Source organism: Astatotilapia calliptera, chromosome 11 (genome assembly GCF_900246225.1).
Source record: "Astatotilapia calliptera chromosome 11, fAstCal1.2, whole genome shotgun sequence".
Lineage (NCBI taxonomy): Eukaryota > Metazoa > Chordata > Actinopteri > Cichliformes > Cichlidae > Astatotilapia > Astatotilapia calliptera.
In genome coordinates, this window is record NC_039312.1 from 30797526 (window position 1) to 30941704 (window position 144179).

Consider the following 144179-nt stretch of genomic DNA (forward strand, 5'->3'; position numbering starts at 1 on the left):
GTTTTTGGTATTGTTGTTAATATTGTTGCTGTGCTTATTGTTGCATATCAACATAACCTATACTGTTTTTTTCTATACATATATTAAAATTACACTGTGGTTGAAGCATCTCGTAACTGTTTTGTGTGTCTATAGCTTCAAATTAATAACTACAAATGGATTTATAACCACCAGTGTTAGGTCCATATATTTATAGATCAGCTACATTTAACAAGCTATTCTAAAAATCACAAATATTCTCATTATTGACTATACTCTTTTGATGGGTACTGAAAACGAGCTTTCATATCTGTTTGATGTTATGTTTGTGTGTCCTCTGTGCAAAAATGGGAGAAGAGAATGGAAAAAATTGCTCACAAAAAGCGTGCCCTCCTCCTCCACCACCTCCTCCACCTCCTGTGCATCATCTCTGTCATTTTCTATTTCCACTCTATTTGTCACCCTTTTTCGTCTTTCATTCTCAACTTGTGCTTCACCCTTCACCCTCTCTCACATCTCTGTCTTCATCTTTCTAGTTTTCCCACCTTTTTTCAGCCCTCTGGAGAGAACATCCTACAGGTTGCTGCACTTACTGCCTGCCGTTTGGAATGCTAATGTGGTCGGCTGATGTGTGACACAGTGACCAGAGTGAAGATAGCTTGAAAGGAGGAGAGAATTGGGGAGTAGTAGGGAGGGAAATGAGAAAGCCAGAGTGAAAGCGAGAGAGCATAGGACCTCCGGGTTTTCAGGGGAGGGAGGGGAAGGTGAATAACAGAGCAGTAGAGGGGAGGGATGGAGGGATGTGACGTGAGCGAGCGGGAGTATGGAAACTGATCATTGCAGGCAGAGCAGCGCTGGATGATTTTACTCTCCCTCATCCTCTCTCTCTCTCGCTCTCTCTCTCTCACCACCCCACATCCCCTGTGATGCTGCTCTGACCAGACTCTGCCTCAGAGAAAAACAAACACTAACCCATCCACATACTCATACACTGACAGGAAGCAGAGAGGGCTGCTGCTGCTCCTTCCTTCCTCTTTTTCTTACACAGATACACACTCTTCCACTCCATCTAATTGCACAACACCCACCTTGCCTTGCAGCTAAGAGAAGATCAAGAGGAGGGCACGGCAGGAATGTGAGTGAGGAGCTGCATCTGAAAACGCCTGCCCAAAAGGACTCCTCCCTCATCTGTCTTGGTGATTAACTCCAGATCTGCAGCAGGTGAGCGAGGCATGTTGAATTCTCATCTGATTCCCTGTGTTGCATGTCGCAGTGGCCACTACCTACTGATTCTCTGTGTCAAAGCATTAGTGGTGTCTGAGCTAAGATCTTCTCCAAGTCGTGTGTAACACATGGTTCTACATGTTATCTCCTCACTGCACTACTAACTGATAATGAAGCTTATCTGATAACATTTGCAGAGCTGGGTTTTGTTCAGAGGATGCCAGCTGAGTGTTTTTGTGGGGATGCACTGCAGTCAGGCAACGCCGAAAAGGAGGATGATTACAGTGCAGTGCGAAGCAGGAACGTACTGCACACACCAGTACTATATTTGAGATTGTATCTCTGTGCTGGAATTAGACTCAGTGGAGATCTGATATAAACAACAAGATTTCCCATCAGCTCCTTTTCTTTTTTTTGCTGCCTGTGCAAAACATTAAGAAAGACAGTGCAGAGCGTTTCTAGTTTAAGCTCCAGAGGCAGATCAAAGTTTATGTGAGGGAGGCTGATTCCCACGCACGCAGTGTGTTAAGGCAGCAGCACCGGTGGCTTCATATTGTGTTGCTTTATCTTGGCTATATAGTGCATATAATAATAAAGACACTCAATTAAGTATATAGGCTTGATTTAGCCTATCACCTCTTCAGAGTAACTGTGGCACAAGCTTTCTGAACATTCATTCACATGCGTATTTACACACACACACACACACACACACACACACACACACACACACACACACACACACACACACACGATCTTAGATATGATTTCAAACTAAAGTACACAAATTCATACCTCATACCAAGCACATTATTGTATATTAAATATACACAAGCGTACAAACACACACACACAGTTATTCTCCACATGAATGAACACTTGTTGATCCAGATTTTCAGTTCCCAGTTATTGGGTCAAATGCTTCACAGGCAATGTGAAACACACGCGCACATACACACACCCACACAGATGCCTGAGTGACACCTACAGAAACATCCAACTGCATCCACATTCGTTCCACAAAAATAAAAGGGAAAGCAAGGTCATGTGGATCTGAACAGCAGAGCTGTGATTTTGGCTGAATTGGTACTACTTCAGAGATGTGTTTGCATTGCGTGGCAATTCAGTATTTACTTTAATTAAAGGGCAAAAATCAGCGAGGCATGTTATCCATTCTCTGATACGATATCTAATCCTTAATACTCTCCTGTCAAACCTGAAATTAATGTTTGAACACCTTTGTTTTACATGTGATTGATGTTCTGTGTTTTGCCTTTGCTAAGTGGAGCACAATGCTTTACATCAGCCACAGAGTCTGACACGTTTTGTTTGACATCATGCTTTAAAAGCTGTTATAATGCAGACAAAAGTACTGGTGAAGCACAAACATTGACGCTACTTAATTTACCTCCAGTGAAACCCTGGATGTTGGACTCTGCTCAAAAATGGAAGTACCTGCCTACAAAAACCCATTTAGCCTGAACTTGATCACGTTGTCTTCATAGCAACCACTCAGGATGATGTTTTGAAGCAGCACCAAGGCGGATCTCTAATCTTTTAATGTCCAAATTAGGATTTTTTTTTTAAATACAAGGATCCCTCCACTTGTTGCAGACATTTCGTGATGTAACCATTTAAGCAAAACAGATGAGCTGACTTTAGATTCAGGGCTTATTTTCTTTCCTGCAGCGCTGCACATACATCACACCCATGGTCGAATTATGTATTTTTATAACTGGCTTTATTTTTTGTAATCTCTTTATTGAAATGCATATTCCAAGTACAAGGACCAAAACCACCAAAGCAACGATAGGCAGGAATATACTGCAATATTTGAGTTGTGACATTATGTATAACACAAATATTACACTTCCTGGGTTGATAGTTTTTAATTTTCATAAATTGAATTGTGAATACATGGGACTAGATATCACTTGTTTGTTTTTTAGTGTTGGGACTTGTTTCTATGTATAAAAAGATCACATTTTTTAGTGTATTTTGTACCAACATGTCTTAAACTTTAAATTATTCATCCTGCTCTGGCTAACAAACACGAATCTCAATGCTTGAAACACCAAGATCCAGCAGAGGAAGAGGGACATTTTAGTTGAGATGGCAGCTGCAGAAGGAGGAACAGGCAGGAAGAAAAAATGTGCTCTGATTATCAGAGGAAAAATAATGTATCTATTTCTTTATTGCTTTAAAATGTGCCAGCAAATGTTTGCTTTCTCCAGCTAATTGGAGAATATATGTAATCCTGTTGTGTCTTATTCAGCAACAAAGCTGTTGCGTCTTACCAGCTTTGCTTTTTGTACTGACATTATGTAAAGAAAAGATGTCTGTGGGGGTGAATCGGGCTGATTTTGATGTCTTGTTGTGTTCCAGTGTGAGACTCCCTGCTGTGTGTTGCTGCACGGGGAATGCACGGTGGATATAGAGACGTGGCCTGAACACAATGAGCAGCCAGGACAAATGGGTCACACTGACCCCAGCTGAATTCGCCTTGCTACAGGAATACACTCAGTGTGAGTAGAGGAGGTACTCTCAGTTTGCATCTGACTGTGTTAAGGAAGCTGTGCTTTTTCTTCAGGGACAATAAGAGGTGACATTACACAGTCTGGTTGATATCTGTGTCCTTAAACTGCAGCCTAAAATGTATATTGTATACAAAAGTTGGACTTGCAACTGGTGTCTTCTAGTCTTACTGACCATTCAAAGTACTTTCACAGCGCAAACCACTTTATCTGCCTTACATAAGTGTCCAATTTAGAGTCACCAATCAATCTAACATGCATGTATTTAGAATACCAGGAACAGGGAGAAGTCAAAACTGCACACAGGATTGACCACAGCACAGGAATACAGCTTCAAGGTCTGAAAAGACAAACCAGTGCCTTAAACCTGGAATCTTTCTAATGGCCAGCAGGAAGATGACTCCTCTAGTTCCAAAAAAGAAGCTTGGTCATATGGAAGTCTATAGGACAATGACTGTTTGTCATCCTCGATGCCTCAGTAATTCTGAGCTCAGTCATTAGTTGCATGTGTTAATAAATACAACATGAATTTTGTAAATCCCAGTTAGAGCCAAAAAGGAAGAAAAACATGCAGAGCCCCTCTGTTTGTCAGTCAGATCAACCTTTTACTCATCACATCCAATTTCAACAGCAAAAATGCTCAGCCTTAATGTGTCACGACATGACAGTCTATGACCAGACTTCAGAACCATGGTAACCTCAGAAAATTTGCTTAGATTCTTCTGAAAGGATGAATTTTGTTTCATTATTTTTTTTTCTTTTCATAATCACAGTCAGGTAGCTTGAGAGTCAATTATTACAAAGTATTTGTGATGATTTAACCTAACAGTAGGAGACTGGAACTTCAGTCTCTTGATCAAATGTTGGTAACTTGATATCTACTGTGTACTTTTTCCATGTTTTGTAGTAGAAATACACCAATATGCTTTCTTGGGAATGCTTAAAGCCAGATTCATTGTCTGGTTTGTGTCTGGTTTATTTAGTTCTTTGTCTAACCAGAGAGGGTTATGAGAATTAAACTAAGGGATAGGCAAAGGAGATGGACTTATGTGCAGTCTCACAAACACCGTGTCACCAAACAGTCATTATTATTCCCTCTCACCTTTTCTTCTGTTTTTCTTTAGCAAGCAGATTTGTTTACATCATACTACTCCTTATTAATTTTTTGTCCTGAAAGTATAAAGTTTTGTCTACATTCTGAGTGCAGGATTTAAGGTGAAAATCTATTTGGTGACATCTTAATAAACTGTAGATCACCTACAGGTTTAAGTTATATACACAGATCCATCTTTTAAACTAGTTTGTGTAAACTGTGTTTTCAGCCTACATTCGGACAGAAGTTAAATCAACAAGTTTCTTGATGTTCTGATCCAAACGATAAATAGTTGAAATGTTGAGGTCATGCACGGTGACTCCTCTGTGTGATACTGAGATCTAGAGTTGCCATTAAAACACTTCTCTGTTCAGGTCAGCATGAAACATGCTTCTCTGTAGATACGTCATGTATAATCAGAGGAGGATAGGAATATGAAAATGTTTCATTGTTTTGATTGAAGCTTAATGCTGACCTTGGTCTTTGAGCAGATGAGTGAAAACATTTATTGTGAAGAAGCAGAAAACTGCAATTGACTTTTCATCAGCAGATTTTTTTAAATAAAAGAGATACTTGGGATTAGATAACTAAGCCGGTAAGTATACACGGACATTTCCTGTAATTTCTCATCCCAGCATTCTGGAGAATATTGTTCTCTTACTGGGATCTATACAATAAGACTGGGCCTCATTCTGCACTTTATGCTTAGAAATGTTTTTCCTTACAGACAAAATGGATATGCATGCAAAATTACAGTTTCATGAAATGCATGCACCTCCCAGTTTTGTTTTTACCACCATGTTTGTCTTAGTGAACCAGAATCATTTTAAATTGAAAAGCCTGCACTCTATATTTGGAATCAGCATGCTGTTACTGCCACATTTCGTTTACCTCAGGGTGTATCACAGGGAGAGCACTGAAACTGAGAAAAGCCCGATCACTCACTAGGCCAGTTTTAGTTATGGACAGAGTTGAGCTAATCCCACCCAAACCATCTTCCTGCACAGCCAATTGAAAAAAAAGCACAGAAAACACTTCTGATTGGAAAGACAGATTACAGCCCACCTCCAAAGTCTCCTATTGCACAGCCTTTAAATGCAATCAGTTAACACACAGAGGTGCTCTTCTCCCTTAGTTAACCCACGCACTTTAACATAAGGGTAGATCATCACATCATGTTTTTTTTTCTGCAGTTTGGAAAATGAGTATTTTGCTTCTGCTAAGTCCATAGGAGACTTTTCCATTAGTGCTTCTTTTCTCACAGGCTGCATGGCACTGAGACAGAGCCTACGACTGTGTGACTGCATTTACTTTTCCAGTAGATGTGTGTTGCGCATTTTATTCTTTTTATAAAAGGATATTTTTACTTGTGTACTACCCTGGCAGTGAATGAGCATCATAACAACAAGAAAATAAAAAAATAAATAAAAAAAATAAATAAAACAATCCTGAGAGAGGAGAACCCACCAATTGAACAAGGACTCAAATCAGCATCTACAGGTTACATGTCAGCTGTTATAACATCAGGTCTTTGTGTTGCCCTCCTATTATTTATGACATGGCAGGCTGGAATTGAAAGCAAAGCTTAGTCTGCAATAACTAAGGCAATGAATGTTTTGTTCCCTGAGTGGTTGAGGCCTTTAAAGATTAAAAAAAAAAAAAAAAAAAAAAAGAAGGAAACCTGCTCTTGAGGAATATCACTTTTGTTGTTTAGAAATAAGGTTCTAATAGTAATTTACTCTACGTGCCTTTCATATTCAAGTAAATGTGTTTTGTAATGAATTTAAGTCACTCTTAGTTAGGTTCTAATTGGCAACAGGTCGACATAGTTTTCCTTATATAAAAAAGACGAGAATTTAACCTCTGCAACAACAAAAAAATGGCTATCCTGTTTGCTAACAGGCTGAAACATTAAAGCTGTTAGGATAAACATATCCTAGACTGATCCCTCCACAAAAAAGGAAATAGATGACGTATTCTGCTCGAACTCTCTGCTACAAAAGCAAAACAAATATGTTTAAGTATCTCCTCATTAACTCGTGTCACTGCTTTGTTTATTTAATTTTCTCCAATTCACACGTGAGTTTTGAGTTGAGGCAAGTTTTCACTTCGTCACTGGAAGTTCTTGGAAAGCTGGCAGGATTTCAGCATCATGCCTTCCGTAATCCTCCTCATAAATGGAAGCAAAACCCAGACGTTCCCGTGCACTACGCACAAACACATATTCTCTCCAGTAGCATCAAACCACCACGGTAACAACAACAGTGTGTCTGTTAATGTAAACTGCAGTGCAGTTAGAGTCGCTGTGGTTAACATCAGTTGTTCTAATTATATAATCTTGACGTTGTAATTGCCTGCTCTAACTTGTCTTGCTGATGTAGAAAACTGAAGCTGCTGAAGCGTTTAATCTTTGTGGCGAGCTATGATTGATTCATTTGCAGCCCAACAGTTGGCTTCCCTGCTCACCAGGCTGCGCTCTGGATTCCTGGAGTTTATGTTACGCTCCAACATGTTGACACATTTCATCATTTGAAATGGTACCAGGAATGGAAAATATGATGATACCTGGCATGCTGCAGGACGACGTGCACCACCCACGCATAGTTTTGGACAGACGCTGGAGATACGAACACCAGTCACAGTAAATCGTTTAAAGTGAGACAAATTATGGAACTAGCTGTGGAGAAGAATAGTTGTTACGTATTCAGTGTTTCTACAACCTAAGTGGTGTTTTTGTAGTGTCCTTGTGTAACGTCACAGTAGATGTTTCATATGTCAGTTATTTTCAGTCCCAAACAAGACATCTTTTAGTCATTTGAAACAATTTTTTATTTCATTTGCTCTTAGTTTGAATCTTAATAATTAATGCTTTCCATCTCTTTAGCTCTTGTACCAGCTTCTCACTTGGTTTAAAACAACATTGTTCTTCATTCTGTGAAACGCTCCTCTTCTTTTTGGCACATAGTGCATTATGGTGGGGTTTTTACGTGTTTTGCAAATATTTTGGGTTTGAATCATTCAAAATAGAAGAAAGGGGAGAAGGGAAGAAGTATAATAAAAAAAGAGACACATAGTGGTCATAATGGGCAATTATCTACACATGTGTGGAGGCACATGCACGTGGATGTGTGTGTGTGGAAGACAATTTCTGGATAATTATGTTTCAATGAGCTTGGGGCGATTCTTTGTGCCCTCTGCAGCTACAGGTTATTAAAATATCCCTTTATCTGAGCTATAACAATGGACATCACATCCCCTCGCCTTCCTTTTTAATCTCTACTTTTATCTCCCTTGTACTGCATCTCACCCTTCATTCTCATTAAAGTGAGGAGTTCACACTTTCATAACGATTTAATGGCCGTGTGCTGAGGCAGGCACCTAAGATCTGGCTCACAACAATTAAGAGCTTCTATCCATATAATAGATTTACTAATGCAAGTTATGTGGCAGTGAGCTGTTTAACAGAAGGGCAATTATTTACCAAAGAAGGTAAAAAAAAAAAATCCTCAGAGTGTTTATGAGCCTCAAAAACATTACATTTCTGTTCTGTTGTTCCTCATTATTGTGTGGCACAGAATGGTTAAATCATTATCCTGATAGAGAAAACACACTGTAATTCAGCTGTGCCTGCTGAATGTAACAGGCAGTGGATACATAATCACTCTGCTCGGTAATGGTTTTGCGTAGTTGGTGTGCTCATAAAGATGGTCAATAATGATGACACACAGTCAGTTCAGTGTGGGTTGTTTATTTCTAGTCTGTATTGGTAAAATGCGTCCTGAGAAAATCAAAGATCCAAAGCTATTAGTGCAGGAGGTGACAAATTGCTGTCGAGAGGGGAAGAGAGCTCAAATGCAAATGCAAATAGAGACAGAATACCTGCTATTATTAGCAATAACACATAGATTTTTGGACATGTCTTTTCTTCAGAATCTGCAGTGTGGTAAATAAGGTCCAAGCTCTTGTATAGTAACTGGTGGCTCTATAGCAGACTACATCTATTTAAGGTCTGATTCTCTGAAATACGTTTTTTTTCTATCAAATTCTTTTTATACAGGTTTATTCTTATTTGCTTTATTTCCCTTCCTTAACTGCAAGGCTAACCTCTCAACAGATCAGATGATTATAAATCTGGGGCATGCTGTTCGGTTTCATAAACAGCAGCATAACCTCAGCTTCCCGGGCTGCTGGATTTACCTCATAGCAGGTTGGGATTTTAGTTCTAGAAACATTTATTCAGCTCAAACACACAAGCAGACAAACATATGTTCACTGGACACTTCAGTTATGCCCTGTTGGAACTGGATTGGAGCCCATTTTACCTTGAGAACTGTTCTAATTATTCATGGTACAGATTCAACAAGGTGCTGGAAACATTCCTCAGACATTGGTGCATATCGGCATGATAACACCACACTATTGCTGCAAATCCTTGATGTAAATCTCCTGTTTCAGCACACCCTGAGCTGCTCTAGTAGATTAAGATCTGCTGACAATGTAGTGAACTCACCGTCAGGTTCCAGAAACCAGATTTTCACTTTGCAACATAGAAATGGTCAGCGCCAATACTCAGGTGGCCTGTGGTGTTTGTTGATGCTCCACTAGTACTAAGGGGCACAACGTGTTTTTACATTATTATTACACAACCACATTATTACATCACTACCACCAGTAACCACTGGTACCATTCATGCTGTCTTATTGTTTGCACCCAATTGTAACCCTACCATTCCAGTGCTGCAACAGAAATCAAGACAAAAAGTGAATTATGTGAATTATAACCGCAGCTTCATGTTTTTAAGCTAACAGAAGTGGCACTCAGTGTGGTCCTCTGCTGCTGTGACCTGCTTCAGTTTTTTTGATATGTTGTGCATCTAGAGATGGTCTTCTGCATTCCTTGGTTGTAACAAGTGGTTTTTTGAGTAAGGATTGCCTTGCTCGAAGCATGTCTGCTGATTCTCCTCTGACTTCTGACATCAACAAACCATTTTTGCACAGAGGGCTGCTATTTACTGGATAATTTCTTCTTTTTGGGCTCTTTATTGTAAACCGTAGGGATGGTTGTGTTGAAAACTCCCAGCAGATCAGCAGTTTCTAAAACACTCAGATCCACCACCTGATGCCAACAATCATGCTGTGCACAAAGTCCCTTAAATCATCTCTAGTCACCATTCTGATACTCAGTTTGAATTTCAGTAGGCCATCTTGACCAATGGCCAGTGCATATTTATCTGTTGGTGACGATGAAAAACAGTAATTAAACAGTAATTACTTATCAACATAAAAAATATCCCTCACAGGCCTTTTTCATTTGTATAAAGAGAGCAGAAAGATACCATACGTGAAGCACAAACTTAAACAAGCTTCTTAATGTAATTTGTAATGTGCACACACCAACTTGTGCTTAGAGAGAAATGTGAGAAAATTAACTTCACTAACATTAGAACCTGGTATCTGTAGTGCAGCAAATTGATTCAGCAGTAGGGCTCATAAACTCTCTGTAGCATGCAGTAATTATCACAGCAAATCTCTGCCTGATGAAGTTATTTTTGTCCAGTGCTGAGTGCTTAAACAGAGAGTGAAAATAATGAGCCACTGTGGTGATTTCAGTCTGTTTTTTAGTCACAGCAGTCTTTGGCATTTTGTCTCTTTCAGGGAAATGACAATAGTTATATCATTTTTGTGTGGTTCAATTCAGATTTTTAACTTTACATAATGTTTACATTTAATATTTACCCATATCGAGTTGTATTATCATGTAATATATGCTACACGCGACTGTGACCACAGTTAAAGTGGGCACACCTTCAGCTGTCTGTGTACGACTGCTTTTAGAGAGATAAATAGAGCAGATATACTGTATTCATATTCACATTTACTACATTCACCCACCTTGTCCCCCAACTGCCTATGCTGAGTCTGACTGTCACACATTAGTCTGCACTGGATGTAACAATACCTGCATGCAGTAGCAGTGGCACATCTGTCACAGAAATGCTGCAGGTTGAATTGGTAGTGGAATTAAAATTATCCAGCAGAAAAAGAGCAGCAGAAGGATGAAATCACAGCTGCAGCTGAGGTCCGAGCAACAACCACACCGAGGCACCGCCTCAATCATCAATGCTAGACAAACATCTGCATCTCAGCCAGTGGGTGTATAGAGATTGGTTATTAATAAGTAATGAGCAGTAAATATTTGCTTAGTTTTCCCTTAACTTGAAAGATACAGTAATTTGGCTATACAAATACACCAGCTGTTCATATGGACTAGAAGGAATACAAAGGTTTTGGTATATTTAAATCCTGTACACTCTACCTCTAACAATAAAATTAGATCATACTGTATATAAAATATTCACACTTGTAGTTTTCTAGCTGTTAATTTGCTACAACTATAAACTGAGTGTTCAGGATTTATTTTTCCATGTCACGACAAAATATAGCGCTTACATCATAAATGAGAAGTATTTTTTAAAAATGCTAAAGATGTATCTACCAAAAATAAAAAATAAAAATGAAAATTATTCAGGGCTATTTTATTCTTCTGTCTGCCTTAGAAGTAGTACCTTATACAAGTTAAGTGTATTATGTTTGTGTATTATTTTATTTCAAGTGAATACTTTTTCCCAGAACTTGTAATTTACCACATTTTTTACATCTTAGGGGAATTAACCTGATGCATTTTCCTTTATCTAAGTACTAATTCACTTTGCAAGCAGCCTGCATATTTCATTAATGGTCCATCTCTTCCCTGCTGAAAATAGTTATTTGGTATTGTATTTGTTTTAGTATGTTATTGTGACCTTTACATGTGTTCACAATTCTGTTTTATCTAGTTGTTATCCCCGGTTGGTGTTTTCAACTCCTGCCCTGTATTTGAACTTGAGGTACTTTTACAAATGTCTGCCATGCCTGTTTACGTGTCCTGTTAAAGGCCATGGCTGGTTTGTAGTTGTACTAAATGTGGATGATATATTTAATGAAGCCCTGAATAATGGTTAATATACAAAATGATCTAAAAGATATTAAGTCAGGTTTCATTCATGGTCTGACCTTTACAGTTGGTAGAGCAGAATACATCTTCACAGGTCTGACTCACATATGGAGGTGTGTCTCCCTGTAGGCATCAAAATGCTGCATCCAAGTTAAATCAGCAATACTGAGTGCATGACGTGCATGCCTCTATAGCACTTACAGGTGCATCCACACCTGCATGGGTACAGAAAAAAATGACACCTACTGCAGATAGGGTAACTCCATGAACCCACATTTGTTTTTATAAATTAAAAACCAGAAAATGCAAAGTACTTTGAACTATATAATATAACTGAATTATGTAGATATCAATCATATATAAAACATAACACAAATAAAGCATGTCTGAATGTTTTCTCATAGACTCAACCAAGAAGCTGAAGGATGTGCTGCAGGAGTTCCATGGAGATGGTGTGTTGGCTAAATACAATCCAGAAGAGGTATGTTCAGTTTATACTGGATTATATAACACATAGTTTATAGTCTATTGACTCAGGAAATGCCAACAGCAAGCATATATCACACTTCAGCATTTCTTTCCGAAAACATGAGTAAGTGATTTAGAGAGATTTTAAACATGCATACATTTTAAAGATAAAACAATAATTAAGAACGCAACTAAAAAAAAAAAATACTCAACTACTAATTGCTGCATCATAACAGTTCACAAATCTCTAATTCAATAACAGATAATCACAACTACATAACTGCATTTTCAAAATGTGTGTAAATATGTGATGTGCTTATTTTGTGCATTTTAAATGACATAACCATGTGATACTTCCATGAATATGTCGCGATTCTTTCTTTCTTCAATGCTGCGGAGTGTAGAAGCAGGAAATTCTCAGCCAGGTATCTGCTGTCTCTTCCTCTTGATTTATTTTTCATTTATTGTCTGTGTTTTTCTAGTTTCTCTAATCACTAAATAATTGAACTCTCTTAAGGATTGTAGAAACTTCTAGAGGCAATGCAACCTATTGCAGGAAAATATTAAACCCTTAAAGTGTTTACCACAATCTGGCAATAACCATGTGCGTGAGCAAAATGACATTAAAAAAATAGGCTCACTGTTGTATCTGTCTGAACACAACTTGCAAATTGATACAGCTAGCAAAACACAACAAAACAAAAACAGTTGTCATCAAAGCTGCATAAAAAGGCATCTGTATGTAGGCCACACATAGTGCAGTAAATAAAAGAAGCTAAAACCCAAAACAATTCAGACATAGCCAAGTACAAAAATGTGCAACATTTTGCAAAATATTGAAAACATGATACTGAAAATCCTCGGCATTTCACTCAAACCTGAATTCAACAACTAGCGCTCTTATTTTTATTTTGTTTTAGGAGATTGACTTCCAGGGCTTTAAGGTCTTTATGCAAACATTCCTGGAGAGTGAACTCCCTGAAGAGTTCTGTCAACACCTTTACATGTCGTTTAGCAACAAAGGACCCAAACCCAGTCCCTCATCTTCTGACAAACCTCGAGTCTCTGGTAAGTGTAGAAAAGAAATTCTTTCCCTAACATGCCCTCAGTTCATAAACACAGCATGTTGGTGTTTTATAGTCAGTGATGTGTATAAGAAAACATCCCCACTTGTGTTGCTAAGGTTCAGCCAATATGTCAGTTATTCTCGTCCTTCACTGCGCTTCTTTTGGGGATTGTTATTGTCATCGTAGAGAATGAATCACTTTACTCTTCCTTTGCTGTGTGAAAAAAAATGGCGCCGTCACTGTTTCTGTTTTGTGCCATTGGACAATTTATTCAATTTAATGCCAAGTCCAGCCCGATGGCACTCAGTGTAAATTGTAGTGTAGAAGCTGCCAATTGACTTGGCAATAGTTTTGTTTGTTTATAGCAATATACTAATGTCTCATTTGTGTGTGGTAATGACTAACTGATATTAAAATAATACTTAACACTTCAGATCAGTCCTCGTTCAGACAGCATCTCCTGCACTGCCACTTGGCTTTGACACCTCCTTGACTGCCTACCAGCTCAGATAATTAATAATAAAGTCTGTCTCGTGTCACTGAGTGCTAAAAAGCAACATGTGTTTTATCTTCAAGTGACCAGGCTCTCTAGCTCTCATTAGATAAGGTTTTTATGAAGTTTCATTGTCCACAGAGGAAGGAGGTTGGGGTGGATGATTAGAATTTTTGAGACAATAAACTCAGAGTAAGTTGGGCAAAACTGTCTTGGTATTGTTTTTATTACACTTCTAATATTGGCGGCCTTTAATAAATCCTCAATAAAAATGTCAAAATACAAAATGTAATCTTAATTTATGGTTTTCATAAACTGAACAATAAACTTGTATAACCATAATGTTCAGTTTATTGTGGTATATTTCTCCAGTGTGATATCATGACACACAAGGTGACTAAGCAGTGAGAACAGTGTGTATGTGAACTAGCTATTGACTATACTGCCAGAGCTTGAGTTGGCTAATCTCCTGGTTCAGCTTTACTTCATGTATAATAGGTCCAAAAGGAAAACTTAAGCAGATCACTCAAGGTTTAAAAATAAATAAAAGAAAATGAGGGAAAAATATTTTCTCTTCCCATAATAAATAAAAAAGGTGTTTAAACATCTGTTTGTCTGCCTTATAAGAACAAATACATGAAACATATATAAACTTAATAGCAATGTTAACAACAATATTAATAATGAACTTTCGTGTGTGTGTGTGTGTGTGTGTGTGTGTGTGTGTGTGTGTGTGTGTGTGTGTGTGTGTGTGTGTGTGTGTGTGTGTGTGTGTGTGAGAATGAGTAGATAAATAAATAAAAATAAATACAATAAAATAGATAAAGCCCAAACCAAGAGATTCAGTTAAAACATAACATTTCTGGTACCAAATATTCTGAATTTTTTTGAATACATTCAACCATTTTTAAGATATAGCTTCTTTTCTTTTTACATGCAGTGAACAAATCTGTCATAAGCACTCTGTTTTTGGAGGATACCTTTTCTGGCATAATGCATAGATGGAAAATCATATCTAAGACATTAGTTGTAAGTGTATATTGTTATTTAAGTGGAGAACTTTTTGGAATAATGGGTTGTCTAACAAAAACATCAGCTTTGTTTCATGAAACAAGACAGCTGCACCATCTGTGTGAAATGTCAGCTTCAGATAAAGTACAACCGGACCTCATTCTAAGTGTCCTAACAATAATTACAAAACAAACTCAGAATTGTCATGACTCCCAGCTTTGGGAAAGATAACCTTGTAGTAGAGCTATTCACAAATTTCTGTTAAAACTATGTAAATAATGTGTAGCAAATGTTTGTGTAGGCTTGATTAAATGTAAAATTTTCATAACTAGGTTTCCTCCAAAAACATTGTATTGTTCCTAATTACTGTGAACTTAAATAACAATAACTAAAAATGATGTGTGATGATGTGTGTGGGCTTTAGTTGTTACATTTGATTTGAAGCACAGTTAAAATAATGGAATTGCCTCCCAGATTTAGACGTGTTTCTGCCATTGAACCACAGGAAAAAATGAGTTTATTATAGAAAGGTTATATAAAAAAATGTTCTCCAGTTACTAGTCTTATTCTGTGACTGGAAATTGAAAACTTTCCTTGTGGAGATTGAGGAGTACTGGAGTACATTTACAGCAAAACAATGAGGTTTCTATAACTGCCATTCTATAAATTCATTTGTAGCCTTACATAGAGGCATTATTTTTTTCTTGAAAGTAATACTTGGTTAGCTGGTAGTGCATTAGTAAGTAAATTAATAATCATAAAGAGTGAACATAATATCCTAATATAGTTTGAATACACAGCCTGGTAATTGGTTTGATTCAAAGGTTTAAAGAATCTTAACAGGTTACTGTATTTACTCATGTATTAAATGTAAGTTTAACTCAATCAGGACAAAAGCTGTCCACAGAATAAAAAAACTTAGAAAAATAACAAGAAATATAGTTTACCTAAGGCCATTAACTTAGATTATTCATATCATGATCTTTTGCACATGCAGCATTTGATCACATTGTTTGCCCCAATTACGAGGCTGTGTGAAACTGGATCAGTGCAGCCTGTGCGAGTGTTTCGATTCGCCCTTATTGATCCAGCATGCTAGCTATAAGCCCTCCCATCACCCTTTGTGTCCATCTAATGACACAGAATGAAGCAAGTGATATGTTTTAAAGAAGAAACTCAGACATTAATGAGAAACCAAACCCAAATTCCTGTTTTCAGGTCCAGTAAATTTAAAGCTTAGTCTTCACAGTTCATTTGGTAGACGGTTGCCCTAATTTGTGTCATTAATAGCGGACCTTTTCTTGCACTTATAAAGGACATATTTTTCTAATGTATCCGTTTTCTCTTAAACAACAGAACTTCTCTATTTATGGTCACTTAAAAAACCCAGTATTCTCTTCAGTTCATTGTGTGTCATGACCTATGACATTTATCCACCCATGGGATGAATGTGAGGTCGTTATGGAATCATTATTGTTAAAGTTACCCAATCTCGCTACTGCTACTGCCGTCTGAGGAATTTTGCTAAGTATTAACTTTTAATGGCACTCATTTGTCATGATTGATTTTCCCTCTCAGTTAGGCCATTGTAACACTATTTAAACTGGTATCAATCAGAAATCAGTCAGTAAATTAAAAATGCAATAGAAAGACCCCTAAAAATTTGTTTTCAAAGTGACATTAAGATTTTGTTATTACTTTAAAGGCCCTTCATGGCCTGGGAGACAGTAGAATTGGAGAGACAGTAGAATTCATGTCTCAGCACAATCTGACATTTTGTCATTTTACTTCTTTAACTATTACATTTAGTTTAGGTTATTAGGTTATTATTTTGTGCTGTTTTGACTTTGCATTTGAGTCTTGCATGTCTTTATTGATGTGAAAATGGTTTCTAAGATTTAATCTTAGTGTTTAAATTTTTTAGTTTTTTAATCTTTGATTTGATGTTGTGTGTTTTAATTTTGTAAAGCTGGTTTTTCTACATACTCCTACAGAGTAGGAGTACAGATGTTACTCACTCCTGTAGGCTTTATTTTGAGCTTTAGTTTTCCCATAACAAGAGAAACATTATCTATTTATGTTTTCTGTTTGCTTTATTTTATTTTATGTGAGCACAGTGAATTGATAATGTAGCTAACACTACTAAGTGTTTGCCTCTGCCCTACCCTCTCTGCTCACACTGCATTTTAACACTGACAAATTTCGAGTAAATCTGTTCTCATTTGCATATTTTTCTCTTTTTGTTGTCACACTGTGGTACAAACACGGAATATTGAATGAAACACAACCCATTAAGACTAATGTAAAACAGCTGCCCCTTTCAAAACATTTATAACCTGCTTCTCTGCACAGCTAAAATCCCAGTGTTACAGCTTAAAAACAACAAGAAAGAAACAAACAAAAGACAAACAAACAAAACAGCTGATTGGGTTTTTCTACGTGTTGTACTTGACTGTAATGTACGTGTTATGTACTATATTGTGACGTTTACAGCATTTTCACTGAGCAGCTTAGTTCTCCAATACTCACAAATGAGAGGCTGTCACAGTGGCATTAACCTTTATGTATATAACCACTATAGTCTCATCTTCAGTGGACCAGCTGACCTTTCAAAGGAGAGTGGGACCTTAAAAGGACAAGAGCTAAAGCAGAGTAAACAGCAGAGTTGCAGCAATGTAGAGCATGAAAATATGTGTCAATTTGTTCATTTTATGCCAAATTATGAGGCTGTAAATAATAAGTATATTGATTTGGACCATTAAACACAATGTGATAGGGCTGAAGTATTGTCATCCCTAGACACCATACACATGCAGATTGTTCTGACTATATATGACTGATATCAGACATCCAAACCCAGTAGCTTATTGGGCTAACATTAGAGGTGGCATAAAGGATGTTTTAACCTTTCATGTGTTGGTCCTGCAGGACTAAAGCTGATCAAAGGCAACTCCACCCCTCTGAAGACCCCTACTCTGCCCAGGCCCCTAGATACAGTGCAGCTTAAGGACATTGTGTGTTACCTCTCCTTGCTAGAGGGTGGGCGTCCTGAGGACAAGCTTGAATGTGAGTATCATCCTATGTCACATGTCTGGGGCCTATGTTAATATGCAGTAAACATCAGCAGTAATGTGCAGATAGTGATTGTACTTCTCCTAACACTATGCAATATGCAAAAAACACTGGGAACCTTGAATATACAAATAAAAAGATAAAATGCAGATGCCAAACAACTGAGGTACCAGTAGGCAGAAGAAATGTCACTGGTTGTTAGAGCTCAGTGGGTGAAAAGCAGTTTTTCAGGCCAAATAAGGTCAAACTGAAGCCCAGTGAAAAAGACAAGAGAGTGAGAGGGAGCAAGGCAGTGACTCCTGGCAAAGTGATATCTCTTTGTCTGTGGATGCATGCTCTAGTGTGTGCTTATTAGCAAAATAATAATAAACCACACATGCCTCATATGTACCAACCTTTCTGTTAAGAAACTGTGACTCTTTGGTCAAAAAAATAACTCATGGTCAAAAAATAACCAGTGTTAAAACACATCTCTGTGAACTGAATGAGATCTAGAAAAAGACTCGTAACAGTGTGAAGTGGTTCCTTCTGAATGTGCTTTTTTAAGTGTGGGGACAACCTTAAAAAGAACCTTCAGTAAAGGTTTGAAAAATGTTGACCTTTGTTCTCAAGCTGTGATTGTGCTCTGAAAAGCTCTCGGTCCTTGACTTGCCTATGGATGTTTAGCTCAGCCAGTTTTTCACATTTTCTTTTTCTGTTTGGGCTTTGATGAAGGATTTGTGGAATTCTTAAATCTAAAAATATTTCAGTGGTAGACTTTTTTTAACGAATACCCAAAGAAGATTTTTTTTAATGTAATATATTTCCTGTTGCAATAGTAAATGTTCATATAGACCCATTCATGTTTTGGTGAGGATTCAGTGCAGCTTTATTTTTTTAATTTTTTTGTATCCAGTAGGAGTTTGTCTGTATATAGTCCAATTTCTTTTAAACTACTTTGAAGTATAATTTGAGTGATAAAAACTTTGCTTCATGAGGTAGTCAATTGAAATGGTTTTCCAACAAGATCTCAAATTTGGACTCATCAGACCAAAGCACAGATTTCCACTGGTCGAATGTCCATTCCTTGGGTTTCTTGGCCCAAACAAATCTCTTCAGTTTGTTGCTTTTTCTTAGCAGTAGTTTAATAGCAGCTATTTGACAAAAACGGCCTGATTCACGCAGTCTCCTTTGAACAATTGATGTAGAAACATGCCTGCTACGGGAACTCTGTCTTGCATTTACAATGGCTTGCAAAAGTATTCAGCCCCCTTGAATTTTTCCACATTTTGTCACATTACAGCCACAAACATGAATCAATTTTATTGGAATTCCCCGTGAAGGACCAACACAAAGTGGTGCACACGTGAGAAGTGGAACGAAAATCATTCATGATTCCAAACATTTTTTACAAATAAATAACTGAAAAGTGGGGTGTGTGCAATTATTCTGCCCCCTGAGGCAATACTTTGTAGAATCACCTTTTGCTGCAGTTACAGCTGCCAGTCTTTTAGGGTATGTCTCTACCAGCTTTGCACATCTAGAGACTGAAATCTTTGCCCATTCTTCTTTGCAAAACAGCTCCAGCTCAGTCAGATTAGATGGACAGCGTTTGTGAACAGCAGTTTTCAGATCTTGCAACAGATTCTCGATTGGATTTAGATCTGGACTTTGACTGGGCCATTCTAACACATGGATATGTTTTGTTTTAAGCCATTCCATTGTTGCCCTGGCTTTATGTTTAGGGTCGTTGTCCTGCTGGAAGGTGAACCTCCGCCCCAGTCTCAAGTCTTTTGCAGACTGCAAGAGGTTTTCTTCCAAGGTTGCCCTGTATTTGGCTCCATCCATCTTCCCATCAACTCTGACCAGCTTCCCTGTCCCCGCTGAAGAGAAGCCCCCCCAGAGCATGATGCTGCCACCACCATATTTGACAGTGGGGATGGTGTGTTCAGAGTGATGTGCAGTGTTAGTTTTCCTCCACACACAGCGTTTTGCATTTTGGCCAAAAAGTTCCATTTTGGTCTCATCTGACCAGAGCACCTTCTTCCACATGTTTGCTGTGTCCCCACATGGCTTGTGGCAAACTGCAAACGGGACTTCTTATGGGTTTCTGTTAACAATGGCTTTCTTCTTGCCACTCTTCCATAAAGGCCAACTTTGTGCAGTGCACGACTAATAGTTGTCCTATGGACAGATTCCCCCACCTGAGCTTTAGATCTCTGCAGCTCGTCCAGAGTCACCATGGGCCTCTTGGCTGCATTTCTGATCAGCGCTCTCCTTGTTCGGCCTGTGAGTTTACAGTGGGGCAAAAAAGTATTTAGTCAGCCACCGATTGTGCAAGTTCCCCCACTTAAAATGATGACAGAGGTCAGTAATTTGCACCAGAGGTACACTTCAACTGTGAGAGACAGAATGTGAAAAAAAAATCCATGAATTCACATGGTAGGATTTGTAAAGAATTTATTCGTAAATTAGGGTGGAAAATAAGTATTTGGTCACCTCAAACAAGGAAAATCTCTGGCTCTCACAGACCTGTAACGTCTTCTGTAAGAAGCTTTTCTGTTCCCCACTCGTTACCTATATGAATGGCACCTGTTTGAACTCATCATCTGTATAAAAGACACCTGTCCACAGCCTCAAACAGTCAGACTCCAAACTCCACCATGGCCAAGACCAAAGAGCTTTCGAAGGACACCAGGAAAAGTATTGTAGACCTGCACCAGACTGGGAAGAGTGAATCTACAATAGGCAAGCAGCTTGGTGTGAAAAAAATCAACTGTGGGAGCAATCATCAGAAAATGGAAGACATACAAGACCACTGATAATCTCCCTCGATCTGGGGCTCCACGCAAGATCTCATCCCGTGGGGTCAAAATGATCATGAGAACGGTGAGCAAAGATCCCAGAACCACACGGGGGGACCTGGTGAATGACCTGCAGAGAGCTGGGACCAAAGTAACAAAGGTCACCATCAGTAACACACTACAACGGCAGGGAATCAAATCCCGCAGTGCCAGACGTGTTCCGCTGCTGAAGCCAGTGCATGTCCAGGCCCGTCTGAAGTTTGCCAGAGAGCACATGGATGATACAGCAGAGGATTGGGAGAATGTCATGTGGTCAGATGAAACCAAAGTAGAACTTTTTGGTATAAACTCAACTCGTCGTGTTTGGAGGAAGACGAATACTGAGTTGCATCCCAAGAACACCATACCTACTGTGAAGCATGGGGGTGGAAACATCATGCTATGGGGCTGTTTTTCTGCCAAGACGACTGATCCGTGTTAAGGACAGAATGAATGGGGCCATGTATCGTGAGATTTTGAGCCAAAACCTCCTTCCATCAGTGAGAACTTTGAAGATGAAACGAGGCTGCGTCTTCCAACATGACAATGATCCAAAACACACCGCCCGGGCAACAAAGGAGTGGCTCCGTAAGAAGCATTTGAAAGTCCTGGAGTGGCCTAGCCAGTCTCCAGACCTCAACCCCATAGAAAATCTGTGGCGGGAGTTGAAAGTCCGTGTTGCTCGGCGACAGCCCCAAAATATCACTGCTCTCGAGAAGATCTGCATGGAGGAATGGGCCAAAATACCAGCTACTGTGTGTGCAAACCTGGTAAAGACCTATAGTAAACGTTTGACCTCTGTTATTGCCAACAAAGGTTATGTTACAAAGTATTGAGTTGTATTTTTGTTATTGACCAAATACTTATTTTCCACCCTGATTTACGAATAAATTCTTTACAAATCCTACCATGTGGATTCATGGATTTTTTTTTTTCACATTCTGTCTCTCACAGTTGAAGTGTACCTCTGGTGCAAATTACTGACCTCTGTCATCATTTTAGGTGGAGGAATTTGCACAATCGGTGGCTGACTAAATACTTTTTTGCCCCACTGTAGGTGGACGGCCTTGTCTTGGTAGGTTTACAGTTGTGCCATACTCCTTCCATTTCTGAATGATCGCTTGAACAGTGCTCCGTGGGATGTTCAAGGCTTGGGAAATCTTTTTGTAGCCTAAGCCTGCTTTAAATTTCTCAATAATTTTATCCCTGACCTGTCTGGTGTGTTCTTTGGACTTCATGGTGTTGTTGCTCCCAATATTCTCTTAGACAACCTCTGAGGCCGTCACAGAGCAGCTGTATTTGTACTGACATTAGATTACACACAGGTGCACTCTATCTAGTCATTAGCACTCATCAGGCAATGTCTATGGGCAACTGACTGCACTCAGACCAAAGGGGGCTGAATAATTACGCACACCCCACTTTTCAGTTATTTATTTGTAAAAAATGTTTGGAATCATGTATGATTTTCGTTCCACTTCTCACGTGTACACCACTTTGTGTTGGTCTTTCACGGGGAATTCCAATAAAATTGATTCATGTTTGTGGCTGTAATGTGACAAAATGTGGAAAAGTTCAAGGGGGCCGAATACTTTTGCAAGCCACTGTATCTGTGCTCTAATCTGAGGTGCTGTTAACTTGCAATTTCTGGGGATGGTGACTCGGATGAATTTATCCTCTGCAGCAGAGATGATTCTTGATCTTCTTTTCTGGGGGTGGTCCTCATGTGAGCCAGTTTCGTCTTAGCGCTTGATGGTTTTTACGACTCCACTTGGAGACACATTCAAATTTTTAGCAATTTTCCAGACTGACTGACCTTCAGTTCTTAAAGTAATGATGGACTGTCGTTTCTCTTTACTTAGCTGATTGGTTCTTGCCATAATATGAATTCTATCAGTTGTCAAATAGGGCTCTCAGCTGTGTACTAACCTGACTTCTGTACAACACAACTGATGTCAACAAAGCAAAGGGAGACTACTTTGAGGAATCCAAAATATAAAACATATTTAGAGTTATTTATAAAATTTTTCTTGACATAATTTCTTGACATTTTTCTTTACATAATTCCATATAAATTGCTTCATATATCTGATGTCTTCAGTATGTGTCTACAATGTATAAAGTAGTAAAAATAAAGAAAAAACATTAAATGAGAAGCTGTTTCTAAACTTTTTACTCTAATGTATATATAATCTACTAACAGAAACCCACCTGCTGTTCAAACTTTTTGTTTGGTTGGCCGATGACAAGAAAGTTGGGTCGGAAGAAGGAAGAAAGAAGCTAAAACTGGTTCTGTAAGAAATTGGATGGATCGAATCATCCAAAACTCCTTGATTAGAGTCCAAGAATAAAATTATGGAATTGGAAATTAGCAGTTAGTTCCCTTTATTATAAATGATGCTCAACAATTAGTAAAATACTCAACTCAAACTGTCTTGTTGCAGTCAAAATATTTCCTTAATAACTTTGTACCTGCTGGTTTCTTTGTTTGGTTTGCTTTTTTTTCTCAGCATTTTATCTGAGTGAGTCAGACTTTCCTGAGATGTTTTTGGTAATTAAGAAGTGCATTCAACTGAATTTTTTTTCTTATTGCATTATTCTTTACTTAAAACGAATTAAGGTAAAATGTTTCCTCTTGCAGCCAGTCTTATCAGCCATTAACATTTTGGGTTTTCTAAACTCAGAGGTTCTAATCTGGCCACAGCCTAAATGCCTATTTTATTATAAATGTAAAAATCAATCTTTTTTTTCTGCATCTCCACTTTCTGTCTTAATGCAGATCACCTTCTTTTAAAGTGATCTTCTGAGCTCCCATAAAGCTTCACCAACAGGTGTTTGATACCTCATTTTGGCAGTCTATTGACACACCTCTTAATTGCAGTCATTGCATATATTATTCACAACGTTTTCTCAATTGGACAGCAGCCGTTTTTTCTGTGTTGCTATAATGCTCATGCTTCTGCTAAATTATCGAGTAATGTTGCTCCCATTAAGCAAAGGGGATTATTAAATAATTCAGCAGATGGTACCTGTGACTGGGAACACATTATGGAATTAACTACGGGTGATGTGTCATTGCTGCACCCTGTCCCTGTAAACCGCTGTGGGCTTTAACATGTTATTTCGGTAGAGGATGGCTCCCTCTTCTGGACTGTTTGAAAAGGCACAGCACAGATTTAAAGTGGTTCTTAGACACATATGTGCTGCTTTATTTACATCAGGTTCATTAAAAATTAAAATAGCTTTAAAAAAATACAAATTGCATGTAAATGTACAAATAAAAATGAGAAAGACAATAAAAATAAATTTAAAAATTCCCACTTTCAGGTATTTTTGCTACAGGCCATTAAAAACTTTAAGAAAACACTTCTTATGATAACAAAATGATTAAAGGTCAAAACTAACAAAAACTTACAATACCGTTTTTTCTTTTTATTGTTGATTTTTAAATAAAAGGTAGTTTATATCATTTAATTATTTATACCTAATATTTATTTCTGAAATAAAATGTGTAGTGAAGGGTTTGTAGTAACATTATTCCACTAATAAACAGGGGGCAGTAGTACACATATACAGCAATGCACCCACACTTTCTACCAAATGTGGATGCAAACTTAATCAAGTTGTGGCTTATTAAAGCTGTTTCTGTGGGGGAAAATTAATTTTGGCAGTTTGTTAAAGGTGAGTAAGTTTTTTATTAATTAACTTTTTAAAAATTATTTATTTATTTTCAATGCAGACCTCCTGGGACACATATCAAGTTTCACTTACAACTGTCACACTGCCGTTATTTATGTTTGATCCCTGTTTACAGTTTTAACTGGCCTCACCAAAGTCCATAAAATGTAGTTCTCATTTTTCTTTTAGATGATAACAATGACCTGAATAGTAATCAGGAAACAGCTGGGTTTGAGTGAAGATACATTTGAACTTATTTGCAGTCACAATTATTTTAAAGATTTGTATGTTTGAAAGAAATTTCTTTTCTTATTTCAGCCCATTTGTACTACATGGTATCATGTCAACACCTTTTTCGCTCTCTTTACTTTTGGGTCCTCTTTGATCACTACAGTCACCCCCTTCTAACACCCTCAACCTCCACCCAACAGCAGACACCAGGATCAGCCACCACCATCACCTCTGTTTCCCTGGAAACTGGCAATTAGCTCCTTGTTAGTGGCCTGACAAGCTGCCATGTGACATCAACTCTTTAGTGATGATGTCAGTAGCCACGATGTGCTGCACCCAAGCCAGGCTGGAGGTGGGGCAGTGTTTTTTTTCTATTTATAGGCATTAGCCTGAAACAGTGTGCACAGCCATTTCCTGTTGATGTTGTTGTCACAGCTCAGCAGGACTTATAGTACTGTGCAAAACCATTCATATCATTATATTTTGCAAGGAACATTAGAAATAGTTTTAGCGGCGAAAAAACTGCAAACACACAGAAATACATGGAAATACCATAGTAAGGCAAAAAAACAGAGTTTGTGCAATTATAACTAGCTTGAAAATAGCCACCCTTGGCTTTGATGTTGGACAAGCTTTTAAGTAGTTCTTCAAACTTCTTGGAGGATATTACAAAAGTCTTTGGGTGATGCTGGCTTTTGTGCTGTTCCCTGTCAAGATGTTCCCCCACTGCTTCAATAAGCAAATAAGGTCTGGGCTCCTTTCAGGTGCAAACACCAAAGACGTCTAGCTAGTATTTTTCCTGGAAAATTAAAAGTAGAGAAGTGCTTAAAACTTTATATAACTCTGCAAGAGATGCACATATGCACATATGCTATGTGTAAGGTGTTTTTGCCTCAAGTTGTGAAACAAGTTTGCGGTTCCCACCTTTAGCTGGAAGTTTTCTTGCATATTTAGCAAAATACTTCACTTTGTTGCAGTTTGATGAAGCATTTTAGGTACTAAATCATCATTGAAGGTTTACATGCAGTTCTGACTCTGTTGCTATTGCAACAACATTGCAATATGACAGTTTTGCATCAGGTAAAAATTTCTAACAGGCAATATGATATGCAGCAGGCCTAATTCCAATGTGAATCATAATCTGCTGATACCTTTCTGTGTTCATAATTTCATTAATTCCGACAATATCCCCAACACCACTGATTGAAATGCAGGCCCCAAACCATGACACAGCCTCCACCATGTTTTACACATGACTGTAGATATTCAAATTTAAATTCGTCACTCCATTAGGCCTGCTGCCACTGATTTTCAGTCCAGTTCTTATGTAATTTGACATACCCCAGGCTTTTCTCACCATTTCCTTTCCTTCTCCCGGGTCCTGTGTCAGGTTTTCAGATACTGTTTATATGCTCATCTGCTGTAAATAGGATTTTAGGCCTGCTACTTTTCTGTCCACTACTTGCTCAGTTTCCCTACGGTTTTTAAGGACACACTGCACATCGTCTCGAAATACGCGTTCAACTCTTCGGGGATTCAAAAAAACAAAAACACTATTTTGCCTATCAGACTGTGCTATCTTTTAAACTTTTTAAATAGTCAACTAAACAAATTGTAACAGTAGACAGACTACTAGTAACAAAGTTGCTAAATTTTCTGCTATGTGCTCCCCTGGGGGGGTGGTAAGGGGTCTTTTTATGCTTGAATGATCCACAGATCATGGTTCAACTAGTCCAATACATTCCCCTGTAAGGTGCAAAGAACCAGACTGAAAATAAGAGCAAGACTAACCAAAAAATAAAGGTCAGAAATATTATTGGTTTAAATCACAAAAAAAAGACTTGCTTTTTGACACAAAAATATAAAGAAGTGAGGAATGATTCAAGATTTTGTCACAGCGCCATAAAATTACTGACGTTAAGAGATGATCAATCACATCTGTGATTTAGGAGCTGTCCGTTTCCATGGTGACACTTTTAAATGGTAATTGGGGGACACTTAAAGTTGCAGCTTCAGAGGCTGATGAGACAGCTGCTGAGATAAAGACTTTGGTTTTCCTCTGCGTACACTGACGTGATATTGGCACTGAAGAGTGTAGCCAAAGCTAGAGTGGCACTAAATACTGACCTGAAAGGCGGAGAAACTTTGGAGAATCCAGGATGTTACTACAATAAGCTGACATTTTCTTTTTGTCTCCATAGTCATGTTTCGACTCTACGACACAGATGGAAATGGCTCCTTGGACAGCTCGGTAAATATTTCCCTTTTGGAGTGTTTGTTTTGATTTACAAAATCAGGATCCTACCTCAGAATACTTTAGTTTTTAATGAGCAAAATGGTTTTGTTATTGTTTTTTTATGAGCTTTTATGGCATTGATAATATTATATATGCAACATTATATAAGCTCAAGTTCCACTTGCCAATTAGTATTCTTGACTGACAAATGGCTGACTGGCTACTGTGATTTACCCACATAAGCAGATGAGTTTATAGAGAAAACCCATATGAGAGAAACAGAAAAAAATCCAGCAATTATATGGGGAGAAATGGCTTGTTGATGCCAGAGGTCAGTGGAGAATGGCCGGATTAGTTTGTTGTAATAGGAAGGCAACACTAACTTGGCTAAGAACAGGAATCTGAGGCTGAAATTCACACGGGCTCAACAAAATTAGACCTATCTTCCCATGTGATGTCTGTGCTTTGGATGCATGGTTGGAGGGGTCCTATTTCACTGCAGGTGTAAACTTTGCATGTGACAAATAAAAGTCTCCATCCATCCATTCATCCATCCATCCATCAAACCAAACACTGGGAAAATGTTACCTGGCTTCTTGAACATGACAATGAGTTCACTGTACTTAAATTGCCTCCACAGTCACCAGATCCTATAGAACACCCTTGGAATGTGGTGGAATGGGAAATTCCTATCATGGATTTGCAGCAACTGTATGATACTATCGTGTCAATATGCAGCAAAGTCTCTGAGGGATGTTTCCAGCCCCTTTGTTGGATTTATGACATGAAGAATAAAGTTAATTCTGGAAACAAAAAGTGGTCCAAACTAGTACTAACAAGGAATATCTACTGTCATAAAGTGGTCAGTGAGCATTTAAGCAATCCAGTGGCTTGTCCGATGACATAGATTTTCAGTTTTTCAGGGTTTCTGAGACTTTTTTTCTGTCAGGTAACAGATATCCAGCTCTGTTCACCACTTAGATAACTTTTTAAATAAAAAATTATAATATTTAACAGCTAAACTATCATCAGATGATAGTCGATGGTTTCAAGGGTGGATTCATAATAATAGACTATATGATTTGCAAGCTGTCTTTTGTAAACGTAAGATAACGTTTTTTGCTGATTATCTTTCTAATATCTCTGTATTTTCTTCTTCAGTTCTTCTCCCTTGATCTTTTTTTCTAAATGTTATCAGTTAATCTCCATTTTTTTTAATCATTTCTGTCCATCAGATTCTATTTCTCTGTATGTCTGTTTCTCCATCAACAAAATCATTTAAATAAATTAAGTAAATTAATGGATGAAATGGGAAGAGTAATGGAGAAAAACAGGGATGAGTAAAATCTGTGGATTGGACATAGTTATGAATGAAAGAGCACTGCTCATTATCTGTCCAGAGTGTGTAGCAGGGGGTGGGGGTTTAAATTAAAGGGTTAAAAGGGAGATAGAGAAGGTGGAGTGGGTTTGGTAACGTATTCAATTATTAGTCATCTCTCACCCATTATTGGACGGCAGATAGAAAGCATAATAGAAAACAGAGGACTAATGAGAGGGCAGAGAGAATACAAATGTAGGCAGAGATAGCCATTCAGTGGGACCCAACTCATACTCAGAATTTAAGAGAAAATGAAAAAACAGTATGAACTCTTCATTTACACTCATACACTCTAGTTTTTAAAGATATCCTAAGTGCATCATAGTGATTCAGTGTGGTACTAGATAATAACATCACCCGCCTCTGCCCCCAAAAACCAACCATTGTAATTAAACCTTCAGCTTCAGAGTGCTTCCCACACTGCCTTTGTTTTTGCTGTGTGCAACTCTTCTCTGCAGAAGAATGACATTTCCAACCTGCTATTACGAGCTGTTCATCAGTCTATTCATGCCAAAGAAATTTAGTGACATTAACTTAAGGCTGCGACATACAGAAAGGTAAACACAGTGTTTTTGTGCCTATAATGACCGTCTGTGGTGTCGCCGCAGGAGTTAGAGCACATTGTCTCCCAGATGATGCATGTCGCAGAGTACCTGGAATGGGATGTGACTGAGCTGAAACCAGTAAGGAGTATATTCATACCCTATGTTGCTTGAGAAATAGAGTATGCATGAAAATATTGCTTACTAGCCTGAGACAATCATGTGTACTCAACTCAATATGGTTTTTTTTGTTGTTGTTGTTTTTACTGTAGATCCTTCAGGAAATGATGCAGGAGATTGACTACGATCACGATGGTACTGTATCACTGGAAGAGTGGATCCAGGGAGGGATGACCACCATCCCCCTGCTAGTCTTGCTGGGCCTGGAGACAGTGAGTCCACAGAGAGAGTCACATTTGGTGCTAATACTGAGAAGCCCAAAGCTTTCTTAGATGCACAGTGCTATGCTAGTACAGTACTATGCTAAAACTAAAATTCTCCAAGTCTTTAGAAATTGGCTGCTTTTTCACTCATTTCTAGCCCAGACGAACACTTTTTGTTTGATACAGCAAGCTGTACAGTAAGGCACATAACTCGAGGGATGAAGCTAGGCACAGAACCAATTTAAAGTTGACTATTTAAGTTGTAAATGTAAAAACATAGCATAGTTTAATTCCCAAAGAGCTACAGCATTAGCTGGACTTTTCAGTTCACTCATTTTCCACTAGGTGGAAGCATTTGACTACCTTTTAATAAAAACTTACCACGTATCCTTTTTTATGAATGAATATTACTACAAAAGCGTAACAGAAAATCATGCCTTCTGACCTTACTGAATTTAGACTGCTTGACCTAGAATAATATACAAAGAAAATCAAAATGCTTTGTCTTGATGAAATCCCCCCAAAAGTTGATTCTGTTAATCTGAATTCAGTGTTTTCAGTGGGAGAAACGTTTCATCACTCATCAAGTGACTTCTTCAGTCTCAGCTAACTGCATGTTTCCCAAATTTTATAAGCACTACAAATACATAATGACGGAATCTAGCACCATTTCCTAAGAATGAGCCATGAGGGTAGTTTCATGATCATTAATATGCAAATTGTCATCGCCATTGATTTGTGGCCATGAGAACTGTTCACAGAGAGTTGGAGAATGGCTGCAATCAAAGCTGTAAGCGAGTGAACAGCATCCCAGCGGACTGGGAAGCAGAAGAACATCATATCAAAGAAGCCCTGAGTAAATGTGGTTATCCCAGCTGGGCATGGGAAGCTGGGAAGAGGCTTGGAGAACACTCCAGGCAATCCAGGAGAGAAGACGGAAAAATGCTGCCTAAGCAAGAACCATTGGCGATCCGTTATGCATCAGGAGTTTCGGAACAGCCGAGACACATTTTTTCAAAACAGTCTCAATGACTTTTAAAGACCAAAAAACTCCAAAGATTCATCCACCGCAAAGACCCAGTTTCCTACCTGAAACAGAGCGATATGGTGTACACGATGAAGTTCAAGAGGAAACCAAACACAGCGCAACATGGAGGAGCTACCCTGTCAGGCCACTCATTCAGTGATGAAGATGTGCACAGGGAGGAAGGCTGGTTTGAGCATAGAGTCAAGGAGGCCATTTATGTGAAAAGGAAACAACGGTGGCTGAACCGAGGAGGGGGCCTGAGATGGTGAAAGATGGACTCTTATCTCATCTCTTGATTGCAGCTGTTTCACAAATCAGCTGAGACTGAAGAAGTCACTTGGGTAAGTGATGAAATGTTTCTCCCACTGAAAACGCTGAATCCAGAAGAACAAAATCAACTACAAAGTGCTTTTGTACAGAATTCAACTTGCGATAAAAGGAACAAATTTAGTCAATCAGATGATTAACTGGTGATTGTCCAGCCTGAATATGAAGCCATGTGATACAGCGGTGGATTAGTGACTCGTTGACTGTTCCATCAGTTAATGGTTGCACCTGTTTCTGTTGCTGCAGAACGTAAAAGATGATGGGCAGCACGTGTGGAGACTGAAGCACTTCAATAAGCCAGCCTACTGTAACCTGTGTCTCAACATGTTAATTGGACTGGGGAAGCAGGGTCTCTGCTGCTCATGTGAGTAATTCAGTCAGTGTTACAGGTTTGACAGATGCACTTATCTGTTTAAAAAGATTAAATGTAACATTGCAAGATCTGTAAGATCTGCGTGGCCTTTCATGCATGAAAGGTAGTGATAAGGATATTTACATAAAACAACTGACATCAAAAAGTAAATGTCTAATAATTTTGATTTAGTGCCACATGATTGTCTAAAACACAGGACAGGTGGAGATAAAGGAGAAGTAAACAGTTTAACAGAGACTTTTTATTTTAAAAGGATAAGACCTGCACGTGTTTCAGCCTCCTACAGTGCACCCTTTACTGAGTTAGAAAAAGATGAACAAACACATAACTCAAACCCTAGTGTACATACTTTACAACAAAAGAGAAGTTCTTCTTTGTTCTTTTGCTCATTCAAAACAATGTTTTTGTGTTTTGTTTTTTGCTCCAGTCTGCAAGTACACAGTCCACGAGCGCTGTGTGGCTCGCGCTCCGCTGTCTTGCATCAAAACCTATGTCAAGTCCAAGAAAAACACAGAGGTACGTCCAATTGGAGTGTTTACCAGTCGGCACGCTTGGATCAGCAGTGCTCCGTGGAGCTTAGGATAAGGGCTTCTCTTCCTCTCATGGAATTGCAACAACTCAATCTGCTACTAAGCATTTCTAATTACCAGGATAAACCTAGTTTAGAGACGGGGATGCAGACAGCACTGTTTGCTTTGCTTTCTCCTCCTCACTCTCTGTTTTTCCTTCTTGTTTCCTTCTTGTTCCTTCTTGCTTGTTTTTCCCTTCCTCCTTGCTCTCTTTAATTGTTGTGTCACTTGTGCTTTTGTATATATCTTGTTTTTCTGCACCATGTTTCTTTTCTCACTTTTTTCCCTCTCTGTGTGCTATCTCTCCTTTTCTCTGCAGGTAATGCATCATTTCTGGGTGGAAGGGAACTGCCCCACCAAGTGTGACAAGTGTCACAAAACCATTAAGTGTTACCAGGGTCTGACTGGGCTCCACTGTGTTTGGTGTCAAATCACGGTGAGCCGACACCCGAGGAGAGCCAGCCACCTCCTTATTATATTCCCACTGCTTCTTGTTGTTTAGGGTTTCATTTTTGCACCTCTCCTACCTCACAAGTCATCCCACCAATTTACACTCCCAAAACACTTGTTTGCAGTTGCACATTAATAGAAAATAAAATGGAGACAATGACACATGTAATGTAAATTAGTCTGGAGCATATACCTGAAATTGTACACTTAAACATGAGCTCTTATTGACACGAGTTGGTTGTTAATAACGGTTGCCACCTCCTCCAGCTCCATAACAAGTGTGCCTCACATGTGAAACCTGAGTGTGACTGTGGACCCCTGAAGGATCACATCCTGCCCCCCAACTCAATCTGCCCCATCGTCCTGGTAAGACTTCACTTCTGATGGGTCAGCAGTCCCGAGGCTCGGTGAACCTGACCTCGTTTGGAACTGTTACCCGAGGATCCAATCATCAGCCTGTGTTCTCCCACTGAGCTCTGAAATGGCACCAAATTATTTTGTAGAAGTTTATTTCCAAAATTGTATGAGTGCGCTTCACGAGGAAGGACTCTTACTTACTCAATAAAAACTCCATTTAAACTTATGTGGGGAAAGTTTGCCAGAAAAGGTCAAAAGCCAACATAAAAAGTTACAACATTAATTTTTTATTAATAACCTCGTTGTTTTGTATTTATGTTTGTAACTTTTTATTTGGTTATGGCAGATTTGTAAGTTACAATATGTAAAATAAGCTTTTCTTTCAGTGAAATTCTTCAACTAGCAACAGATTAAATGTGAACTTATAGGAAAACTACTGGGAAATTACAGATATATAATATTAAGATTGACAGTTTATATTCTAACTCCTTCTTTCTGCTAAAAGTAAAAAAAAAATGTTAGAGATTACTAAATCTGCAGCCTACACTAAGCTGTTCACGTCATTGTAGTCATAAAACGATAGCAGGTCTCTAGAGACGACTTTACAGCAACAGATACGAGACACACAGTTCACTCCAATTCTGGCAGTAAACCATGTATTTACCTATGCACTATTCTATCCAATAATAATAATAATAATAATAATAATAATATCACGGTTCGATATTTTTTCGATACAAAAAAATGTTCATGCCGTTTTAATTTGTCATTTATTAAAATTATAAATATATATTTTAACTCAAAAGTACGGTTTTTAAATGTAATGTTCCTGAAACAACAAAATAATTAAAAAAAAATAATTTGATCGAGAAATCACTCATCTTTGGAAAAGAGAGTTTATTACAGAGAAATGGCTCTTTCCAAAATAAAAGCTATACTATACGCTTCTTCTGGGCTATGTTCTCAGCAGCATATTAAACATATCAGGTCCCCATAAGGAGAATCCTGTGCTAACGGCTGTCTAAATGACTCGGGTAAAGTTTGTAGCATGCGTGCTTGTTGTTTTTGTCTGCTTCCACTTGTCTTTGCACTAGGATGATGTCGGCGTAAATGTGCAGTCATATTCGTTGTGTTCCCACTAGTGCTGTCTGCGTTAATCTTGTTAAAATGACGTTAACGCCATAACGCGGCAAATCTCCGTTAACGAGTTACCGCGGATCGCCCCGTGCGTGGGGCTGGACGTCAACACGTTAACGAGCTAACTGCGCCAACGCACTAGTTCCCACCCATGTAATTGAGCATTGCGTGGCACATCTGACGTACTGTTTTATGGTGGGGAGGTTTAATTTCGGCTACCATTTAGGCAGTTGCCATTTGCAACGACCTTAACTTCTGTCTCGCTAGCTTGTGCTGTGCTCAGTGGATCTGCGCTCGACAGTGCAGCCTAGGCGGAGTAGTTGAATGCAGATCCACTGAGCTCTCAACACAGACAGCATCATCAGAAGAAAAGTTGATAAAATAAATTACAAATTTTGAAATTTTGTATTGTTCGATACATATGCGTACTGAACCGAAAGCACTGCATCGATATGAGTATTGTTGCACCCCTAATGTATATATATATACACATACATATATATATACATATGCATGTGTATATAGAGCATTGTTTTTTTCCCTGCAATTAAATATATATATATATATATATATATATATTTAATTGCAGGGGAAAAAAACAAAGCTCTTGTAATTGTGTGACCTTTGACCACAGGAAAGACAGTCTACACTGAGGAAGGACTCTCGGTCAAGTCAGTCAGGCAGAGGAAAGATGCAGAGAGCCAATTCTGTCACAGTCGATGGCCAAGGACTGCAGGTTGTACTCGAGACATTTGACAGTTTTGTGCCTTAATATTTTTTTATAGTTTTTATTTACTAATCACAATCCCATACTGCAGTGAATGCAGAATTTGTGCTTTGTTGTTTGTTTGTTTGTTTGTATTTTATTTGTTTTTAGATATTTCATTGATAATAAGGTTATGCTTCACAGTTTGAAAAGGCCCACAATGAGGAGAGGGGGTTTGAGAAACCCTTAATTTTCAGATTCATTAATTTATTTTAAAATTACAAAAGTTGAAAAATCTGTTAGTAGTTGGAAAAAATCTGTTTTAATCCAGTGAAAGCACAAGTCTTCACTTCACAAACAAGCGAACATACGACAGTCCGATTATTTGGGGTGCAGGTGCAGAATAAGTGGTTATATGACCTGAAACGTTTTGTGGATGCCAAGAAATAGGCTCATTTTGAAATAAATAAAAACAAAGAGTAACTGAAATACATGTTAAAAAGCTTGCTTGCTAAATTCTGCACAGCCATAAATTGGATACAGTCGGATTATTTTAAGGTCCCATCCAGAAATCAAACCGTTTTTCATGAATACTGAGTTTTTAAAATGAAGCTCTGTATGATGGGACTCTGCAGGCCCTGCTGGTAATCAGTATCCCATGGCAGAGCCTTGTCCAGCCTGATGCTCTCTAATATCTGTCAGCCAGCATGTTGGCGATGGAAGCCTGCCTCTGTCTGTGGCGACTGCACGTCTACGCGTGGATGAGAGAGAAATATGATGAATCATATCCCAGGCACATCCATCTATGCTCCTCGCTGGCTAACCAGCGTAATAATCAAGATTATTATTTATAATTACAGGAAGTAATGGATCACTCTGAACTGGACAGGGAGCTCATTAATTCACCCTTGGCCTGCTGGGATAGCAGGCAGGGGGAGTTAAGTGCTTCATCTGTGTCAGGGAGAGCACTGGGCGAGTTGTTGCAGACTAACTGCAGGAAGGGTAATTCAAACGGGGGCCGCTGAGTCAGAGCTTGTTTATGTGGCGCTTTGTGAGATCGGCCTCTGACATCGCAGGCTCTGCCTGTCCACAGATTCACTACCACTCAGAGACACTGGAAAATCCGTTCTCATGTCACTCAAGGCAAACTGTCTGGCTGATTAGAAAGCAGTCGCAAATAAGTACTTGGTATCAGGTTGAGTATTGACTGACTGTAAGATAGAGGACTTCTTGTTTTTTATGTCAGAGCATTCAAAAGTTGAGTTTAATAGTCCCAAACTTTAAAAATAATATTTAAAAGTATTTAAGGATAATGTTGTTGTCAGCTTGACATTTTATTGGTGTCAACAAAACCCCCAAAATAAAACAAAACAAGACAAAAAATATTAAAAAAGTGATGCTCAAACATCAAGCAGGATATGGCTTATTTGTCTTTGATGTAGAGGTCTGTTATTGTCAGAATGTTTAAAGAGAACATGAATTAGTTTCTGTAACGTAAGGTGAGTTGTTTCCGTGAGTGATGTGTTTGTGACTTTAATTCACCAATCAGGAGTGGCACTGCCACACTTGTGTTTTGCGTAGTGTAACGACAATAAATGCTTTCTATGCTATTCTATTTATTGCTGCCAAAAACACAGATGCTGTAGTTCATTTTGAGGCAATCCTGATTAATTGTCCTGGACCTGGAGCTTCTAACCACTGTAGTTCACATGTATTAATTACCTACAATGGTGGTGCAATTGCCCACCGGTGGACAGTGAAGATACTGCAAGAAATTGTAATTAAAAATTTTGCAGTGGAATTTTACATTTTCATTCCAATTTTTACTTTAAAAAACATGTAAAACAGAAAACTAGAACCTATGAAACAAACCTACTGGATTTCAAAATGAGATGTTATTCATCATTTTCTGACCTATTCTTGATCATCATCATTAGTGGGGAAAAAGTTCAAATGGAGCGGTTGTTATGAGGTCGTAGTAAAAGTATTAACAGAGATATTGTCTCATGAAGCAAAATGAGGAAAAGATATAAATGAACCAGGGGGAAAAATAATGAAGGACATCCTTTGTCATATGCTCATCTGCTGGTTGAATATCCAATGAAAGATCTGAGTGGGTCGGCGTAAATTTGAGAATGACTTGCCTGCGGTGAAAAACTATATTTACTTGAATTATTTGAGTAAGAATGAATACATGATTTTTTTTGACAATAAAAAAGCAAAACAACGTTTCTTTGAAAAATAAAGGTATCAGTTCCTCAAAAATCAAGGGACCTGTGATAGTGTATAATGTAGTTTCAGAGATACTGGCTAAAATCTCCATCACAGCTCTTCCTTTATAATTAGACATTATAATTAACCCAAGATTAAGTTTTTACTCAGGCGAAGAAACATGAAGCACACACAGACATTATCCCAGCCAGGTAACAGGAAAACTGCAGTATGTAACGAATCAGATGACTGGCATGCCTTGAAAGTGCTGTATATACTTGGCAAAATTTCTGAGGGATATGGCTTGAAAGTGAATTCCTGTGAAGCATCCTGCAGTCTCCAAACACCAACAGTTTGTTTTGACATCTCCCATTCAGATCACAACAATAGAGGGCACTCATCCTCTGCTGGTGTTTGTCAATCCGAAGAGCGGGGGGAAGCAGGGAGAGAGGTAAGTACACAATCTGTCTCAACATGCTACATGAAGCCTCTAAAGCCCCGCTCCTCCGCCGCAGAGGGAAGGCAACAGCGTGGCCTCTGGCCACCAAGTGCTTTAGGCTTGCTCAGTCAAATAAAAACAAAATAACATTTACCTAAAGCACTGGACGCCTCTGCCGTCAGCTCTCTTTTCTTTCTTTCTCACACACACATACACACACACTCTTGCTTCAGACAGCCTTCTCACTGTCATGTCACTGGCTGGTTCCCCTTCTTTAACCCAGGGCTAATTGGGTTATTACTGAAACATATTCATTCACTCCTTATTACTCCGGCCCTCATTTGTTTAAATTATGAGATCAAAATATGACTTCAGCCAGTTGATATAATGAAATTGAAATTAAAATGAATTAGTCTTTCTAATGGTTTCTCCTCAAGGGGACTTTGGGTATGTCCCACCCCACTGCCCAGTCCACTGCCTCGTTACATTGTGATTGGACCCTGGACTGCATTTGCACTTAACAGGCTAAATTCCCTGAAGTGGAAACGAATGTGTGATGTTTGAGAGAGCGACATTTGCATTGCTTCTTAGTTTTTTCCGATGTTATTTTTTTTATTTATTTCTTCTGTAGGATTTACAGAAAGTTCCAGTATCTTCTGAACCCAAGACAAGTCTACAACCTGGCTAAAAATGGACCCATGCCAGGGTACGTTGTTGACCAGATCATCTTTAGTGATATCTCACACATCTGTAGTGTGAGATACCGTTTTAAAAATGTATTATTTCCATGAAAGAAGCTAAATGTCAATATAATATATTTTTTCACAGGTTACTTTTTTTAATGTTTAAAGCATCCAAATTTCACACTCATATGACGATTGAGGTTTGCTTTTTTAAAGTGTTTCAGACACGAGAGGAAAAATCTGCAGCCCTTTTATCAATCTAAGATCTAAACCCTAAAAGCAGGTAGATATTTTCCAAAATGATTTGTGTTTAAAAAAAAAAGATTATATTTAAAAACACTGTAGCTTATAACCACAGATAAACACAGAAAGCACATTAGCAGCCTTAACAGAAATGAAAAGGCTGTTTCAGTGTACTCATGAAAATCAGAGTATTGTTTTCTAATGGAATTAAAAAAGTGAACATGACTGCTCTTAAATTATTAAATCCCAAAACAACTGCCATGATACATCTAAAGAACTGGAAAAAATAATAAATAGTAATAATAACGACTATAGTATAAACAAAGCAAGAAAAAAGGAAAAATAAAGATTCACATTAGTTTTATATTTTTTGTTTTATGTGTTAATTTTTCTTTATTAGCTTTATAACTGGCAGCAGTATCTGTAGTAAGTTACTTTGCATTAAGAAAATTGTCTTTTTATATAAATTATTGTGGAAAAATTGAAAGAACTGTTTATAAAAGGAGAAGAAAATATAGGAAAAACACAAAATCTAAAAGCATCCCTTTGTTTGTTACCTCACTAATCAGATCAGCTAATGACCTTCTGTTTACACACCCAGTAGTGTTTTCGGTTGTTGCCCACATATAATAACCACCATCACATGCAAGAGAGGCCTGTAGCATTAAACCTCTCACTCGGTTCCCTCAGACAGAACAGACACAAATGAGGTGAGTTCACACATAACAAATCCTGGAGACGATAGCATCATGCTGACGAGCAGCGACTCCATATGCATAAGGCTGAACGCAGAGCTGGTGACACAAGTGACTGACGGATAGAGAGAGGTGAAACGCTCGCCATACCACATGTGATCGCGCATACAGACAAGCAGCTCACTGCAGGCTGGTGGTGTGGGCAGCTCCAGGTTTCCTATGGTTCACATTTGTGATTAAGAAAATGAATGGATGATTTACATGCACAACGCTCCTCCACTTTGCTGTTTGCGTCCAGCAGCGTTTAAACACACAGGAATGCCTCAGCATCGTGCTGCCACGTTGTTTGGCTTTGATTAGATGTGAAAACAGAATCTTTGTGTCTTATAAAAAATAAATACACAGCAGCACTCACAGGGTAAAAAAAAACCCTCCACGAGGTTTAGACTGGCACAGCTTTCACTGCGCCAACGCAACTCCCAAGTTTTAGGGACTGACCTTGTGGCCACTGTTTGTTTCTCTGTTGATGTGGCTGAAGCGTCACCTGCCTCTCCTCTGCAGTCTGGGGTCGAATCCGTGGCTTCTTCCTAGAGTTGAGAACATTCCAGATGACCTTCTCCTACTCTAACCTTGTTAATATTTTGTCAAGTGTACTCACTGCAGCACACATTAGCAGGGTGAACGGTCACCGTCGGACACTGCAGGCCGAGGCAGCCGCACGCACTGCTGTCAATTAGCTGCCTCAATAATGCAATTACAGCAAATTAAGTGTTTGTTTCTTGGTATTTAAATATCCCCAAAGTTGCCTTTCATGTTTGCGGCCGTCTGTTTTGCGTCTAATATGGTTTGTGGTCCCAGTTGGAGAGTAATTGAGCGAATCATTTACCCGCCATACGAGGCTTGGAGGCTGGCTCATTCAGTTAGGGCTTTGTTATTGTGAAGGAACGGAAGAAGTTGGACTGAACACTGCCTGTCATGATCCAATTAGGCCTCAAACAGGCAGGCTAGCTCACTGAATGAATAATTATCAATGCGACATGTGTTATTTTGTGGGATTAGATGGGGGTTTGCAGTGAAGCAGTGTGCTGTTGCAGTAGGCTCAAAAATATGCTCATAATATGCACACTGTGTCTGTGTCATGTGAATTTTAAACGCAAGAAAGACTGAAAAAAGAGACATTTTAATGCACCTTCACTTTTAAAATCATTTTCAATTATTTTCAGGGAAAACTGAAGATAAAAGATATCTTCTGTAACCAGTGCAAGGCATCTAAAAGTAAGACGTTTGTTACAGGTTGAATTTCTTCAGAGATGTTCCTGATTTCAGAGTGTTGGCCTGTGGAGGTGATGGCACTGTGGGCTGGATCCTGGACTTCATTGGTACAGAATACGCTACTTTTCAATTTTTTTTTATTTTGTCACAACTTTGCCAAGAATTTGGTCCTCATGTTCATTCCAAAAAAAAAACAAAAAAAAAACTGCAAGCCTTCTGAGGTGCTACAGTACATGTGCACATACTGCATTCAGTTACCTGTAAAGTAATAAACATAGTACTGTAGCACTTAAACACCCCATTTCCTTTTTTGGCAAAATTGCCTTTGTTTTTATTATTTTTCAAAGGCTGCAGCACTCTTGTTGTCCAGCCTGAAATGGTAAAGCGTAATAAATGGGTTGTATATGAACACTTTCATTACATCCAAGCCTGTGTATTCAGAGGTGGTAAAATGGGATGATTACGTGAGTTGGAAAACAACATATTAGTCATCATTTGAAGGGAAAAAAAAACACCCGGCCTTCTCTGTTTGGTCTTGAAGATGTGTTACTTGTTTGGGCTCTCAAAAATTGCCTCAATTTTTTATCAATCAAAACAAAGAGAGGTAATAACTGTCAGGCAAAATGTGCCTCTTGAAATAGACTGTACAACTGGACATTCATGTTGACTTCTAGTATTACTAGTTGGGCTGAAAAAGGGATTTGATGGTTTCTTTGCAAGTTCTTGCAGTGAGTTTGTTTTCTTGGTTTGGCCTTGTTTCACATCTTGTTGTGATATTTGTCCTGCTGCTCTAGATAAGGCCAACCTGGACAAGAACCCCCCTGTGTGTATACTTCCTCTTGGCACGGGCAATGACCTGGCAAGATGTCTGCGATGGGGAGGAGGTACTGACAGAAAACAGATACATAACAGTCAACAACATGGCCTCACATCCCTTTGCTGTAGTGAAAGGTAGAGGTGTAAATGTCCTGCATTAGAAATCCAGTGTTAATATTGTTTGTAACGCTCTAATTATTCTGGAACATCAATGTGGCTAAAACTAATAATTACTTTATTTGGTGCTCTAAAAATAATATGCAAATTAACTGATTAAATAGAGAAAACAGTGGAATGCCCAGAGTGATGTCTACATGTTTTGTACTTTCCAGGCAAATACATAAATATTCAATTGTATAAAACAAAGAAAAAAAAAGTTATTTATTTATTTATTTTAAGAGACTGCTTTGAGTTCATGGGCAAGCACTTAGAGACATGCGGAAGGAAAAACTCCCTTTTAACAGGAAAAAAACCTCAAGCAGAACCAGGCTCAGCCATCTGTCATGACCAGCTGAGGTGGATGTATTGGAGAATTGTACAGAGACCAATATCACCTAAATAAAGCACATTCAACAATAAATAAATAACCGTAGCCAAAGCTGCCCACACAGTGTGTTAGTCTGTTTTACTGCTCAGGAATTTATAGATTTGTATTCTATATTTCACAAGCATTAAAAAAATGCTGTCTTGGCCGTTTTTATTCAAAGCCGCTACATCTCTAGAAATACTTATTTATAAATCAAATCAAATCAAATCAAATCACTTTTATTGTCACATCACATGTGCAGGCACACTGGCACAGCACATGCGAGTGAAATTCTTGTGTGCGAGCCCCACAAGCAACAGAGATGTGCAAACACAACAACACAAACGAGCAAAATACAAGAATGGCCAACCTGAAACTAATAAATATATGTACAATATATAATAGTGTATGCATTTCTGGATGTGTATACTAAATATTTTCCTACGTGTGTGTATACACATTTTTACAAATTAAATAGTAAAAAAATAAAAAATAAAAAATAAAAATAATAATAATAATAATAATAATAATAATAATAAAATATATAAAATATACAGAGTTGAATATGTGCAAAACAAGTGGCATTTATATACAGTGTGGAGTGCATAATGTTGAAGTTCCAGTAGTGAAGCTGAGGTGTCTATGACGTGTTCAGCAGTCTGATGGCCTGATGGAAAAAGCTGTCTCTCAGTCTGCTGGTACGGGACCGGATGCTGCAGAACCTCCTTCCTGATGGAAGTAGTCTGAACAGTTTATGGCTGGGGTGACTGGAGTCCTTGATGATCCTCCCCGCTTTCCTCAGGCACCGCTTCCTGTAGATGTCTTGGAGGGAGGGAAGCTCACCTCCAATTATCCGTTCAGAGCACCGCACTACTCGCTGGAGAGCTTTGCAGTTGTAGGCGGTGCTGTTGCCATACCAGGTGGTGATGCATCCAGTGAGGATGCTCTCAATGGCACAGTGATAGAAGGTCCTGAGGATGCGGGGGCTCATGCCGAATCTTTTCAGTCTCCTGAGAAAGAAGAGGCGCTGCTGCGCCTTCTTCACTGTTTTGTTTGTGTGTACTGACCACGTAAGATCCTCAGCCAGATGTACACCAAGGAACCGGAAGCTGCTCACTCTCTCCACAGCAGCGCCGTTGATGGTGATGGGGGTGTGTACTTCTCTGCACCTCCGGAAGTCCACTATCAACTCCTTTGTCTTTGCGACGTTGAGGGTGAGATGGTTGTCTTGACACCAGTGGGTCAGGGCGCTGACCTCCTCCCTGTAAGCCGTCTCATCACCGTTGGTGATAAGACCCACCACTGTAGTGTCGTCCGCAAACTTCACAATGATGTTGGAGCTGTTAGTGGCTGTGCAGTCGTAGGTGTAGAGTGAGTACAGGAGAGGGCTCAGTACACACCCCTGTGGAGCACCAGTGTTCAGTGTGATGGGGGATGAGGTGATGCTGCCCAGTCTGACCACCTGGCGTCTGTCAGACAGGAAGCTAAGGATCCAGCTGCAGAGGGAGCTGCTCAGTCCTAGATCCTGCAGTTTCCTGTCCAGCTTCGAGGGAACGATGGTATTGAATGCTGAGCTGTAATCTACAAACAGCATCCTCACATACGTGTCTCTCTTCTCCAGGTGTGACAGGGCAGTGTGTAGTGTCAGGGCTATGGCATCATCAGTGGACCTGTTGTGGCGATATGCAAACTGTAGAGGGTCCAGTGAGTCGGGTAGTGCAGAGCAGATGAAGTCCCTGACCAGCTTCTCGAAGCATTTGCTTACGATGGGGGTCAGGGCTACAGGTCGCCAGTCGTTCAATGAGGAGATGGTGGAGGATTTGGGTACAGGGACGATGGTGGCCATTTTGAAGCAGGCTGGGACTACAGACAGAGAGAGGGAAAGGTTGAAGATGTGCGTGAACACTCCAGCCAGCTGAGCCGCGCATGACCTGAGGACGCGGCTGGGAATCCCGTCCGGACCAGTAGCTTTGCGTGCGTTCACCTTCCTGAAGCACTTCCGCACATCCTCCTCAGACACAGTGTGCGCACTGACGTCATCCGCGGTGCGCACACTGTCCGGTCTCATGGTGTTCGCTGTGTCGAATCTAGCGTAGAATACGTTTAGATCCTCACACAGAGAGGCCGTGGTCTGCGGTATGGGGATATATGGGGAGTTCACATTTGAAATGAATATAGAAATTAAACTTTGAGACCAGAACTGGGGTTTTTTTCCCAACTAGGCTGTAGACATTTTTTTTCTGCTGTAAGTGAGGCTATTTTTAACTTACTTTGGATCCAGCCTCAAAAGGAAATGCCGTTTTTGGCACTTGTGAACTGACGTAATTTTTTCACCATAGGTCAAAATACCAAATAAAGACCAAACAAAAATGTCCAACACAATATAACCCAAGGATTTTATAATAACAAAATCATTAAGTATAAGTAACAAAATTGAGTAATACTGGAAGTAAATTGTCCATATACATGTATAAAAACTTATTTGGAAACTCACTTGTATTTTCGTGTATTTGCCCATGCACCTGTGTTTGCAAAGTGTCAGTCATGTGGCACGAGATATTCTAGACCCATTTTAACATCTCACTTGTCTCATCTTATTCTTCCTGAGGCTATGAGGGCGAAAGCCTCCTTAAGATCCTGCGGGACATTGAGAACAGTACAGAGGTGATGCTGGATCGCTGGAAGATTGATGTCACACCCACAGACAAGGAAGAGCGAGGGGACCCAGTGCCTTACAGCATTATAAACAACTACTTTTCCATTGGAGTGGTAAGTTGAACACTGAGACAATAAGGTGCAAAGATACCTTTTGTTGGTATTTTATGTTATATGATTTTGATGTAATACCCTTTGTCAGATCTTCTCACTTTGAACAGTATTTAATAGTGTTTAGTGCTGAAGAAAAAAACATGATGTCCACATTAAATCCATTTAGATGTAAATAGTCTTTGTATTTGATTTTATGTATAATTGTTTCTGCACACACACAAATGGCAGCTAATTGCATGTTGCTTAGCAATTGCATGATGCCTCTCACTACAAAAACACCTGCTTGTGAAGGGGATTGGGGTAAGTCTCACGTTCTAGGTGTCAGATGTGACGCTCGTGTTGAAACAAACAAAAGAAAAAGCAGTAAACTGTTTAGCATCTGCATATTCTCAGGGATTTTGGTGTTATTTCTTCACACATTTTTAATAATCAAAATCAGCAACGTAAATATTTTGACTGTTTTTGATTGAAACAAAAAAAAAATCTATGAATAAGTAAACTTGCTAAGACTATAAAAACAAAGAACGATGTGTAAAAGAAAAAGGCAATGTGCAAATTAAGATAAAATTAAAGATTTTATGGGTTTAAAAAGTACTTTAGCTTTAGCTGGAAAAAAAACTACAATGAAAACCAAAAATTCAACCTTAGGCTCAATGTGTAAAGTGATGTGTTGAAATATAAATACTACTAATAATACGATTACAATTTTAACTTATATAGATGCTGCATTCCCAGGTTGGGTGTAAAGGCTTTAACACACTTATATCACAATGCAAGACATAATAATAAACAATAAAAACAACCACAATAAAGACTCTCAACGATGAACCAGTTGCAATATAAATTTCCTTGTGGGGCTCGCGTGCTGTCCACTAATCACAGGGTTGATAGTTTGATCCTCACCTTTAGCAAGATACTGAACCTCAAGCTGTTTCTGCTGGGAGGCCAGGGCCATTGCTGTGTGAGCATGTGTAAACAGGTGAATGGGAAGCATTGAAAGTGCTGTGCTGAAATACTGTAAAGGCTCTCTGTAAGTGGAGACAATTTATCACTTGTGCACTGCTGAGAGAATGTGAATATGGCACCTTTTTACGCCTTACACACCAAAGGAAGGTTCAGTCTTTGTAAGAAAGAGTCTCAGACAAAGAATGATACCAGTAGACAATTTAACCTAGAAAAAAAAATAGAAATAGCTGCTAACGTGTGGACTCCTGTGCTTAAAATTAAAATTCCTCTCTCAATAATTCTTCTTTCTGACTGTTTTGGAAGGTTGAATACAGAAGGTAGAACAGCGAGTGGAGTACATGCAGTAACAGCCTAATCAGTCAATTTATTTGTTGTGATCACATTGTGGTTAGACCTTTATTGAGATGTGCTCAAACCTCTACCGTCTCTGATCGATAAACAGGGCCTGTTGTGTATTTGCATGAAGTTACGCATCCATTAGCACCTCCCCTGTCCATCAGCACCATAATGACACTGATTTCACGTAGCTCGTGTTAGCCATTACTGATAAATGTCAGGGGGAAATATGGTAATTGACATTTACAGGTGGTAGAGGAGGGAGTCGCTCGGGTTTGTCAGATTTGTAGAGACCATGGCAGGGACATAAGTGATGCATGGCCCTAGAAATGTTAGTTGAATAACACCTCCAGCCCTGGGCTCTTAATGACGATGTTTGAGGATATTAGAGGACGGGTCTTGTTAACATTGTGATAAAGGAGAACAATAGCTGTAATCTGTCTACAGTGATGAACATATGGTGATGTGTTCAGGGGGAAGTGGTAACAGTTTGAAATACATCCCAGAGCATTCATCCAAATGTTCAAATGCATTAATAGCCTAGCATAAATGTCAGACACACAAGTTACTTCATCTGCTGCTTCATTTGGAGAACTTTCAAGTCAGATTTATTAGTGTAGCATTTTCAGAAACAACAAGTAAGTGAACATTCAAAGATCGACTTCTGAAAAAGGCGATCACAAACAAGAAAATAAATGTATTGCTATCAAATTATATAATATCATTTATATATTAGCATTTTTCATCATTATGTTAAAATGGTACATTTTTGTCTACTTGATTGTAATGGAGATTGTTGATGGTAAAAACAACATTCAGCCAAATGCAAATGGGCCTTTTTAAAAAACACAGAATGTACAAAAGATTGTTGTTACTACTGTGAAGCCATCTTTTGTTTTGTGTCCTCTCATAGTAGCTGCAACTGTGCACCATGATCTTTTTTCTTCAAAGTCAGAAGTGACTATGTTTGAATGCGAGGGTAGAGTACTAAGTCAACTAAAGTTAACACTTGCTATCTTTATTAGCAAAGTGTATCAATACCCTATATGCATGCATCATGCAGACATAAGTAGCTGCTAATGTATCAGTAACACAATTTAGTAGCAGAATTCATGTAGCCAGGTGTGTCAACACTGACTTGTTACCTAACAATGGATAACATTAACTCTTAATGCATTTTAAAAAGTGAGTTATACTGCACAAAAATTCACCCCCAAAGAGTTAAGATAAAAAGCTTTTTTTCTTCTTTTTTCCCAAACTGCCAGGCAGACATTTTTATTTCTTGCTTCGAACTTCGAAACTGATGTTAACTCTCTTTTTGGTACCTAAAAGTGGTCATTCAAGAAATTTTTGATACTTCTGCACTGGCAAGACTGTGATTGTTTTAAAGGTACAACATGCAGCTTTGAGCAGTCGTAGAGTTGGGTTTCATTCTTTTTCACTGAACATTTAACTTAAGTGAAATCTTCAGTGTAGTCACCAGGTTACCATTGATTTTTCCTAGTTGCAAGGAGGCTGCCATCCTGTTTTTACGCTTGTGTGACTGAAACATAAAGATGCATAATTTTGCTCAAAATGTGGTGGATTTTAATGTTAGTATGTGCAGTCAACCAAACATGCAGTACTCTAAAAAAAACGTGAAGTTTTAATGCTTTAATGATTGCTTCTTGTTGAAGCAAACATTGAGAGAAAACGTCTTTGGCCTGACATCTTTGGTTCATAAACTCATTATAACCTCTATTGTCTTTGCTCTGTTGGTGGGATTAGTGGGCGCGATGATGACAAATGAAGTTGTTTGTGGGGGATTAAGAAGACTTTGAGGTCTCTATGGATTTGAGTGTGATACAATATTTTGTTTGCATCAAATTTTTTGCTTTCCGTTGAATGAGAGAATTACATTAAAGATTATGCGACAAGTCAAGCTAATAATTACTTCAGAGATTATGCAGATGAAGAGTAGATTGTTTCTGTAATGACACTGTTGAAATCAAAAGATCAGCAATAGCAGCCAACTCGGACGATGACTGTCACTGGCAACATATGCTTGAAAGTCATTTCCATGAGTCCTTTTAAATTTGTATTCATTTTAGGATCCATTTGGAGGATCCTAAAAGCAGAGTGGTTATGGCACATACCAGACAGATTTTGGCCATCATCTCTTTGTGCATTTCCTGTCTTTCTTTCTTATGTCCCCTTGTAATAAAGGCCAGAGGTGTTTAAACTTGACTGACTGCTCTGATACTGGTCAGTCACCAATAATGCGTTATAGTAACCGAAGAACAAAAGAACAATACTTTCTCTGATCTCATTCTTGTCCCACAGCACAGGTATTTCTTCTTCTTTCTTTTTCTTGAATTTTTCCAGCCTAACCTTCTGCCATGGCCCAGTTGGGTTGAGAATTAATGACGCCATCCCTTTGGGAGGATGTGGAAGTGACGTGAAGTGTAATGATCTCAATCAGGGCCAGGGGTGAGAGACAGAACTAATCACTGAGCGCACTCCGCTACCATAATGCAGTCAGTCGCCCTAATGACCCTGGCACTCCTGTCAAAGCCATTACTCTCCACTGTAGTGAAAGGCACATCAAACCGCTGAAGCCCACTCATAATTGGACTAAACTTTGAGCTATGAGAGGACATTACACATGTCCTGTATTAATTTGGGTGCCAGATTTTTACATTGGTAATTATTTGAGGGCAGCTGGGGGTGAGGGGGGGGGGGGGGGGGGGGGAGTGAGCTGACGGCGCATCAGACCTGTGAGGGGGTCAGTGCATAAGAATGTGTCATACATGTATTCAAGGTTTGGCCCACTACTCCTGTCATATTGGTGTTTTATTGTGTTGTTTTTACACATAAAGTCAGAAAACTAGTAAAATGTATCCAGTTGGACAAACACAACATCTTAACTAACTAACTTTTTTTTTCAACTCAGTTTTGCAGAACAGCTAAAATTACACTCAACCATGAAAAAAACATTTTTTTTTAAGTTATTTATCAAATTCTGCTTAGATAAACATAATTAGATATTAAACAAACATTTGAAACCCATTGAAATGAAAAGATATTTCTTGATAAGTCGTGTTTGGCGCAAAAAAGAACCCTGAAACAATTTTGTCATTTTATACTACACACATTTTGAGTGTACCCTTGACCAAGATGTGCAGTGCACGCTGGTGTATTAGCATGGTGCATAGTGAATAATTTAAAAAAGAAAACAATGAGCAAGGAAGAAAAAAATAGCTATTCACCTGCTGCTCACTTGTAATTTATTACAAGAATGGAAAGAAAATAATTTTATATTCAGAATATTACAGTATTGTAATTCGCAAAATTCAATTTTATATTTTAGATTGGTCCAAATTGATTTTCACAAAATAATTTAGGAGGTAAAAGAAAACATCAAAAGCACAAAGTGATTTTGTTTCAGAAGCTTTCCAGGTGGGGTTGTTTCTATTTGTTTTCTATTTTTGTTTGTGTTTCTGAATAAAAAAAATTAAATAAAGCTAATATAATAATATTTTTGTTTTTGTTTTGATAGAGGTTTTGCTTTTCTGTGTAAATTTGTATATGACTTTGAACAGTTTTCATGTTTTTATCAAACATTTGTACAGATAAAATTATATTTTGTTATATATACTATATGTGAATACTGTAAATGTTCTGTATTTTGGTTATAGGAGCATTAGAGTGTTTCTTTTTTAAGTTTTTTAATTTAAAGCAAACAAACAGTACAGCAATGTAGAACGACAAAGTGCTTTATCCACTCTGGGTTGCTTGAAATCGCTGTTTACTGTTGCAAAGCCACAGCTCCACTTGTACAGATCTCAGATAATAGACCCCAAACCAAAGGGGAGACAACCTCTCCTGGCTTTTGCTCTCTTGTTTGCAGCTATTGTCCTGTTTGTAAGAAAATCAAGTTACAATCTCTCAGATATATCCATCACCTCACCTTTCTTGCTCACGATGGAAGCGTGAGGCGAGTCTGCGGGGATCTTGAAGAAATCTTTTGGTCTTCTGCTTACAGCGTCTTGAAGAGACATCAAGAGAAACTCCATTGATTTTTCTCTTTTGGCTTCTTCTAAATTTCTGTACAGAGAGCTAGCAGGGGGTCCTCCCTGTAGGTGCTGTTTCAATAGTGCCACTCAAAATGGAGTGGGTCAAAACAGATTGCTTCAGCGGAGGGGGGGCGAGGAACAAGCCCAGAAAGTTTACAGCAACTTTTCCCTCACTCTTTCTTGAGATATCTTCAGAGCAAGATAAGTTTTCATCAGAGTTTTTCACAAAGGCCAGTACACGTTTTTCTGCTGACACGGACTTGGAAGTGTAAATTAAAGGAAATTTATGTTTTTCCTTCATTAGAGTCAGGCCTCACGCCCTGAGAGGTTTTGTGCATACTTTACGGCATATTTGAGTTCATATGTCATGTTCACCTGCTTACTGGTGTTCCGATTAAATACCCTGTTTAGCATTTTTGCACAAATGCTCTTTGATATTAAAATATCCAATATATTTTAACTCAAACTGCGGTGCTGTGCTCCAGTACATTTAAACAGTTAATGCCCAGGTTAATACAAAGAAAGTATACCACTGTGAAGGGAAATTTATTAGTAGGCAGTAGTCTTTTTTTTCCATTTCAAAAATGAGATTACAGGTAAACTAAAATGAAACACTTCATATACATTTAAATCGTTTATTTAAAAGTACCTTTGACTGCATTGTGGTTTTATGAAAAACTGTGCAATATTCAAAATGTTATTGTTATTAATCAACAAAAACCTTTGTCATGTGAGAGAATGATGAGTGATTATGGGTATTTAGGTTTAGAAGTAGATTGGAGAAAATCTGAACTGCAGAGAGACGAGTGGTGAGGTACATACAGAGAAAGAAAACAACTTGGTTGCTGAGGTTTCAGCAGCTTCCTGTAGGGTGGTTAGGAGCAGTATGTGTTTAATTAATTAGCCCGTATGGAAGCAGCATGTTTTCATCAGGGTCTCTGTCAACTTCATCCAAAGCTTAGCAACCTTCTGCGTACTACAGCTCCTGTAATCTTATAGCGATAAACACCATGGACATCCAAGATGTGCCTGCAATGTTTGAGAAGTGTGGAGTAAATATCAGCTGACATAAATTTAAACTTTAACGTAATAAAATTTTGCATGCTATTAATTGTTGTAATGACATGAGTACAAAGGATTATTAGGGCCACATTAAAAAAATATATTAAAGAGAAAAAACTTGAAATGTGGTGATTACAGTTGTTTTTTCAAGACTGTACCCTCTACAAAATGCCTTGTGTGGATGATTTAGTCAAACAAATTGATCTGCCGTTTTGTGATACAACATACATCCTCTTTATTGCACGAGGGTGTAACCATCAATAACCTCGCATCTGTCCATTACCAGTCATTTCATTTCGTACAAATCCACTCTTCCAACTTTGTGTGGTTTTTTTCCATCTGACCATTTGCAGCTTTCTGCACCATCTTTTCAAAGTCCTTACACTTTATCACCGCACTGTGTTTATGTGCTAAAAGGGAAATCATTTCCTTCCTTCTTACTAAAACTGGCAGTTTGTCTTGAAAGGACAACTGTAAGCTCCACCTTTCGACTTTTTTCTCAAAATAGATTTTTGATTTTATTCTCAGAATTTTGACTTTAACCTAAAAATGATAAATACATTTTTTTCTTAATGAGGTCCTAATACTTTGTTGTAGAGAAGAGCTTATTTATTAATTAATTAATTTTTTTACCTAGAGTTCCATACACTAAAGTGTCCAAAACTAGAGGTTGCAAGACTGTAATTCACTTATGATCTGTTGTTAAACTATTACACCAACTTGCTTCAATAAAACATACAATTTTATTGTCTCTTTCAGGATGCCTCAATCGCACATCGTTTCCATGTTATGAGAGAGAAGCACCCTGAGAAGTTTAACAGCAGGTATGTTTCTGTTTTGTTCTTTTGGGCCATTGGAGCTATTGCCATTGGGCGAGAGGCATTGCACATCCTGGACCAGTAAATGGCAGGGCTCACCCGAAGAGACAGACAACCATTCCCCGTCACATCCACATCTATGGTTAAATTCAAATCACCAATCAACTTAACATGCAAAATCCTCAAAGAGGGGCCCTGCTTAAAATCAATATCTCTTAACAAACATATTGATGAGTGGTTCCCCAGTTTTTCAGCTGGACCACTATTTTGTAGATGTACCCAAACAGGCATTGTTTGAAACATCCTTTTGTTGCATTGTTTTTTTGAAAATATTGACTGCAGTTAATACATACAGTTTGTTTTGGACGTTACTAATGGTAGAGATCTATTGTCTGGTTTGGGTTTACCTAGCACTCTCTTCACTAACTTGTCCATACAATCCTAGCACTATGGAAGTTTCATGGCCTCACTGTGCTCCTCCTGTTTCACTATGTGCTAGATTGTCTTGTAATTTATTAAATAGCAATAGTTCTCTAGTCTTTCTAAAGGTCTTTAAAAGGTTTTTAGGGTTTTTGTTTTTAGGAAAGGGTTTTTTGTTTGTTTGTTTGTTTGTTCATTTGTTTTGTTTTTTGTTTGTTTGTTTTTTGGACATTGGCTGATTGTGTCTGACACCTTTTTTCTGCAAAATGAAAACTAGCACCCTCTGAAAGACAGCTTAACAAAGAAGCAACTCTTTAAATTGTATCTTTACACACTTTGCGGTCCTTGTTCCCATTTCTTAAGCTAAGATAAAACAGTTTGACATAATATTAGGCATAATTATTGCACCAATGGGGTGATTCCGAGAGAGTTACTACCTGAAAACTAAAGCATGGACATGCTGAGATATATATCTTGGCATGTGGTGTCCCCCAGTAGTGTCGTCAACTAGAAGGAAATGGAAATGGCAAATTTCAAGGGTAAAAACTATCCACAGTGCAGGAACAGTATCTGAAAGTCAGGACCACAAGACCTGAGATATACATCTATCCTTTCAATTGATCCACCTATTGTTGCATGACAGTAATCCCCAAATCACACAAAAAAGCATCATCGGTCATGGACTGGCCTCCCCAGAGCGCACGCCATGTGGGGTCATCTTGACAAAATGGAATAAAAAGCAGCTGACATCCAAAGAAGACATTTGAATGTCCTTCAAGAAGCCTGGAAAATTGTTCCTGAAGGCTGCTTTAAGAAATTACAAGAAAATTTGTGTTAGAGAGTTCAGACAGTGAAGAATCAAGGTTTTCATACCAAATTGCTACACCCATTTCACACTTTCCTTTTAAATATCAAGAAAGGAAAGGTGACTTAAGACGTTTGCACAGTATTGTTGATCTGTAGCATTGTAATTTGCTAGTGAAGGGAATCAAGGAAAAATCTGTCTCACTTATAACTTGTATTGGACCCCCTGCCTATTTTTGGATGGTACACCATCATTTAATGAGTGTGGCAGTGATTGCAAAAGTACAGGGTTTGTGATTATCTAGTATCTTGTTTATTTCTTTCTTGGAATAAAAGCTATTATGTGACATTGCAAGGTTCAAATTTTTTTCATCTACCACCCATGTCTAACTACAAACTCCTCCACCTTTATTCTTATATTTCTTATATATGTTGGTACAAAAAAGAAGGACATTATGATAGATCATTTCTACCAACAAGCTCAACGTAAATAAATCTCAAGTTCATAAAACATAAAAAGAAAATCTCAGAGAAATCAAATCATGCATTTTTCACAGTCTAAATAAACCTGCAGTGCATTTGCAGAACCTCTGTTTGACCCTTTTTATGACAGCACAACATGTTTCTTCTCAGCAGGATGAATGGACAGGCTACATGTTTAGCATTTGTGATTACCTTGAGGAGATGCGTTCACCTTTGGAGATGAAAAAATGTGGCATCTATGTTTCCATCAATATTTAACATCTCCAATACATCTCCACTAGCGCCAGGGAGTAATTGCAGGCCTAATTGAATTTGCTTGGCTAGTTTGACATCATGGATCAGTCAGACTGATGACACACAGCCTCCTAATAATCCCATTTGTACTCATTATCATATTTTACTCTGGCCTTAGTACAACATTTAGCCAGCTATTCTTCTGCTGCACGAACATGCAGATAAGCCAGTGAAATGGTCCAAGCGGAAGTGAAGGGGGTTTCAAATAAACACGGGCCTGTTAGTCAATGCTGACAATGATTACGACAGATGTGGCAACATGTTGGAAAAGAGCCAGCAAGCAAGAAAGGACTATATCAACTCTGAATTTCCTCATTAAACAAAGAGGGTGTTATGTGGACATCATCCACTCCAACATGGTGCCACATCCTTTGCAGATGCTGGTAAATTATTTTCCTGTTTATCACACTCCATCACATTGTGCGTCTACATTTTAGGCATACAGACTGCATCACTGTTGTTTTACCCCATCTTAAGTCCTAGTGAAAAATGATTGAGATATTTTAAGAAAATTATTCTGTCTGTTATTTGAATTCAATTAATAATTCACACAGGGGAATGAGTTTAGGATCTCTCTATTACACACTATCCTTGCCAATTCAATAATGCATGATTATAGTTTTTCAAGGTAGCATAGATTTTGTTAGATTTGTCCAAAGGGCTTATGTCCATTGGAAGTATATTGCAACTTATCACTGAGTCATTTTCCTGCAGCTGGAAGCTCTTTTTCAGGAACTTCTATGACAACTGAAGCAAAGGGTTGCATGTCTTGAGGGGAAGATTTCATTCCACTGTTATTAAGTAGGCGTTGGTGCAAAGCGAATTAAAGAAGACTGAGCAAGTACAATGTTTTTAACAGTATTCAAAAATCATGAAACTGATTTAATATATTAATTCACTTTAAGGTTTCACTTAAACATTTGTTACTATACAGAGCTATGTAATGATACTTACAGTTTGCTTTAAAATAAAAAAGTAAAGTGAATATACCTTGTAAGCAATATTTCAATAAAAAGAAAATGGAAGCATTGTTACTACGAAATAAGTTCAGAAAGATCCAATTTTCTTCTTTTTTTTTTTTTTGTTGGGTCTCATATAAAATATACACACAAGGTGCACACGATCTTTAGAGCTGAGACGATGCAACATATGGTTTTTATTTCTGTTATAACTGATTAACTCTTAACAGATGATGTTTAAATAAAATTGAAATATTCCTTTTTCGGTGATTAATATGCATGCTACATTTTTTATAGTATAATTATAATTTTCGTGATTCTTAAATTAAAGGAGTTCCTAATTGTCACTAAAATAAGACAACAAATTAACAAATTTACCATGTGTGGGACTAATAAAGGTTATCTTATCCTAAAAAATTATTTATTGTCCTTTCTACTCATTTCATTTTAACCCCCTTGTTTTGCTTTAATTCTTCACAGCAAAGATTCGACAAGGTGCTAGAAACCTTCTTAGAGATTTAGGTCCATATTGACATGATAGTATCACATAGAAGCTGTAAATTTGTCAGCTACACACCCTGTGATGGGAATCTCCCATTCCGTCACATCATAAAGGTCCTAATTGGACTAATATCTGGTGACTGTAGAGGGCATTTGAGTTTAAACCAGTTTAAAATTATTTGAGCTTTGCTCTGACCTCTGATATCAGAAAGTGTTATTTTTACCCAGAGAACTATCATTCACTTCATAGTTTCTTCTTTCTGGACCATTCTCTGTAAACCCTAAACATGGTTGTGTGGGAAATTCCCAGTTGATCAGCAGTTTCTGAAATAGTCAGACTAGCCCATCTGACATTGACATTTGAATCTTTTTTCTTTGCCGTTCTAATGCTTTGTTTAAACTTTAGCAGGTTGTTTTGACCATGTCTACATGCCTAAATCCTCTGAATTTATACCATGCTGTCACGGGGTCCCCTTCCAGACCTCTCCCGGACAAACACAGGCGTAGTCGGTAAGGTATTAGTGTGGATACTTTATTTGAAGCGGCCTCCCCAGTGCATAAAAAGATGGTTACAAAGACATAAAACTGAGATCCGCGCTACACAGCCTGTATGTTACAACACACTCCCCTTCATATCCGGCTCGCCGTCTCTTATATCCCGTAACCCCTCCCCCTTGGCGTCACCACCAATTCTTTATTCTAACTTTAATCCCCGTCTCCCTCCCCCAGAATTTCTTTTTCATTATACACTCACAAAACATATACATTGATACAGGCTCTCAACTATTTCCCGGAAGTCTACCCGACTTCATATACACATTAACGGCCCACGTAATGAGGCCATTCTCATGACGGTCCAGACACACGTGAACTCATTATTTAAACCCCACACCCCCATACCATCGGCTTGCGTCACCCTGCACGATTGGCGATCCCCCCGCACGTCTCCCCGACCGACGCCCTTAACAAGTAAGTGGGAACCAAAATCTAGCCACCCCCGATGCGGCTCACAACTTGCTCCTCACCCCTTTTATTCCTCTACTCGGTCGTCAGAAAGATACGCCGCCCCGGGTGCCAAATCGAACTAATGGTGGCGATCTAATGGTGGCGGTGCCATACTCAGCGGACTCTGCCTTGAGACGGGTCACTCCGTCACATCATCCCCTTCCCCCCGGAGGTTGGCGATGTGCGGCAACCTAGAGAGGTAATCCGCCACCACATTGAGTGTACCTGGTCTGTGCCGGATGGCGAACCTGAAAGGTTGCAGTGAGAGGTACCAGCGTGTAAGTCGGCTATTATGATCCTTCATGGACTGGATCCAGGTAAGCGCCCGATGATCAGTCTCCAACACAAACTCTCTTCCCAGTAAGTAATACCGGAGTTTCTCCAGCGCCCACTTAATCGCCAGAGCCTCCTTCTCCACCGTCGAGTAATTGGTCTCCCGCGGCAGCAGCTTGCGGCTCAGATATAGGATCGGGTGCTCCTCGCCCGGGTCCCCTTGAACCAACACGGCTCCCAGGCCGCTCTTGGAGGCATCCACCTGGACCAAAAACTGCTTCTTAAAGTCCGGACTCCAGAGCACGGGGGTCGAACACAGGCATGTTTTCAGTCCCTGGAACGCCTGTTCACATGCTGCGGTCCATATGACCGGATTTCGTTGGTTCTTCCCCAGTAATGTCGTCAGCGGCGCCGCCATTGTTGCAAACTGGGGCACAAACCTTCGGTACCAACCAACCAGTCCCAGGAAAGCCCGCACCTCCTTCTTGGTGCGAGGCCGAGGACAATTCTGGATAGCTTCCACCTTATCCAGCTGCGGTCGCACCTCTCCTCGTCCCACCTGGTAACCCAAGTAGCGAGTCTCCTGCCGCGCCCATTCACACTTCGAGGGGTTCAGAGTCAGCCCGGCCTTATGAATTCTTCCCAAGACCTCCGACAAATGCTGCATATGCTCCTCCCACGTGTGGCTGAAGATGACGACATCATCCAGGTAGGCGGCGCTATAACCGTCACAGCCCTGTAACAACTTGTCCATCAGCCTTTGGAAGGTAGCCGGTGCCCCATGTAGGCCAAAGGGCATCACGGTAAACTGGAAGAGCCCGGCAGGGGTCCTGAAAGCAGTGTACGGCCTCGACGTCTCCTCCAGTGGCACCTGCCAGTAGCCTTTGCACAAGTCCAAAGTGGTGATATACTGGGCAGCCCCAATCTTCTCCAGTAAATCCTCAATTCGCGGCATGGGGTACGCATCAAACTCGGAGATGGCATTTAGCTTTCGAAAGTCGATGCAGATGCGTAAAGAGCCATCCTTTTTGAAGATAATGACCACCGGGCTGCACCATTCGGAGCAGGACGGCTCGATCACTCCAAGCTCCAGCATCTTCTCCACCTCCTGTCGCAGCTTCTCCACCAAGTGTTGCGGAACCCGATAGGGCCGTTGCCGGATGGGCTGTCCCTCTTTTAGCCGGATCACGTGTTCAACCAAGGTAGTCCGACCTGGGTTAACGGAACACAGCGAAGGCGTCTCCTGCAGAATTTTCAGTAGCTCCGCAGCCTGCGGTGAGGTCAGATGAGTCAATACCGGAGACCTTGGATCCGTAGCCTGCTCAGGTTCACTCTGTCCTCCTCCTTGCACCACCCGGGCCATCAGTGCCTCCCTCGGAGCCGGACGGGGCTGCTCCACCCATTCCTTCAGGAGGTTCACATGGTAGGTTTGTTTCGGTTTCTTTTTTCCCGGATGATGGATCTCATACGTCACTGGTCCCATTCGGCGAAGCACGATATAGGGCCCTTGCCATTTCGCCAGCAGTTTACTGTTGGAAGAAGGGAGAAGTAACAGCACCTTTTGTCCGGGCTGAAACTCACGTTGCCGGGCCTGTTGGTCATACCAGATCTTCTGGCTTCGTTGAGCATCCCGCAGATTGGCTTCGGCCTCGGCCTGGTACCGCTCCAACCGCTCTCTCATCTCCAGCACAAACTGCACCACCCCTTTCTCATTTGGAGCCACGGTCGAAGACTCCCACCCCTTTCGAACGAGATCAAGCGGCCCCTGTACCTCCCACCCATACAGTAACTCAAAGGGGGAGAACCCCGTGGACGCCTGTGGAACCTCTCTATACGCGAACAAAAGAAAGGGTAACCACTGGTCCCAATCTTTTCCCGTGTCTGACACAAACTTCTGTAACATCCGTTTGAGAGTCTGATTAAACCTCTCCACCAACCCATCTGTCTGTGGATGGTACGGTGACGTCTTGATGGCCGAAACGCCTAACTGAGTGTGGAAGAGCTGCATTAACTTCGACGTAAAGTTAGTCCCTTGGTCGGTCAAAATCTCATCAGGTATCCCCACCCGAGAAAACAACTGTATCAGTGCGCGCAGAACATTAGGGGCTGTGATCGCTCGCAACGGAAACGCCTCTGGGAAACGGGTCGCGTAATCACACACCACCAATATGTACTGATAACCCCGACCACTTTTTACTAACGGACCCACAATGTCCATAGCTACCCTACGGAAGGGGATAGAGATGACCGGCAAGGGTTGTAGCAGAGCCCGATCCGATTTGCGCGCTGGGCAAGTTTTCTGACACACAGGGCATGCACGACAGTACTTCTGTACATCCGTATACATTGACGGCCAAAAGAAACGCGTACTAACCCGTAAATAGGTTTTTTGGCGACCCAAATGGCCTGCCCAGGGGAGGGTATGAGCTAAATGCAGAATGAGAGGCCTACAACTAGCAGGGATCACAAGCCGCTGGTGGTCCCCATCAACTGCATACAACACATTTTTCTCAACCACAAACTTCTCTTTTCCTCCCCATTTCCCTGTTCCCCCTTCAGGCACATTAGCAAACAACACTTCCAACGTCTCATCCTCCCTTTGCAACACAGAAATATTTTCAGGTACATCCCATTTCATGTTCTTATTGCCCGGTCCCTGGGACCATAGCTGCTTCTCAAAGCGGCGTTGGCGACGAGATTTTCTCGGCCCTTTCGTGCCACCCTCGCACAGACTACTGTCCAAGTCTGGCAGGGGTTGGCATCCCGCCTTCGCCTGGGCCCTAGTGACCACTGGGCCTAACACCTTCATTTGAACATTCCCCGATTCCCTCCCTTTTGTCTCTGTGTCCCGCTCTTCTTTTTCTTGCAACAAATCCATAAGCACAGGCACATCCATCCCCAGAATAACCTCTACCGGCAAATTCTGTACCACCCCAACAGACAATAAATATGGCTGGTCATTAATAGTCACTGTTATTTCCACCTTTGGGTAGGGATGTTTGTCACCATGCACACATAACACTTCTTCTTGTCGACTATAGTCCACACAGTTCACTGGTACCAAGCTTTGCTTAATTAATGACATAAAACTACCAGTGTCCAGCAAAGCAGTAACCTGCTGCCCATTTACCCTTATAGTTTTATAGCGTTGCCCCTCAGCTGGCTGGACCTTTGTTGGTTCCGCCTCCAGCCGAGGTGCATAGCAGGCCCCAGTGACTTTGGCCTTCCGGATGGGGCACACCGAGGCTTTATGGCCTGGCTGCTGGCAGTAATAACAAAGAAAGTCCTTACCCGCTCCTCGTAGAGTGGATACCTTGGGGGCCCCGGATGGCTCGGGGTTACTCTCCCGCTTCGGCAGACCCGCGGATTGCGGGGACGATCGCTGTGGCGTCCCAGCTGAGCGGACCGGGGCCGCTCCTCTCCGCGCATTGAAATACTGCGTCACCAACTTGGCTGCGGCCAGTCCGTCCGCGGGCTCATGCTCCCTCACCCAGGTCCTCACCTCCCCTGGAAGAACTCGAATTAGCTGCTCCAAAATAATCGCTTCTCCCATCTCGTCCTTCGTATGCTGCTCTGGTCGAAGCCAGCGCCGGTACAGTCCTTTCAGCCGGTAGTACGTCTCGGTGGGGCTCTCCCCAGGTGGAATAATATTAGAGCGAAACCGCTGCCGATACGTCTCCGGGGAAATGTCAAATTTAACTAACAAGGCAGCTTTTAAATCCTCATAACAGTGGGCTCTTTCTTCATCCATTGCGGTATAGGCCTCCAACGCCTTCCCCGCTAGCAACGGAACTAGCCGACAGGCCCATTCATTCTCCGGCCATCTCCAGGTTCTGGCCACTCGCTCAAAGCGCAACAAATAGTTCTCAATATCTTCCCCCATCTGGTACGGTGGAATCTTTGGCCCCTCCGATCGCCTCCACTCTCCGCCCGTCTGGTCGAAGCTGCTTGTCGTTGCCAGGGACTGGCGAGCCGGTTCCTCCAGTAACGACGGCCGGGATTCTCGCTGCCGGGCCGGGGTAGGCAGCACCATCCTGGGGCTACTCGCTGTTACCGTGCTCGGTGTAGCCGTAGCGGCCGTAGTGCTAGCTCCCGCTAACACTTGCCCTGAGCTCTGCTGACTAGCTGAATCCGCCGGCAACAGCGCATTAGGAGAGGGAACGGTCCTCAGCCCCCTGAGTTCTGCCAATAACACCGTCTCTCTCCTTTGCTGTCCCGCCAGGAAGTCCCTCATCATCGCAATCAGTTCTCCATCACGTGCTGCGGTCGAGGTTGTAGGCAACTCCGGACCAATCCTGCCGGAAATCTCCTCCTCCTCTGCTGAAGAAGATGACGCCGGCACTGTGTCCCACGCCAGCTCCTCTGCTGTCTTCTCCCCCGGAAGCTCATGCTGCTGGGACCGCAGCCCTGTGCGCTTCGCTGGGAGGCGCGTTTTCCTCTTCCGACTAGCCATCCCACTTCTGACACCATATGTCACGGGGTCCCCTTCCAGACCTCTCCCGGACAAACACAGGCGTAGTCGGTAAGGTATTAGTGTGGATACTTTATTTGAAGCGGCCTCCCCAGTGCATAAAAAGATGGTTACAAAGACATAAAACTGAGATCCGCGCTACACAGCCTGTATGTTACAACACACTCCCCTTCATATCCGGCTCGCCGTCTCTTATATCCCGTAACCCCTCCCCCTTGGCGTCACCACCAATTCTTTATTCTAACTTTAATCCCCGTCTCCCTCCCCCAGAATTTCTTTTTCATTATACACTCACAAAACATATACATTGATACAGGCTCTCAACTATTTCCCGGAAGTCTACCCGACTTCATATACACATTAACGGCCCACGTAATGAGGCCATTCTCATGACGGTCCAGACACACGTGAACTCATTATTTAAACCCCACACCCCCATACCATCGGCTTGCGTCACCCTGCACGATTGGCGATCCCCCCGCACGTCTCCCCGACCGACGCCCTTAACAAGTAAGTGGGAACCAAAATCTAGCCACCCCCGATGCGGCTCACAACTTGCTCCTCACCCCTTTTATTCCTCTACTCGGTCGTCAGAAAGATACGCCGCCCCGGGTGCCAAATCGAACTAATGGTGGCGATCTAATGGTGGCGGTGCCATACTCAGCGGACTCTGCCTTGAGACGGGTCACTCCGTCACACATGCTATTGGTTAATTAGATACTTCTGTTGATAAACAGATGAATGTACTTCTCTTTTGATATCACTTTAAGAATACAAGCAAAGTCTGCAGTTTTATAAATCCCCAGTTAATAAACTTCAATGCAAACCTAAGAATGTCGTCTTAATACTGATATTTAAAATGTAGCCATTGTTTATCTGTCATCCTTTTTGATGCTTTGCCTTTGCTCTAGATTTAGTTTCCAGGTCACGATATATAATAAAAAGTAACGTATGAGACATCAGTACAATGTGTGAAGAGAGAAATGTCAAAGCGTGACTGTTTTTATATGACAGCAGTAATAGGTGTTTTATGAACAAAAATCTATATATTTATGTCACCGCTGTGACCTTACAGAAACTACGTGTTTAACCAGCTTTAATTGCCAGAGAAATAACATAATTAATGAACAGCACTAATTATGAAATGAGGGGATTTTGTTCATGAAATGCTGGGGTCATATTCTCTCTCTCCTTCCATTTTTCTCATTCTTTCTATCTCTTGTATTTGCACCTTGGGGTGATTACCAGGGTGAAGGTGTGAAGATTTGACACTCGGCAGATAGATTCATTTACTGCCACTGCCGGACCTGGAGGTGATAATGAGGTCGAGGATTAAAAGCAGACAATCAGTCGGCCCGTGACGAGGGCCGCGCCACCTCCTCCCCCTCATGACACTCCTCCTCGACCGCCTTGTTAAAATATACTGGTCCCTTTCCCCCCATTTTTTGCTGATCTCCCATGTAATTATACACTAATCTCTAACTCTGAGGGGAGAGATGGATGGTGAGAGAAACAAGGAAAGAGAGGTGGAGAAGCAGAGAGTTGAGAAATTAACTTTGATTTTTGTGTACAGTTTCATGTTAACTTTTTTCGTGTTCTAACCAGTGCTCAGATTTGGCACAACCCTGGTACAGTTTACACTAATGTCATTTTTTTTACACAATGTAACTCATATGAAATAAAGTGACAGCAAATTGAGGCAAAATAACAGTCACAAGAAATATTTTTCTGTCTTTCCTTAAAAATGATTGGTAAAAATGTTCTGGCTTGATAGTTGTACATTTCCTAAACAATCATCTCAGCTTTTTAGTTTTCTTTGTTATCAGTTTGTAATTATTTTTCCAGTGTTTAGCCCATTTTACTTATAACAATACTTATTTGAATTTCCCTACAGCTTACAAATTCTTGTAGAAATTACCTACCAAATTGATATAAGCTGCTCTAAGACTTAATTGCAATGTGTAACACCAGAAAAAACAGTGCACAATAGAACCCAGTGTAATCACATGCGGTGTGATAGTCTTGAACCATTGTTCTACCACAACTATATAACAATGCACAGTACTAAACAGAACAATGTATTTATTGTAGTCTTGTTTCAAGCCTCATTTTATATAGAATCCACACATTGTGGCTATAGCATGGTTACATCTAAGAAAAGATGGCCATATAAACTGGATGTTAACAATGGGCATGTTAAAGTGTCCCTGTATAAGATACTAAACGGGAATCAGAATGTCAGTTATCAAATAAACTTCTATATTAATGTGCGTGTGGATGTTTGGATTGTCAAATAGAAGTGTTCTGAATTCTCAGTAAGCTCTTTTTCAGGAACTTGGATAAAAAGAGAATGGTTGGATGGATAAATGGCAGTTTGTTGTTCTCTAGCTTTCAGGTGTGTGTTAACTCAATGCTGCAGTCTTCCCAGGAGTAGGTATTTCATCAAAATTCAGCCCAGGGTTAGACCATGTAATGCTGAAAAAAAGACAGCTACATCTCAGGCCCTCAGGCAGCGTGTTAAATGTTAAGGTTCATGACAGTACTATTAGAGAAAGGCTAATATGGCCAGGGAGAAAGCCTCTTCTCTATGAATAAAACTAACAAAAAAAAACATTGCAGTGCAGCTTAGGTTTGCAAAGTTGCATCTGAACAAACCACAACATTTCCGCGACGAATGAGACCAAAGTAGAGCTTTCTGGTGATCATGCACAGTCCCACGTTTGCAGAAGATTTATCACAGCATATCGGCACAAGCACTTCCTGCTCGTTGTCAGTTATTTGGGCTTGTTTTGCAACCACAGTGCACTTGGCAGTCACTGAGTTGACCATGAACTCTTTAATATACCAAAGTATCCTAGAGTCATATTTTGAGATAATCTGTTCTAAAAACTAAAGCCTGATGGAAATTGAGTCAGCAAATCTGTGACAGAATGGTTGAAAAAGAAAAGGAACAAGGTGTTGCAATGGTCCAGTCACGTCCAGATCTCAACCCAATTGAAATGCCATGGAGGGACTTTAAGGGAGCTGGAAATAAATAAATGCTGCAAACCTCGATGAACTGAAGCAATGTTGGAAAGAAGAATGGGAAAAAATACAGAAAGCAATTACTTCATGTTGTTGCTGCTAAAGGTAGTTCTTCACATTGCTGAATCATGGGGTGAAACCAAGATTGCTGTGAAAACGTTCTTATTCATATAACTGTTTGTTAAATATGATTTACATTCCGTTTTTTCCCATTGGCATCGCTTTTCACTAGAACAATGATAACATGATAAAAACAATGAAGTCTCTGTGCAGCATTTTCCACGTTAATCAGATGATTTTAGATCAGTGAGGGAAAACATCTGATTTGGGACCTTTCGGTGTGAAAACTGCTCTGGCTGCAATGTTTGTTTGTTATGTGGCATCCGTCGTGGCACCTTGATGTTCCGATGATATTTGCTCTGCTTACCCAGATCTATTTTCGGTCCTGAGACATCTAACACCGTCAGCACACTCCTCCAGAGCCTCTCTGCCCCTGTGTGCCCACAGGTTCTTGCTGTGCTGTGTAACCATCCTGAGTTAACCTTTCCTGAAGGCACAGGGAAGCCCAGGCATGAAGCACTCTTTAGCATAATGAGTATGTTCATCAAAGCACTTCGTTGTGCTGGATGGGGCTGCTGGATTCACCAACGCACACACACCAGACAGCCCATGTTAATGTGTGTGTATGCATGTAGGTGTGTATGCGTTTCCTGCTGAGCTGGAAGCAGTGCCACAGGTGATGGCACTATTACACACACTCAATTACACACACACACACAAGCATGGTGGACCTCAGCGGAGGCTGCCCTCATTTGAGGATGAAATCATTTCTGCGACCAAAGTGTCATCTATAATTAATGACCATTTGTGTGTAATTTAGAGGGATCTCACCTGTGGCCCTGTCCTCAGCTCAGTGGGAGCACAAACAGACCCATACGCAGCAAAAAAGGTATAAACTGAACTAAACGCGCAGGCAAAAATGTGCACATAGGTAGCAACCTTTAGGAACGTAAAAAAATAAATAAACAATTAAGTGATGAAACTTTAACCTGTTCAAATTGATACTTATACATTAAGCTAAATCACATGCCCACCTAACTGAAACAAACAGCTCCCTGCTGATGTGCTGCTGATGTGTAGACCGTAGATAAATGTGTTACTAAAGTGCCTGAAGTCGTATAAATAATATAAAATCATTAATAACAGTATTGCTGTGTTAAGTTTATTTAAGGTGTATAAAAACCCTAGAATCTCTTTTATTTCATCTGTTAAATAGACATTTATTTACTCAACGATTTTTTTTTTTTATTAATGCACAAAATAAAATATTTAACTCAACCTACGAACACAACATAACCCAAAGCACTACCGCTGTTAACTTTGCTCATCTAAGTAACGTTATCTCGATTCAATTAGGGTTTTACGGGTTGGAGCATGTAGACGTCTGGACAGATACATTTTAAGGAAGCGAGTCACAGTGATGAAGCAACTGGAGATGATAGAAAGTCAAAAAGATTCAGCATCCTCAACCGGCGGGAAAAATGCTAGTAGTACCAAATGGGCAGGTTCCGAGTTAAACTTTTCTCAACATTGAGGCAAGTGACTGAAATGACTGCCAATAACCACAAACACCTGGACAAAAGTACTGGGCCACACCTCTGAATCTTTGAATTCAGGTGTTTTTAATACCATTAGCCCAGGTGTATAGCATGACCTAGCCATGCAGACTGTCTTTACAAACATTTGTGAGTTCACTGAAGTTGAGTGTGCTATATTACTGCATGAAGCAAATCTGACAAATTGCTTCTTGATATTCTTTAATCAACTGTAAGTGGAAGCATTTGAAACCACCATGGCATACAGACCTCGAACGCTCTGCTGACTCTGCTGGCTTTACAATCAGCACAGCTGTACACCAGCAGCTTTTTGGCTTGGGTTTCCATGGCCCAACAGCTCCTGTATGTGTAATGTATAGGTGGCCAAATACTTTGGCTGTATAGTATATATTTGAGGCTTTCAAAAGCAACCAGTGCTCGTAAAGTCCACTCCAGCAGCCGGTAGTGACAAAGTGATGCATGATGAGCAATCACTTCCTGCATCACTTCCTGCATCACTTCCTGTGTGTGCACATGAGTTTAATTTAACAATGAGAATTTTAAAGACATTGTGTTAGCGAGGCCTGTCTTTGGCACACAATTAATTTGCTTTTGTTTATTAACTTATTTGGTTTTTTGGATTCCAAGTGAAAATTTACATCTATCTATCTATCTATCTATCTATCTATCTATCTATCTATCTATCTATCTATCTATCTATCTATTAGAGATATTTCTATATCTACATAGACTCAGAAGCGTATGTTAGCAAAAGGACACCTATTGCTTCTGCTTCAACAATTTCATTTAAAATAAGTTTATGTCAGTTTACAATTGTCAGCATTCATTGATAAGTTAAGTACAGGAGTAGAACCACATCATGTGTACAGCTGCAACAACATAGCTTTATTGTTTCATATTCATGTGGCCACTGAAATGGTGAAGCGCGCAGCTCTGCTTGCGTAACTATTTTCTGTGTTAACCAAAGAGATTTAGGATGTCTGGCTTATCATTTCACTCACAGCAATGCAAGATTTTATACATCAGTTTTATCACTTGTTTTTTGTTAAGAAAAACACACACACACCCTTGAATCCATTGCAGTGCAGCAGAATACCTTTTTCAAGCTGCTTGCTACATCTCTGAAGGCAAGAAGCTGCACCATGGGTCATTTCTCAAACTGCCATTCGGAGTTGGAGCACTCCAGGCAGTGTCATGTTAAACAAAACAGTGCATTGATGCAATGCACAAAGAGTTGGTTATGTCAATGTGATATTTATCACCTCTGATCAAGAAGAAATTAGTGTGAAAATAAGGTCGTAGATCATTGTGGGTTAGATTAAGTGTCAGAGGGGGGGCAAAAAAAAAAATCAATGACCATGAGCTTCATGTTCAGTGTGGCCAGTCAAAAGTGCATCTAAAGGTGCTGTGGCCTCAGGACAGCAATGCTACACTGAAGCTCATCACCTATGACATCCTTTATTTGTAACCAAGCAGCGGCAGTTTTATAAACATTGTTCAGATTCAGGCTGTTTTGTTGCTTTCTCCTTTTTTTCCCCTTTTTTTCCCCTTTTAGCTTGTAATGTTTTTCTAAAGCTCTTTTCTTTTTTCCTCTTAGTCACACAGTTTGTGTTTTCCCTCCCTCTTTCAGTTTGGTTTTGTGATTTGTCTGTGCAAATAAACCACACTTCAGTCACTCTGGAAACCTGAGCCACTGTTTTCTTTTGGCCTGCCAGCTGTACGTACTACAGCTAATCTGACATGTACACCGCTAAAGTTATTACTGCAGTGCACTTTGCATTGATACACTGCAGCTACAATCACAACAGAGGTGCTGCAGCTACTCGGAGAACTGCAAACCTGCTGCACATGTTATTATTGCTGATGTTTGGGGTTTTTTTTTCATCCTTAAAATGCAAATTGCTCTCACCAGCAATATAATTTACTTCAAAGATGACTGCAAGGGTTCGACAGCATAACATCAGCCAACATTTAAGTAAATGGGTACTTTATGTTTGCTTTTATTACACTTAACATAATCCTCCTTACAAGCATCGTCTTATTCAAATGGTCTCCCTACTCTGGTCTCTCTATTGAAGATACTCCTCATAGTCAGTCTGTCAGATGAATCCAGCGTTTGGCATCGGGTAGCAGATAACAAATGACAGGACGATGTAGCCAATGAGATTCTCCTAATTATCTAATGACCAGGGACATGAGGTGATTTGTTGCCCCAATGAGCTTGTTAGGTTAAGTGGTGGGCATCGACAGGGCGGTCAGATGTTGTCTCTTGCTGTATCTCTTATTAGTGTGTTTTGCTTAACTGCATTTGACTGTAGTTTTTCGGGGTCACTTGCTATGAAAACCAAGAAATATTTTCCCTTTCATCATACTCATGATACAATACTCTTGGGATGTGATCCGTTATACACATGATATGTTCCAGAATGATCATCTATGGAAAATCCCAGTATTTGTGTAACTGAAGATTAAAAATTACCCCCGAATAGGACTCACGTGGTCTGCTTTCCAGCTATATTATCTTATATAAGTTAATCAACTTTCAGTTACTTTAGGTTATGCAGCAGTACCTTTTGTTATGCTAATGTTATCATTTGTTTTTTTCCATCTCCTACTCACCTTATTTACTTTTTTAAACTGCCATAGAAGTCCATATCCATATTTCGTCATAGGCCATAATACCAGAAGGAACATGAGATACTGTTTCCTCAACATTTTGCTCACGACGAAACTGTACAATAATAATGGATTGCATTATTCCACTATTCATTCACTCTTACATTCACACACTGGTGGAGGCAGCTACAGTTGTAGCCACAGCTGCCCAGGGGCAGACTGACAGAGGCGAGGCTGCCATATCGCGCCATCGGCCCCTCTGGCCATCACCAGTAGGCGGTAGGCTGAAGTGTCTTGCCCAAGGACACAACGACCGAGACTGTCTGAGCCGGGGCTCAAACCGGCAACCTTCCAGTTACAAGACGAACTGCCAACTCTTTGAGCCACGATCGCCCCCCCCAATGCATATTTCAGTTTCTGTGCTTTTATACTACTACTAATTTTGCCCCTCCCCCTAAAAAAAAATTATCCATTTTTTTATCTGTCAAAAATGAACCAAAGATATCATGTTTGTTTGTTTCTGCCTGTCTTACTGTGTGGGGTACAAGTTAGCTACAAGTAACTAATAGTTATGATAAGGAGTAGGATACAAAGCACTCTGAAAGCACTTTCTTAACCCTGAAACAATTAACACAATCACAGTGATTCATCAGATTTTACGCTGATCCCTCTGGAGTTAGAAACTTGTTACAACTTCTGTTTCATTACTTAGTAATTGTCCCCAGAAAGCAGATTTTGGTTTCTTGGTGCATCTTCTCATTACGATGTGTTCACATTGAATATTAAACAAAGTTTATTTATTTGGTTAGTTTTAAACTTTGGGTTTTATTCCTTTATGTCACAATATTCATATGCAACACTTCCCTGTGTTACTATATCACAACCAAGCTGGTGAATTTAAATGAGGAGTGATGTGAGGAACAATCCTGTGTTTGACAGCTAAGATGCTGATTGCAAAATGTAACAGTTGTATTTGTTATTCCACTTTGTTTTCTCACCGTTTTCGTCATGCCTCCATATGTTCTACATTTGCACATTTTGGAATAAGTGCAAGGTTATATCTCCAGTTAAAAATATACATTTATAGAAAATCTCCAGCTAAGTTTATGGCACTTTGACACAATCTGTGTCTGTTAACTCTCATTTTGTCAGTGAATGCAGTTGTTGTCTTCAAAACTCTTAATTTGCATTACTTCTAAATATGCCTAAATATGCCTTCAGCTACATCTGTCTCTCGCTCTGGTTTTGCTGTGTTATATATATATATATATATATATATAGATAGATAGATAGATAGATAGATATATAGATATATCTATATATCTATATATATATATTAGGGGTGCAACGATACACAAAATTCACGGTTCGGTTCGGTTCGATACTTTGGTGTCACGGTTCGATATTTTTTCAATACAAAAAAATGTTCATGCCTTTTTAATTTGTCATTTATTAAAATTATAAATATATATTTTAACTCAAAAGTACAGTTTTTAAATTTAACCCTAACCCTTGTGCGCGTTTTTTATTTTGACAGCGAATGCGCACCTGCGGACCACTTATGTGCAGCCCTGGTTATTTAGCTCGTCATATTGCAGCCACAGAAATTCTTTTGTCCATGAAACCATAAAGCTGCACTTTCTTTTTGCCTTATAGTCTCATTTGTCATAACTTCTCCGTTTTGTGGTAAGCTTTTCTTTGGCTGTCACTTCTTCACCCCGACCTGTCTTATTTGGCTCAGCAGAACTAAAATATATATACTGCTACTTTTACACACGGACTCACATAAGCTCAGCGATTCTCTGCGCGATCAACCTCTCACATGTTTAAGCTTGCTGTGGGAGATTTCACTTGTCATGTTTGCATAGTAAGCTAACGATTAATAAGACGATGTCAGAGGAATTGGTGCACAAATTATCATCACTCACAGATCAGTGCTGTTGCTCTGCAAAAAAAACAAGCGCAAATTCAAACGCGATTTCAATATGTCACATATTGACAGTGGCTCACCGATGCCAATGACATAATTACCCAGCTACATTTCTGAAAGAATGCAAAAGCATTGACATATATTTTTCCTTCCTACAATAGCCCGACGGGCAGGGTAGCCCGTCTGAAAAAAATCGCTAGCCCCAGGACGTCGGGCTAGCGATTTTGCAAGCCCTGTATCTGATTGAGGAATCACTCATCTTTGGAAAAGAGAGTTTATTACAGAGAAATGTCTCTTTCCAAAATAAAAGCTATACTATCCGCTTCTTCTGGGCTATATTCTCAGCAGCATAAGGAGAATCATGTGCTAACAGCTGTCTAAATGACTCGGCTAAAGTTAGTAGCATGCTTGTTGTTTTTGTCTTTGCACTAGGATGATGTCGGCGTAAATGTGCAGTCATATTCGTTGTGTTCCCACTAGTGCTTTCAGGTTAATCTCGTTGAAATGACCTTAACGCCACAACACGGCAAATCTCCGTTAACGAGCTACCGCCGATCGCCCCGTGCATGGGGCTAGACGGCCAACACGTTAACGAGCTAACTGCGCTAACACACTAGTTCCCACCCATGTAATTAAGCATTGCGTGGCACATCCAACATACTGTTTTACTTTAGTCCATGACTCGCTTACCTTCAGGGTCATACGTCACATGAAAACCAAAATAATTCCAAACGCCAGATCTGAATGAGAGTGGGGGAGGTCCATCTTGCAAGGAGAGCTTAACTTCTGTCTCGCTAGCTTGCCCTGCGCTCTTCCTTCTGACTATGCTGTCTGTGTTGAGCGCTCAGTGGATCTGCGCTCGACAGTGCAGCCTAGGCGGAGTAGTCGAACACAGATTCACTGAGCGCTCAACACAGACAGCATCGTCAGAAGGAAAGTTGATAAAATAAATTACAAATGTTGTATTGTTCGATACATATGCGTACCGAACCGAAAGCACTGTATCGAACGGTTCAATATCGATACGAATATCGTTGCACCCCTAATATATATATATATATAAAAAAAAAAAACACCCAGCACGCCCCTGCGGGCGGTTTATCCTTCAAGCTCGGGTCCTCTACCAGAGGCCTGGGAGCTTGAGGGTCCTGCGCAGTATCTTAGCTGTTCCCAGGACTGCGCTCTTCTGGACAGAGATCTCCGATGTTGTTCCTGGGATCTGCTGGAGCCACTCGCCTAGCTTGGGAGTCACCGCACCTAGTGCTCCGATTACCACGGGGACCACCGTTACCTTCACCCTCCACATCCTCTCGAGCTCTTCTCTGAGCCCTTGGTATTTCTCCAGCTTCTCGTGTTCCTTCTTCCTGATATTGCTGTCATTCGGAACCGCTACATCGATCACTACGGCCATCTTCTTCTGTTTGTCTACCACCACTATGTCCGGTTGGTTAGCCACCACCATTTTGTCCGTCTGTATCTGGAAGTCCCACAGGATCTTAGCTCGGTCATTCTCCACCACCCTTGGGGGCATCTCCCATTTTGACCTCGGGACTTCCAGGTTATACTCGGCACAGATGTTCCTGTACACTATGCCGCTTGGTTATGGCGTTCCATGTATGCCTTGCCTGCTAGCATCTTGCACCCTGCTGTTATGTGCTGGATTGTCTCTGGGGCATCTTTACACAGCCTGCACCTGGGGTCTTGCCTGGTGTGATAGACCCCAGCCTCTATGGATCTTGTGCTCAGAGCTTGTTCTTGTGCTGCCATGATTAGTGCCTCTGTGCTGTCTTTCAGTCCAGCTTTGTCCAGCCACTGGTAGGATTTCTGGATATCAGCCACCTCCTCTATCTGCCGGTGGTACATACCGTGCAGGGGCCTGTCCTTCCATGATGGTTCCTCGTCTTCCTCCTCTTTCTTGGGTTTCTGCTACCTGAGGTATTCACTGAGCACTCGGTCAGTTGGGGCCATCTTCCTAATGTATTCTTGGATGTTCGTTGTCTCATCCTGGACTGTGGTGCTGACACTCACCAGTCCCCGGCCCCCTTCCTTCCGCTTAGCGTACAGCCTCAGGGTGCTGGATTTGGGGTGAAACCCTCCATGCATGGTAAGGAGCTTTCTTGTCTTTATGTCAGTGGCTTCTATCTCCTCCTTTGGCCAGCCTATTACCCCTGCAGGGTACCTGATCACGGGCAGGGCGTACGTGTTGATGGCCCGGATCTTGTTCTTACCATTCAGCTGACTCCTCAGGACTTGCCTGACCCTCTGCAGGTACTTGGTGGTTGCAGCTTTTCTAGCGGCCTCTTCATGGTTCCCATTCGCCTGTGGGATCCCCAAGTACTTGTAACTGTCCTCTATGTCTGCAATGTTGCCTTCTGGTAGTTCAATCCCCTCAGTTCTGACTACCTTCCCTCTCTTTGTTACCATCCGACTACACTTCTCCAGTCCGAACGACATTCCAATGTCATTGCTGTATAGCCTGGTAGTGTGGATCAGTGAATCGATGTCTCGTTCACTCTTGGCATACAGCTTGATGTCATCCATGTACAAGAGGTGGCTGACAACTGCTCCGTTCTGTAGTCGGTATCCGTAGCCAGTCTTGTTAATGATCTCACTGAGGGGGTTCAGGCCTATGCAGAACAGCAGTGGGGACAGAGCATCTCCTTGGTAGATCCCGCACTTGATGGTGACTTGTGCTATGGGCTTGGAGTTGGCCTCTAGTGTTGTACGCCACATCCCCATTGAGTTCCTGATGAAGGCTCTTAGGGTCCCATTGATCTTGTACAATTCTAGGCATTCCAGTATCCAGCTGTGGGGCATTGAGTCATAGGCCTTCTTGTAATCAATCCAGGCAGTGCACAGGTTGGTCAGTCTGGTCTTGCAGTCTCGGCTGATTGTTCTGTCTACCAGTAGCTGGTGTTTTGCGCCTCTGGTATTCTTGCCAATTCCTTTCTGTGTCCCGCTCATGTATTGACCCATGTGCCTGTTCATCTTAGCCGATATGATGCCTGACAGGAGCTTCCATGTAGTACTGAGGCAGGTTATTGATATATATATATATATATATATATATATATATATATATATATATATATATATATATATATATATATATATATATATATATACATATATATATATATATATATATATATACACACAGCAAAACCAGTTTCAGTACAACAGCAGTAAGAATGGAAGGTCCAAAACATTGCATGTAGTGTATCTGGGTCCATTCTCTGCATTAACCACAAGATTTGATTACGCTTTTCAGAGTAGCCACCTTCATTTGTTTATTTGCAAATTTGCACAGATTTTGTTTATGTGTTCTCCTGGGCTTTCCCTCTCGTCTGGCCAGTTTACAGACTCATGATGACAATGGTGGTGTGGTGGTGGTGGAGGAGACGTAGGAATGTGTTATGTAAATTCTCCCAGCATGGCCCTGGTCGTCCTTATACCTCTTACCACCTTCCTCTGCTTTCTTCCCTCTGCTATTGACCATGTTGCACATTATAAATCAAGTGTACCTTGCTAGTACTCTAATGAAAGCTCATTTATAAAGTGGCTAAATGGTCCTGACAAAAGTCCTAATGAGGAAATCAATAATTCAGTGATTGTTGCTGTGCTTATACTAATACGTTCCTCTTGTAGTGCTTTGATCCCAGCTAGGAGAGTAACATTTGTTACTGTATTCAGTTCTGCTTGTCAGCATTGTTGTAGTTTTTTTTCTTTCCTTGAATCTTTGAGATAAACGATGTCCCGTTAGAAACATCAAAAGCTGTCTCACATGTTCTTCAATATCCAATAAACTTCTTTTTGATGAGGAAAGAGTGAAGAAATGTAAAAAATATTTTCTCTTGAATTGTTAATATGAAACATTACTCTGGTATTTGCTCGGCACAAATCACTGTGATTAATGAGAGGTTTGATGTTTTTATTGAATTGCTTGCAATGACCATTTTTTCTCCACCATCCCACCATCTACTGCACTGAAGTACTTTTCACTGAAGTCGCCAGCAGGAGGTTTGGTTATTTGCCAAAAAAAAAGAGAAAGTTGAGAAGAAACATGTTGAGTAATTTACCTCATAGCATGGTGAAAAAAGTTAGTGTTGACTTATTGTAAAGCAGTAAACAGAGCTGAATGTAAAAAATCTATGACCTAATTCACTGTATTTGTTTCACAGTGTCATAACCTGTTAAGCAGTTATTTTTATTAGTATCACACTCACATTAGCAGTGCAGTGTTTTACAAGTTTCCATGACTGTCTTAAAATAACCGCTTCTTTTACTCCATCCACATTGCCCCATAAATACAGTCATTGTGAAGCTGCTGACCTGATCTAACAAGTTTGGCTTAAAGAAAATAAGTTCAAAGATCCAGCCTCCTCTAATTGCATGAAACCGAGCTAGTGATCAGTAATAGTTCTTTCAAGTCTTGTTTAAAGCAAAGTTGATGAATTCTTCTTGTTCAGGGGTTTAAATTATTAAAGAAATAAAATAAATAATGCAGTATTCAAATTATCCTTGACATGCAGTTTTACTTTCACCTGTTTTACACAAAGATGCACATATTAATGTTACTTTATTAATGAAAATCAAATTACAATTACAGTTTTATTTTATTTGTGTACCTGAGAGAAAATACAATACAGTATAGCAGTGTTTGGACAGATGGTGACTCACCCCTGCAAGGTCATTGATCATCAGCCTTAGGGACTGGAGTGTACACTGTAGGAAGCCTGGGGAGCAGCACCCTAGTCCTCTGTTAATTGCCAGGGCAGGTAGATTACCCTCTTATGCCCCTCCCTGCTCCTTAATGTTGGGCACAGCCACCCGAAGTGCTCCCTCAGATGCCTCCTTAACTAGCTTTGAATTCAGTGATTAATGAAACACATTATACTTCTTTTGGATTAATGGCTGTGTGGTTTTAGCAAGCTGTAAATGGTAAAAGTACATTTCCTGTGTAGATTAAAAGATTCTTTTTCAAACACGATTCAAGCACAAACCCACCTTTATGGAGTGGTCTTCTATTTTTTTATATAATCCAGTATAGGAGACTAAAGACAGAGAGCACAAGCTTCAGATTTTGATGTGGGGAAAACACTTCCATGTTTCCTTTTTTCTCGGTCCCTTTGCAGTTCCTGTTGTTTTGTTTTTTTCAGAACAAAGAATAAGCTGTGGTACTTTGAGTTCGGCACGTCGGAGACCTTTTCGGCCACATGTAAGAAGCTCCACGACTTTCTGGAGGTTGAGGTAACTCAAACCATGTATTTTGTTTTTGGAGACTTTTCCAAGAAAAGAAACAAAAGCAAAAGCATATATTTTGAAATTTGTTGCTTTGTAACTTATTCTTCTTTATCTCAGCTCTTAGATACGAAGCAATCATGTATTCTTTATTATTAAGGGTATTTCACTAGCAGTCAGGTAAGAATATTGATGTCATTTAAGATATTCTCGTCTTCTGCTGCTCCATAAATAGCACTAATGTATACTAGTTTCAGATTCACCCAGACAAAGTGTGGATGTGTGAAGGCTATCTGTGCACCTCCCCACCCACTTCTCACATAACCTTAGTGTAACACACAGGTAATTAGCCCTACACGACCCTGCTGTGTGTGATATTGAGTGATAATGAAGATGGTGTCTATACAATTCATCTTCCCTCTTCTCAGAGCTATCCACACAGTGCAGAGGTCTTCATTAATTAGGGCTGAGTAGTGCTTACATTACTGAAGAAGGACAGGTAGGGAGATGATGAGACATCCCTGAGTCATAAAATGCACCATTTAGAGTAATATATAATACAATATTTCTGGGTTAACACAGAATAACTATAAGGACACTTGCCCCTTCATGCTGGGCTCTTTTAAGCATAATTAAAATGAGTGCAGGATGGGTCAAGCAGTTAGTACAAAGTGTACTTGTGTTTTAAAGTTAAAACAACCAGCTGCTCTGGTTCTCTCCCATCTTTCTAAAATTCTGATTCCTAGATCTCTACGTAATAAGATTAAGCATATATTAGCTATGTGCCTAAATTAAACCAAATAGTGGAGAGTAAGCAGAAACTAAAACTTGTCTTACCTTAAGAACACTTTAGAAATAAAGATTTGATTTTAGGTTATACGAGTAATATTTGAACATCTGGGTTGTAATTGAGCTTATTTCAACTCTATTTTTCTAATAAAGTAGTTTTTATACTTTGCTGAACAGTAACTGAAAACAGAACTACACAAAGTGGACTTCCAGTTCATGGATTGAAAAATTTATATCTTACCTTCTCTTTCAAAGATGACCTCCCTGTGCTTACTAATATTTTTAAGAGCCGTGTCACGTTATGGCACAACAGCAGCATTGACACTCTGGGGTGAGAACTGGTTAAGAATCAAAGGTTCGTCTTACTTAGACAAAGCAATATATTCTGGTTTAGACATTGGGGAAAAACACTGTTTAGGGTTCATCATCTTATAGATTATTTCAGTATCAAACTGTAGTACAAAGCTTGTGATGAAACGGATTGTATCTGTCCTTCTCTTTCTGTGTTCTTTTAAAAGTGTGATGGTGTTACTCTGGACCTTAGCAGTATTTCCTTGGAAGGCATTGCCATTCTCAACATTCCCAGCATGCATGGTGGCTCCAACCTTTGGGGTGAAAGCAAGAAGAGGAGGGGCTACCGCAAGGGAGGAAAGAAGGGTCAAGACAAAAGGACACCTGTGCTCGACCCCAAAGAACTCATGTTTGCGGTTCAAGGTAGCTCTGACACCCGAGTTTTACGGTTGTTTACATAAATGCTGAAATCATTGTGGTTAGAAAGCTTAATTACATTACAAATCTAAACTCACAGAGAAAATGTGTTATTGCTAAATAAAATGCTTCAATAACCTGTGTTATACTTGGCTATGTGGCTACAAAGCCACATTTAGCAAAATAGCTTGAAGGAGCATGTTGTAGCCTATTGATTTTTTGGTAAGTGGCCACTTTGGTGTAGTATATATTCCGGCTCTAAAGTTCAGGCTCTAGCTGCTGGGCTGGGGTCTGCACACACTCAGCTTTAGCATCACTCTGGGGGTTTTCATAATCTTTGTGTTAGCATGTTTTCTGTGCACATGCTTCCAGAGTGCCAACGTAGTGTTAACAGAATAATGTGGCTGTGTCTGTCTGTGAAGCATTTCATATTTGCATTCGTCCTTTCATTCAGTCAAAATAAAAGTAAGGTTCATATCCCTATTCCTCAAAGCTGTAGACCACTCCAGCATTTTCCTCCTCCTGCACACAAACTTAAATCAGCTGACAGTTTTGGAGGGTTTTTGTTGTCAACCTTGTGTCCAGATATATGAAGAAGATGTATGAAGTAACACGAGTAACAAAATAACTGACTGAAAAATGTAATGTGATTACTATAACACACTATTTGGGAGTGGTTACGCCCACTATTTTTTCAATAGCTGAACATTTCTGGCTAAATCTGTCGGCATGTTGTAACGTAATTGGTGAGTCATCAACAGCAGTCAAACCTCTGCATGCTACATACCATGGTTGGTTTGCTCTGTTAAACAATAATAGTGCAAGTTAAACAGCTTTGACAGTGTAGGAGGTTCTTCTCCCTGAAGCCCACATCAGACACTAACAGTCTGTGTCCTTGCTCCTATCAGACAGATCAAAGACTAAACTTTGGGCCAAACTTTTCCTGAGCACATTAATATTTCACTGATGACAAGGTGAATCACAGCCAGCAGGTTTTGTTTGCAAAGAAGAGGTACAATCATGTCACAGTTTGGAACTGTCACTTGTGTATTAATGGTCTGTGTGGGCACCAGTGGACAGGCTCTGTTAATAGGAGCTGACTGAGTGGGGTGTTGGGCATACCCCTGAATCCATTTACGTCAAAAGGAAGCCCATCAATGGGAATATATGAATGAACGAAACACAATGAGTCAGCTGCTCTGTGGAAACTGGTGAAATTGTGTGAGCCGCTTTAGGGAGTTAATAGCAAAGGGTAGAAAATATCCAGAAAGCAGAATATTCTAGTACTGCAGTGAAAAATTACAGACAATATAATTTTTCCTTCAAATACATAGTAAGAACTATATATATGTGGCTTAATATATCATCACTGCACAAGTGTTTTCAGTTATTGTAGTCCTGTTGAAAGGGAATACAATTTAGTTTTACTTTTTGTTAAGCTTTCATATCAATATGCCCCAATTTTATCCATGTTTACAAAATAGCTTGAATGACAGCTAATCTGTTCTTTATTGAAATAATTTTATTACTAATAATTGCTGTTGAGTCTTTCTAAATTCTTTTGTAGACTCACAGCCGTGAATTCTGGATTTACTTGGCTTTTGTATTTTATTTCTATCATGTCTAACTGTGCCTGTTCAGGTGATGCACAGTATGTTTTTTAGGTTTCCTGCTGAGATGGTGTGTTTGTACCTGGGGATGAAGTGGATGTTACAATCAGTGTCTGGCTTTGAGACATGACGAGCCAGCAAAGATCTCCAGACATGGCTGCCAGTGATCCCTTATGAGACTTCACTGGCCATAGCACAATTTCTGGAAAATAAAAAGCCCTCTGTGAAGCACACTATGGAGCATTCATTCCTTTTAGTTGTGATTCAATTTTCTGTTTCCTTTGGTGCTGTTTTGCCTTTAAAGATGGTTAAAGGTGGCACATTTTAAATTGGACTCTTTTTCACAGTCACAGCATTTATTGTGCAAAATGAATCTGTTTTATGTTGTTTAAAAAACTGAGAAAACAAGTGAGAGACAGTGAGGAAGTAGACAAGGAAACACAACTCAGTCCGACAATAAATAACCCATAAAAAAGTCATTCTCCAGTACATTAACATCACCTTTTTGATGCTTCGAGCTGAGCATTTCCGTCAGTAGGCTTGCCCTGTAACATACTCTGCTGTGTCATCTTGGATATCAAACATGACCATCATTTAGAAAAGAAATGCAGTGTTGTATTTAATAAGACTTCTAATTTGCAACCAGGACCATAAGATTATCATGGGCATGTTCACCGATGGCAGTTTTCTCACTGACTTCCATACAACCAGACTTCTTTTTTTGGACGACCCCCTGCTGACAGTTAGAAAAATCGAGGTTTAAGGATTTCAGTAGACTTCAGGTTAAACCAATGCAAAATCATAATAAAAAGGAACCATGTGGCACATGTGCACTGTGAGGGACACATTTGATCAATGCAAAGCCCAGCTTTGCTATGATGAACACTCCATTTATCCCTGAAAAAAAATCAATCACTTCTGTGTTTGTATTTAAAAAAAAAAAATAGAGGCCACAGTCTAAACCTGGAAAGGCACTTAGTGTGAGTGGGGAGTATTTCCCTTTGTTTATGTGTGTCCATACCCATTTGAGCCTGTGTATTGATGCGGGTGGGTGTGTTTGTGTTGTCCACCTGTACTGTATATCTTAGAATAGATGCCCTTGTGGAAGGTGCCCTCAAGGTGAGCAGCCAAACTTGTTAGATCAAGAGAACAGCGTATTTAGAGGTAAACACACAGGAGTGCATTAGCCCAGAGGGGCAGAGGGTGACGCACATGACTGTTGGCAGAGATCATTTTTTGTCAAGTTGTATGTGTAGTTGCATCTGTGTGTGGATGGGTGGGCTGGTGGGTGGCTAGGGGATGAAAAAAAAAAAAAACCCTGACCTTTCGGGAGCTGTTAAATCGTCCCGCTGGTGACGCCAGGAGACAAGCCCCTCAGGTGGAAGGGAATGGCTGCAGAGTGAATTATTTAGAATAGGGGCTTCATGTGTGGGTGGAGGGGTTGATGCTTGGGACTGATCCCCCGTGACAAGCCCCATGAAGCTTTCATTGGAGGATCGGCCTCCACATGCCCTCCCTCCTTGTTCCGCCATTCCTCTTTAGTTTTACTTTCAGCAGATCGGCTGCTGGTCCTGCTCTGCTCCGTCACTGTCTGTCTTTTATTCCTCTGCTCTCACCCTGTCGCTCCACATGTGTCAGTGCAGCCACTGGCCTGGACAGGTAGTTGTGTGACAGTGACAAGGACGTTGTTTCTATTCTCTCTCTCTGATGGGAAGATGTGGCTAAGATTAAAGTCGCAGTGTGCTGCTTTTTCATGTCCCATACGGACACTGGTTCATATCATTGTTTCATTCACTATCACTTGTAGTGTTTATCAATTTGAAATCCTGATTTCTTGACCTACGTAAGGGACATTGATTCGAGATTAGATAAATAAGATGATTTGGTTTATATTTGGCCATAGACTGCTTATCATGACTTTTTATAAATTGGCCTTTCTAATCGGTTAGGTGATTCAGTTTTTCTCCCAGTTTATCTCTGAGAACATGTTGGTTTTTTACTATATTTAGGCGAGTGTGCTTTGTATTGTAGATCCAGGTGAATCATTTGAACTTCCCGTAAATGGAATAATTGATGGTGATTCAAGAAAAGAAAAATGGAAATTCACAAAAAAAAAACCCCACTCGAGATAAAATATGATTTCAGTCCATTAAGACCCTTATTGAAGTCGTGTGTCCTCATTTCTTAGAAAGAGATGAAAATATGTCTAATTTTAAGTTTTGCCTGAAGGCCATTTCTCCTCCAAGACTAGTGCTTTTGTACTATTTTGCCATATTTCATGACATTTCATGGAGAGGTGGAACATGGACAGATTAGAAAAGATTCTGATCAGAATCAATTTCCTTACAATTCTGAGACAGAGGATAGCTTCTGTAATTTTTTTATCATTTTGAAAACTATTTTTTTCAACTCTTAATTTGAAAGAACAATTTTTACCTGAAGGTTCATTTCAGGCTTTTGTAAAAATGAGACCGAATGCTCCTATCAGGAAATACAATACAATTTAATTTGTAAGGGTACGGGTGTGTTGAGTTTTAAACAGTTTCATTATTCTGTTTAGTTGTGCCAATGGACATATTTTAATTTCTTTGGACTGTAGATCCAGGCAAGGTATCAGCATCAATGCAAATAAGTGTACACTGCAAGGCAGTGGAGTGTAAGAAAGTCGGTAAACTCATTTTCAGAAAAGAAAATAAACTTAAGTTACAGTATGTCAAGTTGTATATTGCGGGTGAACAATATACAACTTGATACATAACTAACATTAATGATTTGTCACAACCTTAATATACTGCATCAGCATCTTTACTTTTAAATTAAATATACTTGATATACTCTGGTGTAGCTGACTTTAGAGTAAATAAACTTAGAAAATGTAATTTTGGAAACTTATTTGGACCTTTAAATAAAAGTACTTATATGGGAGACAGATGTTGTACAACATCAGAAATGTAGCTCAGCTCTAACCACACTACTCTTCTAGAGTACCGTGCAAAAGATTTGAGCCACATCGCATTTCTTTACATTTTACTAGGACACGCCCTCGGCTGTGTTTTACAGATGGCTGTAGACATTCACTATTGTACCTCTCATCTTACCTCCTCCATACATTTGGATTCATCTCATTTCTAATGGGGAGTCAGTGAAGAGCAGATAGATAAACTGAAGGCCTATATCAGGTCTTTATTGGCTTTCAGATGCTGTTCACCTGTAGATAGTTGGAGTGCCACTTCTCCTTTTGTCCTCTATTTTACACACAAGAAGGCCTGAAAGCTCTAAAAACAAAACAAATTATAAAGAAATGAGTGATATACAGGACTGTATGTCACTGCAGCAACACGATTTACAAGAATTCACAAAATAATAGGCTCGTTTTTTTCATCAGGGTTGGTCTTTAATTCTTTGAGACATCGTAAAAGTTGTAACTAAAAGCAAATTTGTGTCTGTGAGTATGTTTTAGTGTGTGTGTGTGTGTGTGTTGGCTGCACAGGGTCCTCCTGCCCTTCTTAAACCAGCACAGCTACAGCCTTTGCATTCTTTCCCAAGCTAAGAGCTCTAGAGTATAATAGATCTTTGTAGCTCGGGGCAAACAGGAATCCCTATTGCTTTGGTGATGCTGTCCATCATATATGTCACCATGGGCCTGCATGAGCCGTTCACATCAACGTGAGAAGTCACGTGACGGGGGGAGCAACTTTAAAGCTCAGTGTCAGGGAGGTCAACCTGCTTTGGATTGTATGTGTACACACTCTTCCACTCCGACCCTGGAAAGTGCTGCACTCAAAGTCCAGCGTTGAGATAGGGGCAGACGCATGTCCATCACCATGGTGACAGCTGGACACCACAGCTCGGCGGCGGCAACAACATCTCACCGCAACAGCAACATTGCCCACGACACTCCTTCAGGAAACCAACACGACTCACGTACACACGGCATTGCGGGGCTAACACGCTCACACACACCGAGTGCCTAAAAATGGGTCTTAGTTTCAATTAGTGTCTGTATACTACCAACAGCGAGGCAGCAGCTTCTTAATTTGTGGAGGGATGAGTTGATGGAGAGTCGGAGGCAGAGCGGGCCTCCGAAACAGATGGGCCCTGCGTGACACTGGGCTTCCAGCAGGGGCAAAATCAATGCTCATAACTGAAAAACAGAAGAGAAATTAATAATTATATTATCACAAGATTGCTTTGCATTGCCGGTGCAATCTAATTAATAGCTGTTTTGTTTGTAGCTTGTTGCCTTTTTTCTATCTTTTTTTTAAAACAGTGAATATTAAATATTTCAGCAACAGAAGGCAAACTCTGAAGTGAGGAACATCACATGTCATGTTCTTTTATTCTTCCTCACCTCCTTCTCACTTTCCTCTTCCCCTCCTTGCTTTTGTACTTTGTTTCATGTGTCTTCTCACTCCTAGTACGAGTTTTTTGCATTGTTTACCTCTCATGTGAATGGTAGCTACATTCAAAAGCAGCAGTGATACTATAACATAATGAGGACAAAACTTGGCTGGACTTTGCATGGTTAAAAAAGTGTTTTTTTCTTTGCTTTGTTGCTTTTGTTTGCTTTTGTCTCAGACCTGTCTGACCAGCTCTTGGAGGTTGTGGGACTCGAAGGAGCCATGGAGATGGGTCAGATCTACACTGGCCTGAAGAGCGCTGGACGACGCTTGGCACAATGCTCCTCTGTGACTATCAGGTCAGTCTTTAACAATGTTTTGTGCCTGTTTCTTCCAATTATTATATTGTTTTTAGTTTATTATGGTAGCAAATGCTATGGCATATAAGAAAAAGCATAAAAATGCTACGAGTATAAATTAAGGTGATGATTTTTAAGCATCCTGGTGCAGAATGCTTTTATTTGGTTTTATTGTGAAGATTTGTTACAGCATGTTTTCTCGTTCTTCACTTACAGAACCAGTAAATCCCTTCCAATGCAGATTGATGGTGAACCTTGGATGCAGACTCCGTGCACTGTAAGTTGAACTGCATTTCCACAAATGGTTCATCCAAACTAAAGACAGTTATATGCCAATATAAAGTAAATTGTAAGGGCAGTGAAAGAAGAATCGAGCAAAGTATTTTGTAATCTCCATTTACAAAAAAAAGATTTGCAAATGAAAAAATATTAATACGTTTTACATATGGAATCTGCAGTCTGACAGTCATATTGATGCTTGAGAATTTTTCCAACATGTGGCAATGAGCATCCATGACTCATTCTGTAAATTCAAGTTTTCAAAAAGTTCTTTGTTTGTTTTTTATTCTGAGCTTAAAGAGTAACATCAGACTGTTTGAGGAACCTCTGAGGAAACACATAGTTACTGTTGTGTGGGAGATCTTGAGTTCTACTATGAAAATGCCCCACACGGGCATCATGAAGATAAAAAACAAAAGTGAAAAGTTAAATGCTTGTTAGGTGAAAAACAATGGTTTTGAAACCACATCAGCTATTTAACTGTATGCTAACAAAGCCTGCTCTATTGCAACTGCATTATAAAACCAAAACAGAAAACTTATCCCTTGTCTATGCATCTGCATATTCATAAGAAGGTATTGGTTTATAGACATTATGGTCTAAGATGTTAAGATGTCCAGGAGTCATTAATGCGACCCACCTTAGTGACTGATTAAATCTTCTTTCAATGACTTCTCCCATATGGAAAAGAAATAGTAAAAACTTATATGATTTACTCCTGAAAGTGGCCACTTTCTCATTACTTTCATATATTGTTTTAGTAAGTATCCAACACATACAAGTTTTATTATAGAATTTTTCAAGGGATCTTATATCTGTTTTCACTCTTGTATGCTTTTCATACAAGTTTCACACAAGACAGATACAAACTTTAAAAGATTTATATATATCTTATATATAGCTTTCTGACAAACAAACCAAAAGCTGATACATGTTTAAAAAAATATCAAATATATATGCTTTAATATTAAGATTAATATAACAGTTCAGCTGTTGCTGCTTTATATTCTAGTGCATTAATTTATGATAACAAATTCTTAATGATTCAAGTCTTATTTCTTCTAATTTGCTCATCGTCTAGATCGCAAACGTGTACCTCGATAAGTGTTTTCTCTCTGTCCAAGTTGCTCGTTTTTCAAAAGGAAACTCCTGAGTTTGCGTTGATTACGGTTGTGTTTAGCTTTAATTAGAACACCACTGCAGATGAAGTGCTGCCGAGATTTACATATGGATCGCCCAGCCATGACAAAACAAGTGGCCTGCAAGTGCTCTTGTATCTGCTGGCACAACTACACAGAGCAAAGTTGGGCTCTGACGATACATAATTGTGCTGCAATGATTTCCAAGGAAAGTTTTTCATTCTGTATGTCTGAACTGCATCTGAATCACTTAACGCGTTAAATGCCTACAAAAACATCACACTTCAAATTGGATGTTGTTCCACTAATTATTAACAACAGCAGCTATGCAAATGCATATCAGTCTCTGCATGCATACCATGTTTAACACCATAACCATTTAAGATTTTAAGCTAAATGCAGCATGTGTCACTCTGATGAGTAGATCTAAAATAACTGGCACCATATTTCCAAATTTGATTCTGGTACAATGCACCTTCATTAGGGTCTAAGTAAAATCCCCCCTCGGTTTTCTTAATTTGGATGATTAATTGTGACCTGATAGCTCATTACATCCATGCTTCATTTGAGCAAATTATTTTATTTTCTGTCTAAAAGCCATATTGTTCCATGGGCCCTTGAACCACATAAATACTTAATCCTGCATTTTAAAGAAACAGAGCTTGATTACCATCCAAATTTATTTCAGGTATCACTTTAGATCTTTTTTTTCTTTTTTGGCCACTGTCTTGTCTGTAAAGACTATCATGTTTATGGCAAAGTACTTGATAAACATTAACTTCAATCATGTTTAATGATGGCAGAAAGCCCACAAAAGCTAAGTAATTGCTCCAGCGTCAGAGTGCAAGCACAATAAATGGCATCTTTCCTTTGAAGTGAATGTGGTCCTTTGAATGCAGATGGTAGCATTTCCCCTCCCCATTACTGCGTTTAGACTCTTAGTGCAACTCTATAATGATGTGCTTAATATGACAACCCTTGATGGTTGATATTTGGGGTTCCATCGATCTACAGTTGCAACTCCTAAAAGAAATTGCATCATTGCAGGCAAACAGGATATTGTCAGATAATATAAAATTCAGTCTTTACAGTAATCCACAATAATATGTTATCGGAGTCACTAACCCCAGGGATTCTCAAAGTTTGTTGTAGTCAGGACGTTCAAATATGCATTCATAAGCCACTTGACAAGAACCCATTTGGATGCAACATCCATATGGAGGATTTTTTTTTTAATTGTTAATGCATTGCTGAATTTGCTTCTGTGGGGATAAAGTGCTGGGTATAATGAACAGTGGATAGAGACCTTATTATTTCATGGGGATAACCTTCTGAGATTTAAAAGAAAGGTAAACATAATTCAAAAAAGTCATTTGTTGATTATGGAGGCACTTTCATTTTATAGGTAAAAGTCTTCTGTAAATGAGCTGTGAAAACTAAATAATAGTTTAAATACCATTGTTTTTGTTGTGTTTGTGTTTATTGTTGTTGATTGTGGCATCACATCAATATATATATGAAGTATAGCTGCTGTAAAATTATCGAATTATGTTTATCTGAAAACAAGAAATGTCGTACAAAAAACCCCCCAAAAAACAGACCAAACAAAAAAAACATAGTTTCACAGTATCAGGAGCTGTTTCAAAAACATGTGTGACATGGATTGTGCACTAAAACAATTAAATACAATAATAACAAAAATAATTAATACAGAAAGAAAATTCAAATTTTCAAATTTCAAATTTTTCAAATTCAAATTTTTCAAATTCAAATTTTTCAAATTCAAATTTCAAATTTGTGCTTAAATCAAAAGATAAGTAGACTATATTATGTGTTAAGTGTTATGTGTCAGTATTTTAGCTTACAGTCACGTCTGGCATATATATTTCAGTGGTTTAAATCTAAATCAGGGGTGTCAAACATGAGGCACGTGGGCCAGAATCGGCCCATCAAAGACTTCAGTCTGGTCCGCTGGATGACTTTGGAAAAAGTCAAGGAGAACAGAAATTTTGTACTTTAATTGTTTTTTCATAGGTTTACAAAGGAGTCTAAACCTTTTCAGACTGACTGATCCTAAAGAGTTTCTTTTTCATCTGTTTTGTGTTTTATCTTTAGCCAACTGCACTTATATTATACGCAGGTTCTATTTAAGTCATTTCTTGATTCAGAATATCATAGGGCCTGGGTGTGGTTAGTATTTTTTTTGGTTAATAAATGAAGTCATCATTTTACAAACACAGTTTTGTGTTTACTTGGGTTGATTTTGTCAAATGTTAAAATTAGTTTGATAGTGTGAGCGATGCAATTATGACACATATGCAAAAAACTAAGAAATAAGGAAGGGAACAAATACTTTTTCACAGCACTGTACATAGCAGGCGTGCTGGAGTAAACAAATAATAAGAGTGAGTGAATATGGCTTACAACACTTGGCAAAGCAGAAAGACAAATTGACAAGACATCAGTTTTTTTCATCGTGGATTAAAGAGTGAATGCTCCCTATAAGCCAGGCAGCATTGGGAAAACTCCCTTTATAGTCTACTGTATAGTAAGCACTGAGTGATTTCATAATGCTACTGAAAAATGCTATGTGAAGATGTTAACAGACAGCTTAAAACACATTTCCTTTCTGAGCTAAATCTCAGCTCTCTCTTTTCTTATACCAGATTGAGATCGTTCACAAGAACCAAGCTCCCATGCTAATGGGACCACCACAAGGTCGAAGCTTCTTCTCTTCACTGATCAGACGAACTCGCACTGAGAGCAAAGACTGAACCTTCAAGACCTCCGAGTGCTCACACACACCTGCAGGGCAGTAGTCACCGGTTGATCTTAGCTGGGCCTGTTTGTAAAGGAGCCCTTTGTCTGATTGATAGCCCAGCATACAGTAGCAAAGTGTAGGATCAGGATGTGTCGCCTGCAGCATGGAGATGTCACTGAGAAGCCCACATTGAATCCAAAGCGAGGCGAGTTTAGGACTGACACTTTCTTCTACAGTCTGTGGTGTAATTTCGCTCCAAAAATATTGAAGCTATTTATGGAAGTTCACTTCTGTTCTTCTATTTTCTAAACTTCTGTTTTTATTTTTGCTGTTGTGCTCTGTGCCATGTGTAACAAACCCACCGCTGAATGTGTTTTGTGAGATGTATTTATTTATTTATTTATTTATTTATTCATATTTAACTGCTATTGATGTTTTCTAATGTTTTATTTTTGTATTTGCATACCCCTGATGCATGATGGACAGTGAAAGAGGCTGGTGCTGTTGGAGATGACATATCTGGAGTTTGCATCTGATTTTTCCCAAAGTGTTTAGTAAAAAGTGAAGTGTCTCTACCCGACATCTCTTCTACGCTTCAGTCATGAATGGCTTCAAATAGTGCAAAGACAGAGAATCTGCTTTCGTTTCATGTTTCCTGCAAGTCATCCTTGTCATGTTTTGATTGGCTGTTTTGCTTCTCCGTCAGTGGAAAGATTAGGAATGATTATTGATTGCTCATAAAAAATGCATGACACTCTTTGTTTTACGTTGCACGAGAGATTTCGAGACAGTTTTACCAGATCTGTGCACACTTTCTGTTGCATGAGTGACCATGATCTCTTTTGACACTTATGGAAATTGATCATTTTTGAATCTGCATCTACAGCACAGCTCTGTTTCAACCACATCATCATTTATCTGCATTTTTATGGGATCCTGTGCTTTCTTAACAGGTACTCAGGCATAATAGAATGAAAATCTTTGAAAAGCCACAGAAAACAACAATATTTATCTTGTATAGTACAAGCACTTGTATAGTTATGTTCACAAGAAGCAGCTTGACCTTCTATGGTAACTCATTTTTTTCTGATGTTTGTTGATGAGGGTTTACAGTCCGCTGCACAAGTAAGCGTCCATTAAACAGTGAAAGATCTACAAACTTACTATTGACATTCATGTATATACATTGCTGTGCAAATTCCTCATTTCTTTATATTTTGCTTCTAAGTATCCAGACTGTCTTACAGGCTTTCAAAGTTTTCCTTTGGATATTGGCTGTTTTTACACTCATTTTCAGTCCGGTCCAATTTTAAGAGGATTTTTTGTTTGTTTGTTTCTTAAGCTACTTAACACAGATTTTTAAATCACTCAGTGTTGTCTACGTAACAGACAAGTTAGCAAAAAGACAGTTTTAATTTTTAACTTTAGCACCTTGTTAATAGCATGATCCCATTTCTTTAGTTGAATATCCCCCCAAAAAAGTTAATGCCAAAGATAACTTAGTTTACTGGCATAAAATAGTGTTTTGGACCAACAAGGGGATTATTAGCCAAAAATCTGGCTTATTTTAGCATGTCGTGCACTATGTCCTTAAAACAGCATATGGAAGTCGTGTCCTTCAGAAACAGCAAAAACACCTGAGTCAGGTCTCTTTGTCAATACAGACTTGACCCAGAGACCGGAAAGATGCATCTGGCCTTTCAATTGATCCATCTCCTTTCGGCAAAGCCCCATCATAAATGTTCTCAGTATGAAGGTGGCTATGAAGAAGCCATTCTTAAAGAAGGGAAACAGGGAAAGAAATCACAAAAAAAGTCTATAAATCAGCACTAACAGGTCTTGTGGAGTTGATCCAAATGTTACATTTTGAGTTAAAATATGTTTGGAGCAGGTCAGGAGAGAGCAACCACAGTGAGTGTCTACAGGCATCTGTAATACACAGTGGAGGCTCTGTCATGGTTCTGGGCTGCATTTCAACCAGTGGTGTTGGGGATTTTGCCAAAATTGGAATTATGACCGTGCAAAACTACCAGCTGATTTTAATCCACCATGATGTACCATCTGGAAAGCATTGGATTGGCAAAAGCTTAATTCTTCAGCGTGACAATGATCCCAAACTCACTGCCAATGCAGTAAAAGTATACGTGGATAGAAAAGCACAAAACAAGACACTAAGTAATGGCTTGGCCTCCATAGAGCTCGAACCTTAAGATAATTGCAGCACTGGGGGATCATCTCCACAGAGAAGAGACCAAAAGGAAGCCAACGTCCAAAGTAGAGCTTTGAATGTCATTCAAGGAGCCTGGAGAACTATTCCTAAAGAAATATCTAGAACGCTGCCCAAGAGAGTTCAGAAATTCAACATGTTGGTAACAACCTTTTAAAGAATCAATACTGAAAATCAGTCACATTTTATAACAGTCACTAACATATGCACAGTTGCCATTTATAGATAGTAATTTCCTATGAGTATCCTCCTTAATACAGAGCATTAAGTGGCTGGATGGTATTTGTCTTATTCAGTGCTTTTCTGCACTAATTTCATTCAGGCTGACCAAAGACTAAAAGTACTCACTTATTCATATTCTGGGGACATTATGTTACAGACCTACCAGCGAGACACACTTGATAAATGCATTTGTTTTTATAGAACTTCACATTTGCATGTTTTGGGAAGAATTTTAGGCTTGACTGTTTCGGTCTTTATAAGTGCCATATGCCGGCGGAGACGATAGCCAAGGAGTCTCCCATGTCTTTTTGCTTTGTATTGTGTAGCGTTTATACAGTGAGGTTGTATTTTTGTACACAGTATTATTTATTTTTCTGCTTTTTGCTTCACTCTAGAACTCACACCATTTTGTTGTTGTCTAAAAAGAAATTATGCCTGCCAGTGTTGACTGAGAAAAGTGATGGAAACAATAAAAAAGCTTGTTGTTTGGCATTGTGTTCAGGAATTTTTTTTTTAACCTTTTACTCCTTAATGATGCATAGTAGTCGCATATTAGTCAAAAGATTGTTGGTATAACAGATTCAAATTCTACGGGCATCACAGTTAGCACTGTTGCCTCAAAGAAAGAAGCTTTGAGGCAACAGCACGATTTGAATCAGTGCAGTCTTTATGTCCTCTCTGGTCCTGTGTTTCCTCAGGTGCTCCATCCTCCTCCAGAGACATGCATGCTAGATTAATTGATAATTATATGTATGACACAAATATGAGGTAGGTGCTTTAATTGCAATTATAATATTGTGTTTTCTGTATGAACAAAATTGACAAAAGGGCGACATAAATGCAAGGCTGTTATTGGTCAGGATATTGTCTCCATTGCTGTTTATCAAATTTAGCATAGCAGTGTATCAGCAACGGTCTACTGCTTGCTTTCACACTACTAGAAATGTTTAAGTAGAAGTTAATGATTAGAGTAGAATTAGCTAAATTACCAGCTCTGTTTCCACAGAGGCACAATGGGACATCATGCAGTCTTTGTACTAGAAAAGTAGCACTTTATAGAACACTGATGGCCAGTGTGACTAAGTTGGGTAATTTCTTTGTCACATGCAGTCCAACTCTGGGCAATACAGTTAGGTCTATAACTTTTGGGGCAGTTACACCACTTTTTGCAATGTGCCTCTGTACACCACCGCAAGGTTTGTGGCCCTCTCTCCATTCAGTTTTGTATTTAATAATTAAAAAGCATGTTCTACTGGGTTGAAATGAGGTAACTGCCTTGGCCATCGAAGAATAGGGTTAGGATCCCATCTCTTTGTCTTGAGAAACTCTTTTGCAATATGCTTTGGTTCATTATCCACTACACAATATAATAACACTGCCAACACTAATAGCCCAGTTCCACTGGCAGCTATACATGCCCAATGCCATAACATTGTCTCCACCATGTTTGACAGATGATGTCGTATTAATTGAGTCATGAGCTGCCTCTTTCCTTCTAGATGCCTTTTTCCTTCCCATTATTTCAGTACCAGCTAATCTTGGTCATCATCTGTCCAAAGTCTAATCTTTCCTTCCTGTTCTTCGGTGTAAGTTGTGGTTTTGACCTTGTTGCATTTTTAACATTCATGAAGGGATTTCATGATTGCAGACCTTGACAATGATACTCCCCCCTCATTGAGTGTTCTTGACTGGGCTTTCTCTATCCAGTTTTCTGTGGTCTTTGGGGATGTTTGGTTTTGCTGAACTGGCCAATTCCTCCATGTTTTATAAGAATGTAACAGATTCTTGACTTGGACACCACTAAAGTTTTTGCAATCTTTCTGATAGTTTTATTTTGGTCCCCCCCCCCCCAAATCTAATGATTCATTTTTGTGCCACTAGTTTGCAGCCATTTGTTTCTAAGCAAACCCAGATAGTACATGGTTTTTCATCTCTTTTCACCAACAGGGAGATATTGACTTGGAATTTGAATCTACATAACTCTAATCTCTGTATTATTGTAGAGTCTTTGCTTACAGCACCTGGAGACTGCTATACTATAGCAATCACTATTGCTATACTACATAAATAAAATCGAATTAAACTGAATAACTACTCATTTGTTAGTATAACTTGCCAAGATTAATGCTCATTCCCATTAAATATATTCTGTTCATGTTAGTTTAACACCCTGTGAATTCCTGATCTTCAACATTTGTTTTTCATCTTGCATCCTAGAGGAGATAGCTCTATTTCTCTCTCTCTCTCTCTCTCTCTCTCTCACTCCCATGTGAGTGATAGTGAAATTACTAGAATGTAAAAATGTTTGGCAATAAGCTTTCACTTGCCACTAATTTTTCTTCTTCTTCTTTTTTAATAGTACAAAAGAATGCAAGTAATGTTTCAATAAATGCTCAAAGAGGATAAGCAGCAAATGAAGTGGTTAACTGTCTTTATAATGATTATTCTTGTCCCCTATTTTTAGTCACCTCAATTTTGGCTAAATAAGTACAAGTGAAACACAGTGTAGTAATCTGGAGTAACTTCAGTGTCTTGAGTTTTATTTTTGAAAATAAAACAGATGGGGAAAACCCCAATTATATTCTTTTGGAGTGGCACTTGGTTTAGGGTATTGGCTGTCTCAGTGTCAGATGGGTAGACTCCTGCACTTGACCTGCGTTTCTCCATCCTCAGGGTGTTCAGCAGGAGTGACACAGTACTTCACTTCACATCCACTTCACCTGCCTGGTAATGGAACCCTGCCTGGATCCAAGATGGCACCAGCGTGACCACCACTGACTTCCGATATGCCCGTCTTTCAGTCAAGTGTTTGATGCACTGGTAAAGTTCTCTTTCAGGGTTTTATCCTAGATCTGTTCTGTATCCTGGCAAGCAAATCTATGTTGATTGTTATGCACCCAACACACATTTTTACAAATTACAACTTAGCTGCAACAGCGACAAAAAAGCATTCCTGACAGTGGTAATGATTTTTTTTTTGCCCATGACCTTCTTTCAAAAATAACGCCTGTAAGCTTTAAATATAGGTGTGCAACCAGGAAACTGCAGACATCCTACAACAGTCAGACCAAACAGAAAAAGAGATCTAAGGGGAGAAACTTATCAGATTCACAAAACAAAGTAGTATTTTATTCTAAAAAGTCTGATTCTTTAAATCTCGCAGAATATTTCTTGACATGTACAACACGTTCAAGTTTATTTATTGTTGTGATGTACATGCTGTTCTATTTAACTCAAAGCCACGGTGTCAAACTTCTTTAGTTCATAGACCACATACAGACAAATTTTCATCTTAAGACCAGTAAAATCATTTCATACACACTTAGAAAAAAATTCTAAGAATAAAGAAGTACATTCTGAAATTGTTCATCAGAGCTGTAGCCAAGATTTTTAAAAAGCTGAAACCATAAACCTAAGAAAGACATTCGCCATCCAAATCCCTTAAAAATGTGCCAGACAACAGAAGGCATTATTTTTTATTAATTTTGTTGTCATGTAATGAGTGATCCATTTATAGAACAGATGAAAAACAGCCTGAGATGCATGAGGAAAAATTAGAAATTCCAAAACTATATCTCAATGTTATGATTCAAAGATTCTGTTAAAAAACATATAAAACCATGTAACTTTCCTAATACTTTCACTCCAGGCTAGAATAATTCCAAAAAACAAAAAGATTTTTCTGTCACTGTATTGTTGTATTTATTGGCAGTTTTGGTCCTCGGGGCTGTATGTTTGACATCCCTACCCTTAACTACTTTGGCATTGAAAATAATAGTTAAATTAAGATTTTGTTATGATAAATAACACTTGCTGGATGTCACATACTTAATATTTTTAGAGTTTATTCGGGCTCTGAGAAGAATTCATGGTAAATTGCGAAAGCGTGTTCATGCGAATAACAAATAAGTACCCATATGTCCAATACAAAATCTTGTTTTGAGTATTGACACCAGTGTCATCAGTTTAAGGCCTAAAAAGAGAAACATAAGCACATCGATATTCTCCGAAATGCTGGTGTTTGGTTATTTCACATAACTAACATTTTCTATGTATTGTTTAAACTGAAGAAAAGAAATGTACAGATCAGACGTAACCTGTTATTAGTATACATTATCACAGTGGCTTTTTGAAGTCATGCCATATTTTTTTCTATTGAAAGAATAAAGTGCATTTGCAACTTTTAATGTTTTAATATCGGTGTTAACTGCTAGTAACTGTACTGGCGAACCTTGGTACTGGTATTACATAATATTAAATGTAAAGCAAATGTTATGCTTTAGCTGTAAAACTGCACGATTAAAACTTTCCATGACATTCAGCTTTGGGATCTGGACTTCCCTCTTAATTTAAAATGGTTTGAGGGGTTCAGTGGGATTTCTTTTTTTTTTTTTTTTTTGTAGGATTTTTTTTCCTGCCCGCTGCTCCTGGACTTTACTTCCAGGTCAGTGCCTTCTGCAGGTCTCAACAAAGTATCCCTTTACAGGAGAGGGAAGAGCTGGCGCTTCAGCAAGTCCCCCTGGAGGCTCTTCAAAACACCGTTACCATGGACACAAACTTGACCGGGAGAAGAGTGAGTGGTGTGTTTGTGTGTCTCACACTGTATGCGATTGCGAAAAAAACGAGAAGGAGAGGGGGTGAAGACGTGCGCGAGAGGGCGGGGGTGTGCAGGTGCAGTTTGCATGTGTTTCAGTGTAAATACAAAATAGTGACACCAAGTTGTCATGAAGTTTGGTGGCTAGTTTCGGCTTAAAAACGCAAAACTCCAAACTTAAACAAAGCGAGATGAGCGCACGACAATGTTGTCATTGACTTCGCCCGCGCTTACCGCCTGCAGCCGTGCGTGATTGACTGCCAGCAATCTGATCCAGTGAAAGACATTGACAACCAATAGGAAACGGAGTGCGGCTTGTTTCCATGGGAGGCCCCGGGAGGCGATGCCAAGCCGCTAGAAAGCAACACAGTGAGCGGGGAGAGGCGCAGGCAGCAGCCGGGACTGTGGAGATCCTGCAGCCGCTCTGTAGCTCTCAGCAAATGAAAGCGGCGCGAAGTTGGTAGGTAAGTACCTGCAGTTTTACACACTTCCTCTCATTTCTAAGTTTATTACAGAGCGAAAAACATTTTGGTGCGCCCTCTAGCTCAGCGCGCTGCTCGTTTACGCACCAACTTAACTGTACCGCATGATCGCCGGAGGTGCCGTCGGTCATTCTGGGCTCAGAATAATATCAGAGGGTTCATACACTGAATAAAACAGAGATTTAAACCCGAAGTTCTTCTCCTCCTTATTCCTGCTTCCTATTTATCTGCCTGTTTGAAGGGTGGCCGGACAGGAGACTGGAGACTTTGCAGATTGCTCGCCCGTTAAAGCCACAACAGTGCAGAATGGATGGATTTCACGATCAGCAAGTGCCTTACTATAACTCCAGAGTGAGTGATCACTGCCTCAAAAGAAGAAAAGTTGAAATGAAATCAGTTTCACTCATCCTTCTCTTCTTCCAGCTCCCACCCCATTAAGGAAAATACTTCATCTTGATTTTTTCTGCCTTTTGTACTGTGGATGGCTGTTCTCTCTAATGCATTCTATTTGTTCTGATCTCACCTCTGTCTTTCTCTCTGCTGCTGCCAACACTCATTTCTCCCTCAGGGACCATTTAAGTTTCATCTAATCATCAAAGATAAACAGCCAAACAAGGTGCCCATTACTTTACCCTGTGTTATTGGTTATGCACCATGTAACAACTTGTTAATTATGCCTGATAAGTGAAGCACAGACCCCTTTGCATGGGTCAAGCTTTAGAAGTGTGTGAGGCATTAATCAGAGGCTCATTGAGGCTCTTTCATTTGCTATTTCAGTTGCACATGTGATGCAGCCAACAACAGAATTACTGCTCCAGCAAGAAGAAGAAAAATTGATGAGTGTGTGTGTGTTTTCTTTCTTTCCCAAAAGCTGCAAGAAAAGACAACGAGCTGCGAGAGGCCAGCAAATGACAGAAAGAGAAAATTCATTAAGTCCGACCTGGCTCTGGACACTGAAGGTAGGACAGAGGGAGAAGTTAATTTCACGGCTTCTAAACATTTAGCAAAATTCAATTGGTTTGTGGCCACCTGTGCTGCTAACTACAGAATCTCAATTACAGCACAGCGGCCTGTGATGATTCTCACAAGCCTCTTTTCAGTGGTCAGAAACACAAATTGACTTGTTATTAGCTGCACACATGCCCAGTGAGCTCCAATGGCATATCAGCCAGTAATAGTGAATGCACTTGTTTCTGATACTTCTCTTGAGCTTTGACTGTTTTTCAACTGCCTTCAAACCTTGATCTCTGCCTCGGTTTCCCTTTCAGAGCTCTTCCAGGACCTCAGTCAGCTGCAGGAGACTTGGCTAGCAGAAGGTGAGTGTTTTAAATCTTGAGCAAAAAAAGGAGGAGAGATGGGTAAAAATGAATAGGTTGTGAGTGTTGGGGGGGGGGGGGGGGGGAGGCTGCTGCCTGGAGTTACATGCCTAGCGTCGCAGTCCAATTAAAAGCCTGTGTGGAAGAGGCACCTTGTGTGTCATGCATACATTAGAGACTGTGAGCGAGGGGTCTTGAGGGAGACCGAGGAGGCTCTACCCAGAGAGTGTCATCACAAATTACCAGGAGAAGGCTCTCCGACGCTCACTGTCTCTTCTGCTTTTGGCAGGAGCTAACGCGCTGCACGCCAGCCGCCACTACCTCCACCTCCACCAGAGCTCTGCTGTAGCCTACCAGCTCTCTTACTCTCACTCACTCTGTCATCTCCTCTCTCTCCCCTTTCTCTCTCTCTCTCTTTCCCTCTCTCTCTTTGCTTCCTCTCAGCACACCTCTCTATCTTGTACAGCTGTACCTTCACCTTGTCTTCTTCAATTTCATTTCTTGGTGGCAAAAAAAGAGAGAATGGATCTATGAGAAATTTTTTTTCTCCGCAAACTTCCAAAACAGCAGCCAGCTCTCAAAGCGACAATTGATTTTTATTTTTTTTTAATATTACAATTTTCTTGCTTTTTAATTTTTTTTCTCTAATGGCAAGACTTGCTAATTGTGGTCTAACTGAGACGTGATGCTTCAGGATTTAAGTGCGAGCGTCCTCTTTCCTCCGTGTCTGCAGCACCGAAGTTTTGGTTAGTGGTGAATATTGTTCACTTTTGCTGTATTTCTTTGTGCATGCATGTTGGACTTTTTTGTCGACATCTCAGAAAGATGTAACGTACCTTAATATTGCATGTAATCTCAAAGTTTATATCCAAGTAAAAAAATATTTTTACAGTAAGAAGTATAATTTGAGATATATGTGAAGTGTTTGCTTTGCTTGCAAACAGATGGTGTAAAGTTGTACAGTGTGAGAGAACACAACTGTTTTATAAAGTTGGATTTTGAAGTAATTTTTGCAAATATATATAAACCAGAACAATTAAAACAAATTCTAGTGTTTTGTCTGCAAAATGTCCAAAGCACAGGGTTAAAATGAAGTTTGTAAGTCACTTGATTACAATTGCCCCTATTATTGTACTAGACTATTATTATACTAGACTAATTCTAGACTTTGCTTTACTATAGCTCGTTGGCTAATGTATAAAGTGCTATATGTGTTAGAAACTCACTGATTTATGTGCATTTTTCATATAGTTTTAAATTAAGGTTTGATAATGAAATATTAAAATTGAAAATTTCGTAGAAGTGTATAAAACTGGAGTTGGAGTTATTATATTGTAATGCTAAAATGTTCTGCTTCATAATTTGGTTCATTTAAATACATTAACACCAAAAAGCATTTAGTCTAATGAGACGCTGATGTTAGTTTTACTGTACTGTCTTGTTTCATTTAAGTCAATCAAGTCATCTGCAGTTTGTGAATTTAGAATTTTTGTGTTCTGTTACCCGTTTGCAGCAATAAAAGGCTGCCTTCTTTTTTTCTAACAGTTCACACGTCGTAAAGCAATAATTCTAGTTGTCGTAGAATAACGTGTGCAATATAATTAAATAAACTTTAATACTTTTTTTAACCATAGGATAGAGTCGTAAAACATTTACTGGAAGAGTGTCGAGATGAATTTTTCGCTTGCTCCCTTTACGCAGCCAAAGAAGACTCAATCATTTATTCGCTCCATCTATTCTTTAACACATGTAAAAACGCTCGCAGTGCAATCCAAAGCTTTTAAAAAATGAGAAGTATTCTTTAAAACAGATATTGGAAGAGTTGAGCCGACTCGGAGCGGCAGCGAGGTGAGATGAGGCGTCGCGGCTCGCACCGCAGGGTGTGTAAAAGAATAAGACACGATTTTAATATTTCAGTATCCAAAGTGGGAAAAGAGACAGCGGCTGATAAGAGGTATTACTGTTAAAGATTACAGTTCTGCCTGTCATGGATCAATGTGATGATGTGCGCCTCAAGATTGTAGATTTAATGAATGACTTCCTGTCCATTAAGATGAAAAGGAATACCTTCCCATTTCTGAGATTTATTAGTTCAGGTAATTGGAACGAGAGGAGAAATTATGAGCGACAGACTGAATTTCCGACTCCCGAGACCCAAGATGTTGAAGGTTGATCGTTGACATGCGAATCTGTGACCTCCCCCCCCAAAACTACATCTACCTTCTTTCTTCCATACAGTATTTTAAACTCATTTTATTTTTTTTTTTTGTCAAAACAACAACAAAAAATGTATTGTACTTCTCAGATTTTTTGCTTTAAGATTGTTTTTCCTTTTTCCTTTGTTCACGCACTGGTGTCTCTGCAAAATTTTTGTGCTGATAGCGTCATTTGTCTTGGAAATCGTCACAGGCAGAATGATAAATTTGTTTAAAACTCAGCCCTGCTTACTGCTGTTGCAGGTTTAGACAACCATTCAAATAGTCTCAGGCCTCGTGTTTACAACCTTCCTCTTCTTTACCTTCGCTCCTGTTTTCCTTCTGTCCCTCTCCCTCCTTTTTTTGGTTTTGTGAATGGCGGCAGATTTCCAACTCTGCCGTTCTCCCCAGGAGTTTGTTGCAGAGATCAGCTGGCTCATTCACAGACTGAGGCCAGTGACTCATCCATCCTGTACTTCCTTTTGGTCACAGAGAGACTGCCACCTTCTTTGTGTTTAATTTATTAATTTATTTTTATTGTTTCTCCTCTGTGTCCGCTGAAGTTTCGAGAGATGTTGTGGTGCTTCAGCTGATTAAGAACTTGGTTTTTTATTAGGAAAAATTTGATTTCTTTATAAGGTTTGAGTAAGTGTTTTCCTAACACTGTATCTGTTACATATTATTACATTTTCTTTAATTTATTACAAAAGTAGCCCTGTGTAAAATCTCCTGTTATGTCTTAATTGTTTCCCACCAACTTAATTCCAAAAGGCCAAAATAGAGAGCTGGTAGCTCTACTACACAAACATATGGAGTGAAGTTGCTTGTGCATATTTATTTTCTGGCGTCTGCACCCGCTTGACATTTTTTGAAAATAAGGAGCAATATCTCCTCTTCATCTGTTAATTGTTTACCCTCCTCAATTCTCACTTCTGGGAAGAGAAATAAACCCACGCTTGACCACATCAAGAGTGACAAAAAAGGAATATCAGTCATTTAAAAAAAAAAATAGGATCTCCAGACATGTCAAGGCATGCTGCACATACTGTGATAATGAGGATCCAGCTCATTTTGTTTATAAATAGATGTGCTAATGACACATTTAAATCTCTTTTTGCCTATCACCAGAGAGACTGAAACTTAAGGGACATGAAGAACTGTCACTGAGTGTAAATATGTGTTATATAAATATGTACATGCCTAATTGGAGCCCGAGTGGAGCAGGGCTTCATTATTTTAGCATTAGCCTGAGTGCAGGGGTGTTTGAAGCGCAGGTGAAGCTTTGGAGGGTTTGGAACAGACCTAACTCGGTAGGTACAGGTGGATTCACCAGTAGGGAAGAAGCCAATTAGATACTGTTAACAATGGGTGTTTGGCTGCTGGCAAGGAGCGAGAGCCGAGGCTGCAGAGCAGTCAATGGACAAGTCGACCTCAGGAAGTGAAAGTAGACGGTCAAAATATTATCTGTCAGGTATGAGTTTGTTGGAAAATATGACTCAACTGCTTTAGTAAATATCAGGGAATGTGTTAGTCACAGCAGTTCAAGGTTATTTAGTCTTTTGATTGCATCAGAATTGTCGTCTTGGGGACTTTTTGTCCCTTTTCAAGCCGTGAAAGTCAGATTTTATTTTCAGAAAGAAAAAAAAATTAAATTAAGCTCTTTTTCTACAACAAATCAAAAGTGTTTTTGCTGTTTTGTTTTCTCTCTCTCTTTTTTAAGGGAATGATATAGATATAAAATTGAAAAGAAGTGCATAGAAAATGGACATTTGAACAACTGGGCTATATTTGGATAACAAATGCGTAAAACGACTGAAAGTTTAAGAATGGATAAAAAAAATCTTTATTAAGATGTGTTTTTTTAAATTCATTAATTGATTTTAATTTGCATGATTATTTCTATGACTCTGAAGATTTACAGCATATTGAAATCTTCTGCACATTTAAAATGATAAACACATTAAAAACACTTTTTTAGGCTTCTTTTCTTTTTTTTTTTAAACTGACAACAGAAGCAGGCAGTGCTGGGATTGGCCAAACTAACATCCCAGAGGACTGTTTGCCAGAGGACAAAGCTGTGATCAGTGCTGCGGTGTCCATCAACATCAGAAACAATCAATCCCTTTCTTCTTCTCTGCTCGTGTCTTTAGCTCAAGTTCCCGACAATGATGAGCAGTTCGTTCCAGATTTCCAGACTGAAAACTGTGAGTAAGAAACCATGTCGCTTTTCTCTGTGTCTCTTTGTCTGTGCATGTGTTATGTTTATGTGTGTGTGTGAACATCTGTGGCGTTTTTCTTTTTTTTTCACTCATCTTCACTGGTGTGTTTGTACTGGCGTAAAAAGCAAGTGACTGTGTGTGTTTTTCCATGTCTCTCAGTGCCCTCACCTTTGCTTGCACAAGTGCTCTCAGGAGAGCTGCAGCAATCGTGCAGGTCTACAGGTGCATGGTTTGGGTTGGGGGGTTATCTGTGTGTGTGTGTGTGTGTGTGTGTGTGTGTGTGTGTGTGTGTGTGTGTGTGTGTGTGTGTGTGTGTGTGTGTGTGTGTCTCTGTTTTCCCTTGTTGTTCTTGGGACCGCTACTGAGATATTATTGCACTGTGACTTATTTGCATAAGAAAACATCAAAATATTGTGGCTAACTTTTTTTTAGGTAGTTGAAGTGGTATTTTTAACTCCAGGTAGTCCAAACTGCTGTCAGTTGATGTCTGTTTTGAATTTTCTTTTTTAATAAAATCTTAAAAATATGCTCCTCCTTGACCTTTCCCCAAACTCCTTTTTTGTGCAAACCATGGAGTGTGGTTATATTTTCTAAATCAGGCGGTGTAATATTAAGTACTCCTGCATTTACTTGGAGGTTGGCTGGCCTTCTTTTACACTCCCTATCCTTCACTGGAGATTTTAAAGCATGAAAGCAAGTATGATCTGTTTTTTTGTGCTTTTTTCCTCCTTGCTCTACATATTTTATCCAACAAAAGGACAAATTCTGTTTCTAAGAATACTTCCTAAAAGTTTTAAAACATTTTCCAATGTCTGACAAGAGTTCATTTTTCACTCACAGTGATGAGGATAAGCTAGTTGGTCGTACTTCACCTGGCTGTATACGGTGGTTGCACACGGTGACTGGTTACTTGGCACGGCCCATTTCTGGAGGAAGTAGTGCCAAGGTGGGGACAGAAATTGAGTGAGTGGAACTCAGTGGGACCCAGATAGAGCACATGTCTTTCATTTGAGCCAAAATGCACATTAAACTGTGAGAAAAAATACAAAACCTCCCGGTGTCCTCAACACCCTTTAACCTGCAAATGAAAGTTGAACAAAAGGCAGAAGTTAGAGTTTTGAACAAGAACAAAGAGAGAAGGTCACATCTGACATTTAGTTTGGCAACTTTAATTGCATTTCAAGATTTAGTGGTCACAGATAACAGTTTGGTAAAATGAAGCTGTAAGAGATTTGGCATCAAGCGAGATCACAGGCCTTTTAACTCCATGTGACTCAGATCACAGCCTGAGATTATCGAGAAGGTTCCCGTTGGTGGGCTAGATTAGAAACCCGAGAATGGTTTTTCTTTCTTCTCACTTTATTTTGCCACGAGTACTCCTGCTCTCTGGAAATGACAAATCTGAGGGGATTTGCCTGGCTACAGGCACTTGACTTTAGATGTCCTAATCTGATTTGGCTTTTAATTTAACTTGTGATTTAAGTTGCTCCAAAAGTGAATAAATGCACCTTAAATCTAAACACATAAAACTGCATTAAACTAGTTATAATAGTCTAAAAAATCCATTAAATGTCTGCACTTTATTTGATTCGTTTCATTAATTTTACTTTTTATAATTGTTCAAAACGCTACAACACTAAAGACAACTGCTGTGTTAAAGGCAAAACATTTAAACTATGGGTGTGACTTAGCCTTGCCTAAAACCCAACATGGACTAGTGTGGTGTACAGTAGATAACCAGAGGTCACCAAGACTGTCCTGATGCCCTTCAGAGGTAGCCAGGGTGGGTGGCCATAGTGGCAGGAGACTGCTGACCATCTGAATTGTCCTGTTGGCAAACCTGCAGCAGGCTGGAGAGGCACTAACAGATGGCAGGAGGGTGAGGGCACCGTGGTTGGGCGCATGAGCAGGCATCCCAGCCGGCAGCTCTCCCGTATGGGTTTTCACCAAGCCGAGAGATGGAGAGGCAAACGGTGAGACAGGGAGAAAGAAAGGTGAAGGTGAGGAGAGATAAAGCTGGAAGTTAACCCTAAAGAAAAGGCAGTGAGAAGATAGGGGCCGTTATGAAAATGGCAATATTAAATACTTTTAATGTCACCAAATCTAGTGAGAAATCCAAAGCTAACAGACAACTGATTCCACACAAATCAGTTACAGCAGCTTTTTCGTCTGTGAGCTCCATTGTTGCTCCAAAAACACTGAAGTGACTCACACTGTTGCACTGGGTAACATCTCCCTTTGTTACGATCAACGTGGGCACTCTCTGTTTTGTGTAAATCCCACATACTACCTCCTTGCTCCAAAAATACTCAGTACTGCCCATGTATGTGTTGTATATGTGTATTAATCTGAAAAAGACTGAGTCTGAAAAAGTGTTTGAGCCAAATTTGTAAAGGTTACAGTGCTTAGCCCTTTAAATAATTTTCATCCTATCCTCAATAGCGTGGTGAAAATAGAAAAACAATACATTATTTACTCAGATTTAAAAAACTAAAAATTGAATTTTACATTAAAATAATTCACAACAGATATTAATATGACAGTTGTGAATTATTAATGAACTTATCAAATTTGATTTAAATCAAACGTAAAACAAGCTAACAGTTAGCACAGTTAGCATTAGCCAAGATGTCCTATTTAGTTTGCTATCGATGTCAGCTAACTGCTACAATTAACAAGAAACATCTTATTTTATTGAGATGAATGTTTTCAAAGAAAATAAATGTTACCCCTAAATTTTTGTTCCTGTACTACTGAAATAAAATTGGCAACAATAGTGAAATAGCTGTGATTTTATATTCCTAACAGAATAATAATAAAAAATCTGAAAAGAATAGGAAAGACATTTATTTTGAAGGCTTAAATATTGCAGCACATAAGCTGGTGTGTTCTGTATTTTCATGGCCAGACTCATCTTTCCTCATGAGAAGCTGTTGCAGCTTCTCTCAATGTCAACTTTGCACTCTGCGTCTATGCGACACAGAACCAGCATGTGAGCGGCCTCGAAGCGAAAGTGTCCTCAGGCTGAAGGAGGAGAGGAGAAATTTCTTTGTCTCAAACTCCAACACAGATGCTTACCATTAGCATAACTTAGCAGGGAATGGAGGAGTAGAGGAGGTGTAAAATGAGGCCACACGTTACCAGCAGATCTGAGCCTCCATCATTTAACAGCAAAGGCGAGCACCTACAGTAGGTGAAAATGGAATGGAAGGTTTTTCGCTGTTGCCAAAAGACCTGTATTTTTTTATGAATGGACTAGAGAAATATCTGCCAAACGTAGGCTCCCGTTCTGCCAAAACGCACAATTTGTACCTTCAAAGTTGACAACAGCCGGAGCCAACAGTTATCTGATAGTGTACTGAAAGGACTGGCAAACAAACGGCTGCTAAAATAAAAATATTCGAATTAAGTGTTGTTGGAAAATGCAAAAAAAGTTTTTTTTTATTTGCATGTGCCACGATGTTTAAAGGAAAGATTTCTGTTTAATCTGTACTGCAAAGGCTAAAGCAAATTGCCCAATGTTTAAGTCAGTGGTACAACGAAGAAAAGAACATTTGCATTCAAAATAGACCCAGTAATTGTTCTAACTGCCTCTTCTTTAAAACTGCCTACCATCTTAGTTAATCAATATGTAGATAATGAGAGCAATCAAGCAGTGATGGGCATGACATTCTGGACTAAAAGGGAAGTCTCTGTTTTAGTCAGAGGCAATGCCCTCGCTATTGATTTGTGTACCTTGGCACCCCGCTGACAAAATCTATTGTGACATTTCCATTTCTAATTTAATGCCCTGTGCTGCAGCACACATGAAGCCATTGTTTAGAGCTGATGTGGCGCTTACGTTTAACGGCAGCATTTTTATAGACGTTGTTTTAATGTCATTTATTGTTAAATAAAGAAAGAAATTATGGTTCAGCTTCAGATGAGCTGTAAACAAGAAGCCGGTGGAGTCGGCTCTTAAACTAAACAAATTCATGTGTGTTTAATGTAAACTGTAATTAGCCTGACACTGATTGTGATCTTGACAGCCAAAGCTGAGGTATTGTTTTGAGTCCATAATCTCTTAACAAGGCTTTGCGATGCCAGCGTCAACAAAGGTCTCCCCTCAGGAAATGTCTCTTTGACCTCCGATCGATGACCCAGAAAAGGTCAGGCCCCCAGCGAGGGCTGCAAACAACCCCTGAGCTTTGTCATGCCGGGTCCGTGTGGCCCATCACCCAGGGGGCTCGACTGTGCGTCAGATGGGGTGTTGGCAGATCGACCCCTGCTCGTACAGCAGCTGTCTGTCAGCCGTGAGAAAACTCCTCAAAACATCCTTCTCTCTCAACTCCTTGTAGCCTCAGAGACCTTCTTGTATTTAAAAGAAAAACAGTCCTTAGCCACATATTTAAGTTTCTCTAGTACTCAAATATCTAAATGTTTGCACTTGAGTTGGACCAAGAGTTGATGGACTTTCTCCATTCATAATTCCTGGTTATAAAAGGAGAGGGCCATCTCTCAGTCTAAAACATCAATCAAAAATAATCGTCTTCAACCGCGGCTGGTCCTCTGTTGTGTTTGATAGAGCGCTGTGGGATGGCTTCGCTGTTGCTCTGTGAGCCGTCGCGGTGAGACGCGATTGGCGAGGCAACCTGAGCCTGACTTCATTCTGACTGACTGGCTTTTTCTTCAGAAGCACAGTCAATTGGATTAGCGTTGATCATGACTCTAGATGATGGGATGTTAATCAGGACTGATCAGGCACTTAACAGCCTCTCAGATGCACCGGGCTCACTGTGGGGCCATAGGTAGAGATCGCAGGCCCCCATTCAGATCAATGAGACTTGTTGTTGTCGTCTGGAACTTATTGACAGCCAGCTGAAAGCAGATAAAGCATTTATCGGAGCTCACCGCACACCCTGTTTCATGATTGTCATATTTCACTACCAGAGTCCCCGTCAGGAAAGGCTGAATAAATGGGATTTGAAGTGAGTTGTTTGTGTAAGTGATGGCCTCAGATGTCATATCCTTTGGCAGATGGATGCTTAGAAAAGCAAGTGTTTTTAATATATCCATCACGAGTTCTCTTAATTAGTGATGGCTTGGCACATTCATGCCTGCTTGTATCTGCACTGTAACATGACTTTTTCCATTGTGGGTAAAGCTGCTGTGTGCAGTTCTGAAATTTAATTGTATTTTAAGTTTTGAAATTGAATCTGCTGTACTTAAATAAAACAAGCAGTATTTTTTTTCCAGACTGTGATCATCTCATTTAATTTTTGTGAATGATCTGTCAGATGTAAATGAAGACAGCGGTTTTAGTTTTTATTCATTTATTTTTTCCGTCCTGTGATTGTACGAATTCTGTCTCAGGTACTTACAAGCCAATCCAGAAACAGTCTGCTGCTAAATGAAGAAAAAAATAGTCACAACCTTAAAAAATGTTACAGTTTGACAGAGTGTAAATGTTAATTGTTCTTCCTCCTTCCCATCGTAGTGGCGTTCCACGGACTGCAGCTGAAGATCAAGAGGGAGCTGCACAGCCCGTGTTCAGAGCTGAGCTCCAACTGTAGCCAGGAGCGGCCCTTCAAACTCCAGTATGGAGAGAAGTGCCCGTACAGCATCAGGTGGGCTCCCCCCCACCGACACTTAAAACATCTTTTACAAATTATTTAAATGCTTTTGTACATGATACCTTTTTCAGATTTGTAAAGAAAACACAGAAAATAACATTTGGTTCCACATTCCTCACTTTAACAGAGGAATAAATGCAGGTGTGAAGGTTTATTGTAGGACAGTGATGACTAAATACTCACTTTAGCTTATCGTCAGTTTACTCTTGGTGAAGAATCTTTATGCTTTCTATACATTTGACACTTTTTTGGCTTTTTCATTCTGCATTGTAATTTTTATTTAACTGGAAATGACTTGCTAATCATTCCAAACTGCAAATCAAAGGACATCGAGATATGTACAGCTTTGGGTGGTGACTCTGAAGACATTAACGAGATATTTCCAATCAGAGGTATTTATGTGAGATTATGGCAGTCATGTTAGTTTTAATTGTCTGTTATAACTGAACTGAATCAGAGGGTTTCTGGAACCGCTGATTATGGAGTGGTTTAAAATGCCATTGATTCTAACTGCAGTCTGACATAAATGCCCTGAGGTAGTTTGTGATGCATTTCTTCACTTTGTGACATCTGCTCACAAGGCTTCATAATTTATACAGTAAATCAAATCGGTTTAGAAAACAGTGAAAGGATAGTTGAGTGGGTAGGGCATTTGTTCCAAACTACCCTAAATACAGGCATCTTAAGACGAAGCTATCAGTTAAATAATCCTTAATTAAAAAGAGTTTAAATCGTGTAACGTACACTGGCAGTAACACAGGCATCTTTGACTCTTGCTATTACCCCAGTGCCTATGAGCAGAAGCAGCCCACAGGAATGAAGCCCTCCAGCCCAGTGACACCCCCCTGTAGCACCCCTGTGTCCCCACTTCATCATGGCTCACCCACGACGGCCCCAACGCCCAAACCAGACAGGACCTACACCCACATACCGCCCTCGCAGGCTCTCCCTGATAACGCCTACACTATGGACCACAGGTACTGCAGCCTGCAGCCTCTTACATTTACATCACATTTACATCTGGTGATCTTAGCTGGCAGTTGTACCAAGGATAGATTACAATAAGGTCACAGCAGCAGATGCACGTCTGAGTTTCTGTTTTTCATTGAGTGAATCCTCAGTGGGCGGGGCCTGCAAACGACAACTTTCCCAACCATCGAATGCCATGTGGTCATCACTTGACTTTAGTGCTTTGAAATAGAGCTCATTCAATAAATCAATAGCAGAATGGAAAAAACAAAACAACAAACAGACCTACTAAGTTAATTATTTCAAGCAAAAGATTTTTTTAGGTGTGAATTTTCCAGTTTAGGAGTAAAAATGTCAGATTTCTCTTATAATGTAATATAATGGATTTAAATGACACTTCCCTTGTGATTCTCAAATTCTTAAAGGAGAATAGAGTTAGCTAACATTAACATCCCTCTGCACAGTAACACAGTTGGCGGATGTGCACTGTATATAGAAAATACTTTATACATGAAACTTTTCAAAACAAGTTTTGTGGATTTTTAGAGTAATCAGGACACAAGAGGCATTTTACTTCTGAGTTACTCCCATGAGCACCACAAGCCAAGTGCCATAGGATAAACATGTATATTTGATTTTGGTTTGAGATTCTTTAATTCAATTTTCAGACAAATATTCCAAACCTTTCCTTTATTTTTTGCTTTTTTTGGTCACCTGTAGGCATAAACATAGGGGAAACAAAAAGGCAAGCACTTGAAAACATCATTACGGATTTCAGAATTTTCACTTCTATTATTGATTCATTGATTAGTAAAACAAAATGTACATGTTCTTGATTTATCTCCTTTTTGTCTCATCAAGTCGTTCACAATCAGGAGTCAGTGTCATGAATCCACTGAATTTGTCGTCTGTCTCAGATTTCGACGTCAGCTCTCAGAGCCTTGCCACTCGTTTCCCTCCCCGCCGACAATGGCTCGGGACGGCCGGCCCATCTACCACAGGCAGATGTCGGAGCCCAACATCCCTTTCCCTCCTCAAGGCTTCAAACAGGAGTACCCCGACCCCCTCTTCGAACACCCGGCCATGATGGGGGCCCCTATTCCCCACACATACCCAGCCGGCATGATGATCAAGCAGGAGCCGAGGGACTTCACCTATGACTCAGGTGAGCGATTTGAAAAGATTTCTGTTGTTTGTGCTCCTTCAAACTCCTCTGGTAAGTGAAAGAGCAGAGAAGTGATAGCTGCCAGAGCATTATCATTTCAGGAATGAGAGAAGACATGGCGGGAGGGGGCGGTTTTATTGAGTTTGCCCATTATTAGGGCAGGGGATCTGGTTGGGCTGGGTGTCTGTGCTGTTCGCCATTTCCTGTGGTGCTCTAATAGAAAAAAAGGAGGGGGCTGAGCCTGGTCACAATCCAGAATCTGCCCTCCCACGCTTGTCCGCTCCCTTCGGTTAGAGAGTAAAGGGACCTAATCATCAGCCAGAGGCTCTGTGGAGCCTCTGTGGAGCCTGAGGCTACCTCAGGACATGAATGAACATTCGCCGGACTGCCGGGTTCATTCAGAAGGCGACAGAGTGGACCCAGGAGAGGAAGAGCTGGAGGAGAGTGTGTGTGACCAGTCAGGGGGAAAAAGCAACCTCCAAACACCAAAACATGTGGTGCCTCATTCACATCTCTTTAAGTTACACCTGGTTTTCCTAACAGCAGCTCTGCAGTTTTTGTCATTGAGGAGTCAGGCAGCTGTGATTTTTGGTGTTTTCTCGCTTTTCCAGTGGCAACGTTACTTTGCAATAGATGTGTTTACCGAGTTTCACAACTATGTGGCTTCTAAATGCCAATTAGCACAACTGAAAAATGTATCAAAAAGAGAAAAAAAAAATAGAAAAGAAAAGAAAAACAAGGTTCGGTCCAAAATAACCCTGTTTTTTCACAGTTTCTTGGGTTTCTTCTGGCCTATTTGCAGCAATGTTATTTGCATCAACCATTATTCTCTTGTTTTATTCTGGTTTTTTGTTCGCAAATTTGGCCAAATACAGGCAAAAATTACAGAGCCCAAAATGACACTGGCAGCTTGATTTTCTCTTTAGTAATAACAGTCAATTCTTACATTTCACATTTCAGTGTTTTTTCATAGATAAATGAAATGGCTTTAACAATTAGAAGAATTGTTATTGATACAAGTAAACTGTCTACAAAGAATTGTGTGCACTCACAAAGCAAAAGTGGTGAAATATATTCAATCAACTGTTAAAATACCAAAAGGTCTTCCTTGTGTTGTGTCCACTACTTGGACCAAGATGTCCAAGAAGGAGCATCAGAGTGAATTTATTAGCAGCCACAGTGGGGCATGTTGACTGGAGCTGGACTGTTGAGAAGGATGGGAGGGGATCTGGTAATTTCATTAGCAGCAATTTCCTCTACAAGTCCATTACTTTGATGAAGCTCAGAGAAATGTTTATGGGTCTAAATGAAGGGCTTCAGTCTGTTTATTGAACATTCACTTTGCAGCCCATTTGGCTGTTTTTTTGATCGCAGCATCTCATCTGTGTTGTGGGAGGTTTGGACATATACAGTAAATGGAAGAGTCGATTGGACAATGTAGTAAATCCAACCGGTAAATGAAGGAAGAGAATTATGTAGTGGGGCATTTCTATCTTAACCATTTAAACCTACGGTTTAAAAAACTGCTTATGTCTATATAAAATTACATTTTTGGTTTAAGAATTATTCAAACCACAAGTCTTTATTTGATCTCTTGTTATAGCCATGATATTGATAAACCACGAGTGAGAACTTTTAAAGGTGCAGTTCACTCAAAAATCTATTTTAGTTGGTTGGTAGATCTTATAAGGAAAAGAGGTGCTTTGAAATCAACAAGGTGGGTGCGATTTAGGAAAAGGCAGATATTTCTAGAGCTGATATCTTTAAACCTGGCAAATTTGCATTAAAACGATCTAAACTTGGAAAAAAACAGAACCAGAGGAAGTGTGTTGGGGGGGTGAATTGTTCCTTTTTGACCCCAGAAAAGTGACCGTCTGCATTTTGCGCAGTTTATTTTAACATCAGCTGAAATGTTGCTCAAACATCAGGACTCAATGTTAAATATGTATAAAGTATAGAATCAGCGAGTATTTATCACCACTGAAGAACTGAGCTGATCTGTCTCCTCAGGCCAGTGTGGGCGTGGCCTGATGAACAGCGAAAAGCATCATAAACAACATCAAAAAGTGTTTGTTCACGTTTTGAATGTATTGGTAGTATATCTTGACTGTTTTACAAAAGCATGTGTTCATTTCAAACAAGTGAAGAACTCGTGAAGAAAAATAAAATGTGAAACAAAGCAAACAGCTTTGGCAGAAAACTGTATACTCACACTGGATGCAGTCAGTCATAATAAGAAGCTGATTGAGAAGATACACGTCAACCGTTTTAGCTAAACGTGCTGCAGCTGCACAGCGAAAACGTCAAAGAAACTAACACCTGCAGGTCCGTTTAGTTTTGATCTCAGAACGTGTGTAAAATAATCATCATGAGCCCTCGTATTATGAAAAAACTTACATCGTGTCAGCTCCTGTTTTCACACGAGCGCTGTGTTTTATTCAGTTGTAAATCTTCCTCTGAGTGGAGATGCTCGGGGCTCGTATCGGCAGTGTGATATAGTGAGCTCGCCCGTGGCTGGAAGCCATCGCAGCGCTGATGCTGAAGGGCATTTTCTTTAATCAGAGCCAGTGGTGCATTGAGTGAACAGGCTTTGACTGCTCTCAGATAACTGAGATAGTGTTCTTAATGCTGCCTTCGGGCCCTTTAACACCCACTCTCATTCTTGCCTGGGTTTCAGCAGAAGTGCCTAGCTGCCATTCTGTCTACTTACGGCAAGACGGCTATCTGGCTCACACTAACAGGACTGAAGGTACCAACGATGTTACGTGTGGATGTTGTGGTGGTGCACGTATAGGTTTTTGCTTCATGTGATATCAAACGATCTTTTTTTTTCCGATCTTGTTTTCCAGGTTGTATGTTTGACAAAGTGGCGAGGCACTTCTACGACGATACCTGCGTGGTGCCTGAAAAGGTGGAAGGTGAGTCCTGCAGTGACTCTTAAAATGAAAAGTATGCCACGTACCAACGATTCTGCCCATCATACAATAACCATTTTGCCCCGTTTTCTGTAGGCGACATCAAACAGGAGTCGGGCTTGTACCGTGAGGGCCCGTCGTACCAGCGCAGAGGCTCGCTGCAGCTCTGGCAGTTCCTGGTGGCTTTACTGGATGACCCGTCCAACTCCCACTTCATTGCCTGGACCGGCCGTGGCATGGAGTTTAAACTCATTGAGCCAGAAGAGGTAAGAGACAAACAAAAGGCACTGTCACAAAAAATCGTATTTTTCTATATTGTAATCCTCCTTTAAAAAATCAGTTTTTATTTTTCATGGCTTTTATACTTAAGCTTTTTGGACAGTCTTAGGTAAATGTTGCATTGTATTTCACTACATATATTGTTCAATAAAATCTTTAAGAGGTTTACCTACTTTCAGCTACTCAGAAGTAAATATTTGCTGCTTTGGACCGTTTTATGTAATTACAACTTAAATATATTTGGTTCGTAGACTTTTGGTTAAAAAAATGAAGTGATTAAGCAGTGAAAGAAGGTAAGAAGGTAAGGTAAATCACTGCAAAACCAAATGAGGTCAGAGGTCAACGTGTGAATCAGTAATATTTTCTGCTCTCAAAATGCAGTAGACTTCTTTAAAAAATAGTTCTTACCGATCAGAAGACAAAGAGAGGAATCATTCTAACTGACAGGGAGCAAAAACGTCTTACATTTAAAAATATATATATTATTGCTTTTCTTTAACACACAGGTTGGGGTAAGGTTTTGGAGTTAGGATTGGGATCATCACAGACGATGACTTGGACCTCAGAGGGTTATATATTCTACAGTCCACACTAAAGCCAACCAAGTGACCCTGATGACCTGCTCCTGTTAAATATTTCACAGGACATATTCCTAAAAATATAACCCATGTTGGCGGTTGGGCCTTTTGAAATGGAAACAGAGGCAGGGTTTGTGTATGGCCACATCACACACAGTGGGGCTCAGTCACTGCTGGAGGATGAAGGAGGATGCAGGGTGCAGGCAGGGGGTGAAAGTGTAGAATGGAGGAGATAGATGAGTACCGGGCAGTGGTCCACGCAGCCCGATGGTGTCTAGAAGCACGAGCCAGCTGCACCTAACAGGGGGCCCCATTCATGCCATCAGGTGACCAAACGCATTTGCTTTGAGGCGCCGCAGACAAACGTTAGGTAGCGGTTTCTGCATTTGCAGCATGTCAGCGGTTGTGGGGACAAGAAAAAATGTGAAAAAGAAAAAGCAGAAAAAACACAGTTGCATTGATCGGGGAAGGTATTATAGGAGATAAACTGTGAGAAACAAACAAAAATGAAAGTAAAAAGCAGAGTTTAAAAAAAGCAAGCAGCTAAGAGAATGCCGTGGGGCTGTGGGTTTGGACCGTGAGGCCGGGTGGCGGGTGGTCTGGTAGACAGGTGCTGTAACATCTGCTGCCTCCTCCGCTGGGTGTGTGACAAGCTCCTAATGAACACATCCCTGGTCAGGTCTGCACAAGCTGGACGCGCTCTAATTACTGTTATTAGGAAAATATGGATCGCTAAGTTTGTTTAACATTTTAGCTGCTGCAGCGTTCCTGTCTGGAAATCAGGGCAACCGTGCTCGTTTGTGTTAGATAAGTTTGCTTTCTGATAATGCTCTGTTTACTGACTGTCTTTATTGTCTTCATGTTCGTGTGTGTGATAAAGGTGGCACGTCGGTGGGGGATACAGAAGAACCGGCCAGCGATGAATTACGACAAACTCAGCAGATCATTGCGCTACTACTACGAGAAGGGAATCATGCAGAAGGTAAAAAAAAAAAAAATACAAAAATTGTATCAACCAATTATAGTTCATCTGTTACACTGAAAGGGATCCAAAACTGTTCACCTTTTTTCTAAAAGATTTTTTTGATGTAAACATAGTATGAAAACTACTCATTTGGCTGCTATACCTGGCCTGTGTTAAAGGTGCTCCCATTCCCCCAGGTGCCTTATATAAGGAAAAGAGTGTCTCAAAAATGGTGAAACAGCTAAAAAAGTTCATTTACACTTTATAGCTGAGAAATTGTAATTGTAAAGCTTTTTTCTGTATTGTGTGCAAAAATCAGTTTTTGCCAGGCTTGCGGCTCGTGTCCGCTTTACTAAAGTGAAACCCAGATATGTATGTTAATTTATCAAGTTATTCTTTGAATTAATCTTCATTATAGTGCATGTAGTATTTATGTAGTATATGTAGTAATGCCAAAAACAGATGTTTATAAACAGCAAACAAATGAGTAATAAATACATATATTTCTTCTTCTTTGCAAGCTACATATTCATTATATAAGGGAAAGTAATCAGTTACATCATCACCATCAAACATCACTGTTTGATGAACCAGCTACGTCAAAGTGTCCCTGCAGTAAAACAATTGTTCAGCAAAATATTTACAAAAACAATAGATGTGCAAATAATGACCATTCTTTTTGAGATCAGCTACCACGCATGTATAATTTGTAAGGATTTGAGTGTTATACAAATAATTTCCATAAGCTGTATAGATGTTGATTAACTTGGTACTGGACTAAGTTTCTTTCAGATCAATTAGTGCGTTTAGAGTTAGGACCTACACTGCATATGCTGTGATCATTGTCATAAGATTATTTATGCAAAAATACTTCAGATCAAGAGTAATGATTTTTTTTTTTAACAGAATACTGGATAAACACACTTTTCTGTCAGGTTTTTTGTTTCCTGAGGTATTAGTTTGACAGTTAGAAGCATCTCCAGAAAGCATTCATTAATAGGCTGGTCAGAAGAGGTTGAGCACTTTTAGGTGGAATTATACTTTGCTGGTTGGAGGTCAAGAACTGCTGGCCAAGTTTAAATAAAATAAGGAAGAAACAGCAAAGAAAACATAAATCTGCTCCTGAGATCACTTTTACCTCTGAGAAGCGATGAACAGTTTATAGCTCCTTTATTTTCTACCAAATCCACGTGTGACATAAGACGTTTAAAAAAGCAATCAGTGTCTCAAAGATAATTTTAGAAAACTTAGTAAAACCACTCTATATAATTTATTCTGGTGTTTTAAAATAACTCTTTTAATGGATAAGCTGTTTTCGCTTAGGTTGGGGATAGTTCATTTGTTTGAAGTGGGTTTGTATAAAACACTGATCCACAAAAAAAACAAACAAAAAAAAACCAATACATGGTGGTTAGGATGCCCCAAAGCAACAAAGGGTACCAGCACAGAAGCTAAAGCCACGTGCTGCTGTGCTCTAGATCAGGAGCACGAAGCATTTTAGTCACCTAAAAGTAGTTTTTGTGCACTTTTTAAAATATTTGACTATTTAACGATTGGAGAATTGTCAAGTCATTGTATCCACATCAAAGCCAGCAGATACTATTTACGAGTTACTGGACTATTGTTGTCTCGTTTGGTTGGTTGGTATGTGTTAATGTGTGATGCTAGTGTTTTAATGGCTTAATTTAGATCAGATTCGATGTGTGAAAACGCAAAAGTCACACGGCATTAGAACGGCCATTTTTTATTTTTATTGTGAGTGGGGGCGGGGCTCCATGAGTCAGAGAGTATAATGAGAGAGCAGAGATGCAAATACTGCAGATTTTAATGAAGCTTTTTGTAAACAAACATCAAATGATATGGATACAAATGCTATTAACTAATCCTGTATCTTGTTTGAAAACACTTAAAGCTCAAAGCACCTCTTCTTTAGTGCAGTGTGGAGGCCAAAGCAGAATTGTTGATGACATTTGGAGATCAGCTTTAAAAGTTTAAAAAATGTTTTGTTTTGTTTTTTTTAAAGATATTTAATCTTTTTTTTCCATCTGGTGGATTAAAGTGAAAGATTACACTCAGTCACTGTAGAATATGCTGTGGAAAAATGGTTTAAAAACAAGACCTCTCCGTCTTTCTCCAGGTGGCCGGCGAGAGATATGTCTACAAGTTCGTGTGTGACCCCGAGGCCTTGTTCTCCATGGCGTTTCCTGACAATCAGCGGCCGGTGCTGAAAACTGACATGGAGCGGCAGATCAACGAGGAGGACACGGTGCCGCTGTCGCACTTTGACGAAAACATGGCATACGTACAGGAGGGACCCTACTGCCAGCCGCACCCCTACAGCGAGGGCTACGTTTATTAACGTCAGCCCCACAAAACCCACACCTCCACCCTACCCTCCTCCCAGCTGCCTCCATCCGTACACATGAGACTGTCGTGTCCTCTAACTCGCAGCCGCTCGGGGAATTAGACTGAACACACACATGCAGCGGCGCTTCCCTTCCCCTCTGTCTCAAACACGTACACGTCCTTTTGCTCTTGTCTTTCTGACCGCACAGCAAGATGGAGAGTGCACTTTATGGACCGGAATGGCACGATGTTAGCCTGCCGGGGGCTAGCTATGTGATTGGCTTTTTACTCATTTATGTTTGTACATTAATGTGGGAATCATTCCGTTTGTTTGGTTGTTTTTTGAAGTCCTTATGATTTTGAGCATGTGCCGCCCTAACGAGACTGGACTAATTTACGGTCACTTTGATCTCCTGCTAAAGAAACCGTCTCATCTACACTCACAAAAGATGGCCATTTGTTTGACTGTCTTTCTTTTTGTCTTCATCCTGTACTGGAAACGTGTTAACGATACTTTTATGGTGAAGTGACATGATTATAGACTTGAAAAAGTAATGTGATTATAAAAGAGACATTTAGCTATCAGTGAGAACTGCCTCGCCACCGGTCTGAACACCGCACCTCTGTCCGTCAATGCCCGTCGTCCAATCAGACTGTAGATTTCATCATGTAGGTGTTGTAATGACATAAACTCCACTGGATCCTCAGCAGCTCAACAACCTCGTGGGTCAGTAAAGATGAGACTTTCACTTACAAGGACGCACTCCGGGAAAAAAAAATGTCTGGATGACAAAAAAAATACTTTCTCTGCGTCACACGTGAATGGCCTGTGTTTAGGATCGAAGACAAAGCTACAGGCTGCTGTAAAATAAGTCATTCACTGTAAACAGCAGTGTAATGCGTCAGAGCAGGAGTCACTCATTCGTCCTTCAGGTGTTCAGTTTTTCAATGGATAACAGGTGAAAAATGTATGTACAGTCGAAGTGGTTACAGCAGCCAGTCAGTTCATATTCAGGATAATGTTTGCATCCCCAGCTAAAAAACAAAAAACATCTGATTTCATTGGCACAGACAATAAAAAGGAAAAAAAAAGATATAAAATCGAATTTCTCCCTTGAATTGTTTTCGGTTTTGTTCCAGGTGAATGAGAGGTGTATATTTTGCTTAAAAACTGTTGCTTTGCCATTAATAGGTTGCTTTTTGGTTAAAAAAAAAAAAACAACGTAAAAGAAATATTTAGAGTTTTATAATGTGATGAATAAAAATCATGGTATATTAAATTGTTCCATTGTATAATCAGGTAAATGCACATTTTGTTGCTGCTTCAAATTGTAAGTGTATTTTCTAGTCTCGAGAAAATGACAACAGGGGGGAAAAAAGAAAAAAAAAAACAGTGCAGCAGCTATGGCCTGCTATTCTGGATTTCTCTTTATTTTTTGTCTCTTTTTTTTCCGTCAATTTCAGCATTAAAAAAATTACTCTGAATTTTGTTCTCAAGATTCACGTGTGTGGGATGGGATTGGCAATAGGAAAAATTCTGTAATAAAATAGTTCTGAAAAACAAAGTGATGAGCACTTCTCAAATGTTTTAATTGATCATAATATAAAGAAAAGTTTAAGAGCTTCAGTGTTTCTTCTCTTGGCAGTTTTATGTATTCCTTACATATGATAAATCTTTTTTTTTTCAATCAAGCTGAATATTTATCATGTCTGTCCCGACAAGGTCATAAATTTACAAAGTGGAAGTGGGAAAAGAAAACACCATAGCAGGTGTGTGTGTGTATGTGTGTGTAGACTAGCAGATTATAGACTCTTGTCAATTTCCAAGTTGGAAAGAAAACTCCCAATCACAAAGCATTTAACCAAAGTGACACCTGAGGAAAAATCAATGGCTAATTTAAGACCTCGCTTTTTCATGTAGGTGAATTGTTTCTGTCCTTTTGTGTCTGGTGCTGGCAGTAATGGGAAAAAAAAACAGCAACAAAAAAAGCAGCAACACTCCCTTAAAGTTATCATTTCCTTTTGTAAGGTGTCACTATTGCTAAAAATCAATGACTAATTTAAGGAAGCATTGTTTAATTGGTTCCACTGATTTGAAAAATGAAAACGGATGTGTAAGTAATGAAAAAACACCACTTGCCTTAATTTGTCAGAGCAGGTTACAAGCCGAGCCTATTACAGTCCCCACGCTTAGGTTTTTCTTTTTTATTGATTGTCTGTAGGGAAGGGAATTGCCCTTAACTTTAAACACCTGATTGCTTCCCCGAGGATATTTAACAACATCTAATCTGACATATACAAAAGTAAAAACAGCAGTGCAGCTTTTAATATGATGAATGACGCTTCTATTTTGGGTTTTCCTCTTAAAATGGCACTAAACTGGAGTAAAGAGTGCTTGTTCAGTATTGAAAAAGTAGGTCAATGAGGTGAAGACGGGGCTACCTTTTTAGATAATTAGTTATATCCTGTGTATTTACTGTCTGAGCACTATAATCAAATGTAAATATTTTTATCAAAAATATTTCAGCACCACACTTCTGTTCTTAAGAAGAAAATGCACATAAGAAAATATAATCCAACATTTAATTTAAGCAGATTATTGGAACATGTAGACATTATCATTGGTGGTGGAGGAAAGAAATTAAGTGCATTTATTCAAGTATAATTCTTTGTACTTTGTATTTGTACTTTTTTTTTAGCTCTTTACCTTCTACATGTATTTACAGTCCTATCTATATTTAAAGATAACAGATTCCAAGTTGTTTATGCCTTATAGATGTAAAACACTATATGCTATACAGTGGTTTACAGTAACATATAAAACCCAGCAGTTTATGTGCAGGCCTGCTACTTTAACAGCAGGACTTTAACTGAGTGCATTTCACTAATTCAAAGATGGGTTTAAAGTATCTTGACATTCTTTCACTTAAAGGATTTCCAAGAGGTAAGATTCCTTCTGTAAAGTGCCGGACTACATAGGCGGACTATCCCTGAGCAGCTCTGTGCAAGGAGAACCAGTTTTTGCGTCAGAGGCTGTATGTGGTTTGACTGTTCAAATGAACTTCACGGTTACAGACCGAACACAAATGACTGTGGTTTATTCAAAGTCCCATCATTGAAATCCAATGCAAACACTTTGGTGCTTTAAATATGTGGTGAATTTTCCATGTGAGCGGTGAGCTGCTGGTGGGACAACAGCACTGCAGCATTTTCCACCTGTATGTCGTGAATAGTGTGAAGGTCACTTGCAGGATTAGTTGTCTTACACCTTTTAAAGGCATTCTGTCGCCGAGGCTGAAAATCGCCATGCAAATCCTGTTATCTGGCCCCAACTCAGGGAATCAGGGCCTCAGCTATCAACATATTTACCATTTATGGACATATGCTTTACATCCTGTGCCACCAGCCAAATCCTCCCCTCCTCTGCTGCACTACCGGCTAATATTCTGTGTATCTGAACTGTGAATTGTGGTCCTCCCCCACTGTAACAAACAGATGGCCGCTCGATCTTGAGTCATCACAAACCCATTACCAGAGTGACTTGTCCTCAGCCAGGCTGCCTTGATTCGTGCCCGATGGCTCTCGCCAGTGTTTGCTCAGGCTCTTAAGTCATCCTCAGGCTTCACAGCGCACTGTGTTTGCTCAGGTTAAATGGCTTGTGCTGCCCCTGGAGTCTCCTGATTGGCTGTGACACTGCAGTGTTTGACAAGTGAAATGACACCGAGTGGCCCCCGTCGCAGCAAATGTGTTTGGCTGTTTGAAACAAGTTGGCTTTTAATACAGCGTGTTTACACACCAAAAAGCCCTAAGTGTGTTTCTATCTGTGTTGCCAGGGTCTATCAGTGGCCAGACCAGTGAGCATAAATCATTCAGAGGTAATTCAGAGGAACAACAGAGGCTCTAAGAGGAAAAAGCAGGGAAATTATAAAGCCTCTATAATGGAGGCCCCTATTACAGCTGCGGGTCCAGTTTAAGACGGCCTTATAAATGGTTTTATTATCTAGGAGGCTCTATTTTGGCTACATCTGTTCAGAATCACCATTTCTGAGTATAATTCTGAGCAGTAATCAAAAAGTTTTTGAAACACCTTCATTTTCTTCAGAGGTCGTGATTCCTAAATTCAAAGTACAGTCAACTCTTTACTCTTGCATTTCTTTTTTTTTAATCAATTAGAGAGCACTCTGCAGTGTGCTGCAGGACACAAACACACACACACACACAAACCTGGGTCATAATTTCTTTCAGTCACCGGGGCCGGCGTGCGGATCAAAGGTCTTGGAGAAGCTGCTGACTGCTGAAACAAGCATGGTTGTTGTCTAATTTAACAAGGATCCTGTGTTTTTGGGAGGTTTCAGGCAACACCACAGGTCCCTCACTCATTACGCTTTTTTCTCTCTTGTTGATCGTCTTCCTGCTTCGAAACAGATGAAACACAAAAGCTAACTCCCCACCCCTTCCACCCCCCAACACAAAGACTGTGACAGTAATAAATAGCCTATGTGATCCAGGTTTAGAAAGCTGTGAAATTGGATATTGAGATGCTCTCCGGAGCTGCGGGTCGGGAGTAGTTTCAGACTAGACTGTGGGAATCGTCTAATCCGATCACCCGGAATGTAAGACGGGCTAATCGCCTAACAGGCCGGGCCTCTTGTGCCCACGGGGCATTGGTGGTGGGGAATTGATGCCTTTCTCTTTTTAAAATGGGATTTATCAACTCTTTAGTTTCACTGAGAATCATAGAAACACTTTTAAATCTTTTGTTTGCCAGAATGTTGGCATATTTCAGGAGTAATTAACTGTTACTGTGCAACGGAGTACATTCTGTTCATGTTTTACAGTAGCGAAAACACTCCAAAAAAGGATTTTTTTTTTTTACTTAGTCATTTTCTTGAGTCCATGAAAAGCTTTTCTTCCATTTAAAAAGCTCCTCATAAATTCCATTCAAGAAATGATAATGCTGTAAACAAAATAAGTGAAACTACTTTGGTATAACGAAACAGATCCTTAAACCTAAACTAAATACCATTCTGTCAGTTGTAAAAGTTAGCAAAAACTCACAGTAGACCATTATCAGTACCCATTGAATAGAACATACTGCTCTACAGTCAATGTGTTTGTGCAAAAAAAATCATTCCATCCAAGTGAAGTAGCCACATGTTATGTTCTCATTTCGGAGACTCTATGAAGACACCAGCGTTTGCGCAAACAGCTTTGATCAGAGTCTGATGAAACCTAATGAAAGCTGTTTGCTGTAATGTTGGTGTCTTAATAAACATGAGAACACAGCGTGTGGCTACTTCATCTCAATGAAAAACTGGATATTGGACACTCCTGTTTTTCACTGTCGATGTAATAAAGAGTTGTTTTTCTGACTAACCTGACAAAATGTTCATATTTGTTCATATCTTCAAATTATATTTGTTTCTATCACTTTCAGGATAGCATATGTGCATGCACCTTTCACAGTACTCTGTGCAAGAATATATATATATATATATATATATACACATATATATACATATATTCAATGCACATGACATGTGCACATGTGGTGTATCAAATGCTTTGTAACTGAGAAAAACTCGAGTTTTATTCCTGGAAACTTATTTTGTCATTAAAAAGTTAAGCATATTTAGTGTATTTCATGACAGCCTGTTAGAGAGGCTAGTACTATCTCATTAGGGTATTGTGGTTTTAAGCCTCACAGAAAGACATCCCTCAAGACTTTTTTTTTCAGGTAGTATGCAAACATGTAAAATATCAGCTATCTGTGAGTTAGTTCTAAAAATATCAGCACTAGCAGCTTCCTCCAAAACCCTCGAATTGAGCCCTAGCACCGTCTCTGCCTCTCTGGCCTGGCACGCCACCCGTCTCTTCACCTTCCACAATGTCGTTTGATCTCCGCGACGCTGTCAACGCCACAGATCAACCTCACGACAGACCTTGTAGCCACAGCCACCCAGCGAGGTGGCCAGCCATCTGTCACAGGGGCCTGGAGACCTTGGGCTGCAAAGGGTCCAACCCCCTCCCATGCACCCCACACCCCCTCCCAGGGCCCATTAGCTCTCCCTAATGCAGCCAGTGTAGGCCCTAACAGGCACAAAATGGACTGCTACTCATCCTCCTTAATTCCCAAATGAGTTCTCTTTAGCATATACATAATTCATTTCTTGAAGTCACTTACGGGCGTCTTTCACCCATTTAGCAAATACTCATGTCGGGTTTATCTTTTTTAGTTTAACAGTTTTCAGGTGCGTAAATCTGATCACAGCTGCTATAAAGAGAGATTAATCTTGGTGGGAAAAATAATCTGAGTGTGAAATACACAAGCAAAAGAGAGGTTGGATTTCAGAGTCATGCAATGAGATTTAAATAGCAAGCAAGGAGCCTGGAAAAGTATACTAATGTAGTCAGATGAAGATAGATAATACGGGGTAAATTTAGACCACCTCACATTCATAATACCTAATGCCCTTTAAATAGGCTTAAGAGGAGGACTAGAAATAGGCTGTGTTAATTAATTATTTTCACTAGATTCCTTCTTCTTCTTCTTGCTTTCCTTTCCACGGGCGTGTTAATTCTTTCTTGGCGAATATGTGGCAGCCATGTCAAATCTACTAAATAATGCACTTGTTACGATACACCTTAATTTCTTGGATAGAGAGGAATTCATGAGGTATTCGCCAGTTAAATTGAATACAGAGAGTAATATTTTTTCTTAATATTATTCTGGATTCCTGCTCAGGGTTAAGTGTGGAGACTAATGCGAGGAAAGCTGAGGAAAACTGTGTGCTTTGAGAAATGTTGGACAGTAAATAGCAAGTGCAGCAAAAAGGGAGGTTTGGGAGTAGATTTTGGGAGTCATCAAGCAGACAAGCAAAGGTGTTAAACATGATTATAAATACACTATGATAACTCTTTTTGCACTTGTCATTAAATATCAGATAAGACTAAAAAAGCACCACGGCCTTGGTGTTAAATGAAAACATAGTAAAATGTATTCCAAGTGAAAATAAGCGAACAATTATAAGCACACAGCAGACTCTAAAAATAACAGGAAAATAAACCCCGCTGTGGTTAACTCATATTTGAGGCTCAGTCTCAAAACACATGTCATAAATAGGAGTGACAAAGATATCTCTGGCTATCATAAAAACTGCAAAACACACATGGGACAAGCGCACCATTGTCCTCATAAGCCACATGAGAAACATAGGCATAGTGTGATAGTACAAATGGCACGCTTCCAGGATCCCCTCCGCAAGCCACACGATGAAGAGCAGAGTAAATACATTACACTCGAGGACCTGTAGGCACAGACACAAAGGCTGCAGGAGCAGGCCGAGGCAGCAAGCTGACCAAACCGCTCATGTGAAAAGAGATTCTGCTCTGGACCCCCGTTGTCCTGTTTTGGCAACAGAGGGCAGGGGGACCAAGTGCTGAGCCAGGACAATATGTTTTTTCAAATGCCCCTCAGCCAATATTTATTTAGCTACAAGCTGGCATGTCTGAGGAGCCCGTGGCAGCCAAGACGGGTGTGCAACCGTGATTTTCAAGATGTTACAAACATCAGGCTTCAGTATGATTCTGACCTTGCTAATGTCCAATAAATTACAAATGAGTCATGTGTGATAACTGCTGCAATGCCACATTTGGTGCTGAATTATGGGATGGCAGTGAAGGCAAAAAAAACAAATAGACAATTTTGTTATTTACCAGGAAAACAGATGGAATAAAATAGTTTTCTGACAGGCTACTCCTTCATTCAGAAACAATTTTAAAAAGCCAATAAAGGGCAGTCGAGATTCAGTCTAGTCGCAGCAGTAATTTTGGTAACTAGCTGTAGATTGCAAATGATGAACAGTGAGGTGCAGGATAATAACATAGCCCTGCATATTGTAGACTTGTGTTAGAAAGAGTAAATGGGGGAGAGAGGAGGAAAAGAGAGGGAGAGAGGGGGGACTTTATTTATTTCTTTCTGGCTTTTAAAACAGATGGTTCCTTATGTGCTGAGCGGAAGTGTCTGTTAACTCAGTTGGCTCACTATTGGTGGCTGCCGGCCAATGACAACAACGGGATCGGGGAGTGTGAGCAACAGTGCAGTTTGCTTTCTTCAGATGCTCTGCGAACAGAAGGATGGCAGCCTGCAGATACTGTTGCACGGCCACCCAAGCCTGGCAGTGCCAGCGGAGGCACCCATCACACCTCTATGCGGCACCCTCTCCATCTCACTGCTGCAAGTGTGGGTTACAGGACAAAACGAGGCCAAAAGCTCAGGGAAAGAGTTCAAGTTGTAAAGGAGGAGAGTTTGTTTGTATGGAATTCATTTAGTATTCGTTTCTGTCCAGCCCATCTCCACTTGTGTTTCAAATAACCCGCAATATTTGCATCTCAAGCAAATCATGTAGGGATCAGGACAATATAGGTGCATTAATAATTTCCTGTGTTGACTGTCAGCTCCAGACAATTCCTTTTTAGCATGTTTAGTGGTAGTGTTTTTTTAAACTGTTTTGCTATACAGGAATATTACGTTTCAATGTCATCAATAGCGTCATCTCAAATGTCTCTCAAAAAAGCTTTTACAGTGTCATGAGAGCATCGTACTACTTCTATCATTGCTTCTTGGAGAAAGAAGTAAGATCAAATCCCCAAAGTATTCACAGAAATTCAATGGTTACTGGATTAATCGACACCACTCTGTACAGTGCAAGAAATGGTGAGACTTATCAAGGAAGAAAGAAAGGGTGGTGGAGGTTGGGGTGGATGATGGGCATGCATTACATCACATTTGGTCCTTTTTATTAAACATAAGCATTTTCTTGATATTTCCCAAACTGTAGGATTAATGTTGCCATTTGAAAAGTTGGATGTTTGACTTTCCCTGTCATGCGTATGATTTATACATGAAAAAGGTTTCTTTGTGCTCACCTTGGAAAATATTTGTAGAAAATACTGAAAATATACTCCTAGAATAAAAAGACTAAATGCAATATTAACCATTTTAACTTGCTAATTTAACTTTTGTCTTAACTTTAACTGTTAAAACAATTTAAAAGGTTAAAAACAACAACAGCTGTGCAGTGGCCTTTGGAATTTGCATATTACAGAAAATATCTTTTTAATGGCGGTGCTTTAGGTGAGGACTGAGCTGCAGGCACCAACATTTAAGTGCAGAAAAGTGCAATTCCTCCAATGTCCACTTGAGGCTTTCTTCACAACTGAGTCGATGCTCATAGACTTCCATGTTAAAATACCTGATTTTATGGCAGACATACAGACATTCACAGCCTAGCAATACAGACGGTTTTGGTTTCTTCAGCTCATTTACAGCTTTATGAAAACTGAATGGATATGTTTTTTAAAACTGTATTTTTTCTTTTTAGGAGTGTGGCTTATTTGAGTAATAACTTGGTAATTTTTCATGTTGACTGTTGTAATAAAAGACACTTGATGGAGTTAGTTATGTTTCTTCACAGACTGCTTTTAACTACTTAAAAGTTATTGCATTACTTAGTATTAGAGTGAATTACGAAAATGCCAGATGAAAGCTCCTCAGTTCTACCCTGTGATCCAAATGTGGTCATTCCAGATGAAAGTAAAAGGCTCAAAATCTGAATTCAAGGCTTCAAAAATATCTTATTCAGCCACAAACAACATGGCATTTGTATGCATGTTTTTCCAACTGACTTTCACTATTATGCGGGCATATAAGCACACTAACCTCAGAATATGTTGTAATGCTCCTCTGGTCTCTGCTACATGTTGCATTTATGCATTATCTCAAGAACTCTAAAATATTTTGTGTCAACAATACAAAAAACAAAAAACTTATGATGCATCATCTGAGAGTTACAATAATTAAATTACTCTATATGTCTTCACACTAAGAGGTCCAGGAGGTGTAATCAGTCTATAGGAAATGTGTCTAATTAACTAGTTGATTAATCAGTATGCTAATGAAACAATATTGATACAGTTCCATGTATCTGATTTGGGGCCTAGCATGGAATGAGATCAAATCAGAGCAGTGGGACAGTTGTTGTGCTGAAATGATGGCTCCAATATCTGACAATATGCTCCAGAGCAAAATACACACATGGAAACACTTGTGTGTCTACCCATATGGTTGCATTTGTAGTGCATCTGGCTCAGCATGCCATATACAGTTACCAACCTATACTTCCAGTTGTATTCGCACCTCACGATGCCACGCGCAAAGTGAAAATTAAAGGCAGAAGGCTTGTGTGATGGGATTAATTAGACGGAGGCCAAGTGAAGTCACACTCCTCGTGGCATACACGCTGCAACCCTCAATTACTCACAGTGAACAAAGCAATTAAAAGGTCTGTCCTATAGAGTTACCTAGGACTGGATTGTGAGCTGTCTATAGTGAAACCCCCAGGGGCCTAAGGAGCTCCACTAGCCAGGTCCACAGGTAGGTAATTACTATTGATCAACTGGCATTAGAGCATGAGAAACGACATTGTTATTTTTGCCAGTGCTCTATTTTAGGCGTCCTCTTGAACAGCAGGGTTGAGCTTATGTGCTGATACAAAGAAAGGGATTAAAAAAAAAGACAGGTAGGCAGATAGCAGAACTGCTCTGGAAGTGTATATATGCATGAGGTACAACGCATTTAATATACCTGACTGTGATGAAAAGAGGCCATCACCCTTTCTTGATGTGCAGTTTTCCATATTTTGGAATAATACCTGTTGTTAGAGTTATGATAAGTAAGTCAAAGCTAGAATAAGATTTAGTTTGAAATGAGAAAAAATAAACACAAAAATACAGGAAAAAAATAACCATGAGAATAATTACTTTAATAGGCAAATTACATAACAGTTTGGTGCTTTTTTGTAAATAAAGATGTATGAATAGAAGATTTTAACCAGTGAGCCAATTATCAATTTGTAAGTTTAATTAACATTTAGAGACACTTGACTTACCATCAACCTCCAGAGAAGTCACAGTGAGGCTTGATGAGATGCCTCCTTTAAAATACTTAAAACCAGGGTAGGCAACATGTATTTGTCATGGATGAATATTTTACAATAACCATTTGGTATATTGTAATTTCAGTAATCTGAGAGGGAGCCCTGCAGCTCTGCTGAGCTTTACTTCCAGGATTTATAAAATCTAGCCCATTTTAGGAGATTGGGATTAATCATATTGATTCCAGATCAGATCCTACGAGGACCATAAAGAATTATAAAATGGAAAAACCATCAGCTCAATACTGAAAACAGTTTATGTTTGTATTAGCACATTCCTTGACTTTATCTGTATTTGTACTCAGTGAACGACAGGATGCACAGTAAGCCTTTGACCCCATAATTCTGTTATGCTTAAAGAAAGAAATAATCCACATTGGTAGGTTGCAGGTGTGGTGGAAGCATAAACCATCTCCTAAAGGCATATGAGTTATAATTCCACAAAATTCTTTGTAAGGGTTATTAAGGGTTACTTTTAGAATAAAAATAAACAAAGATTTTACACGCCCTTCTTCAGAGCACACAACTTTATACTTGTTATGACAACTTTCTTCTATACTTGACAAATACCCAAATCACTACTGAATGAAAAGATCCTTAGCTGTCAGCTTGGCAGACAAAGCCATCTTATCTCCTCTCCAAGGCCACTGCAAGATTTGAGAAATAACAAAGTACAAATACTCACCGCTCCTTATTGTTCATGTGAAATAAGCTAAATATATAGTTTATTTATCATTAATAGTGCTATACTCAGTGGTTAGAGTGAGCTGAAATGATCTGGAAAAATGGGGTTTTTTTGGTGCAGGTGTCTAGAAGTTGTAGTCACGGTACTTCTGCACCTAGCCAGCATTACAGAAGAGTAGCGAGCATAAAGGAACTTATATTTGTAAATGGCAGGTAATTTCATATGCAGTGTGTCTAACAGCTCAACAAATATCAGCAAGCATACAAACTGTTTCAGTTTGTCACCCAGTGTGTCTGTTAGCTAAAGGTACAGCTGACATATTTCCCAGGAAGAGAGAGGACTTAACAAAGATAAGGAGAAAAAGGTAAGAGAGAGAGAAGATCAAGTAGCAAGAAATTTAAAGCTGACTGTGCTGACTGTAGTGAAGTTCATGGTGAAAAACTGATAGTGTCATGACAGCTGTTCATATTTTTATTTTAACTTCTGCAAAAGGAAATGTAAGAAAGGAAAAGAGGTAAACTAAACACTGATGTTGGACAACAACCGAGTTGTGCATCATGTAACTCTTACCAACATGGATGCACATAGAGTACACTACGTGGCATCTCCAACAATGAAGCAGTGAACTTAACATGTTGGCTTCCTTTACTCAGTTTCTTCCATCCAGACGCTCCTATTAACTGTATACAGACTGCAGTATCTCAATAGATTCATTGACTGTTTTATCCCCCTCCTACACGCACACACACCTACACACACACAATGATCTTTTATTAACTTTGCAGCATGCTATGCTTCAATTGACTTATTCACACACTTGCACGGGTAAATACAGTATATACATGTGTGACCAGAGCAGTGACCTCGGAGCAGGGTACTGCCATCACCACACTGATACCATCCAGCACTATTCACACACATACACGCACGCACGCACACGCACGCATGCACTCTCTCACACACACACACACCACGCCCTCAGACTCTTGACTGATTTAGACTGATTGTCCCAGTGTCGTGTTTAGTCCTGAGCCAGTCCAAGTCACTGCCGGGTTACACTGATAATGTTTACATCGTTTGACTCCTTGACAGAGCCATTGTCTCATTCACACTCCCTCCTGGGTTATTTTTTTTCCCCCCACTGTCACCCACTTCCTTTTTTTCTTCCCCTTCATTTTCCCTCTCTTTCTCTCTACCTTTCGTGTTGCCTCACTTTCTCACTTTGCTGCTTTCCCCTCCTCTCCTGCAGCTATTCTTAGCTGGGAGCTGTATGCAGTGACTGTCTCCACCTCAAAAACAAAAAACCTTGAGGGAAGAGTGATTTGAATACAGGTTTGTACCTCAAAGCAGTGAATTTTATCCCTTTTTTTAGAGACTCTAGAAGTCCATCCAAAAAGTGCCTTCACTCCCAGTCCTTGGAGGCCTTTCAAAGTTTAATGTGCTGTAATTGAGATTCCAACAGAGGATCCAAAGAGTCTTCCAAGAAATGATCTTCAGCATCAAGCTTCCATCGTTTGAGTCTTCACTTAACAAGAGATTTTCTTCAGACACAGGATTTTTAATCAAAACATTTAACATATCGTTTTTGAACTCATCCCAAAAGTAAAACATGTTACTAGAAAAACAATATGTATATGAGAAGTTCTTAGAGTACACTTACTATGTTTTCTTTATTTTCTGTCATACGTTGTTTGTCATATATATATGGATATATGGATTCCCATATTAAACATGGCCAAAGTTTCAAATAATGAAGTCAACATATGTCGGAGTAATCCATGTGAGCCAAAATCTGAGATTTCAGACTGCTTTCAACACTGTTTTTCCCCTCTGTGCCCTTTATAATATCAGACACATAGCTCTGGTTGTGAGCACAGCAATCCCATCCACTTGCTCTTTAAACCTTCTGTTTGTGAGGTGCAACCAATCAGAAGGCTAAAAGGGACAGGGACCCAAAAGGACCAGCTTGTTGCTATCAGTAGATGAACTGAGGGTCTGCACCAAGGGCCTCATATAGGCATTATTATTATGAACTGTGAATCATGCAAAGCTACTCTACTATAGTAAAATAATTAAATTAGAACTGTAACTGTTCCCCTGAAAATCGGATATACACTACCACTCACTTTTTTTACTACTTTCTACATTGTAGATACAGAAGACATCAAATATAGGAAGGAAGATATATGGAATTATGTAGCAAAGAAAAAATGGGTACGTAAATCTCAATATGTTTTATATTTTAGATCCCTCAAAATAGCCGCCCTTGGCTTTGTGGACAGGGTTGCAAACCCCTGGCCTTCTCTCAGTGAGCTTCATGATGTAGTCACCTGAAATGTTTTCAGGTCACAGGTGTGCCTTTTCAGGGTTCATTTGTGGAATTTCTTGCCTTCTTAATGGGGTTAGGGGCAATTCGTTGTGTTGTGCAGAAGTCAGGTTGTACCAACCTGACTTCTGCACAACACCACACTGTGTTGACAGCCCTATTTGAGAACTATTAGAATCCATTTTACGGCAAGAACCAATCAGCTAAGTAAAGAGAAACAACAGTCTATCATTACTTTAAGAGCTGGAGGTCAGTTAGTCCGGAAAATTGCTAAAAATTTGAATTTGTCTGCAAGTGCAGTCACAAAAATCATCAAGCACTACGGCGAAACTGGTTCACGTGTGGACCGCCCCAGGAAAGGAAGACGAAGACTCACCTCTGCTGCTGAGGATAAATTCATCCGAGTCACCAGCCTCAGAAATCGCAAGTTAACAGCACCTCAGCTTAGAGCCCATATAAATGCAAGACAGAGTTCCAGAACCAGACACATCTCTTCATCAACTGTTCAAAGGAGACTGAGTGAATCAGGCCTTTTTGGTCAAATAGCTGCTAAGAAACTGCTACTAAGGAAAAGCAACAAGGAGAAGAGATTTGTTTGGGCCAAGAAACCCATGTTATGGACATTAGACCAGTGAACTTGGTGCTTTGGTCTGACGAGTCCAAATTTGAGATCTTTGGTTCTACTCGCCTTGTCTTTGTGTGACGCAGAAAACTTGAACGGATGGTCTCTACATTCATGGTTCCCACCATGAAACTTGGACATGGTGATGTGATGGTGTGGGGGTGCTTTGATGGTGACACTGGTGGGGATTTATTCAAAATTGAAGGCATACTGAACCAGCATGGGTACCACAGCATCCTGCAGCAATATGCCATCCCATCCAGTTTTCATTTACTTGGACCTTCATTTATTTTTCAACAGGGCAATGACCCCAAAAATCCCTGCAGGCCAACAAGTGCTCGTGATGTCTGGGAACTCCTTCAAGACTGTTGGAAAACTATTTCAAGTGACTGCCTCATGAGAATACCAAGAGTGCGCAAAGCAAAGTAATCAAAGCAAACAGTGGCTATCTTAAAGAATCCAAAATATAAACCCTCTGCATGTCCTCCTTCACTAAATCTATGAATCATCTATGTAGTTTTCCTCTTTTTGGCATTCCAGCACATTCAGTCAAATCCTAATAGACTAGATAAATACAAAATCTTATCATCAATATAATATTGTCAAAAAACTATTGATTGATTGATTTTTTTTTTGTGAAGGCAGCTGGTGCCCCAGTTCCCACCTACACACTCTAGACCAGTGATCCCCAACCCCCGGGTACTGGTCCATGAGTCGTTTGGTACCAGGGCCTCGGGTGTGAAATCGATGGTTTTCTGTGTTTTTATAGCTTTTTATCGTTATTTTTCCCTGGGTCTTTTCCTGTGTGTTATAAATAATCTTTTTTTGGTACTGGTATTAGTTTTTTTTTTAATTGTATTTATCTGTGACACCGTAAAGCCCGGTCCGTGAAAGTATTGTTCGACATAAACCGGTCAGTGGCGCAAAAAAGGTTGGGGACCGCTGCTCTAGACGTTCTTTGTTTTTTGCCTTCCAGAAGCTACCTACTTCTGCTGATGAAGTGCAACCATAGATGGTGTAACTTGGTGTTTGTTTTTTTTAAAAATGGCAGGTAATTTCAAAGGCAGGTCAACAAATCATTTCCATGCAAGTTTTTTTTGCCAGCAAAGCAGTTGCTATATTTTAAGGCAAGGGCTGTCCAGCAAGTGACATTTGATAAAGAGAACATTTAAAAGTTACATTTAATAATAATTTGTGTTGTATTTTTTAAATCAGACAGTGGACCTGTACATGATGTGTTTCTGAGGTTATCCGTATATTTCATATAGAGAAACAACAAATTAAACTGAAAACTAATTTCATGTTATTCAAAGGTCATACTGACATTAATTGGAGACTAAGCTGAGTTAACATGATATAAGTATACAGTTATGTTACATTAGTGGTAGGGTAGACTGTAATATCCATGCTTACTGCTACTTTAGGTCCTGTCTAGCAGCAGAAGTATAATATGAGAGAAAAACGTGAGAGCAATGACAGCAGCACAGGAGTCATTTTTGCTTTTGTGTACATAGAAAAACTTTTATCCTATATATTGTCCTATCTACAATACCCTGTAGATGTGGCTTCAGAATAACAGTCCAAACAAGTGCCAGATGTGGTTTTAGAGTATCTTGACTTGCTTACAGGAGGACTTTGGAGTCATATATTTTAATGTATGTAAGACTTGCCAAGTTCCACCTTAAAAACTAGCTTTGTAGTGGTAGAAAATCAGCTATAACAACATGAATCTCAGATAATTCACTTGGCCAGGACCACGAAGAACAACAAATCATACAGTAGCAGCACAGGTCAGCTGATAATAGCCGGTTCCAAAGAAAGAAAACTGATTTGTGTAACTTATTTCTATGCAAGTGAAGCCTCCTCCTGTCAATTCCCAGATTAACCTCCAGTCGTTATATGATCAAAAGCAGCAGCTAAGTGTGCCTTTAGGTGAGTCAGATGCTGTTGTTGAGAATAAAAATTGCCTATAAAAAATATATGGAAATAATCTCATAATTTAACAAGAATATTTACTCTGAGGATGCCAATGCTAGAAAACATTCGCCCTGCTTCTTTCCTGTTAAGCATCAAGACATCAATCAGGGATTAGAAATTAATTTCTTGAATATCAGATTGGCTCAGACACAGCTCTGCATCTGTTCTGCTGCTTCTGGTGTGTATGTGTGTGAGGACACAGCTAACACAATCAGGCCTTCTCAGGAAAGAAAAACAGGTTTAACTTCAGCAATCCTTGGCTTAATTCTCATTGAAGCCCCAAATTGACATGTCTCCCTTATGATCTTGACATATTATTAAGATTTAATGGTGGAATTATGATCATTAAAACAACATGACTGATACAGGGAGCAGATGATGAGCTATTAATTTAACCTACTCTTCCTGTAATAATATTGAAACAGACAGTCTGCCAGTTATTAGATCATAATTAGCTGGTGCAATCTGTACGGAATCCAAGGAAATGACGCCAAGTTAGCCGCACGGAGCGGCGCAACTCACTCGTCGATTAGCCTGAGAGACAATCAGACGTCGACAACCTCTTTTCAGTCAGTTTCACGAAACAAACAAATTGTACGGCGCAGGAGTCCGTGTTTGAATAAGGACTATATAATAGACCAGATGGTAGAAAAAGAAAATAAGTGGCACTGCTTTCATTGGTTTGCTGCCACCCAAACACCAGGCTTTGTTTGACTGACGTGTGTTTGTCTGCCGTTGTTGTTTTCTGCTCTACCATGAAACTAAAATGAGGCCTCACCGAGTAGACCTTTATGCCCACAGTTTTTTCCTCCTTTTCTCTCTTCCATTTGTCTTTTCTATCCCTGCATGCAGTAAACATGAATTTCTGTGCTTTTAATGCTTTGCCAACTACCACACCCTGGCTCTCTGATTTCCATACAGAGTGTGTGAGCCCACTTATGTTTATGTGTGTGTGTGTATGTGTGCACCTACATTAGCTGTGCCAGTTTAGCAATGAAAAATCTGCACCCTCAGCTGTTTTACCCTTAGCACAGAAGAGAGAGAAAGCACACCACACTGTAGGCGTCCCTCTCTCCTAACTCTCTCCTCCGGCATTTCTCCAGGTAGCGTTCGCCAAAGTCGTCCTATTAATAAGCAACATATTTGATTTTCAATGCGCAACGTATTATCTCAGGCCCCCAAAACACCACGAGATATGAGACGTATGGTCGGGGCAGAATTATTCAGAAGAGTTGAAGAGTGTGGGAGAGGTGTTACGCCGCCCTGGGGCGCCCAACATGCTTTGGGTGGGTGAGAACGTAGAGCTGAGAACATGGAGCTCAACAGCTCAGACGCCCCAGGTGAGCGGGGAGCTGAGAATGCCAAATCTTGCAATTAGATTTCATTTTCCTTGTCACAAAGAAAAGAATTGTTTACCACATGCAGCACACGGAAGCTCAAACTGTCCCGAAACAACTAATCGTGAGCATTGCGTCACAGATTTGGTAAAAATTAAATAATGTGGCAGAAACTAGGTGTCAACAGAAGATTAAAATAGACATCATGTGTCATAGCTAGTGTTCGAAAACACGTACCCGTAAAACGTACTGCCATGTAGATGTCTTGTAATGTGATAGTTTGGACTCAGTACAAACAATGTGATACAATGAGTTCTGAACTTGGAATGCACTTGATGTGCCAATTTTAACAAGTGCTCAAAATTATTAAATTGTGGTTTCTTCCCACTTTCGTAAATAAGCATTTTTTTTTTAAATAATTTATTTTTATTTAGTTTTAGGAACAGGACGTAAATAAGCATTTTAAGAGTTCCTGAAGCATGGAAATGCTTCCACTTCAAAGGGCCAAATCAGAAGAAATCTAGCAGAAATCTAGACACAGATGCTACAAGAAAGATCAACATTAAAATGTCAGACACTGGTTTTTGTTTTTGAAGCCTCAAAATTAACATTTTAATTGCTACTATGCTTTTTTGGAGCCAGAAATGACCAAATATAGACCTGAGGTTGGAGTGCTTGCTAAGTTCATCACTAATAATACAAAAGCTGTTTAGCCAGCTGCACCCATAAACTGTACAGAAACAACACCAGAAACAGCAGCACAGTAAGTAAAAGAGTAATACAAAAGGCATATACAAATAGAATATAACTCTTCTAGAGAGGAGACAAAGGAGACAACCAGTTTAGTTACATAAATTTTAACCATTAAGTTAAGTTTTTACCAAGATTTCATGACAAATCAAGTGAGCATTAGAGTTTATACTTTAATTCTATACTGTTGTAATTGTTTTTGCTATCAGAGGAGTCGCCCCCTGCTGCCCATGCAAAAAAAATACAGGTTCAAGACAAGTCTGTGTTTGCTTAATTTTCAAGCCCTCGTTTCCATCTTTTGTATACAGTCTGTGTGCATCACCCTGATTTGGTTTGTTTATCAAAGCTGCAGAAAAGATTGATACAAAAAGTATAAACATATATATATTTTTTTACCTTAAGATTAAAAGTATCCTTGTCTGTTTTGCATGTTTGTTGAAATTTTTTCGGCTTATCGGTGAAAAAAAAAAAAACAGCCTCAAAAACATTAATGATGATACAGAGCCAGGGCCAGAATACATCATATAAAATAATAAATAATAATAAATAATAAACGATGATTCATTTTCAGAAACATCTGTTTGTGATGCCCCTTAACAGTGGAAGGTGGAGTTTTCCTCTAAGCTCTGTTCACTCTGGTACCTCCATTTGAATAAACTCCACTCAGGAGGTTCCTTTATAGATTTTACTAAACTAGTGGTTCAGTGTTTTTGTTGCAGGAGAAGAATTTACATTTAAAGAAAACAAAACCAAGAGCAAGAGACAAATTAAAGCTAACATTATAACAAGTGTGATTCACAATAGAACAAGCAGTCATTTGAACTTTTTCATTTATTATTATCTGTGACTGTATTTAAAGTGGCTGATTTTCACTTCACTTCTCCCATGCAGTGTTACTTTATTAGCTTAATTAGGATTAACCGTGACCTGCATCCACACCAGTTCCTTATTGCCCATTTTTACTTTAAAGCAATGTAAGTCTGTCATTTCTCCGTTTGGAACTCTGACCTACTCTCTGCACTTTTTTGTTCCCATACTTCTACGATTTTGTTTTCTTTGCTCTTCTTTTTGCATCATTCAAAAGCTTTAGTCTCACACCAACAATGCAGTTTTACACCCCCCACTCAGAAAAAAAAACAACAGCGTATAAGATGATATGGATATGCGGAGACTCTGACTAGATCATGTCTCAAAATCACAAAGTTCCGAGACTATTTGCAGACAAAACAATAACATGAGATGGGAGCCTGCTGCTTGGCCCATTGCTGCCCTTGGTTAGGGAGTGGTGAGCAGCGGTGACTGTGTCCTGTGCTGATTACAGTACTGATGGGCCTCCGTTTGTCACTGCTCTTGCGAGCTCCAGCACAGAGCAGCAGGGATCCCTGATTACTTAATTGCTTGTAAGAGCTCATTAAAGCTTCCTATCCATCATAAGTCATATGGCGAGTATCAATTTCAGAGTGAGAGATGGAGAGAGAAAGAGACAGAGAGATGCTTAGAACTCTGATGAGCAATTAGTGACGTGAAACGCCTTTGAATTGTTAAAGTCTCATTTCTTTGTGAAATATCTGGAATTTATCACATGGATGGATGCTGCTGCGTTACCATCCTCTCAAAGTTTTAGAGTGACGATACAACAAAGTGAGTTTCCTTTGGAGATAACAAAGGAAGAAGTTACACGGATCCAAGGAAAGAGAATAAATGTTCAGATAGTTTTTATTAAGAAGTTGGAAAGAGTGTTTCTTTTGCCCCTGTGTGGTATGTTTGTGCAGATTTATTTTTGTATTTATATCACATTGTTGAATCAGAGTAAAAGACCCCACACGTCATTGCATTTCTCACCCCTCAGCTAAATTCTCTTTTCATCATCTGAAGAACAACACCTTTCAAGCTAAACGGTCATTTTCATGGTTTCCACTGATGTTGGTCTCAATAGGTTATGGACTTTTGCCATCTTTTTTTCTTTTCCCCCTTCTGCAATCCCCGAAGGGAGGGGGGGAAAGCATCCAGTAATTTGGATCCATAGCTTAGAAGAGCTTTACAAGATACTCACAATCTTACCAGGTGCAAAATTAGAATTGGATGCTGTTCGTATTAATTGGTGATCATTTGCAAAGCGGGTGGAAAAAACGTCTTTTGCCAAGAGCAAGTCTTACAAGCCCCCAGCTGGGGTTGTCAGGGGCAGGCTTGTTGGCATTGTGGCAGCATATGTTTGGTGCCAAGAACACCATTGATTTGCATTTCTTTTATATGAATTTTACAAAGCAGAAATGCTCTTTTGTGTAGAAGTGATCCCAAAAGTGAGTGTTGCAATTAATCACAAGTGAAATTTATCGGCTGATGAAAAGCCATAATTCTACTTGCAATCTTTTTTTTTTTTTTTTTTTTTTTTTTTTTTTTAGGAAAAAGTGGCAGCATCTGCAGTGCACTCGCTTTTTGATGAATGTGCCTTTAAAGCTGTGCAGTTTGGCTCCATTTAAAACTGGCTTGAAGGAAGAAAAACAGCAGTGCGATCTTTGAGATACTGCAAATGCCATAAGTCATGAAAATAGTTCTTCTGTCTGGAAAACAAGCACTGCATAATGTCGCTCAGTGACGCAAACTTGAAAAAGTGCTTGCATGATTGAAACGAAACTGTGACATGAGCAAATGGATATTAAGTAAGATTTAAAACTTGTGTAGGATCATATGATCGAGATCCAAATAACTCTTAGCACATAACAACCTGGATACAAAAACCACTTCAATAATATTTAACTCACCTACCGCACATCAACCTATTGGGATACATAATTGATCCAATTAAGCAATTAATTCTTTGGTAGGATTAAAGACGATCCGCCTCGTATGTGTACAGACGAGACTGCCCCTGCCAAGAGATGGACAAGCTCCAGCTTTTTGCTTCATCTCCAAGGTGGCTCCAGATGGGTTGGGGGCTTGAGACTCATCTGTGGCCAACTGGTCTAAACCTCACACTGAGACTAGCCTACAGTATCATAAACCCAAAGTCCCTGAACAAGACTCAGAAACGTGTTCCTGCATCTTCTTGTCAATATTGGAAAAGCATTATTAAATGATGCATTTCCCTGCTAATCTCTCTCCTCTCTACGCTGTAAAGATACCCTTTGGAGCTTTCTTGTAAACAGCCTCACCTTTACTTCTTCTCACCAATGCATGTCTAGCAGACAAATCAGTTTCCAGCTCAAACAGCTTTAATCGTTATTTTTTATAATAAATATGTCAATGTGGCAATTTTAGAAATCTAAGGCTGTCTAACTTTTAAAAAAATCACCTAAGTCTGCCTCTGTTTTGGCTCACTCTCACCGCAGCTGTTTTTGTTTTGTTTTTTTTACAGAAAAACTTATATTTATAGTTAATTGATATTTAAAAAAGAAACAGAAAGATACACCAATTGCACTGTTTGCTAACATCTTAGGCTTAAAGGTCAACCTTAACGCTGTAAGACCCAACCCATCAAAAAATAGCCAGAAAATTCAGATTTTTGGGGGGGAACTGAGATGTTTATTAACCCTTATAACAAAAACCATTTTTTTCTTGCTTTATCATGTTGTGATGATATATTTTTATTATATATTTATTATATATTTTTTGTATCGCGTTTGATACATTGGCAACTTTGCTTCACAGCTTACTGTTGGCGACCAGTTTGGCCAAACAATACATGAGTTGTTGCAGATTTACAAATTAACCAGAAAATATGAAGACTTGAGATGCCAAAACTCTTAAAACATGAGTTTTATCAATGATGTTTTTAGTTTTCAATACTGCGCTCTTTTTACAGTGGTTATACTGTGTGGTTGTTGCTGATCAGTTTGTTCAGTGTCTCATTTTAAATTCCACTTTGATCATGTGTAATATTTCCATTTACATCTTTAGTGCAACATAGAGGCTTCCGCAATAAAATAAAATGCACAAGGATATAGTGAATTTTCCTTTAGTTTATATAATTTATTAAAAATCTATTAATTAAGTTAAAATAAAATTGAAAAAATAGATAAAACAAGGCATTCACTGAATAATAAAACCTCACTGCAATTAAAGTGACCTTACTGGACCTGAACATATGAACGTGATAAAAACAACAACAAAAAAAACTTTAAATAAACTGAAAAAACGTCAGACGGATGCTCAGTTTTCACTTGTGCAATGTAACATTTCATTTTCTAATTATTACTGGCAACTGATACGCTGATATGCTGAGCATGAAATACAAACAGAACTTCAATGTGCTTAAAAATGAAAAAACATCTCCACAGCAACACAAAAGAGCCCAAAGTGGCATGTTAGAATTTTGCACCAGTGTCTTGTAGCCTTCAGGTAAACCTTCAAGGCAATATTGTAGTTTAAACGTCTCATGTATCTCAGTGGTTTCACTAAACATAAATGTTAAAACAAACTATTTTCAACAGTGGATTAGGATCCAGATCCTGAGTGCGTGTCAGATTCACTCAGACTGAGCTACAGTGTGTCCTCATTGTAATGAAGGAACATATTCCTTATGCAACAATGATTAAACTGCGTGGTTTTAAAAGCTTTTGTGCAACAATGGAACTCCACAGCACAAAGGAATTGCACACTTTAGACTTCTGTATTTGTTTGAAACTATTTGTTGCTGGTTTTGGTCTTTTAATGTTTTTATTGGTTTTACAACTGAGGAATCTTTTGAGATCAAGATTTCCTTCCTTCCTTAAACTGTGATGATGCTGATTTAGAAAAGGCAATGGCACAACACAAAGCGGATGTCACATGCACTGGAAGATAGATGATAGATCACTCAGTGTGGCCCACGAGACTGAAAAAAGTATTTGAGCTCGTGACACTTGTGAGAAAGAGTAAACTGTTGGTTCGACAAACTTTCCCAGCCTCTAAGCCGACTTTCTGTTCTCCAAGAGTTCCCCAGTGATCAATATTAAAGAGGGGAAGGACAGAGTTCCACCAAGGGCTCCGTGGATAAAACTGCACCCGTCCTCCCCACTGGAGCGGCTCTCTGAAAGCCTTGAGTTATATTCCTGTAATTAGCTAAGTATCCACACCAGCTCCCGCTCTGGTCCCCGTCGACTTCGGTATGCTCATCCCCGTAGATGCGACGCAATCATAAAAACACCAACATGGGGCGAGGCGGGGGGAAATCAACGCATCACAAAACAAACTTTAAACAATGACCCTACTTCTCATCTGGAACTTTTTTCCCCTTACACCTAGCATTTTTTCTTCTGTCATGAGTATAAGGGGCAAGAGCGATGCATCCCTTTTTGCCTCTTCCAAGGATAATGATTTACAAAATGCCTCTCATCAAAGAATTCATTAACAACGAACGTTAATTAAAAAATAAATGAGTAAACATCAATATCAAATCTCAGCACTGTGGAAGGGAATACATTATGCAGAGTAATGATGTTTGAAAGGGGCTTTAGCACCTCTGTGGGACTCTTTTAAACCCCTTACCTCTTAGGCAGTTGCTTATTTTGCAACCCTTTGTTGTTTAACAACAAAGAGAATGGGCTCTCATAATGTTATATTAATCAGCAGATTAATATTTCAATTTGATTTGCTTTATAGTTGAGGTGCTGTTGGCATTTCCATTTTCCCTCCATATGTGCAGCGATGTTAAGTGGTATCATTACCATTTTCTACCTGGGGGTTCAGGGAGATAACAGGCACCAGTGATAGCTCTATTCGGTGGGGGGAGAGGGAGGATTTTGGGGGGCACTCATGCATTTTTAAAGGTCCGTGTTTGGTGTGCCTTCACATCCATTATTCTCAAATGCTGCACGCAAACAGCTGAGTCACAGGCTTTCTGCCCAGCCACAGGACAACAAGAAACAATAACACCCTGAAAGTCAAGATTGGAGTGCCCAGTGTAACGGTGTCCGCAGATATACAGGCAAATAGGATTTCTTCAATATAAATTGTATTGGACAAATCTTTGTTCCCACTGGACTCTATGGATCGAGTCAAATGATGTGTTAAAATTATAGAGGAAACACAAGATGAGCGCGCTTAATTTATTTTTTCTGAACTCTTTTTGCAGGTGAGAACAAAGATTTCCCACTTGAAGAAAACCAAACAGAAATAAATACAGGTTCAGTCCACGTTCAGGTGCACTGTGAGATCGTAATTAGTCACCAATAAGAAAGAACACATGAACAAACCAAACTTTGAGTATGAGAAGCCTGACTTTGATATTAGTTGAAAAAAAAACCCTACATAAAAGCTTTTACTATTCTAATAAAATGAATTTATGCCAGCAACTGACATTTACAAAATGTCAATGGCAGAATATCTTCACCTGTTTTGTGCAAAGGTTTTTCCTAATTATAACCCACTCCTGGGTAAGTACATGTCGCTCTAGGTTTGTAAGTGTTAAAGGGTAATAACAGAAGATAGTTTACTGAACTATACTTTTTGTTGTGCATAAATACTCCATTATACACTCTTTGGCCATTTTCTTAGGTACACCTTACTGTTGCTGGGTTGGACCTCCAATTTTTCTGTCTTATATTGTCTATTTTTGATGACCCTGTGTGAATTGTAGCCTCAGTTTGTTGCTCTTAGCTGACAGGAGCAGCATCCAGTGTAGTCTTCTACTGCTATAGCCCGTCAGCTTCAAGGATCAGTGTGTTTTGCATTCAGAGATGCTCTTCTGCATACCTTGTCTGTAATTAGTGTGAGCTTATTTGAGTTACTTTGACTTTCATCCACCTCAGCTCAGTCTGGCAATACTCCTCTGACTTCTGACATTAACAAGGCATTTTCACCAAGAGAACTCCTGCTCACTGAATATTTTCTGTAACCCTTAGAGATGGTTGTATAAGAAAATCCCAATAGATCAGCAGCTTCTGAAATCCTCAGGACAGCCCATCTAGCACCAACAACCATGCCAAAGACACCTTTCTTTCTCTCTCTGATTCTCAGTTTGAACTTCAGCAGGTCGTCTTGAGAGTGTCTACAGGCCTAAATGTACTGAGTTGCTTCAAAAAAGAGTGCATCTAAAAAACTATGTAGTGAGTGACTCTCACGTGTGGATTAATGTGTAGATAAAAATTGCATCTTAATTAAAGATAAATGTCATTTTTCATTGTATTTGTCCTCTAAAGAAAGTCAGATGACTCAGGATGGGTTTAGATGAAATGAAGGTGGTCTGATGCATCAGTTTGAAGAGTTCAGTCTTTATAGAGTAAATCAGCTGAGAGATACTTGTTTGCATGGATCAAGAAGCTATCCTTTGACTTTTTGTTGGAGCATAGAGGAACCCCAACTCTTGTGAGGTTTTGGTTGCCACCAGTTGCTACAGTCCTGCTCATCATTCCCTTAAGCAGTCTCCCCATTGTTTCTATCACTAGTAGATTAACCACCTTTGCCGAACTGACAGCTCAAGAGGCTATGAGTGCAGTGCTCACTTTTTTTGCTGCTTGCTTTTAGACATGTCGACACATGCCTGCATTGTTTGAATGTACTTTAAAAGACTTAAAGTGTGTGAGTATTTTTGGTTTCTAAGATTTAGAGATACTTTTTCCATATGTAACTTTCTTTATTTCCAGTCCAAATTTACAACCAAGAATCATTTTGTACATTTATTTAGCTTTTTTAAAAGAGTATTTTAAATATTCATTTCCTGTAACTAAAGTGTGATATTTTAGTTTAAAAGTGCTGCATTTCAGTTGTTTATATTTCATTCAAGGTGCTTTTGTGTTGTTAACACTGGTCAGATTTCAAACAGTGAACTCAGTCACACATAAAACAATATTTCCTGGTAGGATTAAGTGGTGGAACTATTCTCCTAAGTGGAGGCATGGGCATTCATTTCAGTATCATTACTTTCTTACTCTTACTATTTCATTAGTAATCCAGGTTTGATGTGCCACTACATTACAGAACTAAGGGCCCTGCCTAAAACACGCCCTTTGTTCTTGTTTGAATACTAGGCAGCTGGTTTGGGTGCTCCACTTGGTTCTTGGAAATCAAGCTCACCTGGAATCTTTCCTGGAATTGTTTGACATTCTTGTGGGAACTTCTTATGTTTGTGGCTGCAGCTGATTCAGTCTACTACTGCTTTTCTACACCTCAAATACATTCCAAAAACTTTCACCAATGGAAATGTAAAAAACACAACCTTATCACTGGGTTCACTAACACCGATTGATATGTTACCAAAATATACTTTTCTGAAGTAACAAGCTGTCTGTGCCTGCTCTGTGATCACTCTGTCATCATTCATTACTATGTCGACTCAGTAAAGTTAAAAAGTCCCAGAAGACACAAGGGAGACAAAAGACATGATTGCATTTGGACTCCGCAAAAAATAGCTCCCTATATATTAGGTAATCATAAAAGGCCACGCTCTGCAGATAAACATAACCTGTATGATCAGTGTCAACTTTGGTTTACTTCTCAGTCCCCAGCTAATCACATCCTATCAGCAGTGCACGACTTAAAGAAAACAGACAAGCAATTAGGACATGAATTATTTGTCATAAACATCATTCACTGCCATGCAAATGCAACATAATTGCCCAGCAGACCTTGAGTGACAAGTCATTAGATGATTGTTCACAACGGTTGATTACGATATGACAGGCGTGTCTCACTTCATACATAGCTCGAGTTAAGTGTTGATCATTTTAAGATGCCTCTGCTCATCACATCCAAACCCTCAATAAACAGCAACATTACTACAGTACAAATATTGGCTGTTTTTTAATTATTTTTCAAGCGTTTCCTTGTAGCAGTCTCATTTAGCGCTCTGAAAACCAAACTGAAAGAAGAAAATCTTGAAATAAACGAGATCTGAAAATAGAGCATGACTACATCAGGTACAATGTGTCTGGTGACGATATCATGGGGGTCAGCTAGTCTTTGACTGCCTTGATTTGTATGTTAACTTGTCCGATTTCTTTCTGTGCACTATCACTGTGAACACAAAATGTTTACAGATCCTGCAGTGATCATCGGATGCAAACACATACACCCTTAGCTCCAAACTGAAGATGGCAAATCATTTTCACAGCAGACAATTTGACTTGTTATAGTTTTTTTTAAGTACAGGTGTTATGAATGTTAAAATCTTTGTTCTTCAAGTGTTCCCCCAATGGCATACGTGTAAGAAAACTGAAAGTGAAACAGCTAAATGAAATTCTGCAGTCATTATTTTTATCATGTTGTTTGTCTAATAAAAAAAAGAATTACCTCTGATTGTAGTTCCTTAATAGTTTTTGCATCTTTATACTATAAATACTGTGTATTCCCCTGTGAGCCTAAATGGTTTTATTCCTAATCATAACCAAGTGGATTTGGTGTGTAAACCCAACCAAACAGTCAGCGAAAACAAAGCTTAAATCAATAACAATAGTCACACGGAGGAGTGGAACCTTAGGCCGCGGGTTCAAAATCTGTGTATTATACATTCCCCACTCTTACTGTCTCTTCATGTGCACATAATCTGTTATAAACTGGGATAAAAGTTGGAGATACCAAAAGATTTACCTCTAAAAGAAACAGAGTGCAGTTTTGCAGGATTTGCTATCCAGGCTAGTCACGTTTCATGTAACATTATTTGCATGTCAAAGTGTTATGCAGACCCTGGTAATCTTTAAAATAGGATTAAAAAAACTGTGGGTTAGAGAAAAGTTATCGTCATAGTTATAAGCAACCTGTGACAGTGTTAACAGGACTAATCTTTGTTCATTCTTACTTTTTATTCTTTTTTTTAATAATTATTTTTATTTACAAAAAAACCTCAAAGGGTCATGCAGGGTCCCATATGAAATGTGTTGTCCTCTCATAAATCTGTGATGCTTCCTAATTACCACAGTGACCCCTTTATCTACAGTATGTCTGTGAATAGGTGTTCGTACGTGGTGTACTTACACACGTTGGTGTACTTACACACCTGTTAATGTGTTTGTGTGTGTATGAGCACGTGCACGCTGCCCTTCATAATCAGGGGTCTGAAAGAGCCCCCACTCTGCCAGTGAATTGCTCACAGCTGTGGCCCCTTGTCGCGCTGGCAACCTCGGCCCTGTCATCGTGCGTCCGCCTATCTGACCTGCTAATTTGGAGCATATGTAAGTGCTCTTAAAGTGGCGGGCCTTTTGACATGCCACAAACAGCAGCTGTGGCAGCTGCCCCGAAGGAAAGCTTTATTTAATTCAATTACATCTTTTGGAGATATGTAAACGAGGAGATGAGGGGCAGGGAGGGGTGGGAGAGAGGAGGAGGAAGGGGAGGGGGTGAAGGGGAGGAGAGAGGAGGACAGGAGGTGGTCTCTTCTCCATTCACCACTACACCTATACTCATCACACCCCTCTAGCTTTCCCTTCTCTTGCACCCAGAAGACCCTCCACCCCGTTTGATCACCGTCGCCTCCTTTCCAACTCCAAACCCGAAAGTGTCAAGGCCCAGGTGGCTCGATAGCAAATGATTGGGTGAGTAACAGTTGCAAAACCCTTACCTCCCCTCCTCTCCTTTGCAGTACCCTCCACCCCCCTCTCACTGTCTCTCCAGCGGGGGAGTCTGAGGGGGGATAATCAGGGTCAGGATCCTCTGCCACACTGATCAGTGCGTCTCAACCCCCGGGCAGCCCTGCAATTAATGCGCCGTTGAAAGGGAGCAAAAATATTCACCATCTGGCAATTAGGGCTCATAGGCTCCCTCTTTCTGCCTCTCCTCCTCTTCTTTGCCTCTCTGGGCTTTAAATGCAATTGTGATCTTATTCTTGTTC

General features: G+C 39.7%; 2 protein-coding genes across 2 annotated transcripts; both read left to right on the top strand.

The window, feature by feature from the left end:
• The first annotated feature begins 789 nt into the window (after nt 1-789).
• dgkb (diacylglycerol kinase, beta) lies at nt 790-89605 on the top strand. Its single transcript, XM_026183769.1, has 25 exons — nt 790-1200; nt 3589-3728; nt 12229-12305; nt 12697-12717; nt 13213-13360; nt 17792-17929; nt 26868-26917; nt 28889-28963; nt 29095-29214; nt 30806-30923; nt 31360-31448; nt 31821-31937; nt 32219-32317; nt 34080-34181; nt 36740-36813; nt 37433-37507; nt 39716-39801; nt 40489-40578; nt 43645-43805; nt 50984-51048; nt 74598-74688; nt 75987-76182; nt 82365-82485; nt 82702-82762; nt 86570-89605. The coding sequence occupies exons 2-25, from the start codon at nt 3659-3661 to the stop codon at nt 86675-86677; spliced, it is 2352 nt and encodes a 783-aa protein (XP_026039554.1). The 5' UTR covers nt 790-1200; nt 3589-3658; the 3' UTR covers nt 86678-89605.
• A 4116-nt stretch (nt 89606-93721) lies between these two features.
• Nucleotides 93722-116312, top strand: etv1 (ETS variant transcription factor 1). The gene is given in 15 exon segments (XM_026184861.1): nt 93722-94167; nt 94431-94488; nt 94490-94540; nt 94758-94805; nt 95061-95148; nt 95458-95505; nt 99851-99904; nt 105396-105525; nt 106320-106508; nt 107418-107665; nt 110343-110414; nt 110515-110583; nt 110677-110846; nt 112318-112419; nt 114539-116312. Coding segments are annotated over 15 exon segments (1686 nt in total). The 5' UTR covers nt 93722-94030; the 3' UTR covers nt 114761-116312.
• The last annotated feature ends 27867 nt before the right edge of the window (nt 116313-144179 follow it).

What these genes read in the sequence shown, in the direction of transcription:
- dgkb (XM_026183769.1), top strand. Translation starts at nt 3,659, where the DNA reads ATGAGCAGCCAGGACAAATGGGTCACACTGACCCCAGCTGAATTCGCC. An exon ending in GTGTTTGGTGTCAAATCACG is followed by an intron (nt 31,938 to 32,218) that starts GTGAGCCGACAC and finishes CACCTCCTCCAG; the next exon opens with CTCCATAACAAGTGTGCCTC. An exon ending in TGCTCCTCTGTGACTATCAG is followed by an intron (nt 82,486 to 82,701) that starts GTCAGTCTTTAA and finishes CTTCACTTACAG; the next exon opens with AACCAGTAAATCCCTTCCAA.